General features: G+C 40.0%; 1 protein-coding gene across 3 annotated transcripts; it reads right to left on the reverse strand.

The window, feature by feature from the left end:
• Window positions 1–22,864: 22,864 nt before the first annotated feature.
• STK33 (serine/threonine kinase 33) lies at window positions 22,865–115,449 on the reverse strand. Of its 3 annotated transcripts, none has more exons than XM_030829574.1 (12): window positions 113,812–114,619; window positions 112,294–112,407; window positions 104,764–104,877; window positions 101,946–102,050; window positions 97,490–97,628; window positions 94,941–95,029; window positions 93,024–93,108; window positions 80,630–80,705; window positions 76,014–76,126; window positions 75,476–75,561; window positions 53,520–53,717; window positions 22,865–22,909 (listed from the first exon to the last, which is right to left on the reverse strand). In XM_030829574.1, the coding sequence occupies exons 1-12, from the start codon at window positions 114,034–114,036 to the stop codon at window positions 22,880–22,882; spliced, it is 1,374 nt and encodes a 457-aa protein (XP_030685434.1). In that variant the 5' UTR covers window positions 114,037–114,619; the 3' UTR covers window positions 22,865–22,879. The 3 variants fall into 3 exon arrangements, with proteins under 3 accessions (XP_030685434.1, XP_012358361.1, XP_030685433.1); XM_012502907.2 differs by lacking the exon at window positions 22,865–22,909 and adding an exon at window positions 32,586–33,252 and having other exon boundaries at window positions 113,812–115,449; XM_030829573.1 differs by lacking the exons at window positions 22,865–22,909; window positions 112,294–112,407 and adding an exon at window positions 32,586–33,252.
• Between the last annotated feature and the right edge of the window lie 28,730 nt (window positions 115,450–144,179).

Consider the following 144,179-nt stretch of genomic DNA (forward strand, 5'->3'; position numbering starts at 1 on the left):
ACAGCATGATGCTGGGTGGTCCGGGCAAGGCTTGCTGAGCGGAGACCCTCATAGGCCTGTGCACCTCCTCAGTCACTTGCCTCCAGGTGGTGGGTGAGACGAGTGAAGATTTCTCTGGAGAGACCATGTAGAGCTGCTCTTCTCACCTCCTCTCCCCCAGGGCTGGGACAGCAGTGCCCTGCAATCAGAGAGAGGGGTTCTTGAAGGGATGTGGCCTGTGTCCCCCGAGTTTGGGGGCAAGGGCCTAACACTTTCCTGTGCAGCTGGCACAGGGGTGGTCTAGCAGAACTTGCCTGGGCAAAGGCAAGCATCCCCCTTAGCAGCAAGGGAAAGGCCACAGTGCTCCAGCTTTCTTAGAAGAAAGGAGACTTCCTGGTGAGGCATGGTGACTTCCAGAGGTGACCCCAACAGAAAGGGCATGCGGACACCCAGGGTGATGGTAAGGACAGTTGGCTGATGTTCCAGTGCTGTGGGCCAGGCTGGCTCAGCACAAGCCTTGGCCTCCAGGGCTCACCCCTGCACAAGAGGGCTGCTCCAGGACCTCAAAGCAACCTCTGCCTCTTTGTCCCAGTCTGTTCCTGGCTGCTGCTAAGATGCAGGTATCTGTAAATTCAACTATTGCTGTGACATGATGGTGGCATGACACCCTACAACTCCACAGTTTAGAGCAACATTGATTTGCCTGTTCCCAGGTCTGCAGGTTGGCTGGGTGACTCCACTTCAGGATGCAGGTCAGCAAGGCATGGCTGCAGGGTCTTGTTGGGTTCAGGCCGGTTCCTCTGGCCCAGCAGAAGGCACAGCTCCCGGGCCTGCACTTCCTCATCTCTAACCATCAAAGGAGCATGAGAGGCTAAGCAGAAACGCACAAGGCCTAGCCCCAGGTCCACATTGTCACTTCCATTGTCCATTGTCCAATACAAGCCATGGCATATATTAGTCTTTTATTGCTGCTTTACAAATTACCATGAAATTGGTGGCTTAAAGCAATGCCCATTTATGAGTCCACAGTCTGTAGATCAGAAGTCCAGCATAGTGTAATGGGCTCTCTGCCCAGGCAGAAATCAAGGTGTCAGCTGTTGCATTCTCATCTGGAGCTGGGGCTCCTCTTCCAGGCTCATTCCTGCTATTGTGGCTGCAGGATTTTTCCATGCCCTCGGAGTACTGATGTCCCTGTTTCCTTGCTGGCTGGCAGCCAGCATTGCTCCCAGCTTCTAGAGGCCGCCTGCATTCCTTGTCATGTGGCCCCTCCATCATCAAACTAGCAATAGTGCAACAAATCCTTCTTGTGCTTTGATTCTTTGGCTTCCTTTTGTGTTGCTAACCAGGGAACATGCTCTGCTTTTAAGGGTCTCACCTGATTGGTTTAGATCTATGTGGATAATCTCTGTATCATAAGGTCAACTGACTTAGGACTTGAATTACAACTGCAAAATCCCTCCACAGCAGTACCTAAATTAGTGTTGCATTGAAAAATAGGGATCAGGAATCTTGGGGGGTCACCTTTACAATTCTGCCTACCACATATGGCCAGGCCCAACATTTTTGGGTGGGAAAATGTATACCTCAAGAGAGAGGGGAGCAAAAGGTTAATGAACCATTATCCAATCTAACAGTGTTCCTGGAAAGCCTGAAGTTCATTCATTTATCCACCAGCTAACCCTGCACCTGGGCAGGGCCAGAGGGAAGGGGAGGGCTCCATGCCTGTTCCCAAGAGGCTCTGTCACTGTCTTCTTCCCAAGAATGTCTGGGACAACCACCCAGGTCCCAGAGACCCACCTGAGCCTCCCTCCTGGCCCCCTGTCCTGCCTCCCTTGGGTGGTTGTCCAGCCTGCACCTCATCCCACAGCGAGCCTTTCCTGGGCAGCCACCAACCCGCACCTGACCAGACCCCTGCCTGCCCTCAGGTCTCCCAAGAGGCTGAGGCCCCGCCCTTCACCCCAGCCCCCACCCACCTGCTCACTCTCCAGCATTTGCCCTCTCCACTGCCCCCACCAATCCCTGACTCTCAATGTGCCAGGCTCGCCCCAACCTCTGGACCTTTCGTTGCACTGGTCTCTCCTCCCCTCCGAGCAATCCGGCTCTTCTTCTCTTATCTCTATATCCAGGCTTTCCCAATCCCTCAAGGCCTAGCTTGTCTCCTCTCCTTCTTCAGGAAGCCCCATCAGCTGCCCCTCTTGGGCTCTGTCTTACCTGTGTGTGTAGCTGGTGGAACGCCTCTGCAAGGGTCAGGACAGGATGGCAGGATCCCTGGCCCACAGCAGCACAGTGGCATGGAGGGGATGTTCCACAGCAGGAAGTGGGCACCCACCCCACCACTGCTGGGTCCCCTGCCCCGTATGTCAGCGGGCAGGAGCCTGTGCTCACACGGGCCCATGGCCACCCTCTCACATGCCTGCTTGGCCACTCTGCTTCTTTCTCACATGGTCAGACACCTCCCCAGGATGGTTCAGTATCTCGGCTGCCTCATTGCCCCGGATGTGACATCAGTTTGGAACAAGTCTGTGCCTCCATGGGGCCTGGGAGCTGGACTCAGTTTGACTAGAGAGGGTGAGCTGCCTTCCAAACTCTGGCTCTGACTGTTCTCTGGGCAGCAGAGGCTTGGGAAGGGAGGGCTGGGGCCCAGCGACTGAGGGGCTTTGAGAACAAGGTCACATCTCGGCAACTGAAAGCCAGTCAAGCTCCTTCCATCAAGTTTTTAACTAGAAAAATAGTGTGCCCATTTCTCTGTAATACACCTCTGGGCTTTTTTATTATGACTTCATTTCCCCTTGTAATATTGGAACGTCTCTATAATTGTAAAAGTGTAATAGAATCTAATAGAATTTCATTTGGCGCCCGGAATGCTCCGTGCCATGGCCGCTCATTCGGAGTGAAATAATGATGTCTAATGCCCACACACGGCTCCCCGTGACCTTATTCAATCTTGGGGCTGATCGGGAAATATATTGATTCAATTATACACTGATGACAAATGAACTCAAAGAAAGAGGAAAAAAAGGTCAGCATATATTTGAAAATGTAAATCTTAGCAATGTCTTTGGGGTTCGCCCAAAAAAAAAAAGCCATTTCAAAATGCCATTTGTGGCTAATAGTGTGGAGTTCCAGACTCCATTAGGGAGGCACGTCGCTGGCCGGGAAGGCATTAATGGGGTGTCGCTTCTCTAGAGCTGGGATCAGGCCCAAATCCTCCCTGAGCAGCTCCTGCCCTGCACGGCCTCTCCCTGAAGCTGCCCCTTCCCCAGCAGCAGCCAGATCGACCTTCCTTCTCCTTTTTTTTCCCATCCATTTGCCATCCCTCCTTCCTTCCTCCCTCCGTCTCTCTCTTTCTGCCTCTCTCCCTCCCTCTCTTCCTCTCTCCCTCTCTCTTCCTTCCTCCCTCTCTCCCTTCCTTCCTCCCTCCTTTCCTCCCTCCCTCCTTTCTTTCTTTCCCTCCTTCCTGAGAGAGACTGAGGAGACAAGGGTGACAGGGTCACACACTGCACACCTGAAGGGAGTGAGCCTGGGGAGGGTTCTGGGTGAGCTTGGGCTCCAGGGTGGAGCAGGTGCCCCTTGGGTGGGACCAGAGCAGCAGGTTAGGACCAAAGTGGGAGAAAGTGAAGAGCAGCGCTGAGAAGTCAGGCATGGGCTGAGGAGTAGCCAGAGAGAGGGAAGGGCAACCAGGAGGGCCGGATTACTGGGGGCAGGCAAGGGAAGAGAGTGAAGAAGGGGAAAAAGGCCAGCCACACGGAATACTGTCAAATTCTCGAAGATGGAGCTGCACAAAATTCACAGGATTTCTCCACTTAAAAATTTATTTAAGAATATTCTACATAAAGTACACACATTTTCAGTATACAGCTGGATGATTTCTAAAATAAATTTATATATGCCTGAAATCACCACCCAAATCAAGATCTGGAATATATCCCACACCCCAGTGGACTTCCTCATGACCCAGTTAGTACCCCCACCTACCCCAGGTAACCACTCTTCTGGCTTCTACCCCCATAGATTAGTCTTGCCTGCCTTTGAACTTCATGTGACTGGAATCATAAAGTATGTACTTGTTTTTTGCATCTGGCTTCTTCCCAGCGTTGTCTCTGTGAGAGTCATCTGTGCAGGTGCATGTACCAGCAGCTCTCGCTTTGCACAGCGGTGCGTGCGGGACACACAAACGACCGTGCGAGTTGAAATCGCACAGGGAGATCCTAATCAGTGGGGGACAAGTATGATTGTTCTGTGACCTTTAGAAGTTTTTTTGTCAAAACATTAAAAACGGTTACTGTTAGTTATAAATATAGTTGGGAAATAAAAACAATAGTAAAACTAATACTCATTTAGTATTACTATTGTTAACTAATACTCATTTAGTATTAGTTTTAATTTTAGTTTTAATTCTGATGCAATTTTAGACATCAGAAACATTAAGAATTAAAGTGTTTCATTTCTTTGTAAAAAGCTTATGAAGAGCAGATTGAACAGCGCTGGTCGTGTCACTTATAATACAGGCGAGCATCTTTTCTATGTGTTGGTCAATTGTCAGACGTGTTCTGAGTTTGGATCTGCTTCCAACGTTTCCTCCTTTGTGTTTTCAATGTTGCGAAATATCCCTGGAAGTTCCTTTGGTGTGAAGTGTTTTTGTGAGCGTCACTTTCTCTGGGGCATGTTCATCCATTTCATCACAACCTCATTCCTCGTTTATGTCAATACGTTCGTCTTCACTAAGTTCCTCTGCTGCACATCTGGAGCCAAATGGTGGCAGCATCATCGGTGGACATTCCCAGTCAGCTATTTCTTCTACAACTCCATTTACATTTGAGTCGAATTTTACTTCTAGCATTATCATTTTCATTTCTTTGTTGCAATTTCCTCTTTGTTAACTAATTCCTTCTTTCAGTTGGAGATTTTTCTGAAGTGTCATGTGGGTTTCTAAATTGAAGACAAAGAGACAACACAACTGCACACTTTGCTGTGTGTGAACTGCCTGGCAGATGCCCAGTGTCCAATCACCAACAGCCTTAGAAAGAGTGATGTGTTTGGTCATTGATCATGATATGTACCTGCTATTGATGGAGCAACTTGCAAACTGAAGAGCCAGCAGGGAAGTTTACCCCTTAGGCCACTACTCACAGTTTAAAATATGCCAGTAAAATGGTGGCTGAAATTTGAACCACCTTGTTGAGAGACTGCAACTGTTTAATTAAACCATGGTAACCGGAATTTGTGCATATCAGAATCACATAAAATGAAGACCGTCTATGTACATAGTTTGTTCTTTGTCGTTGCTGTGTACTACTTCATTGTATGAATATGCCACAATTTATTTATCCCTTCTTCTGTTGATGGACATTGGGGTTGTTCCAGTTTTGCTCTCTTATGCATATAGTTGCTATGAATGTTCTTGTACCTGTCAACATATGCACTCATTTCTATTGGTTAAAGATTTCTCCACTTGGGTTCACCAATTATTTCATGTGACCCCCCCAAGCAAATCCCTATGCTCACAAAGCTGGGGGCCTCTGAGCCACATCTATGAAGAGGGAGGAGTCACAGTGTCGTGATTGGGCTGAGATGGGAGTAAGGGCCAGCAGGGAACAGCTGGTTAGTCCCTTCTCCTCCTCCTGACCCATTTTACAGATAGAAGGAAAGACTCTAGACCCAGGGGGACGTGCCTGAGGTCACACAGACAGTCAAACCTCTGGGGCCGCTCAGCTGCCCTCCGCAGGCCTCACTTCCCTGCCTTCAGGTGTAGTTGCTCCCCAGCTGTGGGGCTGGAGTTGCCTTATTCTGGCGCTGCTGGAGTTCTCCCTCTTTCTCTTCAAGAGCAAATTCCTCCACCCTCACCCTCATGAGGGGGCCAGGAAGCTGATGGGGACCTTCCCTCCCCGCGGGACACCCTAGAAGCTTTCAGCAACACTCAGCTCAGCCCCGCTGCCCCATTTAATTCTCATAATTAGCTGACAGCTCATTAGCAGCTCATTATAAGCCCTGGAAATGCAGTGACAGTAACAAATTCAGTGCAGCCAGCCAGTCTGGGGGTGTCCCCAGGGGCCTGACCCAGGTTGGGCTTCCAGGGGGCTGCTGGGAATGAGTTCAGCCTCTGCCCAGGTCTGAATCCACAGAGTCTGAATCCTATTCCTTGGATCCCATTTACTGTTACCACACCTCCACCTCCACCTACCCACTGCCACTTTCCAGCCCAGCTCCCGGCTGCAGGGCCTTCAGCTACCTTCCCCACGCTTCTCTCCTGAGAGGACAGGTAGGAGGAAGTAGCCTGGCTCCAACTCAGGAAGGGAACCCGAAGCCTCTAGGGGGCCCCAGAGAACACAGACTGTCTGCCATTACTGGGCAACTGGCCAAGCCCCCAAGGCCCATGTGCCCACCTTCCACTCCGCAGAGTCTTGGAACTTGGGCTTCAGCACCCCTCTCCATTTGTCCTTCCAGCTCTGGTCTCAGCCTTTCCGCCTGTCTGTCTATCTGTCTGTCTCGGTCTATTTCCATTTATTCAACATCCATTAGGTACCTACTACTTGCCTGTTCTGGGGTAAGGCTGAAGGAGCTGCAGAGATCGTTAGACAAAGTCCATACAGGAAGACTTTCTCATGGCACAGTGGGGAAGGAAAGGGGGAAACAGACCACTATAACCTTGTGGGATAATGGCTGGATGGAGAAGAAGCTGCTGAAGCATCAGAAGGGGATCCAGCTAGGCCTGGAGTGGGCCTGTCAGGGGAGGCTTCCTGGAGAAGGCAGCCTCTTGGAGGAGCAGGAGTTTGCTGGTCTGTCAGTCTGTCCCAGGCCAGCCTCTGCACCTTCATCCTCTTTGCAGCCCAGGCCCTCTCCTTCCTACAGCCAAGCCCTTCCACTTCGTGGTCTCAGTCTCACTGAAGGCCCCAGGACACAGGACAGAGACTGTGAACAGGGCCAGCCCCACAGGAGACAGAGCCAGGGGGGAAAGGAGGGACAAAAGCGACTTCTACAGAAGGGGCGGGAGAGCACAGAGGGGGTCGGGGGAGGCTCACATGTGAGGGGCTGAGTCCTGAGTGCCCAGGAGGCCCCAGCCCCTAGCAGGCCAAGTGACCTTGGGCAAGCGGCTTATCTCCCCTGGTTCCATTTCCCCTCTGTGCTCTGCGAGGAATCCAGCAAGGTGGGGCCTGACCACACACAGTCTGTGTGCAGGAAGAGGGGCATCCGGTGTGGCCACCAAAGATCAAGGCTCTGCAAGAGAGGCCCAGAACCCAATCCTGAGCTCCCAGTTCCACCTTGGGGTGGCCATACATCTGCCACAGGGATCGATGAGAAGTCATTATCATTGCCTCATGTTAATGACACCAATTAATTCCCCATCTGTGAGTCCAATGCAGCCTTCAGCGCTGAAGGTTAAAGGGAGGAGACTGGCTCAGGGTGAGTTTTCCCCAGGGATGGCAGCTACAGGCCGGTTTGTGTGGCTTGTGAGAGTCTGAGGCCTTGCATTTGGGACTGTACAGTGTATGTGTGTGTGAGCACACACATGTGTGCATGCGTATTCGTTATTCTTGTGTATAAAGAATACATCCATGCCATGTGTGTACACAGGTGTGGATTCTATGTCCGCATTGTGCATATACAAAGAGTTTATGTAACAGTTTATGTGTACAAAGTATATGTTTTGTATATATGTGTGAACAAAGTACTAAATGTGTACAAAGTGTGTGTATATAAGTTCTGCTTCTACATCATGTTTGTAGACAATGGAGGGCTTATATCTGTGCACTATGCATGCCAAGGTTATGCGTGTGAGTCCTACGTCTGCAGATGCTGAGGACAAAGTATTTGTACCTCCTGTATCCATGCAGATTGTGAGTGTGTGGGTGTACATTGTGTATATACATGCATCATTGTACAGATGTGTACAAGCCCATGCTGACGTGCGTTCACGTCATTGTACATTTATGTTCTGACTATGAGGTATGGGGACCACAGGCTCCTCTCTGCTTTTTCAGGGACTCAGGTTTTGCCCCTGAGCCCAGGACTCTAAGGGTAGATCTTCCTGCACTGTGACATGGACCTGATGCTGCCTGAACTTCAGCTGGGTCTTGAAGAATGAGTAGGAATTCACCAAATAAATGGAGTAGTAGAGGAGGGAAAGGGGTTCCCGACTAAAGATGCTTTTCAAACACAATGATTGTTCTAAGCGTGCTACACACACTCATATAATCTTCACAGCAACCCTATGAAGTGGGCACTATCACCATTCCTATTTTACAGATGAGGAAAATGAGTTCTAGAGAGTTTGGTAGCTTGCCCAAAGGCACACGAGGCTTGAAAATGGTATAGTCGGGATTCGAGCATACACTCACACATTCTCATACACACAATGATATGCACAATGAACATGCAGACAAGACAGTGGACACACTCACACACACACACGCACACACACACGTGCACACACGTGCACATGCCCACACCCAGGCTATCTCCAGGTGTTCCCATCTGTCCAGAGTGACTTGGGCCAGAGCTCTGGCTCAGCCCTAGCTTCTATTGGGTGGTGGAGCGGGAGGGAAGGGCAGCGAGCATGTGATGAGTGGTCTCCATCCTCTAATCCTACCCCTGCAGCCAAGCAGCAGAGGGCGGGATCCTCCCTACCCATGACACCCAAAGAAGTGGACCCACTTTGAAAACCTCAGTGTAGTCTCACTTCCTCCATCAGCTACGGGGGAAGGATGCTGTCCCCCCTGTCCCTGCATGGCTACAGAAAGGACTCCCTGGGAAATGGGAGACCCTAATCCCCCACCCGGGCCTCCTGTGTCCCCAGTTTCCTCAACAGCCAGCAGTCACTGAGCTTCAAAAACAAGATACCTGAAAGCTGCTGCCTGTCCCATGCACAATGTTGCCTCTTGCCCAAGGAGGGTCCCTGAGGGCGACGCTGTCCTTGGCCTGTGCCCTCAAGGTCGAACTGTGCCCTGGCTACCCCCTCATCCTCAGCAGACCCAGGATGGGCAGCCTGCCCAGCCCAACAGCGCCAGAATGCCTGGCCTGTCGCCTCTCCCCTGGGCTCTGTCTCTTCTTAATTAATAGAAAGCCATTGTGAATACTAAAGAAGAAATTAGCACATGTCAGTCATTTTCGGGTGTTTATAGATTTCTGGATCCATCTCTAATTAACCCCTCCAGTTCTGAAGCCCTGCCCGAGTGGCAGGTTCTTGCCTCCCCTTGGATGGGAGCCTGGCCCTTGCCCTCAAGGAGCCCTAGTCTGGTTAGCCTTGTTTCCCTGCTTCAAAGTGACTTCCCATTAATCTCAGGATCCAAAATAACTTACCACATTTCCCCCCGGGGAGGGCCCCAACCACCCTAAGACATTGGGTGATCAGATCAAGACATGAAATAAACATGCCCTTTCACCTTCAAATCCACATCTGGGAATTTATAGAAAGGAGCCGATCATACAAACGAGCAGTGTGCTGAAGTAGCCCCATTACACAGCTGTTACCACCGCAGAAGCCATCAGCGTCTGTGTCCGTCTGTATGGAATGCCTGTTAGGGGACAGAGAGAGCTACTGGGCAGCCACGGAAGGGCCACGATACACATCTTGGTTCACTGCCATGGGGACATGTCCTTTATGCACTGTTTTGGCAAAACTGCAGGTTACTAAAGTGTGTTTATAATATGACATTTACATAAAATCGTATTCATTGAGAGAGAGAAAGAAGGCTCAAGAGGCAGGTGTTTTGAAGTTGGGAAAATATGAACACTTATCATCTCTGGGTAGTGAAGTCAGGTTTCTTTTTTACCTTCTATTTTTACAGTTTTCTGTGGTGTTTGAGTTTTTACTCTTCGTGTGTGTGTGTGTGTGTGTGTGTGTGTGTGTGTGTGTATAATCAGAAAATCCAGCCAAGGTGTGCTATATGATGGCACAGGTGGCTCTAGGAAGCCCCAGGGGCAGCGGGAGGGGCTGATGGGATCTTCAGACCTAAGAGTGGAGACAGAGGGAGCCTCCAGAGGGTGAAGAGGCTAAAGGAGTCTTGCCTGATGAAGCTGCTTTGTCATTTGTGTGGAAAGCTTCCTTGCAGGTGGGGGCGGTGGGGCTTGGGGAGGGACGGCGGGGCAGCGCCTAGCCTCAGTTCTCCCACCTCCTCTCCTCCTCTGCCTCTGCAGCCAGTGTGAGGGTGCAGCTGGCCCAAGTGGGGAAGGAAAGCTCTGATGCCGGGGCTTAGCAAGCCTGGTCTCTCTTCCTGCTGACCCCAGTTTCTTTATTTGTAGAATTCTGAACTCTCACTGCTTGCAAATTCCTGAAAGCCTGAGCCCCAGCAAGGCCCCAGGACCTAGGTTGCTGCGCATACTCTCTGCACAGCTAAGGGTTGGGGCTGAGGGCTAGTCTTTGAGGTTTGAGATGCTGGGGCTTTAGCCTAAGGGGCCAGCCCGAGGAACACTGTGGCCAACCTGCACACCAAAGGCTCAGTCAGTGAGTGTTTCTGAGTGAGAATTCAGGGCCCTGGACGGGGGATGCCAGAGAGAGGCAGTTGTCTGCTCTGAGTCTCTGTCTCAGGCCCTTCTGCGTTAAGAACAGCCCCGTTCTGGTGCTCCAGCTACACCAATGAAGGCAGGAGGAGACCCCGTCTGAGGGGCCACCTGCCCTCCTGAGGGCCAGGGCTGGCTTGGAGCTGCTTTGGGAGGATTGCGGTAGAGCTAAGGGGGAACAGGGAAAAAAGGCTGATTCAAACCTGGGCCTCAAAAGATGAGGCTTTCTTTTTTTTTAAAGAAATGGTGTCTCACTCTGCCACCCAGGCTGGAGTGTAGTGGCACGATCATAGCTCACTGCAGCCTCCATCTCCTGGGCTCAAGCAATCCTCCCGCCTCAGCCTCCTAAATAGCTGGGACTACAGGAGCATGCCACCACACCCAGCTTATTTCTTAATTTTTTGTAGAGATGGGGTCTCACTGTGTTGCCCAGGCTGGTCTCAAACTCCTGGCCTCAAGTGATCATCTTGCCTTGCCTCCCAAAATGCTGAGATTACAGGCATGATCCACCCTGCCAGGCCCCAAAGCTGAGATTTTCTCCAACTCCCTGGTGCTTTCTCCACTTAGGGCTGGAAGGGAGAAGCAGAGGGCAGCACTGGGCCCAAAAACACTCCATTCCTGAGGCTAGAGATACGGGGCCCAGACCTCCAACCAGGGACCTCAGTGGGGCAAATGCAACATCCTGAATTTAGGGTCAAAAAATCAACTGCTGAAGTTGCAGCTGGAGGAGACAAGGTAGCTCCTGTGAGAAACAGGGGGCTGGAGAGGCCCTGGGCAAGAGTGTCGCACCCTCAGCCACCCAAGGCAGTGTCAACCTAGGCTGTCTTGTCAGGAGGACTGCGCCCAGCACGAGAAGTGGCTGGGAGTTTGGTTCCTGGGCTCCATGTAAAGAGCCATGTTTTAAGAGGGACTTTGACAAACTGGTGGTCCAGAAGGGGATGAACAGGATAGTGATGAGTTTGGAGATCATGAAGTGAGACTAGGGCTGGAGAGAGCTATGGAAGGAGCAGGGCTGTTTGCCCTGGACCGAAGCTGGGGAGCATGGCTAATGTCTGATCCTGGAGGGCTGTTGGGGGCTGAGGAAGCACAAGTGCTCAGTGGGGGCCTGGGGCAGAGGACGAACCATGAAGGAGTGTAGTGGGCTAAAGGGTGTCCTCCCCCAAATTCATGTCCATTCGGAGCCTCAGAAAATGACCTTGTTTGGTAAAAACGCTCTTTGCAAGATGTAACTAGTTAAGGATCACAAGATGAAATCATCCTAGATTTAGGGTGCGCCCCAAATCCAATGACTGGTGTCCTTAGAGGAAGAGGAGAGGAGGGGCCACCCAGAGAGACAGCAAGGAAGGCCGTGTGAAGATGGAGGCAGAGACTGGATGCTGCCATGAGCCGAGGAATGCCAGGAGCCACCAGGAACTGGGAGAGGCAAGGACGGATCCTGCCCACGAAGCTTCAGAGAAAGCATAGCTCTGCAAATACCTTGATTTGGACTTCTGGCCTCCTGAACTATGAGGAAATGCATTTCTGTTGTTTTAAGCCACAGAATGTGGTAATTTGTTACACAGCCTTAGGAAACTGATATAGGGAGAAAGCATGGGAGGAAGGGTTCAGTTAAGCAAGAGGACTTTTCCTGTCTCTATCTCTCTCTTTCTTTCTTTCTCTTTCTTTTCCTTCCTTCCTTCTTCTTTCTTCCTTTCTTTTCTTTCTTTTCTTTTCTTTCTTTTCTTTCTCTCTCTCCCTCTTTCTTTCCCCTTTCTTCCTTTCATTATTTCCCTCCCTTCCTTCCTCCCTCCCTCCTTCTCTCCCTCCCTCCCTCTCTCCGTCCCTTCCTCCCTCCTCTCCCTCCCTCCCTCCCTCTCTCCCTCCCTTCCTCTTTCCCTCCATCCCTTCCTTCCTTTCTCCCGCTCCCTCTCTCTCTCTGTTCCTCCTTCCCTCCCACCCTTTCTTCCTCCTTCCTTCCCTCCCTCCCTCCTTCTCTTTATTTTTCCTTTATTTTTATTTTTTTGAGACTGGGTCTCACTCTCTTGCCCAGGCTGGAGTGCAGTGGCACAATCATAGCTCATTGTAGCCTTGACCTCTTGGGCTCAAGCAATCCTCCTGCCTCAGCCTCCCGAGTTGCTGGACCCACACCTAGCTAATATTTTGATTTTTTGTAGAGATGGGGCTCACTTTGTTGCTCAGGCTGATCCTAACTCCTAGGCTCAAGAGATCCTCCCACCTCAGCCTCCCAAAGTGCTGGGATTACAGGTGTGAGCCACCATGCTCGGCCAAGAGGTCTTTTCTAGTAGCTGGAATCACACTATTCCAGAGCAAACTGCCCTATAAGCCATGAGCTTGGTGTTGCTGCAAGGCTCAGGCCAAGTTCTATGAACACCAATCAGGCCTTTGTAAGGCCTTGTAAGGTCTCACTCTGCAAAGCAGGGGGCTTTCAGTGATCCACGGCGTCCTTAGACCAAGATCCCATGTTTCTACCTGGCTGGCTCAGGCCTGGAGAAGGGGTGGGTGGGAGAGGGGGTAGGGAAACTGCTCATACTTGAAAGCCTCACCCTACCTGGGGTCCAACATGAACACCAGACACCCCAGTCTTTCAGGAAAACTCTCACAACCTCGGCTTCCCAGTTAGAAACTAGTGGAAAGGCAGACACTCATGAGAGAAATGTGGGGACAGTGAACCTTTGGCACTTAGACTTTGGATTTGAGGCCTGCTCTTCATGCATCCCACCGCGTAGGCTGGTTGAAGGGTGGCTAGTCCTGAGTTCACAGCCACATCTTCTTCCCAAGGCTGACTGGGACAGGCGTACTGCCTCCCTGACCGCCTCAATCTGTGGGGTTGCCCACTGCAGCCCTTAAGACAGCATCCAAGGGTCAAGAGCATGTCTTTCTGCAGACTGAGTTCATATCTTGCTCTGGCTTGCAAGGCTGAGGGCATGGCGGCCTCTTCCAGGGGCTCTGGGACCCTGCCACTGACCAGCCTCTCTGAGAAGACCTGCTTGGAAGGTGAGGACTGTCATGGAGGTAGCCAGGCAGGGCTCGTCAAGACCCTAAAGGTCAGCTTGGGAAAAGACCCCATGCAGCAGGGAGGGCTTCTGCATTTAGCGCTTTGGGCAGTTGTAGAGTCCACTGTTCCCCTTAGGGCAGACCCAAATCTGGGGAGCTGCTGACCTCGGGTGGGCCGTCTCCCATGTCTGGACCTTGGCTGGGATGACTGGGCTCTGTGCCATATGGTCTCTCATCCTCCAGGAGGCTGGTCTCAGCTTGTTCTCACAGCAAAGGTTGGGAAGCAAGACAGAGAGCAGAATGACACAAGGCCTCTGAAGCCTTAAGCTCAGAATCCGCATGTTTCTGGGCATGACATTTCATCGGCCAAAGCGAGTCACAAGGCCAGCCCAGACTCAAGGGGTTGGGGAACAGACTCCAGCTCTCGATGATGGGGCTACAAAGTCGCACTGCTGGGGGTGTGGAACCCTCGTGGAGAGAGAACGCTGCCCAGATGATTTTGATAGGACACGTCAGCCTCTACCCCTACCAGGAGCCATGGGTTAAAGGCAGGGGCAGGACATAGTAGGTTGCCGGGAGCTGCGAGGAAGAGGGTGGGGGTGCTGGTATGAGGACCAGGCTGGGCCCAGGCATGGCTGGGAAGAATATGACAGCAGAAAAGTAGAAAATGGACAGGAGGGGCCTCCACACAGGGGGCTCAGGGTGGTTTCAGGCCCAGATGGCTCTACTGGTCCTCAGCGGCATCACCAGGTGACGCTGGCTCCACTGCCACCATGATGGACCCAGTTATAAGCAGACCCTCTTCACAGGGGGATCATCCCAGTGATTGAGGCCCAGGCTGCAGGTTGTGGGGCATGGAGTTCCTGGAAGAACATGGTTGAATGTGAGCTGGAAAAATGCAAGTGGGTGGCCTTCTGGGGGCCTCCCTGGAACCCGTGCCTTTGACTAGTGGTTCTCAAACAGGGGGCTGTGGCTGCAGCCGCAGGGGGCCCAGAGGCCCCTCCTGCCTCTCATCAGCAGTCCAAGTGTTCAGGTGCCTTCCTGGGCTCTTAGCCACGACAACATGCAATTCCTGGTCTTCCCTGTTTTCTTTCATCTCAGGCCTCCTTACTGATACCCAATTATGTAAGCACCAAAGTTATTAACGCAATGCTTATATGTGTCTTCCCAGCTCTCAGCTGAGGCCCTTGCTGCCTCCAAATCCAGTTAGACAGCCTGTGGAAGTCCAGAGCTCTGGCTGATGTCTCCAAGCTGCCAGAGCTGACTTTCTGATGCTTCTCTCTGTGCCACTGGGCTCCCACTACCTCTCACCTGCCCCAGGGTCCACAGGAGCTCACTCAAGGGCCAATTAGAGCACAGGGCTCAGGCCCCTCCCTAGCCCCTACTGCCAACACTCTTGTACTCTGTGAGCTGGCAGGTTGGGGGCGTTGGTAGAGGTAGGAGGTTATTTTCATCTGCTTGAGCTGCCATAATAAAATACCACAAACCGTGTGGCTCAAATGAGAGAAATTTATTTTCTCACAGTTCTGGATGCTGGAAAGTCCAAGATCAAGGTCCTTGCAGGTTCATTTTCTAGTGAGGGCTCTCTTCCTGCCTTGCAGATGGCCACCTTCTCACTGGCAGAGAGAGAGAGAGAGACTGGCAGAGAGAGAGAGACAGACAGACAGAGAGAGAGAAGGATAGATCATACTGGAGGTCTCCAGTGTCTCTTTTTATAAGGACACTAATACTATTGGCTCTGGGCCCCAAACTTGTGACCACATTTAACCATAATATACCTCTACAAAATCCCTACCTCCAGATACAGTCACACTGGGGGTAGGGTTGGAGCTCTACACAATAATTTGGAGGCGGGGACACAAACATTTAGCCTGTAACAGTGATGTTCACGCAGAGAAGTCACATTGCAGACAGAGGGTTTCAATTACCTCGCTGTTCTTTTCTCCCTGTTCACCCAGAGCAGTGGACACATATTCCCCAACCCACCCTTCCGCCAGCCCACCTCTCCCTCAAAGCTCTCTCCAGATTCTGGTCTGGCAGCCACCTCATCTCCTAGCCCAAGGACCCACCAAGGGGTATTTAGCAGGGAAGTATAGTTCCCTTCCTATGAGGAATTTTAACAGATAACATTTCCTCCATCTTGCAGCACAGACTAAATTTATTAATGTGTTTCCAGAGGATTCTGATGCCAAGCCCTCCTACAGAGTCTGGCAGCACTAATGCTCCCACAGAAATGCACACTTGCAAGGTTTGAAGAGATGCCATCCTGAGTGACTGTGGTTTTAATTAACGTTACTCTTGCCTTTTAACTACAGACTACTATTAATTTAGCTTCATCATTATCAATTTAGTTGCTTGTTGGTTAACCCTACAACTTGCAGTGACATTTATGTGCAATAGAGTTTCCAATATACATCTTTCTAACAACTAGCATTTAAGGCAGGCATCCATATGGGTTCAAATGGGAAACATTTCTATCCCATGGCTACCTCAGAGGCAGGAATTCCTCACCACTTCCTCCCCCCATTGCTTGACAGAAAGAAACTTATTATTGGTGATGTACTCCTGGAACTTGTGTTATTTAAGTAACTGGCCATATATGGTCAAGGTAAAAATAATAGAACTACTCAATGATTTTCAAATTCACAGATAATTGCTTTAGGATGTGTTTAAGCTTATATTCCTTAATAGAATGTAGGCAGTTCACACACGGTGCCAGCAGTGAGTTGTCTGCAACTTCCTTATTTGCAAATTCTTTTTCCCTAGAAAATGGAGGCAGATCAGTGAGCCATGGGGGCGGTTTCCCCCATGCTGCTTTCATGATAGTGAGTTCTCATGAGATCTGATGGTTTTATAGAGGGCTCTTACCCCTTCACTTGGCACTTCTCCTTCCTGCCACCGTGTAAAGAAGGTGCCTTGCTTCTCCTTTGCCTTCTGCCATGATTGTAAGTTTCCTGAGGCCTCTACAGCCATGTGGAACTGTGAGTCAATTAAGCCTCTTTCCTTCATAAAGGAAAGGGCAAATTGGAAAAGAGTCTCTGGGAGTTTTTATAGTAGTGTGAAAACGGACTAATACAAGGGGTCCTAGCCAGGAGAGTTGGGAAACTCAGCTTGGAGAATACAGGCTAATCTCCAGGCACTCAGGCTACTTAGATTTCCAGACTTACAACACAGCAAATGCATTCCTTTGCTTCCTTCCAGAGCCAGCCACCCAGGGAATATTCCAAAGAGGCTCCAGGGGAATGAGCAGGGTCAGAGCTGTGATTCCAGCCAGCCCAAGCATCACTGAGTGACAGCCACCAGGGCAAGGCTCTGGGAAACAGGGATCTTGGTTGATCCTTGGGAAACTGGGTCCTGGGCAGGAGGGGGCAGAAGTGACTATGACTTTATGTGTGTCTAAGCATGTCATGAGGGTAAGCTCAAATCTGTCCCCTGCAGCAGTGAGGGACAGAAGCTGCACACACGTGTGTTCACATGTGCATGTTGGGTGGGGCTGGGTGGAGGGTATTTAATACCATTAGCCAAAGCCAGGAGAAGGCAGATGGCTTAAGACAGAATTTGGTTCTCTGAGCTCTCCTTCCCCCCTTCTCGCCTGTGCACTTTCTTCATCAGGTCTGATCTCTGCACGTGGAGAGGCATTTGCAATAAAGTCTTGTCCTGTCAGGCTTTGACTCTTTTCTTTTTTTTTTTTAGATGGAGTCTCACTCTGTCACCAGGCTGGAGTGCAGTGGCATGATCTCAGCTCACTGCAACTTCTGCCTCCCAGGTTCAAGTGATTCCCCTGCCTCAGCCTCCTGAGTAGCTGGGACTACAGGCACCCGCCACCATGTCTGGCTAGTTTTTTGTATTTTTAGTAGAGACAGGTTTCACCACGTTGGCCAGGATGGTCTCAATCTCCTGATCTTGTGATCCACCCACATCGGCCTCTCAAAGTGCTGGGATTACAGGCATGAGCCACCGCGCCCGGCCGATTCTGCATTTCTTTTAAGTGAGATCACATCTTCCAGCTGCCACACTTTGGCTCCAACCATCCCTAGTACAGTCTGAAACCTGAAGTCCTCAACAGTCTGACTGGGCAGGAAAGGCTCCACTGTAGAAGCTTCCCTAACCGCCCAGCTTCAGAAGCATAATCTGAAGCTGTTTTCCTAGTATCACTTCTCTCTTCCCCAGTGTCCTATATCCTGTCCATGTTGGTCCACTTATCAAAACCACTAACTCGACTGTGCCCCTTTGCACCTTGTACAATCCTCCATTTTCCTTCAACCAAGACACAGCCAAAGCAAAAACTAGAAGCTAGAGATGATGTCCTCATTAATTGAGAGTGACCAGTAGATACCGCTATAGTTGTGGGGTTGATGCTGCTGGATCCATTGCCTAGGCAGGGCCATTGCAGACCCCTTAATCTTCACCTTTGTCTAAAATAAATCCCCCCTAAAACCTGGCCAATTAAAACACACTTCAAAGTGGGATATATCATATAAACATAATTAAAAGTAAAAATCATATGATCATCTCAATAGATGCAGAAAAAGTATTCAATAAAATACAGCATCCTTTATGATAAAAACTCTCAACAAACTAGCCATTGAAGGGACTTACCCCCAAATAATAAAAGCCATGTATGACAGACCCACAGCCAACATCATACTGAATGGGGAAAAGTTGAAACATTCCCCCTGAGAACGGGTACAGGACAAAGATGCCCACTTTCACCACTTCTATTCAATATAGTACTGGAAGTCCTAGCCACAGCAATCAGGCAAGAGAAAGAAAGGGCAAATTGGAAAAGAGGAGGTCAAACTATAGCTGTTCACCAATTATATGATCATATACCTAGAAAACCCTGAAGACTCCTCCAAAAGATTCCAAGATTTGATAAATAAATTCAGTAAAATCTCAAGTTATAAAATCAATGTACACAAATCAGTAGCACTGCTTTATACCAACAATGACCAAGTTGAGAATCAAATCAAGAACTTAAGCCCTTTTACAACAGCTGCAAAAAGTAAAATATCTAGAAATATACTTAACCAAGGAGGTGAAAGATCCCTACAAAGAGAACTACAAAAACTGCTGAAAGAAACCATAGATGACACAAACAACTAGAAACACATCCCAAGCTCATGAACTGGAAGAGTCAATATCATGAAAATGACCATACTGCCTGTTATTAGTCCATTCTCGGGCTGCTATGAAGAAATACTCAAGACTGGGTAATTTATAAAGGAAAGAGGTTTAATTGACTCACAGTTCTGCAGGGCTGGGGAGGCCTCAGGAAACTTACAATCATGATGGAAGGAGAAGCAAATGCATCCTTCTTCACATGGCAGCAGCAGGGAGAAGTTCAGAGCGAAGTGCGGGGAAAGCTCCTTATAAAACCATCAGATCTCTTCAAGCCTGTAATCCCAGCACTTCGGGAGGCCGAGGCGGGTGGATCACCTGAGGTTGGAAGTTTGAGACCAGCCTGACCAACATGGAGAAACCTCGTCTCTAATAAAAACACAAAATTAGCCAGGCATGATGGTGCATGCCTGTAATCCCATCTACTCGGGAGGCTGAGGCAGGAGAATTGCTTGAACCTGGGAGGTGGAGGTTGCAGTGAGCCAAAATCACACCATTGCACTCCAGCCTGGGAAACAAGAGCAAAACTCCATCTCCAAAAACAAAACAAACAAACAAAAACGACCATCAGATCTCATGAGAACTCACTCACCATCACGAGAACAGCATGAGAATAAATGCCCTCATGATTCAATTACCTCCCACTGGGTCCCTCCCGCGACATGTGGGGATTATGGGAACTACAATTCAAGATGAGATTTGGGTGGGGACACAGCCAAACTATATCACTGCTGAAAGTAAGCTACAGATTCAGTACAATTCCTATCCTAAAACCAACATCTTTTTTCACAGAATTAGAAAAAAAAATCCTAAAATTCACATGGAACCAAAAAAGGCCCAAATACCCAAAGCAATCCTAAGCAAAAAGAACAAATCTGGAGGCATCACATTACCAGACTTCGAATTACACTACAAGGCTATGGTTACCGTAAAACAGCGTGGTACCAGTATAAAAGTAGACACATAGACCAATGGAACAGAAAAGAGAACACAGACATGAAGCTAAATACTTAAAACCAGCTGGTCTTCAACAAAACACACAAAAACATAAATTGGGGAAAGGAGACCCTATCTAATAAATCGTGCTGGGAAAACTGGCTAGCCATATGTAGAACAATGAAACTGGATCCCTATCTCTCACCTTATACAAAAATCAACTCAAGACAGATCAAAAGACCTGAAACCATAAAAACTCAAGAAGATAACCTAGGAAAAACTCTCCTGCACATTGGCCTAGGCAAATAATTCATAACTAAGAACCCAAAGTAAATGCAACAAAAACAAAAATAAATAAATGGGACCTAATTAAACTAAAAGGCTTCTGCACAGCAGAAGAAATAATCATGAGTAAACAGACAACCCACAGAAGGGGAGAAAATATTAGCAAACTATGCATCAAACAAAGAACCAATATCTAGAATCTACAAATAACTCAAACAGATTAGCAAGAAAAAAACAAATAATCTTATCAAAAAGTAGGAAAAGACATGAATAGACATTTCTCAAAGGAAGATATACAAATGGCCAACAAACATATGAAAAAATGCTCAACATCATTAATCATCAGGGAAATGCAAATTAGAACCACAATGAGGTACCACATTACTCTTGAAGAATGCCCTTTTTTTTTTTTAAATTAACTTTTAAGTTCAGGGTTACATGTGCAGGTTTGTGATATAGGTAAACTTGTGTCATGGGCGCTTTGTTGTACAGATTATTTTGTCACTTCAATATTAAGCCTCGTACCCATTAGTTATTTTTTCTGATCCTCTCCCTCCACCCACCCTTCACCCTCTGATAGACCCCAGTGTCTGTTGTTCCCCTCTTTGTGCTATCCATGAGTCCTCATCATTTAGCTCCCACTTATAAGTGAGAACATGTGGTATTTGGTTTTCTGTTCCTGTGTTAGTTTGCCAAGGATAATGGCCTCCAGCTCCATCTATATTCCTGCAAAGGACGTGACCTCATTTATTTTTACGGCTCCATAGTATTCCATGGTGTATATATACCACATTTTCTTTATCCAGTCTACCAATGATGGGCATTTAGGTTGATTCCATGTCTTTTCTATTGTGAATAATCCTGCAATGAACATATACGTGCATGTGTCTTTATGATAGAACAATTTATATTCCTTTGGGTATATACCCAGTAATGGGATTGCTGGGTTGAATGGTATTTGTGTTTTTGGGTCTTTGAGGAATCACCACACTGTTTTCCACAATGGTTGAACTAATTTATACTCCCACCAACAGTATATGAGCCTTAAGAATGGCCACAATTGGCCAGGCGCAGTGGTTCACGCGCACTTTGGGAGGCTGAGATGGGTGGATCGCTTGAGGTCAGGACTTCAAGACCAGCCTGGCCAACATGGTGAAACCTCGTCTCTACTAAAAATACAAAAAATAGCTTGGCATGGTCATGGGCACCTGTAATCCCAGCTACTCAGGAGGCTGAGGCAGGAGAATCACTTGAAACCAGGAGGCAGAGGTTGCAGTGAGCCGAGATCATGCCATTGCACTCCAGCCTGGATGACATGAGTGAAACTCCGTCTCAAAAAAAAAGAATGGCCGTTATTAAAAAGTCAAAAAATAATACATGTTGGTGGGCATGTGGTGAAAAGGGAACAATTATACACTGCTGGTTGGAATGTAAATTAGTACAGCCCCTATTTAAAACAGTATGGAGATTTCACAAAGAACTAAAAGTAGATCTACTATTCAATTCAATACTGGGTATCTACCCAAAGGAAAATAAGTCATTATATCAAAAAGACACCTGTACATGTATGTTTATTGCAGGACAATTCACAATTGCAAAGATACAGAACCAACCTAAGTGCCCATCAACCAATGAGTGGATTTTAAAAATGTGGTATATATACACCATGGCATACTACTCAGCCATAAAAAAGAATGAAATAGTGTCTTTTGCAGCAATTTGGATGGAGCTGGAGGCCACTATTCCAAGTAAAGTAACTCAGGAATGGAAAATCAAATACCCTATGTCCTCACTTATAGGTGGGAGCTAAGATATGGGTATGCAAAGGCATACAGAGTGGTATAATGGACTATGGAGATTCAGAAGGAGGAGTGTTGGGTGGCGAAGGATAAAAAACCTACATATTGGGTAAAATGTACACTACTCGGGTGACGGGTGCACTAAAATCTCAGATTTCATCACTGTACAATTCATCCATGTAACCAAAAACCACTTGTACCCCACAAGCTATTAAAATAAAAAAAAATTAAGAAAATACACCTCATTTTAAATCTAACTTGCAAAGGCAGTGGTGGGGACTGCTACATAATTGGTAAGGGGTATTCCAAGTAATCTGTCAGCCGAGAGTCTCCTGGCTGCCCCTTCCCCACTCCATTGGGGCTAAGGGTTAGAGCTCCTGCTGTTGACCCAGGGAGAATGAAAGCAGGGACAGCTGCTGGGGCTGTGAGTGACTAAGCCACAGGAGCCTGTGCCTGCCCTGATCCCCGTATAAGGATCGCACAGGGGGAAGGTTTATCCCACAGCGAACATCCTGAATGCGGAAATATGAGAGTCACCTAGCACCCAGCACCCCACTTGTAGCCGACACCCCACCTGGCTTCTGGTCTAGTGAGCACCGAGCAGATGGAACACCCTGTCCCTGGGCCTTGCTGTACAGTGAGGGGCTGGACTACCTCTCACCCTTTGCACCTCCAATGATGCCTGTCATTATTTCTTTTGTGAGCTCTGTGTTTTGAAATATTTTATTACCCAAAAACTTTAGGTGAGTGTGGTCTGAGCCATTTCACCATAGGCAGATATGCTTTTTCCATTATGTTCCTTGCAATTTGGAAATAGCCTACAAATCCCTTTAGTTTGGGGCCCAGATAGGAAACAGACACGTTGCATGTCAGGATTACCTGGGGAGCTTCTGAGACCCAGTAGGGAAGGGCCAGAGCAATCTCTGCTGGGACCTCCTTCCCACCCATATCCCTCTGTAACCACAGTATGCACCGTGCCTCTCCCACACGACACCTCTTCCCAACTCCTGCCTCACCCCCACCCCTACATCCTATGGCTTATGTACCAGCACACACTTACCACCCACATCCACTCCACTCCAAGAGGTCAGTCCACATGAAGGGATACCCTGCAGTGAGGAACATGGGAGGACCGCAGGGCCCAGCTGCTGTGTCATGCTACGTTGGGGTGACACTTGGGATTTGGGCCTGGTGCTCACCACACTGGACATATGGCATCTTGTTGGGCAGCTGCCGCCACAGCCCCTGGCTGACCAGAGGCTGCACAGTCACTGATGGTAGCTGGAGAGGCAGAAGCCCTGGAAATGAAAGTGAGAGGCAAGGACATCAGAAGTGACACATCTGAGCCTCTGCCTCAGGCAAAGAGCCGCAAGTGGACAAGGACATGTGTGAACACTCCTGAGAATTCTCAGAAATGTTCGCGGGAGGGCGCTCAGAGTCTTCCCTGCAAAAGACTCAGATTCCTGATAGTAGCATGGGGAGAGAGGGCTCAGAGCCATTCCATTTAGGCACAGAAGTTAATGTGCCCCAGTGCCTGTGTGCAGGAGGTGTGGGGACGTGCAGCTTACACAGACACAGATCACACCTGTGCTCACCCTGTTTGGAGGGTCCGGGACAGGTCCTGTCTGAGGTTGCCAAACCTCTCCTGTTTCCCACCACCACCCCAGCAGGAGCTAAACCACTAATGCATCCTCTGGCAAGCAGGCCTGTAATTTGGTTTGTGCCTTCTTCCCTCCCCATATATCTCAGTGGATAATTAGCAAGACCTATACTTAAGGAAAATGAGTGTGTCTTCCTGGATAATCTCAGGGCTCTGTGACTCAGACCCAACCCCAGAGCGTTGACTCAACACACTCTCTGTTGCTCCCCGCAGGCAACACACTGCAAAAAGGCTATTTAGTGGTCACTGAGAGTCCACCACAAGGACACTGATAGGAAAATAACCGTGCTTCAGGGACACATTGTCATTAAAGCCTGTCCTGGTAAACTCAAACTAGATTGTCCACGAATCCCTGTTAACAGGAACACAATGGACTGCAGTGACAGATGCACAGTGTTCCGAGGACTGGGGGTGATGGGCCACACTTGGAGGCCTGACTTCAATTTTGGAAAAAGACCCAGATGAACTAGAATGAAGGGCCTAGAAACATGTCACTGAGGAGGAGTCCAAGAGACATGGGGATGTTTAGCCTGGAGAAGGCACACAGGGCTGTGGGAATCACCTTCAAACCCAACGGGCTGGATGTGGCAGCTGGAGAGGCCTTTAAAGAGTTCCAGAAGGGCCAGTGAACAGCAGGTGTCAGATGATAGGAAGAATTTTCTCACGCTTAGGTGTTTCCAGAGTGGAATTCATCTGCCTTGGGAGGTAGGGAGCCCCCAACCCCAGGAACGTGTCATCAGAGGTGGGAGCTCACTGGAGGAGGCTGTGGGTGCAGCTTCTGCACTAAGGAAGAGTTGGGCTGAAGGAACAGTTCAGACAGTCCAGGATCCTGCAAATATGGGTTTCAGCAAAGTACCTGGCCCACCATTTTCTGATTTATTGCTAATGGAAGGCTATGGAATTATGATTTAGCTACTGAGGGCTTGTAAATTGTCACTATTCAGATTCAATTAATCAAGCAATAAGGAGATTTGGCCACACCTCCCAGGGATATTTCTCTGAATGGCATTTCATGTCATTCCACTCCATTCTCATCCTTCTTCTTGCCAACGTACAGTTACTGCCTAGTCCTTGAGTGAGGGAGACACACTTGCTGTGTGGACCAAGATGGTGCCTTGATACCAGGTCTCCCTGGATTCTGTGAGCCCTGTCAGGCACCCAGAAGCCTCTGTACACAATTTCACTATTAACTCTGGGTCTCTCTTCACATCCTTCTCCACCTTACGGCTCTTTTCTCTCTATCCACCTTGATCTGCTCCAACCTTTAAATCCATCTCAAGTAGTCATCTCCACTCTGAGGTCTGATAGAGATCTCAAACTTCATATGACCAGCTAGATGTGGGCAGAAAGTTACCCAGGTGCCGAGGCAAGAGAGTGAAGGCACAAGCTGTTCCAATATAATAAAGAAAGTAGTTAGAATAAGAAAAGTTATACTAGAAATAGGATATAGAGATGATCATATATGGATAATAATAATAATTAGTTTTTAGTATTAATCTCTGTTTTATTATTATAACCAAGGAATAACCAGCCAGTGCAGAGTCAGGAGCTGAAGGAACATTGTGAGAAGTGACCAGAAGACAAGAGTGTGAGCCCTCTGTCACACCCGGATAAGGGCCGCTTGAGGGCACCGTGGTCTTGCGGTAATGCCAGTGCCTGGGAAGGCGCCCGTTACTTAGCAGACCGTGAAAGGGAAACTCCCTTTCTTTGGAGGAGTTAGAGAACACTCTGCTCCACCAGCCTCTTGCGGGAGGTCGGACATTAGCCAGACCTGCCCACAGACATCTGGAGGCTTAAACGACTCCCTGTGGTGCTGTGCTTCAGTGGTCATGCTCCTTGTTCACTTTCATGTTCCGCCTGTACGCCTGGTCCTCCTTTTAACTTCCTAGAAGATAACAGTAGCAGAAATAGTGAAAGTATTAAAGTCTTTGATCTCTCTGATAAGTGCATAGAAAAAACGCTGACGTATGTTGTCCTCCTTCTCTGCTTCGGCTACCACAAAGGGATGGGCCCCTTGTCCTGTAAACACGTGACTTGCTTGACCTTATCAATCACTTGAGATGACTCACTCTCCTTACCCTGCCACCTTGCCTTGTATACAATAAATAGCAGTGCGTCCAGCCATTCGGGGCCACTACCGGACTCCGCGCATTCGTGGTAGTGGTCCCCTGGGCCCAGCTGTCTTTCATACTCTCTCTTAGTCTTGTCTCTTATTTTTCTACAATCTCTAATTTCCACACATGAAGAGAACACCCACTAGGCCCTGTAGGGCAGGACCCTACACTAGAACTCTTCATTCCACTGCCAGCCCAGGCCTGGCCTTCCCCAGGAAGCGAAACCACCATCAATCTGGTTACTGAAGCCAAAGTCATCCTTGGCCTCCTCACCCATTCTTCTTCAACCATCACCTCTAATCCATCACTGAATCCTATCAATTTGATTTCCAAAACATATTTCATATCAACCCATTTCTCTCCATCTTCTCTGCCACCATCTTGTTCAATGTCCTCTAACTAATCTCCCTGCTTCCACTTTTGTTCCACTTTGCATAATTCATTTACACAGAAGACAAACGGATCCTTTAAACATATAATCAGATGTCAAGCCCTCAATGGCTTCCCAGTGCATTTAGAATAAAAGGGTTTCTTCCTGTGGCCCCCTAAATCCTGCAGGACCTGGCCCCTGCCTCTCCCCTTCCCTGATCATCCTGGCCTTTAGGACAAGTCCTGGACTCCATCAAGCTGTTCCCCTGTTCCCTCTGCCTAAAACATCCCTCCCCGGCTCTTCCCAAGGTTGGCTTCCTTAGAGAGGCTTTCCAGAGGGTTCCTATCCTATAATCCTCTATGATAGCACTCTATATAGAAATTCCTTATCTCTAATCACAATATATAATTATTTTATGCATTTGTATAGAAGGCCATCATCTGTCTCTGTGCCCCCATGGCTACAAGCTCCCTATGTTAGGCAATGGTTTTGACTGCCTTTCACATTGTTTGATATCCAGCGCCTATCAGTGCCTGGCACATGGTAGGTGGCCAATAACTATTTCTTGAATGAATGACTGAGTCTCTCAATCCAGTTCTTTTTTTTTTTGAGATGGAGTCTTGCTCTTTCGCCCAGGCTGGAGTGCAGCGGCGCTATCTCTGCTCACTGCAAGCTCCGCCTCTGGGGTTCACGCCATTCTCCTGCCTCAGCCTCCAGAGTAGCTGGGACTACAGGCGCCCGCCACCGTGCCCAGATAATTTTTTGTATTTTTAGTAGAGACGGGGTTTCACCATGTCAGCCAGGATGGTCTCGATCTCTGACCTCATGATCCGCCCACCTTGGCCTCTCAAAGTGCTGGGATTACAGGCGTGAGCCACCATGCCCGGCCAATCCAGTTCTTAATGAACATCTTTTGTACAACTCTGTCCATGCTGGTGCCACGGGGTCTGAGGCTGGTCATCTTACAGGAAAAGAAAAAGATTTTGGCGGTGGTCAGACTTGCCCTCCAAGCAATCAGAATCACTGCAGGTAAGACATTTCTGCCAAGATTTCACACAGGCTGGGCTACACAACAATGAAGCCTGGTCAGGGACTGGTATAAAAAAGTTGGTGAGCAGAAAGTTGATATGAAACTTAAGTGGCTAAATGACTACAGTCTCATGACTAATTTCTGTGCTGATGGGGGCAAAGGACTGAAGCTACAACCAGGTAACTGCTTCTGGAAGAAAAATAACTCTTGTAAAAATTTATCCATTTGCATGGTTTGGGGTAGCTAGAAGCCTTTTTTTTCCAAAGTTCCAAAACAGGAATGAGGATCCTGAATAAGAACTGCCTCTCTTCTCCTGGGACCAAGTGGCAGGCAGTGGCCTGGGAGGTGGGCAGCCAGGGGGAGGTGGCACCATCCCCAGCTGCTGGCTTAGGCCCAGAGCAGACATCTCCCCTGTCCTGCACCACAGAATCCACTGAGCCTATGGGAACACGGCTGCCCCCTGAACCACGACGGTGTCAATGTGGAAGGGACAAAATGTTACTGCACCTAACAGTCCTCTAAAGAAGTGAGCAATGGCAAAAGCTAGAGGAATGCAGGATGGGGAGGTGGACTCCACATCTGAACTCCACCTGCTCAGCAGCACAGCTGCTCACACCACCTGATGAAGGGATGTGGGAAATCGAAACATGATAGTGATTCTAACCCCCAGCTGCCCTGAGATGGGAATCACACTTTGCTCCTGGTAAGCATCGATCCGTCATGTCTGCACAGAAAGGACGGTCCCTGTGAATTCCTGAAGAAGGAACGGAGCCTCTTTTTCTCTCTTCAGTTAAAAACATATTCAAAGGCTTCTAAAGACTGCTCCAGACAAAAGGACCAGTTAAAGCCTTGAGAACTTACTTTTATCACGCAAAGTCCTTCAGAATGCAGCTTTCCCTGATATAGTGCTTGAGTCTCAACCAAATTTGTCAACATGCAAAATAATTCCACTCCCTTCTGAAACCTCAAGCCCAAACTTGTCAAAATTATCACTCTAGGCTCCTGCTGGAGACAGAGGTGTTTGTGAGTTGCTCAGCCTTTTGAAACTCTGGGATCAAACTTCATGGTAGCTTAGGCCTAAAGAGTAGGGGAGCAAAAATACGAGCACCTTGAGAGGCATACAGTACAACAGTGATACTTGAGCCCACTGTCCGGGTTCCAGTTTTCGTTCTGCTACTTCTTAGCTGTGTGACCTTGGACATGGTTCTTAATCTCTCTGTGCCTTAATTCATTTATCTGTAGAGATAATAATGGTATCAACTTCACAGGCTGTGGTAAGAATGGAAAGAACTGATACATGTAAAGGGCTTAGAATGGTGTCTGGCATGTGGTAAGTGCTCTGTAAATGTTGCTGCTGTTACATCATGACTCTGAAAGGGGGTTTTAGTTAAAATGGATCCCATCCACTACTATAGCTCAAAGTCCAGCTTCCAAAAAGACTTTGATTCTAGTAACTAAGTGGAAGCTAGTGTTTGGACCAGGAAATATCAGCTGCCACCTCCCTGCAAGGGCGTCTTCCTCAGGGTCCAGTGAGGGGGTCAGTTGCTTTCCATCTTCCACCCCACCTGCCCCACCCTTCAGTCACACGGGAATGCTGACTCCTCCAGCCTTGCAATTGCCCCTGGGGATGGAGACAACTTTTTGTGCTGACTGAGCTTTCCTAAAGAATAGCCTGGCTTCAGGATTTTGCCTACAGGGAGGTTTTGGTCCCCAAAGGGCAGGGAGACTTCTATGGCCCCTGTATCAATGCCCTGGTTATGGTGTGAAGATGCTGCAGGATCTAGTTAGGAGAGGAACCAGCAGAAGCCTGGACGGAGGCAGGGTCTGCATGGCGTCTCTAGTCCCATTCTCTGGGCCAGGACAGGACCTGATGCATGTTTGAAGGAGGAGGTCCAGGATCTGGCTAAGGTACCTGGGATGGCACTGGGCAACAGGGATGGGGAGGTCCCTGAGAGGGCCATGGTGACACTGCAAAGGTCCTATTAATCTTCCCAATGGGCCAGTGGTGGGAACCCCCACCACTCCTCTGAGGGCTGACCCAGATTATTCAGGGAAATATGGAGAACTGACCCAGCAAGCACAGAGTTGAGCTGATTATAGTAGGGACTGAAGAAGGCAGCCGCAAAAATGCAAGACAGCTGCGGATGCGGCCTTGCTTTGAAGAACAAAGGCAAAGAAAATTGGCTCACCAATGAGAATTAAGTGATAACAATGTACTGAACAGAAATCAAAATCAGTTCTCAGCCAGCTCACTCAGAAAAATGCAGGATCCTGAAGAGTACAACTGAATGATGTGAGACCTTTGAATAGTAAAAATTTTTACCTTAAAATGCTTTTGTAAAGTGATTTCAGTGCTTGTAGAGATGAAGCGAACACGAAGCCCAGGAGACGTCTTGTCTTCAGGTCTCCTGTGCTTCCTGGGCTCCACGGGGTCCCCTGGAAGCCCCTTCCCTGGTCCCTCATTGGCAGCCAGCAGCCAGTGTGGGGTGGCCTCCTCCCAGGTCCTCTTGGCTGTCACAGTGAAGTGCTGCATTCTTTAGGCTCCCAAACCTTGAGCCCAGACAATTTCAGATTTCGGGTTTGGTGTCCGGCAACGCTCCAGGTATCCTGCTCTACCTGGGTCCCAACCTCAGGAACATCTCCCCACCAGCCCCTCTCCAACCCTTAGTGACCACCCAGGTGCATCTCTTTTTGTCAGGAAGAGCTCGTTTATCTTTTTTGCCCTTTACTATACTTTGGTAGGAGACAGGCAGCCGGAGACAAAACTACCCTGGGTCAGGAACAATGCAGCACTGATAAGGAAAGGGTCTCCACCACTTCGGTTGCATCCGAAGACAGATGGTAAACTCAAATGCGGAAGCTGAGGGTTTAACAGAGACTGTTCATAAAGACACTGAGAGGGTTTAGGAAAACCCACAAAGGAAGACACTGTAGTCAGGGCAACAGGCTGGTCTTGGCCTGCAAGGGCAGGGGACACAGCTGTAAGAGGGCTGCCTGGCAGGAGCCGCGCCCACCAAAGAAGGCAGCAAATGCCCAGCAGCCTGGCCCAGAGCAGGGAGGCACTTGGGGGGTCAGCGTCTGGACCTGGCTCTCCCCTTCTCTCATCTCCCCTTGGTGCCTTCATTGACAGAATGCCAATGAATCCAGAAGCCCAGGGAGTGTGTTAATGCAGTCCCTGAAGATGAGCCTCTCTGGGCAGAGAGGGCAGAGCAGGCAGAGTGGTTCTGGAGGGGCAGATAGAAAATATCCAGCCCAGGGTCATTTCCCAGAGGCCACAGCTCCTTGGTCTCTAGCCAAGCGCAGCCATTATAGGACTCAACTTCCCTGGCCAATTTCAAAGCTCTGCTTGCTGCTGGGAATGCATGTTTAAACAAAGCCTTTATTCTCTGTTCCAACAGCGGGGCTGGAATTTAAAAAGCTTCATTTTCAAGACTGGTTGCTTTTGATCTGTCTAACCTGGAACTTACATTTTGGAGTCAAATAGAATTATTTAAACAAAGCATTTCAGTGATAAGCACAAGATGTTTTGATTTTTTTTGGCTGCCCCCCACCCAACCCCGCAGCAGCACACAACATTCCTACTCAAAATGAAAGGACAATTTTGTGGCCGACTCTTAAAATCTCAGCTTCTGTTTCCCTGGGTCTTCGTTTCCTCAGCCTATGCCTTTTTCTAGGTTTGCCTGTGTATGGGCCCTGGGAGGGGGCTAACTTTACCTCAGACTGGCCTGGAACAACCAAATATTCTATGAGCAGCGCTTCCCTCCTCTCGCTCCGGCTTCCGGCTTTGACAGAACCATGTGTTGTCATCCTGTCTTCTTTATTAATTATAATTTATTTTCATTTTGCCCCACATATCCCCATTTTCCTTCCTTCTCTGATGTAAGGCCTTCTCTGTTATCATCCTCTATTCTCCTCAAATGAATTTGTCCCCAGCTTGCCTGCATTTCTCTCTTTTTATCATATTTTGGCCGCCTTATCTGTCACTCAAGTTGGAATGCGGATCACTACTTGCATTTCTTGAAAATAACACCTGCTCTGTGCTGTCCTAGACAGATTATGTCCTGCTGGATCACAGCAAAACCCAGCTCCCCATGCTATGGAGCACAGGAGGTGTCACAGTGTTTGTTATTGCTGCCTTCGAGTTGGCCTATCAGTCATTGAAAGTCAATCTGAAATGGAACAGCGCCCTTTTTTCACAGCTGTGAAAGCAAATGGAGGAAGGCAGGTCATATATCCCCAGACCTTAAAGAGGCACATCTGTTGGAAAACAAAGCTCAGACACGGCCTGGTCCAAGTGTGTTCTACACAACGAAGTAACAAAAATACAACTAAGTAACATAAAAATGATGTGGAAATTCTCTCTAGAAAGAGTGAGCTAAATTTCTATTAAAATGACTCCGACAAATCAAAGGAACGCCTCGATGGAGGGGCGTTAATAGAATGCATCGTATGATAGGCAGGGTGGTTGGCCTTGCCTGGTGTGAGATGGGAAAAGGTGAAGACACACTAACATGTTATAAAATGACTTCATCTTTTAGTTAGTGGTTAGTTCTGGACCTTTGCTCAAGCTTACTGAGCAGAATCACTAATTTTTAGGGCCAAGAGATAGTACTCTATCCAACAATAGGATCTTCTAATCCCAAAAGAATATCACTGTGAAAGTAAGAGAATTTTGAATATGGAGAATATTTCATTTTCAGCCCAGGGAATAGGCAGAATCAAAGCCACCATCTTGGTTAGGCTTTTCTGCAAGGAGACAAGCAGCCACTGTGCACTAGGTCCCTGCTTCTCCCCACCGGAGGTGACAGAACTGCAGTGCACACATCTGCCTTTGAGGCTACTACTAGGGAAGGGAAGGCTCCACTTAGCTAATGAGGCCAGAGTTCTCATCTGGTGAACAGAACACGCCCTTTAAAGACTGGCTCACTAAACCCTGAGAGAAAGCTTAAAGCTCAGGCTATGGTTTATGGGCTTCTGATATGACTGGAACTAGACATCAAGAAGGGAGAAAGATCTTGAAGCAGCTATGTTAATGCCAGTTTAAAATAAAATACAGACAATTTCCACTAGATATGCCTTGGCCAGCAGGTTCCCCCAAGGGAAGCACACTGAAGGTACTAAGAAAATACTGGCAGAACCACGTGGGGCAACACGGGCCAGTGGTATCTTTGACTCATTCAGAATCACAATAGTGTCTTCTAAACTAATTGCAAGAAGCACACGTACTATTTTTACTTACCAAGTGGATTTAAATGCAACTAGTACATGCTCAGCTGGCCAGAAGCGGGCCATTTTGGAGACCTGACAATTCCATGGGGGGTTGGAATGGAACTAGGTTATGACCATATGAAGGTAAAAGCAATTGCAAATTCTTTCTTTAGAATTTGCCTTGGAAGCAAAGGAACGCAGCTATTCACCCAGTTTGACTTCAACTGGCAAAATTAGTTATGCAGGTGGAAAGGAGATGTCTATAATGCTAAGAGAAATGAGGTATGGTCGTGTTTCTTGCTTCATGATCTTCCCCAAAGATGTGTGCCTACCATTGCAGCAGCAGACCAAACTTATAATTTGCATAAAGGCTTAGAGGACCTTATTATATTCACCTCTTGTTAACATAAAAATTAATGTGCTAAGTAACATCTGTTTTTTATTGATTTAATCAATACATTGGGAATTTAGCAGCAAGTTAATGGCAAGCAGTTACAAAATCTCCTATTTTTCTACGTTTAAAATAAGCTGTCTTAAACAATCTATAGCAACCTAAAATCTCACGAACACATGTGAATGACTGAAGCACTTCTGCTGTAATACCTATGGCAAGTTTATTAGTAATTTTCTAACAAAGTCTTCCAGTGCAAAGTGCACATAATTATTTGGAACCTCCATTACCATATTTGGCCTCTTGTTTTCCCCTATAAATAGCTGTGCCTAAACATAAGAATTTGAAGTAAAAATGAGCAAGTGTGCCCACTGTCTTGAATTGCGGGTACCTGCCCCCGTAAAAAACCTTCGTGTACATCTTGAGTTGATTTCCGCTGCAGCCCACTGCCAAGCCTACTAGTGGCTGTCCTTTAATGCCACGTGCAGCTTATGCTGCTTTGGAGATAAGTAGCTCCAATTTTAAGCTGGTGCAAACACATGGCGGGGCTCTGCGGAGCTAAAAGGCTACAAGCTCAGCATAGGGCTGTCCTCTTCCCTCCTACCCCCTCATCAAAGTGCTAACAAGAGCAGCTTTGTTTTTGTACAGTCCAGCACTGGAGGGAACCTTAGAGTTTCTTTTTGGTTCTGGACAGGACCCTGGATTTAGCAGGGTACTTGGTTGTTTTTCCTTGGCTTGGAGTCACAGGGGTTTTCTCCATTTCTCCCTTGATTTCAGCTGGAAGGAGTTTGCTAGATGTGAAACTTGAACTGCACATGTCAAAGTTGTCCTTACTGGTTGCAGGAAATTGCTTTTCATAAGCAGTAGACTGCAAATAAAAGGTCTTGATTAATTTTCAGACACAAAGCAATGCACATCAATTCAAAGATGCAAGGAACTACAAAGTTGTCCAGGATTTGCAAGTTAGAGTACTCTCTAGATATAGGGTACAAACTAGTCATATTGAAAAATTTTTATTAAATGCCAAAAGATCCTTTTGCACCTTTAAGACAACTGAATTGTTTAGTGTTTGGTGTGGAGCAAACTCTACAGGCTCAATTTCAAAACCTCTGCCATCCAAAATGTAAGTAAATGTCTGGTAACATTTGTGCAGGGAAGTCCACTTAGACATAATTGTACTCACTTCATCTTTACAGATTTCTACACAAGCTCTGACCTTTGTATGGATACCCTGACAAGTACAATGTAATTATTCTTTCTCACCTGTGTATAAAGTGCTACATAAGGCCCACACTCACATCCCCACTATCTTCCTGCATTAATTCCAGAGACTGGCTTCTAATCCCAGTCACACTACTTGGGCAGGCCTGTAGACCTCTTTGAGCTTCTATTCTTTGCCCTTAAGCGGAGGCAAATAATATTTGCACATTTGCCACAAGAGGTAACCATGAGAATGAAGAGAAAGGGTGGCCATGAAAGTACTATGTGAGCTTTAAAGCAGAAAACAAGCAGACGGAGTTTTAACAGGCAATTGTATTTCCTCACGTCGCCTCATTCCACAGTAAAGGAAGAAGTGGTTTTGAATCCTGCTGTCATGAGGGAAGCAGAATCCGTTTTGACGTTAGGCCCATTTTTAAAGTGATCACTTTTAATTAAGTGAAGCTGGAGCATAGAGTTCTAAAAGAGTAGAGATTGTCTCAGGAGACCCACAAAGCAGCAGAGGGGCCAAGCCACTGGGGTAGAGATAGGGAAGCTCTGGTTTACATAGAATGATCGAGGAAAGAGCTCACAAGTTTAAGTCACAGCACACTTGGGTTAAAAATCAGGTTAACAATTTTCAAAGGTGTGATAAGATGGCGTGTAACACAAAATAAATGCAGTGTTTCTTTGATCATTCAGGTTCTTGTGATGTAATGACCACGTTTTATATCCAGTAGTAGCACTTAATATATGTTTGCCTAGTGAATCCATGACTTTCCGGGGCTGCAGTAAAACTCTGGGTCCTGTAAGACTTTTGGCACCTATATTTCAACAAAGAAAATCTACCTGATGTTTGCTTGCTGAAGAAAGCCCTTAAAGTGTGCCTCTTCAGAACATCACTCGTGTCTGATTTTATAACCAGTATATGCTAATTCTTGAGCAGGTAACACTTAAAAATCATTTCGTACCTTAAAATTTTAATTTCTATAAAATTTGAAATGTAAAAAGGTCATTTTCTCTAGTTCTTTTTCCCCCCTAAGAAAACTTCTGGGTTATTTCTGTGTGTTCTTTTAAGAGGTAGAAAATATTTAAAATTCTTTAGCATTCCTTCACATAGGTTGTATTTTTATCGAAAACTCCTTATGTTCAGTGATAAGGTGAGGATACAACATCCCTGATGTTAGAGCATCTGGCTGAGAACAAGTTGCTTTGTTTAGTACAGTGCTGGGCTCTAAGATATACACCCTATCTTGAAAATTTCAGTTCATAAAATTAATTACCTTTACATACAAATGCTATTAAAAGGTGAATCTAAGTCTAACCTTCTGTCTTTTGACATTTCTACTTGGATTTTGAGTTATCATCCAAGTTGTTGAGGAAGTAGTTTTCAACATGTCCACTACAACTAATATTCTATCGAGCAGGAATAAAGATTCATTTTCCTTTAATGTGCTTATATTCATATCTGGCTTAAAGGTTCCATTCTTCTTCACTGCTCCATTTGTTAATGTAGTTGAGTCATTACAGTAGCTTCAGGAAGAAATACTCAGAAACAGTCTCTGTGAACAGAATTATTGATGTAGAATTTTTTTCTTTTTCCCAAAAACTCTATAGATGCTGGTATTTTCTTCTTGGATACAATATCTTAAGATCATTATTAAAGTCTTCCGGCAAAGTGGAAGGAAAAAGAAAACTAAACAATGTTTAGTTGCTTTGGTGTAGAAATATGATATTTCTGTTTTATTTTGTAGTAAGATAAGAAAATGATTTTCCTCAGCCACATTTTTTTTGTAATTTTAGTTAATTTCTTAAATAGATAGTACGTCCCCATGATTTAATATTCACAATGTCCAAAATCTCCTCCTTGCCCCCTAGTTAACTGAGCTCTGCCCCCAAAGACAACCAATATTGTCAATTTATAGTGTACACTTTCAGAGAGATTTTATGCATCTTCAAGCAAATATTAGGTGGAACCAAATGGATGTGGTGGTCATTCCACTGTCATTTCCATTGGTTGCAGGTCAAAAACTGTCTAATAATGGCAATTTCCTATGGTCCAATCTAATTCATTGATATGGTTTGGCTGTGTCCCCACCCAAGTCTTATCTTGAATTGTAGCTCCCATAATCCCACGTTGTGGGACGGACCCAGTGGGAGGTAATGGAAGCACAAGGGCAGGTTTTTCCTGTGCTGTTCTCATGATAATGAATAAGTCTCACGAAATCTGATGGTTTTATAAAGGGCAGTTCCCCTGCACACATTCTCTTGCCTGCTGCCACCTAAGGCGTATCTTTGCTCCTCCTTTGCCTTCCACCATGATTGTGAGACCTCCCCAGCCATGTGGAACTGTGAGTCCATTAAACCTCTTTTTCTTTATAAATTACCCACTATGCCTTTATTAGCAGTGTGAAAACAGACAAATACATTCATCTATTGACATGCTTTCTTCCTGCCTTTTATACAAATAGTAGCCAACTATAAACACTCTTTTACACCTTGACTTTTTTCAACTAATGATTATCTTGAAGATCACTCCATGTCAATTCATAGAAAGAAAAAATCCTCATTCTTTTTTCTGGCTATGCAATATTCTCTTGTTTAGAAGTACCATAATTTATTTAACCAGTTCCTTCACAATGAACACTCAGGTTTGTTTCCAATCTTCTGCAAGCACATTTTGCACATGACATTTTGCACATTCGTAAGTTTTTCTACAGGATATATATTTTAGAAGAGAAATTCTTGGGATAAATGGTATATGGATTTGTAATTTTGAAAGATATCATCGTGTTGCCTTCCACTGCAATTGTACTGATGTATAATCTTACCAGTAGCATATCAGAGTGCCTGTTTTCTTATTTTTCAATTTGGTTTTAATACCTGTTAAAACTAATACAGTCATCCATATTTTAATTGAGCTCCAAAATCAGCCTAACGCTGGCTGCACCAAAACAAATCACAGTATTTGCTCCTTCACTCCCTGGTAACATCAATTCAAATATACTTATCTTTATGCAAATATATATATATTTTTTGAGATGGAGTTTAGCTCTTGTCACCCAAGCTGGAGTGCAATGACACAATCTTGGCTCACTGCAACCTCCGCCTCCCGAGTTCAAGTGATTCTCCTACCTCAGCCTCCCAAGTAGCTGGGATTGCAGGCACACACCACCACACCCAGCTAATTTTTGTATTTTTAGTAGAAGCAGGGTTTCACCATGTTGGCCAGGATGATCTCAATATGCAAATGTTTATGCTTCTGTGTATATGAATTTGTCTTGTAAAATACTGTATGTGTATGTGCACCTTACCATTTCCCTTTACTAAATTCCAGTTGCATGAAGTTTAGGATGCCATTGTTTAGGAAGCAGAATCCTAACAGTTTTTCTAAAAGAATCTGAGACTCGGTGGAGCCAAGATGGCCAAATAGGAACAGCTCCAGTCTACAGCTCCCAGCGTGAGCAACGCAGAAGACAGGTGATTTCTGCATTTCCAACTGAGGTACTGGGTTCATCTCACTGGGGAGTGTTGGGCAGTGGGTGCAGCGCACCGAGGGTGAGCCAAAGCAGGGTGAGGCATCGCCTCACCTGGGAAGCACAAGGGGTCAGGGAATTCCCCTTCCTAGTCAAAGAAAGGGGTGACAGACGGCACCTGGAAAATCAGGTCACTCCTACACTAACACTGCGCTTTTCCAATGGTCTTAGCAAACGGCACACCAGGAGATTATATCCCACGCCTGGCTCAGAGGGTCCTACACCCACGGAGCCTCGCTCATTGCTAGCACAGCAGTCTGAGATCAAACTGCAAGGCAGCAGCAAGGCTGGGGAAGGGGCGCCCGCCATTGCTGAGGATGGAGTAGGTAAACAGAGCCGCTAGGAAGCTCAAACTGGGTGGAGCCCACCACAGCTCAAGGAGGCCTGCCTGCCTCTGTAGACTCCACCTCTGGGGGCAGGACACAGCCAAACAAAAGGCAGCAGAATCCTCTGCAGACTTAAATGTCCCTGTCTGACAGCCTTGAAGAGAGTAGTGGTTCTCCCAGCATGCAGCTGGACATCTGAGAATGGACAGACTGTCTCCTCAAGTGGGTCCCTGACCCCCGAGTAGCCTAACTGGAAGGCACCCCCCAGTAGGGGCAGACTGACACCTCACACGGTGGAGTACTCCACTGAGACAAAACTTCCAGAGGAACGATCAGGCAGCAACATTTGCTGTTCACCAGTGTCTGCTGTTCTGCAGCCTCCGCTGCTGACACACATGCAAACAGGGTCTGGAGTGGACCTCTAGCAAACTCCAACAGACCTGCAGCTGAGGGTCCTGACTGTTAGAAGGAAAACTAACAAACAGAAAGGACATCCACACCAAAAACCCATCTGTACATCACCATCATCAAAGACCAAAGGTAGATAAAACCACAAAGATGGGGAAAAACCAGAGCAGAAAAACTGGAAACTCTACAAAGCAGAGCACCTCTCCTCCTCCAAAGGAACGCAGCTCCTCACCAGCAACAGAAAAAAGCTGGACGGAGAATGACTTTGACGAGTTGAGAGAAGAAGGCTTCAGATGATCAAACTACTCCGAGCTAAAGGAGGAAGTTTGAACGCATGGCAAAGAAGTCAAAACCTTTGAAAAAAAATTAGACGAATGGGTAACTAGAATAACCAATGCAGAGAAGTCCTTAAAGGACCTGATGGAGCTGAAAACCACAGCACGAGAGCTATGTGACAAATGCACAAGCCTCAGTAGCCGATTCAATCAACTGGAAGAAAGGGTATCAGTGATGGAGATCAAATGAATGAAATGAAGCAAGAAGAGAAGTTTAGAGAAAAAAGAATAAAAAGAAACGAACAAAGCCTCCAAGAAATATGGGACTATGTGAAAAGACCAAATCTATGTCTGATTGGTGCACCTGAAAGTGATGGAGAGAATGGAACCAAGTTGGAAAACACTCTGCAGGATATTATCCAGGAGAACTTCCCCAATCTAGCAAGGCAGGCCAACATTCAAATTCAGGAAATACAGAGAATGCCACAAAGATACTCCTCAAGAAGAGCAACTCCAAGACACATAATTGTCAGATTCACCAAAGTTGAAATGAAGGAAAAAATGTTAAGGGCAGCCAGAGAGAAGGGTCGGGTTACACCTGCAAGGCAAAGCCCATCAGACTAGCAGCTGATCTCTCAGCAGAAACTCTACAAGCCAGAAGAGAGTGGGGGCCAATATTCAACATTCTTAAAGAAAATAATTTTCAACCCAGAATTTCATATCCAGCCAAACTAAGCTTCATAAGTGAAGGAGAAACAAAATCCTTCACAGACAAGCAAATGCCGAGAGATTTTGTCACCACCGGGCCTGCCCTAAAAGAGCTCCTGAAGGAAGCACTAAACATGGAAAGGAACAACCGGTTCCAGCCATTGCAAAAACATGCCAAATTGTAAAGACCATTGAGGCTAGGAAGGAACTGCAACAACTAACGAGCAAAATAACCAGCTAACATCATAATGACAGGATCAGATTCACACGTAACAATATTAACCTTAAATGTAAATGGGCTAAATGCTCCAATTAAAAGACACAGACTGGCAAATTGGATAAAGAGTCAAGATCCATCAGTGTGCTGTATTCAGGAAACCCATCTCACGTGCAGACACACATAGGCTCAAAATAAAGGGATGGAGGAGATCTACCAACAAATGGAAAACAAAAAAAGGCAGGGGTTGCAATCCTAGTCTCTGATAAAACAGACTTTAAACCCACAAAGATCAAGAGACAAAGAAGGCCATTACATAATGGTAAAGGGATCAATTCAACAAGAAGAGCTAACTATCCTAAATATATATGCGCCCAATACAGGAGCACCCAGATTCATAAAGCAAGTCCTTAGAGACCTACAAAGAGACTTAGACTCCCACACAATAATAATGGGAGACTTTAACACCCCACTGTTAACATTAGACAGATCAACGAGACAGAAAGTTAACAAGGATATCCAGGAATTGAACTCAGCTCTGCACCAAGTGGACCTAATAGACATCTACAGAACTCTCCACCCCAAATCAACAGAATATACATTCTTCTCAGCACCACACCACACCTATTCCAAAATTGACCACATAGTTGGAAGCAAAGCACTCCTCAGCAAATGTAAAAGAACAGAAATTATAACAAACTGTCTCTCAGACCACAGTGCAATCAAACTAGAACTCAGGATTAAGAAACTCACTCAAAACTGCTCGACTACATGGAAACTGAACAACCTGCTCCTGAATGATTACTGGGTACATAACGAAACGAAGGCAGAAATAAAGATGTTCTTTGAAACCAACAAGAACAAAGACACAACATACCAGAATCTCTGGGACACATTCAAAGCAGTGTGTAGAGGGAAACTTAAAGCACTAAATGCCCACAAGAGAAAGCAGGAAAGATCTAAAATTGATACCCTAACATCACAATGAAAAGAATTAGAGAAGCAAGAGCAAACACATTCAAAAGCTAGCAGAAGGCAAGAAATAACTAAAATGAGAGCAGAACTGAAGGAGATAGAGACACAAAAAACCCTTCAAAAAATCAATGAACACAGGAGCTGGTTTTTTGAAAAGATCAACAAAATTGATAGACTACTAGCAAGACTAATAAAGAAGAAAAGAGAGAAGAATCAAATAGATGCAATAAAAAATGATAAAGGGGATATCACCACCGATCCCACAGAAATACAAACTACCATCAGAGAATACTATAAACACCTCTACACAAATAAACTAGAAAATCTAGAAGAAATGGATAAATTCCTCGACACATACACCCTCCCAAGACTAAACCAGGAAGAAGTTGAATCTCTGAATAGACCAATAACAGGCTCTGAAATTGAGGCAATAATAGCTTACCAACCAAAAAAAGTCCAGGACCAGATGGATTCACAGCCAAATTCTACCAGAGGTACAAGGAGGAGCTGGTACCATTCCTTCTGAAACTATTCCAATCAACAGAAAAAGAGGGAATCCTCCCTAACTCATTTTATGAGGCCAGCATCATCCCGATACCAAAGCCTGGCAGAGACACAAACAAAAAAGAGAATTTCAGACCAATATCCCTGATGAACATCGATGCAAAAATCCTCAGTAAAATACTGGCAAACCAAATCCAGCAGCACATCAAAAAGCTTATCCACTATGATCAAGTGGGCTTCATCCCTGGGATGCAAGGCTGGTTCAACATACGCAAATCAATAAATGTAATCCAGCATATAAACAGAACTGAAGACAAAAACCACATGATTATCTCAATAGATGCAGAAAAGGCCTTTGACAAAATTCAACAACCCTTCATGCTAAAAACTCTCAATAAATTAGGTATTGATAGGACTTATCTCAAAATAATAAGAGCTATCTATGACAAACCCACAGCCAATATCATACTGAATGGGCAAAAACTGGAAGCATTCCCTTTGAAAACTGGCACAAGACAGGGATGCCCTCTCTCACCACTCCTATTTAACATAGTGTTGGAAGTTCTGGCCAGGGCAATCAGGTAGGAGAAGAAAATAAAGGGTATTCAATTAGGAAAAGAGGAAGTCAAATTGTCCCTGTCTGCAGATGACATGATTGTATATCTAGAAAACCCCATTGTCTCAGCCCAAAATCTCCTTAAGCTGATAGGCAACTTCAGCAAAGTCTCAGGATACAAAATCAATGTGCAAAAGTCACAAGCATTCTTATACACCAATAACAGACAAACAGAGAGCCAAATCATGAGTGAACTTCCATTCACAATTGCTTGAAAGAGAATAAAATACCTAGGAATCCAACTTACAAGGGATGTGAAGGACCTCTTCAAGGAGAACTACAAACCACTGCTCAATGAAATAAAAGAGGATACAAACAAATGGAAGAACATTCCATGCTCATGAAGAGCAAGAATCAATATCATGAAAATGGCCATACTGCCCAAGGTAATTTATAGATTCAATGCCATCCCCATCAAGCTACCAATGACTTTCTTCACAGAATTGGAAAAAACTACTTTAAAGTTCATATGGAACCAAAAAAGAGCCCGCATCGCCAAGTCAATCCTAAGCCAAAAGAACAAAGCTGGAGGCATCATGCTACCTGACTTCAAACTATACTACAAGGCTACAGTAACCAAAACAGCATGGTACTGGTACCAAAACAGAGATCTAGACCAATGGAACAGAACAGAGCCCTCAGAAATAATGCCACGTATCTACAACTATCTGATCTTTGACAAACCTGACAAAAACAAGAAATGGGGAAAGGATTCCCTATTTAATAAATGGTGCTGGGAAAACTGGCTAGCCATATGTAGAAAGCTGAAACTAGATCCCTTCCTTACACCTTATATAAAAATTAATTCAAGATGGAGTAAAGACTTACATGTTAGACCTAAAACCATAAAAACCCTAGAAGAAAATCTAGGCAATACCATTCAGGACATAGGCATGGGCAAGGATTACATGTCTAAAACACCAAAAGCAATGGCAACAAAAGCCAAAATTGACAAATGGGATCTAATTAAACTAAAGAGCTTCTGCATGGCAAAAGAAACTACCATCAGAGTGAACAGGCAACCTACACAGAATGGGAGAAAATTTTTGCAACCTACTCATCTGACAAAGGGCTAATATCCAGAATCTACAATGAACTCAAACAAATCTAAAAAAAAAAAAAAACAAAGAACCCCATCAAAAAGTGGGCAAAGGATTATGAACAGACACTTCTCAAAGGAAGACATGTATGCAGCCACAGACACATGAAAAAATGCTCATCATCACTGGCCATCAGAGAAATGCAAATCAAAACCACAATGAGATACCATCTCACACCAGTTAGAATGGTGATCATTAAAAAGTCAGGAAACAACAGGTGCTGGAGAGGATGTGGAGAAATAGGAACACTTTTACACTGTTGGTGGGACTGTTCAACCATTGTGGAAGTCGGTGTAGTGATTCCTCAGGGATCTAGAACTAGAAATACCATTTGACCCAGCCATCCCATTACTGGGTATATACCCAAAGGATTATAAATCATGCTGCTATAAAGACACATGTACACGTACGTTTATTGCAGCACTATTCACAATAGCAAAGACTTGGAACCAACCCAAATGTCCAACAATGATAGACTGGATTAAGAAAATGTGGCACATATACACCATGGAATACTATGCAGCCATAAAATATGATGAGTTCATGTCCTTTGTAGGGACATGGATGAAACTGGAAACCATCATTCTCAGCAAACTATTGCAAGGACAAAATACTAAACACCGCATGTTCTCACTCATAGGTGGGAATTGAACAATGAGAACACATGGACACAGGAAGGGGAACATCACACACCAGGGCCTGTTGTGGGGTGGGGGGAGTGGGGAGGGATAGCATTAGGTGATACACCTAATGCTAAATGACGAGTTAATGGGTGCAGCACACCAACATGGCACATGTATACATATGTAACTAACCTGCATGTTGTGCACATGTACCCTAAAACTTAAAGTATAATAATAAAAAAAAGAATCTGAGACTCCCCTCAAATACCCTTCATTGAAACCACTCCTCTGATGCTAACAGGACATGGATGCAGAATGGCCACCATGGTGCCCTCCAGGCCAGGCCATAGTTTTCTTCACAAAGAGCCAAGCCTCTTAGTTCCTGGAGTGGGCAAGGCAAATTCCAGCTTCCAAGCTTTATCTAGAAACATGAACAAATCTTAATTTTTCAGGGATTTATTTTGTTAGGTTATAGATTATCTAAGTTTTGCGTTTCTCCTTTTCTTCTCTCATAGCTGGTGGGATTCCTCAGGGATCTGCGCTGTCACTGATGCAATTTTATAGTTTTGTAAGTAATAGAACAGAGAAATGAAAAATGAAATTGCCAAGGCTATAAGATCTTCCAGGTCAGGAAAAGCAAATAGAAGGTGATGAGCTCCCATAAGAGTGTACAAAGCGGGAGAAAGATAACAGAGGAATTTCAATACTTAGTTCTAAGGGGAAAGATTCTAAATGATCATTATGAGACTGTTGGGCATATATTTACCAATCCAAGAGAAGACCTAAAAATCACTGTAGGCTGTTCTTTGAAGATACTAGTCTAATGTACCATTGCACACTGGTCAGAAGAACCTAGCTATCATCAGAAACCATTTTAGAAATCAAAGAAAAAAATTTCTATCCTTATATAAAATCATGATGAATTCGTAACTGAAACACTGCAACCAGCTTGAACAGATATAAAGGGACCAGAGAATGTTTACAGACAGGCTACTAATATGATTAAGGGATGAAGGTTTCTTTTTAAGAGAGCTCTTCAATCTAAAAGATAAAGAATAAGAGGTTGTATATAATCAAAATCTGTAAAATGAAGAAGGAGGCATATTTCAGCACTGTGGAGGTGGACAGCATCTCTGAGTGCTGCAGTCAGTCAGGACGGTTACATCAAGGGCTGCCTCAAGCAGCATTTCAATTGTTCTTCATCTCTGGCAAATTCTTACCATTTGGGACAGTTGAAGAATAGTCAGTTCTATTGGAGGCAGAATGATGAAAAAGATGACCTTACAAGCTTTCCTCCAGTTTCACCTTTTTGTAATTCAGTACCCTTGGCCTAATTTCTCTAGCTCATATTATTAATCTTGAAAAGGGGGCTCCATGTGTGCAAGGGGAGATATGTAACAGGAAAATTGGACTAACTATACATATTTCATTATTCACTGGCATAGCTTTAACCTGATGAACTTGTCTGGTGATAATGGATGCAAAACCTGTAAGCTCTAGGCATATCCCTGCCAGTTAATACCAGTGCATGATTACTAGAAACTGTTAGCATTTCTCTGAATTTTGAGTAAAATACATGCTATTTAAGTAAAGTGGTTTATCACCATAGCAACAATTTCTAGAGTCACACATTCAAATTATAGGCCTGCACAAGGTCCAAATGGCAAAATTCTGATATAAGTTTTCTGCTATAGTTTTGTGTGTAATGGCTACCCACCTTCTCCCACATCCCTATGGTTTTCAGAAGAAGGAAGGGAAAGAAAAGCTAAGGGAAGAAGAAAAATTGACTTCCAAATATATAGACTTCTAAGGTTACTTGCATAAAGATCTGGGTCTTGTGTGGAGTCAACAGAAATGAAATCTAACTTGCAAATTAGAGAAAAATATAAATATCTTTCTTTGTAACTGAGGTATAATCTATATACAGAATACACATATCTGAAGTGTACAGTTTGATGAGTTTTGACAAACACATAGGCCTGTATAACCAACACCACAGTCAAGAAATAGAACAATTACCAAGAGAGTTCTCTCTTGCCACAACCCAGTCAACCCTCTTCTCCTGGGGGCCACAACTATTCTGATTTTTCCAACATAAATTAGTTTTGCCTTTTCTTAACTTCATATATGTGAAAAAGAATGCATTATGTACTCTTTTGTATCTGAGTTATTCTGCTTCGCATTTTTAATTGAATTTTTATTCAGATATTCGTAGATTCTCATGCTATTGAAACATAGGTTTTTGAGACTCATCTATGTAATAGTAACTCATTTCTTTTTTCTTGCCAATTAATGCTCCATTGTATGGATATACCACAATTTGTTTACTCTTTCTTCTGTTAATGAATATTTGAGCTTTTTCCAGTTTCGGGCTGCTTACACATAAAACTGCTACAAACATATACTACAAATCTTTTTGTGAATTTGGGATTGCTGGATAAATGGTAAATGAATGCTTAACCTTAAAAGTAAATGCCAGCCAGGCGTGGTGGCTCACGCCTATAATCCCAGCACTTTGGGAGGCCGAGGTGGGCGGATCGCGAGGTCAGGAGTTCGAAACCATTCTGACTAACACAGTGAAACCCCATCTCTATTAAAAATACAAAAAATTAGCTGGGTGTGGTGGCACGCCTGTAGTCCCAGCTACCTGGGAGGCTGAGTGAGGAGAATTGCTTGAACCCAGGAGGCGGAGGTTGCAGTGAGCTGAGATTGTGCCACTGCACTCCAGCCTGGGTGACAGAGCAAGACTCCATCACACACATACAAAAAAAATAAATGCCAAACTATATTCTGAAAGAATAGTACCATTTTGCATTTCCATCAGCAAGGTGGGAAAATTCCAGTTGTTTCATATCCTTACCAATATTTGGACTTGTTAGTTTTTAATTTTGGCCATTCTAGAAAGTATGTAGTGATATCCTGTGGTGGACTCAATTTCCATTTTCCAGATGACTAATGATGTTTAGCATCTTTTCATATGCTTATTGACTACTTGTATATCTTCCTATGTGAAGTGTCTGTTCAAGTCTACTGACTATTTTAAAACATGGATTGCCTTATTGCACTGTAGGAGTTGTTTATATATTCTGCATGCAAGTCTTCTGTCATATATATTTATTGCAAATATTTTCTCCCTGTCTGTGGCTTGCTTATTTTTTAACACGCTTTTGATGAGCAAATGTGTTTTATTTTTAGGAACCATTTTACCAGTTTTTAAAAGTGCTTTCTGTGTCTATGTTCTAAGAATCTTTGACTATCTGCTGGATGGAAGATAGTCTCTTATATTTTCTCCTAGGAGCTTTATAGTTTCGCTTTTAGATTTAGTTCTACCCTTCTCAAACTAATTTTTGTGTACAGTTTTACTTAGGGGGTCAAATTTCATTTTCTCTCATTTATATCTACTATTGTTCTAGCATTATTTATTAAAAAGACTATCATTTACCCTTCGAATTGGTTTGAAATCTCTGTCAAAAATCAACTGACTGTATAAACATGGGTCTATTTCTAGACTCCCAAGTTTGTTCTACTGATCTATTTGTTTATCCTTACATCAATACCACATTGTATTAATTACTGTATCTATGTAGTAAATGTTGAAATCAAGTCATATAAGTCTTGCAACTTTGTTCCTTTTAGGTTATTTTGTCTGTTCCAGGTTTTATGTATCTCCAAATAAATTTTAGAATCATCTTGTCAATTTATAATAAAAAAGCAAGTGTTCTAGATTTCAACTGGGATTGGTTTAAACATGTAAGTTAATTTGGGGAGAACTGACATCTTAATAGTACCAAATATTCTAAACCATAAACATGGTGTATCTCTCCATCTATTTCAGTCTTTTTCAATTTTGCTCAACAACATTCCATGGTTTTGATATAAATATTTTGCATATATTTTGTTAGATTTTTCACTAAGTGTTTTATGTTTTGTGGCAATTAGTATTTTAAAATTTTATTTCCTAATTATTCATTGCTAATATATAACAATACAATTTTTATATATAGATTTTGAATCCGGCAACCTCTTTAATTCACTTTTTGTAGATTCCTTGGGGTCTTCTATGTATACAAACATGTCATCTGCAAGTAAAGACAGTTTTATTCTTCCTTTACAATATATATAATTTTATTTCTTTTAATTGCCTTGTTACATCAGCTAGAACCTTTTGTACAATGTTAAAGAGAATTAGTGAGAGAGAACATCCTTGCCTTTCTCCTATCTTTAGCATGAAAACACTCAATATTTTGCCATTAAGAATGATACTAACTGTAGTTTTGGATTCTTTTTTTTTTGTGAAATCTCTTATTATGTGAAAGAAGTTCCCTTTTATTCCTAGTCTGCTGAGGATTTTCTCATGTTTGAGTGTTGAATTTTATCAAATGCTTTTCCCAAAATCATTGAGATAATTATATAGCTCTCTCCTTTATCTATATAGAGTGAATTATGTTGGTTGATTTTTGGATGTTAATCCAAACCTGCATTCCTGGAATACACTGCAAACACTTAATTATGATATGCTATTCTTTTATACATTTCTGGATTCAGTTTGCTAATATCATTTGAAATTTTTATGTCTATAATTTATGAGAGATATTGGCTAATAATTTTCTTGTAACATCCTTGTCATGTTTAGGTATTGTTGTTATTTATAAGGCAAACATCCCTTATAAACGAGTTGGGAAATATTCTCAAGAGTTTGTGGGTAAGTTTTCTCTTACTTCTTCTTTAAATATTTAGAAGAATTAGACAGTGAAATCATTTGAGAATAAAGTTTTCTTTTTAGTAAAGTTCTTTATTACAGATATGATTTTAAAAATAAATACAGAACAATTCAGATTTTCTATTTTTGTGTAACTGTTTTTGTACTTTTAAAAGAAATTTGACCATTTCATATAAATTTCTCAATGTATTGGCATTAAGGCATTAAGAGCCAGTAAGCCTGAAGATAGATCAATAGAAAGTATCCAATGTAAAGAATAGAAAAAAAAGATTAAAAAATGGATAGTGCCTCAAGAACCTATAGAACGATATCACACTAATATATGAGTAATTGGAATTTCAGAAAAAAAAGGAAAAGGCAATGACAAAACTTCCAAAACATGGCTAAAGGTACAAATTTACAGATTCATGGAGCTCAGCAAACCCCAAGCAGGATAAAAGTGAAGAAGAACACGCTTAGCAATAGCATTGTTAAACTGCTGAAAATCAAAGATAAAGAGATGACCTTGAAAGCATCCAGAGAAAAGTGACACAATACATATAAGCGAAGAACATTTCAAATTTCCACAGATACTTCATCAGAAAAAAATGATCAAAAGTTAAGAAAAAAGGAAAGAAGAGTATCAGAAATGATAACTATTTGGATAAATATAAGAAATTTTTCCTCTTAATTTCTTGAAAACATACACGGCAATTTAAAGCAAAAATTATATCATTAGTTCGTGGGGTTTATAATTATGTAGATGTAATACATGTAACAGTTATAGCATTAAGGTAGTGTAAGAGATAAATGGACCCAAATTAATACATTTGGAATTGCGGCAATACTTGTTATAACCCAACACAATGGGTTGGTTCTCTATAGAGAAAAGATATGCATAGCATGGCCAGACAGCTATAGGCCCTAAAGGGAGCTGAGCAAAAGTCAGGCTTGGGAAGAGAGGGAAGTGATTTAAAGGATTCACTAATACATCTTTGCAACAATGGGAATCTGGTTAAGCCTGTGGTAAAACCTAAGCCTTATACAAAAAGCTCTTGTGTGGGAGTAGAAGTAGGGACAAAATATCCCTTTAGAACAAAAGCCTTGTTTATGGGAGCCTATGAATCCAGGCCAGCGACTCGCATTGCAAGCAGCATTAGATCAAATAACAGGTCAAGATTCATGTTAGCACAGTCAGTTATTTGTACCTGTATTAGTCTGCTATTGCAGTAGTTATTCAACTATGTTTGAGAGGTCCCCACAATCACCCCCAGGTTCAACGAGTCACTGGGAGGACTCACAGGACTTAACATTTATATTTGTACTCATGGCTATGACTTATTACAGTGCAAGGATGCAAAGCACAATCAGCAAAAGGAAAAGGCACTTCAGGCTAAATCCAAGAGAAACCATGAGCAAGCTTCCAAGTGTCCTCTCCCAGGGGAGCTGCAGAGGATGTGCTTAATTCCTCCTGCAATTAGTTGTGACGGCATGTGTGAAATGTTGCCAACCATGGAAGCCCATTGGAGACTCAGCATCCATGGTCACATAGGCAGCCTCTGCCTAGCACCTACCAAAATCCCAGACTTCCAGAAGGAAAGTAGGTATTCAGCATAAACCATATTGTTTGCACAAACGGTTTAGACAAAATTAGCTATGTTCCCAGAAATGAGCCAAGGGTCAACCTTGCAAATAAATAGGTCTTTTGAAGGATAGCAGTTTAGGCCACCTATGTTAACTCTTTTCTGCACAACTATACAACAAATAACTGCAAAAATCTCAGTATCTTGTAACAGCAAGTATTTCTTTTTCTCAATTAATTTCAGTTTGGTTATGCTAGACGAAACTTCAAGTATTAGACTGGATTCAGATCTGTTCCACAAATCTCCACAATTCTGGAACCTGTGGCTTTCTGCAGGCATGCTCTTCTCATGGCAGGCGACAGAAATAGAAGAGAGCAAGCTAAATCATGCAAACACTTTTAAGGTCTCTGCTTACATTACACCCTTTCAACGTTCCATCAGCCAGAATAACAGCCAAGACCAACATTAGTAGGGTGAGAAAATAGCCTTCAACAGTTCTACTAGGGAGAACTGCAAAGTCACATGGCAAAGGATATGCATGTACAAATTATTTACAGGAAAGGAATAATTAATTGGAAACAAGAATCCAATCTTCCACAGTACCCTAGGAAACTCACCAAACTCAGAGGGCAAACGAGGTTAGAAGCAGCACATTATCACTTTTGAAAATGCAATTTCTTGGTTTGTTTACTAGTTTATTCCCACACTTATACCCAAAGGAGCCTTGATACAGCCAGGGAAATATATGCAATTTTAGTAATATTCTATATACATTTTTAGTAATATAATAATGAAAGCATTAATGGCTAACATTAATAAGTACCTACCACGTGCCAAGAGTGTTACATGCATGATTTCACCTAGCCCTTAGTTGGTGAGATTATTATTCCTATTTTACAGATGAGAAAATGGAGGCCTAGAGACTTGCCGAACATGATAAAGCTTGTAAGTGGTGAAGCCAGAATCTGAATCCAGGCAGCCTAGATCCGAAGTTATACTTTTAACTATTATGATATTTTAAGGGCTGTGCTTGGGTACATATGCCATATTGCAATGCTTCAATACTGGGATATGAAAGTGTGCCACAATTATGCAAGTACCGTCACATTTTCGTATGATAGTCAGTTCCCATGGACTCAGAAAGCTAAAATGTAATTTTCAGGAAAAGAAAATTTTTATCCCACTCACTACAATATCATGAAAATTTAAGTTTTTCCTCACAGAAACATTATCAACATATCAAAGTATTAAATTTCAATGTTATTTAAATGTCAACATTTCTTGACTTTGAAAAAATGTTTTATGAACACATATCATTTATCAAAATAATTTTTCAAAGTTTCTAAACCACCATGCCTTTCTACTTTCTAGCCTAGATAAAGCAACTGCTACATGTACTATCTCCTACAATACTATAACAACTAGGTTTTCAGTCAAGGAAAAATTATCACAAAAGAAAATAATGACAAAAACCTATTTTCTTTTCTTTTCTTTTTTTTGAGACAGAGTCTCTCATTCCGTTGCCCAGGCTGGAGTGCAGTGGCGTGATCTCGGCTAACTGCAACCTCCGCCTCCTGGGTTCAAGCGATTCTCCTGCCCCAGCCTCCCAAGTAGTCGGGATTATAGGTGAGTGCCACCATGCCCAGCTAATTTTTGTATTTTTAGTAGAGTCAGGGTTTCGCCATGTTGTCCAGGCTGGTCTCGAACTCCTGACCTCAGGTGATCCACTCATCTGGGCCTCCCAAAGTGCTGGGATTACAGGCGTGAGCCACCATGCCTGGCCTGAAAATCTTCTATTTTCATTAAACAAATTCATTCAAGACTGTGTTAAATAAACAATTTTATAACTAGGAGGTTTCTCCATTACAAAGCAAGAATTCCATAATGCAAATATACTTGTATTGCATCTAGAGATTCTAGTCCCTTCCTCCATGGTTATGGGGAGGTACACTTTAATTACGGACATTGATTTCTCTCCAATTGTTTTCTGAGCTTATGAATAATGAAAACATATACCATTTATCAGGAATCATTAAGGACCTAATGTTAAAACGCACACTACTGCAATAAGCAGTGGTCTGCCAAGTGTCTCATCGGAAGATGAGCAAATGCTATTGCAGAAGTGAAAGTTGAGTCTATCCAGTAAAGCTGATAAAGACTTTGTCTCAGAGAATTCAGAGGATTACCGGCAGCACAAAACATTATCTAGATGTCCTCGGCATGTGAGAAACAAGATATACATGAGAGAACATTACTGTCCTCAGAATACCATAACCAAAGGTGGAAATGAACAAAAGGACATTGCCAAGTGCCAACTATTTGAAAACAAATCTGAACCAAGTGTAGTGTGACATCTTAGTCCAAATATGAATGAGGAGATGCAGACTGCATTTTCCCATAATGTCCGAGGCATTTGGAACTAAGGGACCATTATTTAGGGAAGGAGGAAAGTGCTGAGTTCAAGTGCTTTTGCTTTTGTTTTTAACACATCCTCACTTACCCTCTCTGCTCGTTTTCCAAGAGCTCTGCCATTGTTTCGAAAGGTGTGATTACCCTGGCTTTTGAGCAATTCCCAAACCTAAGCATGAGAAAGTTCCTTAGAGGACATCGAGGGAGGACAAGCTCCTACCCACCTTGCAAGAATTACTGTTATGGCATTTATAACAAGCAGCCTTCCAGAGTCTGCTTGAATACTTCCAATGATGGGGAGGTGGAAGGTTTGTTACCCATGGCCCAGGCTTTTTCCGTTGCTGGTGAACTCTGACTATGGAAAAATTTTTCCTGTCGATGAAACCTACATTCCTAAAATATCAACCAATATTCTTACCATTTCTATATTCTTGAAATGTCAACCCACTGGTATAGTTCTAGCATCCACAAACAATTCAAATTCCAATTCTTCTGTTCCCTAGTTGATGTAGCTGAGAATCACAACTCAAGGCCACAAAACGTGTGTATAATTGTACATATGTGAGTATATGTAGATGTATGTATGTATGTGTAAGAATATGTGAGTGTATGTGTATACATGTATATATGTATGTATGTGCATAAGTATGTATATGTGTATAAAATGCCAAGTCAGCCAACAAAAATCTTCAAACTATGTTCAATAAGAAATGCAAACATGAGTTTTATGATATTATTTTTAAGGAGAATATAAAATACACTCAAGAGCTGAGCATTGTAGGAGTTGTTAACACACTAGAGGAAAAAGAATTCAATGAGCTTATGTCTACATTATGGTAAAAATATTATAATCTCAAAATATCTAAATCATTATGTTATGCTTATTATCTAAACATTTGCTATAAAGTAATGAAGAAGTTCTCAACCACTAAATCAAAATCAATGAATAGATCATGTTACCATGTCCCTTTCTGTAAGTTACTGAGAGGATTCTTGGCATGGAGGGGTATAGGCCAGCAATGCTGCACCTCCCTGAGTCTGGTCCAGGATTTACCCTGGCAGTCCCTCTCTGCACTCTGCCTAATTCTAGGCATCAAAGAATCAGAAACCAGTGACTCCTCACGAGAAGTCTGGCTACCCTGAGGTGAACACAGTCCCTGCTCTCAGGATGCTCAATTATTAAATAATAGTTCAGATATGTTAATTAGATTTCAAGACAAGAAGGAGAACAAACACATAGAGAGAAATTTTCTGCAAATTCAGAAACAAAAAAGGAAGCAGGGAAGGGGAGCTTTGGGTAAACTTTGTCAGGATATCCAGTTAACAGATCACAATCTAGAACTAATCAAAATGTTATTCTATTCCTTAAAAAGAATAAAACTGAATTCAGAACTAATAAGGTAAAATAATAAACCTATATAAAAAGCTTTTGTTACCATAAATTCAGACAAAAATAACTGAATAACTATCATTTTCTAAGTAATACCTAGACCCATTCCAAATTCTATAGTCTGGTAGAGTACAAAAATTATTAATTTTGATGCTTGGGCCAAATTTGGTATGCCATCTGTTTTGGGGGAAAAAAATAGTTGAGTTGGAACATGGCCACACTCATTCATTTGTTGTCTATGGCTGTTTTCATGCTACAACGTCAGAGATGAGTAGTTGTGACAAAGACTACACACATTTAGGCCCACAAAGCCTAAAATATTTACTGTTTGTTCCCTTACAGAAAAAGTTTGCAGACACCTGCCCTGCATAATCACCAACCTTAAAATAAACATGTAGGCCACATCGCTAAATCATGCTAGCCTTATAAGGCAGAAAGAACTTTACTTGCTATATAATGCTCGGCCTTTGTTACAAACTAACAACAAAAAGACAGATTTGCAAAAAAATGTTCCAGGTGTGGTGAGGGTATTTTACACTTGGGAGAAATGCAGCAATGATTCTTCCTACCTGTTTTTCCCCCTCTTCATCTGAAGTGTAACTGGCATCACGGACATTTCCCCAGGGTTGGTAACTTTTCAACTTTTCTTCAGTGGACGGATTATTCTTCTCTTCTGTTGTGTTTTCCTCATCACTTTCTGGGTTATTTTTCCATTCCTTCATCATCTCTAATACATTGGTTGGTCTCACCGAAGAAAGTTTATTGCCCTAATATTAACAATCAATTTTTGGTGTTACAAACAACTTAGATAATTGAGATGATACCTACATCATTTAGCGAGACAGTCTCCCAAATTCAGTAATAGTCACATGGAAAAGATTATAATGCTGAATAAATATGAAAACTTCTGATGACCACTGGAGTACACTCCCTATACTGACATGGCTCACATCCCTTGCATGATATCACGTGTAATATGTCCAAGTTAACAGGGGAAATATTCAGGCTTGAAAGAACAATGCAGCACGCTTGTGCAAAGAACACTACACAGGACAATTTCCTGGAACCCAAATACCCCTATAGCGCTGTTCTTAGAAAATTGAGAGGGAGGTTGAAAGAACTGAAGAAGTTGCCCAAACACCAGTGGGTCCAGTGCTAAGGATAAGTCTATACAACATCCAAATATCTAGGCAAAAAAAAAAAAAATCTAAATTCAGTCAATTAGTCAAGCACTATGTCTAAGAATATAGATATTTAATTTGAAATCCCTTACCTGTCTGGAAGATTTAAATATAATGTGGTCATTTGATTATAACTGACTTGGTACAGTGTTTTTATCCAGCATATGACTATACCATACCAAAATTGACCATTTTATATTAACTGTATTTTCTCAAATATAATACCCCATGTAACGTGCCAAGAAATATATGAATGCAAGCTCAAATAGCTCCTGCTTGATTAGGTGTGTCTTAAATATTTTTGTTCTTACCTCATACTGTTAGAAAAAATTTAGACAAAAAAATGGATCATATTTAGATTAAAATGAGAAGTTCAGGTGTGGGCATGGCTATGAAGTGATTCTAAATTACCCTGGATGTATTGAAATGTTTAGCATCAGTGACACAGAAAACTATGAGACAGGGTACTTTAAGGGTACCCATCTGAATACATTGTTGAGGACTTGTTGAGTTTAATGTATTTGTGGCTAAAGACATAGACAAACACTAAATATGGAATGCTAATAACCAAATGAGGATCACTATGCAATTAATTCTCTGTGATTCTTCTCTGTCCCCTTGTTTTAAGAAGCTCAGTACTCCTACCATGTTCATAACATCCCATTACACCTTACACTGGTTTTGCACTTGTTTGTCCCTTACCTACTTACTCCTAGAATGCCCTCGTCATTTCTTCCTGCCAGTCCATAGCAAGAGCCTACATTTCCTTGAAGGTTCAATTTAAGATTCATTTCTGTCAGATATCCCAGAACTCCCAACTATGTAGTCACCTCAAGTGAAAACAGACAGTGGCTCAGCGACAGTAACCATTGAAGAGCTGAAATCAAGTAGAATGGTAGATAGTCTCAGAGCACTCATCTGAATGGGTTCTGCTCTCCAGGGCTCTGCTTGGTCCCTGTGATCCATCTCTCCTCTCTTACAACTTCTTGGCTTCATCCTGACCTCTAACTTAATTTTCATAAAATCAGTGACCAGGGTCCTGGAATGCAAGTACATACAACTTTGCCTCAACTTGATTCTTTCACTAGCAGAAAGTGACAATCTGACACATCTAAGTCTGCAATACCAGTTCTCAGGGGCTCGTCCCTGACAAGCCCTCCCCAGGTTAAGTCTTTGGAAATTGTGGTGGTCACTAATGCTACTCGCCCAGCATTTCTTCCTTCTAGGCTCATGGTAGAGTATCACTTCTCTATCCACTTTGGGACACGACCATGTGCCTTACTTTGGCCAGTGATTCATGATTGGAAATGGTATGTATCACTTCTGGGTGAAAACTTTAAGAGATAGTATGTAATTCATCATGTTTCCACTTCCTGAACTGGTAATTACAGAAGCATAGAGATAGAGTCTCCCTCAGCCTGGGTTCCTGAGTAAGGACAAAGCGAAACAGAACCTCCTTCTCTCCTCCCAGCCAATTGGCCATGGAAGGTACTAAGAGCACTGAGATTTGGGTGCCATTTTTTATCACAGCATAATCTAGCTTACCTTGATATAGATACCAAAGCAAACATTTACATTCTGTAAATCACTTCTAAGAAGCCTTAAAAAGAGTGACTTTATTGTAAAACCATCATGTCCAACAAAATTATAATTACTACAGAATTCATATGCAACCAATATGATGTGACAGCTCATTTATTTAGGCAGTTCTTGCGCTGCAGTCCTGATATGCCTGAATTTCAGTTATAATTTACTTAAACAGCATTAGTCCCCCAAGAGCAGAGTTTAAATTTCAGTTAACACGGTATATGAACTATAACTGCATAAAGTTCAAACTGCACTGCTAGCTCTTCAGTCCACAAAGCAAACAAACGCATATCATGATCAGTGACCAATTTTGTCACTTCTCTCAAAGGCTGTTGGTGATCAGACATTGGGCATCTGCTATTCAGTTCACACATAGACAGCAAAGTGTGTATTTGTGTTGCCTCCTTTTCTCCCAGGGAATTAGCCAACAAAGATGAAAGTGCAGCAAAGAAAATAAAAGCGATAATGCTGAAAGTGAAAACTGAATAAAATACGAATGGAGTAACAGAAGAAACTGCTGACTGGGAATGCTGACACTACCACCGTTCAACAGAGTATTCACCAAGGCATAAAAAAGATGCTCCCTCTGTCTTATAAGTTATATGGTAAGAAGAAGGTAAGCACTATTTAAATGAATCTTAAGTATTTTATTTAAAAAGACACTTTAATTCTCAGTATTTCTAACATTCTAAATTACAGTGTACTAAAAACATCAGCTTTACTTTTGTCTCATTTCCCTACATATTTATAACCAACAGAGAGTTATTAATATTTTGACAAAAATGTAAAGGGCATAAAACAATCATAACTTTTCACATTGATTATTGAGATCATTTTTTCACAGTTTCAACCTGCTCTGCCATTTTACTGTCCTGCACTACTGTACAAAGCAAGGATTGCCTACATTATTTTGAATCTGCATCTCTAGCAATCTTTCAAATGCCTGGTTCACATACACATACGCCCAAGAGCTTGGTAGCTGATATTCTACATGTCTAATGGAGAGTGCCTTAGTACTTGAAGAAATGACCCTACTTCTCATTCTGTAGAGACTGTGGAGAAAAGCAAAGGATCCAGAATAAGAGTATTATCCTATTTCCTATGTGGAAATTTTTAGCTCTTTGCCTCCTATACTCACTTGTGATATCAGGCCTGGACTAGATGGTATAGAGTCCAGGCTTTGCCTGTTGTCTAAAGTCCATCTGGTAACTTACTATACCACCTACTTCTTGCTTGCTAGCAGTTGAAGGATAAATTGTATTAGATACTTGGACTAACCAATAAAAAGTGGTCCACAACAATGTATCATGAGCCTTCTAGTTCAACAGAAATTACAAATGAAGCAACCAAACAAAACTGGGGCAGAACTGTTAGGGCAGACACTGTAGATGTACATGCCACCTCACCATCAGAACACTAACCTCTGAACTCCTTTTACTGGCTGCATCTAGGTGATCAAATACTGAACTCATCAATTACAAAATAACAAATGACAAGAAAGCAGTAGCAATAGTTTGATCATCTAAAGCTATCACAGGTAGAGACCAGCCTTTTGGATAAATAAATTTCCACTTGCTTAACCAACAGATAGTTGAGACTATTAATTTAATATTGAACAACTAGAAAAATGAAACTCATGGAAGAGAAGAACTGCTTAAATACTAAGATTTGAATTTAATCCCTTAGTAGACAGGCCCCATAATGGAGACCCAATCACATTTCCTCATCTAAAAAATCCTGCCTTTTAAGAGACAGTGCCTATCAGTGCTTTGTAAACAGTAAGTACTTAATACGTACTTTAAAATAATTGAATGAATGACATGTATGAACTGGGGTGAGATGGTATGAGTCCAAATCAGCAAAGCTAAACGAAACATTCTGGATCTTTAGCATGCAGTCACCATTCTCTGTTTTTGCAAAGAGCTAGAAGACTTTATTTTGTAAAGTTCCTAGGAGTAAATTTTTTCAATAGAAAAAATGGAACACTTTATTAAAAAACATATAAAAGAATGGCCAACTTCACAAAATAAAATCCAAGTCAAAACAATGTGGTGCCAATTTTCACCTAATAGATAGACAAAAATTTAAGTTTGATATTCCCTGTGTTGGTGAGGGTGTGGAGGAACAAGCACTCTCACTTACTTGCTTTTTATGAGAAGGTAAATTAGCAATACTTGATCAAAATGTAAAATGCACATTCTCTCTGACCAGTAATTCCACTGTTAAAATTTATCTTATATAAACTGGCACAGTATGCAAACACGTATTTACAAGAACATCTGTTGTACTACTGATGTAATAGAAAAGATCTGAAACAATTTAAATATTCACAGGGACTATTTACAAAATAGTTTATAGTTTGGGACACAATGTTGGTTTTAAAATTTTTTTTAATTTTTACCTTTTTTAGGTTCAGGGGTACATGAGCAGGTTTCTTATATAGGTAAACTCGTGTCACAGGGGTTTGTTGGACAGATTATTTTGTCACCTAGTTGCTAAGCCTACTATCCAATAGTTATTTTTTTCTGGTCCTCTCCCTCCTCCCACCCTCAACTAGTCCCAGTGTCTGTTGTTACCCTCTTTGTGTCCATGAGTTTTCATCATTTAGCTCCCCTTGTAAGTGAGAACATGTGCTATTTGGTTTTCTGTTCCCACGTTAGTTTGCTAAAGATAACAGCCTCTAGTTCCAGCCATGTTCCCGCAAAAGACATGATCTTATTCTTTTTTATGGCTGCATAGAATTCCATGGTGTATATGTACCACATTTTCTTTATCCAACCTGTCATTTATAGGCATTTAGACTGATTCCATCACTTTGCTCTTGTGAATAGTGCTGCAGTGAACATTCACGTGCATATGTGTTTATGGCAGACTGATTTATATTCCTCTGGGTATATACCCAGTAATGGGATTGCTGAGATAAATGGTAGTTCTGTTTTTAGCTCTTTGAGGAATCGCCACACTGCTTCCCACAATGGTTGAACTATTAATAATTTATACTCCATGCAACAGTGTATAAGTGTTCGCTTTTCTCCACAACCTCACCAGCATATGTTATTTTTTTACTTTTTAGTAATAGCCATTCTGACTGGTGTGAGATGGTATCTCACTGTGGTCTTGATTTGAATTTCTCTAATGATCAGTGATATTGGGCTTTTTTCATATGCTTGTTGGCTGCACATATGTCCCATCTTGAAAAGTGTCATCTGTTCATGTCCTTTGCCCACTTTTTAATGAGGTTGTTTTTTTTCTTGTGAATTTAATTTCCTTTTAGACACTAGATATTAGACCTTTGTCAGATGCATAGTTTGCAAATATTTTCTCCCATTCTGGGGGCTGTTTCCTCTGTTGATAGTTTCTTGAACTGTACAGAAGCTCTTTAGTTTAATTACATCCCACTTGTCATTTTTTGCTTTTGTTGTGATTGCTTTTGGCGTCTTCCTCATAAAATCTTTGCCAGTACCTATGTCCAGAATGGTATTGCCTAGATTCTCTTCCAGAGTTTTTATAGTTTTGTGTTTTACATTTAAGTATTTAATCCATCTTGACCTCATTTTTGTATATGGTGTAAGAAAAGGGTCCAGTTTCAATCTTCTGCATATGGCTAGCCAGTTATTCCAGCACCATTTATTGAATAGAAAGTCCTTTCCCCATTGCTTGGTTTTGTCAGCTTTGTTGAAATTCAGATGGTCACAGATGTGAGGCCTTATTTCTGGGCTCTCTATTCTGTTCCATTGGTCTATGCGTCTGTTCTTGTACCCATACCATGATGTTTCGGTTACTGTAGCCCTGTAGTACAGTTTGAAGTTGGGTAGCATGATGCCTCCCGCTTTGTTCTTTTTGCTTTGGATTGCTTTGGCTATTTGGACTCTCTTTTGGTTCCATATGAATTTTAAAATAGATTTTTCTAGTTCTGCAAAGAATGTCATTGGTAATTTGATAGGAATAGCCATGAATCTGTAAATGGCTTTGGACAGTATGGTCATTTTAATGATATTGATTCTTCCAATCCATGGGCATGTAATGTTTTTCCATTTTTTATAATAAAATCTTCCCTATATATTAAGTGAAAATAGTTGCGTAATATTAACCCATTTGTGTAAAGTATCTACATAAAAATGTATGGAATGTTTTTGAAAGCATACATAAAAGACTTAATGATGGTTATCTTTAGTGAGACGGAATGAGAGAATGGGAGGAGAAAGCAAGTTATTTTTCCCGTTTTGTTTACTCACTTAACCATGGATAATCTCAATTATTACCTTGATTTATTTTATTATTATTTTTATTGTTGTAGAGGAGTCTCACTATGTTGCCTAAGCTGGTGTTGAACTCCTAGATTCAAGTGATCCTCCTGCCTCAGCCTCCCAAAGTGCTGAGATTACAGGTGTGAGCCACCGTGCCCAGCCTCAACTACTAACTTTTACCTTTACATGACTAATAATCAATGTAAATTATAGTAAGAAAAGATATGATGTAAGTTTTAGATACCCAAAGAGGACTGAAAGCACCCAAAAAAAATCACCAAACATGTCCTGAAGTGTTTCAGAGTCCAAGGCAGCAGAATATCAAGATAATAAGTAAAGTAGTCAACTGTGTGCCACTTTCATGTTTTTCCTAACAAAATCACCTCAGTGATTTTTTTCCAGAAGTATAGTAACTATGTGAGTAGATAAGGCTTTGGTATTAATATTCCTATTCTTCAGGAGAAAATGGTTTGAGAAATTAATGAATTTACCCTTATTGCAGAAGTGCATTTCCAATTGCCTGCCAAGAATTTCTAGTGAGAGGTATAGCTGAGCCTTCTACTTAGTGTATTCTAAACCATGCAACTACAAAACAAGAAAACTAGAAAACAAACAATAACTTGCATCCATACACCTAGTTTTCCTCCATCTTGTCTTCCTGCCTTCTATCACCTGAGGTGACTGCTATCCAGAATCTTGTGATTAACATTCCCTTGCTTTCGTTTTATGTATATTTTTTATCACAACCATGTATATTCAAAAAGGAATATTGACCAGGTGAGGTGGTTCAAGCTTGTAATCCCAGCACTTTGGAAGGATGAGGCCAGAGGATCACTTGAGCTCAGGAGTTCGAGACCAGCCTGGGCAACATAGGGATACCCCTACTTTACAAAAATAGTTTTTTTAATTAGCTGGACATGGTGGTGCATGCCGGTAGTCTCAGCTACCCAGGAGGCTTAGAAGGATCACTTGAGCCCAGGAGTTAGAGGCTGAAGTGGGCATGCCAGCCTGGGTAACAGAGCAAGGCCCTGTCTAAAAAAAAAGGGGGAGGGGGAATATTTTTTGTTTTAGTTGTTTTAACTTTCATAATATTATTCCTTTTTTGCTTATTTGCAGTACAAAAGCCTTTTCCCAGTTTATAACTTATCAACTTTCCTCTGGTGTTGTTTCATTAACAAGGGTTCTTAACATAGACAAGCTAATCCATCATTTCTTTTATGTTAGTGCCTTTGGTTATGTTGCTTATGAAATCCTTTCCTACACACCCCAAGATGCAGAATATATTCACCTATATTTCCACTTAGAGTTTCAACATTTTGGTTTTTACTATAAGTCCCTGATTCCTTTGAGTTGATTTTTGTCTGTGGTGTGAAATAGAAATTCAACTTTACTTTTTCCATATGGAGAACTCTTGATTCCAGCTCCATTTATTGAATAGTCCCTCCTTTCTCCCCTCTCATCTTCCATACGACCACTGTCAGAAAAAGTTCCAGATACACCTGGATATGTTTCTGTACTCTGTTTTATTCTGTTTGTCAATAATCATACTGCCCTAATTAACATAGCTTTATAAGTCTTAATGTCTGGTAGAGCAAGACATTCAGAAATTTCTTGGCTATTTTTGATCCTTTAGTCTGCCATATAAATTTTATAGCCAGGAAAGTTTGTGAAATTTTGATTGTATTTGCACTGAATATGTATATCAATATGAGAAAAATTAATTTTTGATATTAAGTCTCCTGATACGATTGTGATATATCTTTATATTTATGTATTCTTCAATGTTTTTCAATAAAATATTCTAACTTTCCCCAAGGAGGTCTTATAAATCTTATGTCATATTTATTACTAGATATTTTATATTCTTTGCTACTATTTTACATGATGTCTTCATTTTTATTACATTTTCTATTGTTAGTTGCTAATGAATAGAAGTGCAATGGACTTTTGTATATTAATCTTAAATCCAGCTACCTTTCTCAGCTCTCCTACTATTTCTAATAACTTATTTGTAGATTACTATAAATAATAAATATTATTTGTTTTTCAAGTCTCACCTTAGTCTCTTCAGTTGACTAAGATCAGCAATGTTGGAGGAAAAAAAAGCTGACTTTCTCGACTATTCTCTATTTTAAAGAAAATCCTTCTCGCATTTCCTATTCAGAATGATATTTCCTGCAACATTTTATCAGGCTAAGGAAGTTTTCTTTTCTTTTTAATCATGAATATATGTTGAGTCTTATTACAAATGATTTCTCTGAAATTATCATATGATTTTTTCCTTTAATATATTAATGTGGGGATTTATACTTACAGATTCTGAAATTAATTCATCATTGTATTGTTGGGGATACCCAGGTTGGCCAAGATATATTATCTGTTAATATAAACAGCTGCATCCAACTTGCTAATAGTATGTCTAAGGTTTTATATATATATTAGTAAGTGAAATGGATAGTTTTCCTTTGTCATAATGTCTTGGTCTAGTTTTGTATCCTGCAGTTTAGAAGGTATAGTCTTCGGATAAATTAGGAAAATTTTTCTCTTTTGAGGGGTAGAAGAAGAGTTATAAGTTTAAGATGAAAGTATGGTAGAACTCTAAAATCATTTGGGCCTGGTGTTTTGCTTGTAGAAGATTTTGAACTATTGCTTCAATTTATTTAATTATTACAAGACAATTCAAGTTTTCTATTTATTAAGACTGTCTTGTATAACTATATTTTTCTAGGAAAAGAATGGTTTTCATTTTGACTGAGTTGCAGAAGTATTTGCATACACCTAGTAGTATTACCTAGTAGTATTCTCTTCTCTTTCTAATCTCTCCTTTATCTATGGCTATATTCCCTTTTCCATATGTAAGATTTTTTTTCTCTCTTTCTTTTTTTTTTTTTGAGACAGGGTCTTACATTGTCACCCAGGCTGGAGTACAATAATGCAATCATGAGTCACTGCAGCCTCCACTCTCCTAGACTCAGGTAATCCTCCCACCTCAGCCTTTCAAGTAGCTGAGACTACTAATAAAAATCAGCCGGGCACGGACCACCATGCCCAGCTGATTTTTTAAATTTTTTGTAGGGACAGGGTCTCACTATGTTGTCCAGGCTTGTCTCAAACTCCTGGACTCACGCAATCCACCCGCCTTGGCCTCCCAAAGTGCTGGGATTATAGGCATGAGCCACCATGCCCAGCCTGTTTTCTGTTTCTTTCTTAATTTTACCAAAGATTTATTTATTCTGTTTTTTTTTTCAAAGAACCAAATATTGACCTTGTTGATCTTTTCTATTCTACCTTTGTGTTCTATTTAGTTGATTTTCACTCTTAGTCTGATCTTTCCTACTACTTTATTTGGTTTTACTGTTAAAATTCTGAAATTTTTAGATATCATTAATTTTCTGTATTTCTCCTTTTCTAATATAAATAGTAAACTTCTACTGAAGTACATGTTTGCTGTATCCTCCAAGTTTTGGTATGTTGTATTTTCATTATCATTCAGTTCTAGGAATTTAAATTCTTTCTTATTAGGGTTTATTCTTTAACTTATGAGTTGTTTAGAAGCATGTGATTTCTTTTCCAGGTATATGCAGATATTTAATCTTGTTGTTTACCGGCTTTTAACTGCGTATTATTAGAGAACATGATCTGTGTTAACTTTATTAAGGCTTCCTTGCTTCACAGCCTAGGACAAGACCAATTTTGGTAAATATTCCACATGTGCTTGAGAACATGTACATTCTCTAATTAGAGAACTGTGTATGTGTCTACTAGAATAAGCTTGTTGTATTATTAAAATCATCCATATATTTTTGTTTCTTTGTTTCATATATCGGTAGTTGAGAGAAGTGCATTACAATCTCCTACTATAATGGATTTGCCAATTTCTCCATGCAATGTTGTCAATTTTTGATACATAGTTAAGGTTATTTTATTAGTTGCATACATCATTAAAATTACTATATAATCTTTTTGAGTTGAATCTTTGATCCTTATAAAGTGACCTTCTTTATCACTTAATGATGATTTGTTTGTGTTAAGGTATATATTTTTTTTATTATACTTTAAGTTTTAGGGTACATGTGCACAACGTGCAGGTTTGTTACATATGTATACATGTGCCATGTTGGTGTGCTGCACCCATTAACTCGTCATTTAACATTAGGCGTATCTTCTAATGCTATCCCTCCCCCATCCCCCCACCCCACAACAGGCCCCAGTGTGTGATGTTCCCCTTCCTGTGTCCATGTGTTCTCATTGTTCAATTCCCACCTATGAGTGAGAACATTTGGTATTTGGTTTTTTGATCTTGCAATAGTTTGCTGAGAATGATGGCTTCCAACTTTATCCATGTCCCTACAAAGGACACGAACTCATCATTTTTTATGACTGCATAGTATTCCATGGTGTATATGTGCCACATTTTCTTAATCCAGTCTATCATTGTTGGACATTTGGGTTGGTTCCAAGTCTTTGCTATTGTGAATAGTGCCACAATAAACATACGTGTGCATGTGTCTTTATAGCAGCATGATTTATAATCCTTTGGGTATATACCCAATAATGGGATGGCTGGGTCAAATGGTAATTCTAATTCTAGATCCCTGAGGAATCACCACACTGACTTCCACAATGGTTGAACTAGTTTACAGTCCCACCAATAGTGTAAAAGTGTTCCTATTTCTCCACATCCTCTCCAGCACCTGTTGTTTCCTGACTTTTTAATGATCGCCATTCTAACTGGTGTGAGATGGTATCTCATTGTGGTTTTGATTTGCATTTCTCTGATGGCCAGTGATGATGAACATTTTCTCATGTGTCTTTTGGCTGAATAAATGTCTTCTTTTGAGAAGTGTCTGTTCATATCCTTTGCCCACTTTTTGATGAGGTTGTTTTTTTCTTGTAAATTTGTTTGAATTCATTGTAGATTCTGGATATTAGCCCTTTGTCAGATGAGTAGATTGCAAAAATTTTCTCCCATTCTGTAGGTTGCCTGTTCACTCTGATGGTAGTTTCTTTTGCTGTGCAGAAGCTCTTTAGTTTAATTAGATCCCATTTGTCAATTTTGGCTTTTGTTGACATTGCTTTTGGTGTTTTAGACATGAAGTCCTTGCCCATGCCTATGTCCTGAATGGTATTGCCTAGGTTTTCTTCTAGGGTTTTTATGGTTTTAGGTCTAACATTTAAGTCTTTAATCCATCTTGAATTAATTTTTATATAAGGTGTAAGGAAGGGATCCAGTTTCAGCTTTCTACATATGGCTAGCCAGTTTTCCCAGCACCATTTATTAAATAGGGAATCCTTTCCCCATTTCTTGTTGTTGTCAGGTTTGTCAAAGATCAGATAGTTGTAGGTAAGCAGCATTATTTCTGAGGGCTCTGTTCTGTTCCATTGGTCTATATCTCTGTTTTGGTACCAGTACCATGCTGTTTTGGTTACTGTAGCCTTATAGTACAGTTTGAAGTCAGGTAGCGTGATGCCTCCAACTTTGTTCTTTTGGCTTAGGATTGTCTTGGCAATGCGGGCTCTTTTTTGGTTCCATATGAACTTTAAAGTAGTTTTTTCCAATTCTGTGAAGAAAGTCATTGGTAGGTGTTAAGATATATTTAATTGGTATTAATTCCATTATACAGGTTTTCTTTGTTAGTGTTTGCCTGATATGTCCTTTTCCATTCTTTGTGTTTCAATATTTCCATGGCTTTATGCTTCAAATATGCTTCTTATAAATAGCAGAGAGCTAGATTTTTTAAAAATTCAATTAGGCAATATACCTTTAAACAGGTATTTTAAACCAATGTACTTGTAATTATTTCTGTATTTGGACTTGTTTCTCCTATCAAAGCCTGGTATTGAAAAGGGAAAAGTTCCCTCATCCCCTTCGCAGGGCATGCAGTGGGGGGTGTGGCTTGCTTCTTCTGTGTCCCGCCGCTCAAACCTCTAGAGGGAGCATGCAGATGGGCAGATGTGGGGTTCCAACCCCAAGGCAGCATCTAGAGGTGAATGTTACAGCTCCTGAAGCCCCAGTGGGTGTGTGTTACAGGGTGTTCTTTTAGTTTAGCTGTCTATAGGTGGCTTGTGTTAGTCAGCTCAATTAGACCCCCTGCCTTATCACAAGGACACAGGGCTTTCTGTATCCCAGGGTTTCTCGCCTTGGTGTACTGGAAGAATCTGATCACACGTGGGCTTGGAGAATGAGTGCAAGGTTTTATTGAGTGGAGGTTCTCAGCAGATGGATGGGGAGCCAGAAGGGAGATGGAGTGGGAAGGTGGTTTTCCCCTTAAGTCAGGCAGCTCAGCAGCCTGGGCTCTCCTCCAACTGCCCTGGCCAAACTCCGTGTTGTTCTGCTGGTGGATGGCTTGCAGGCCTGCTGGCTTTATGCCGCGGAGTGACTCTCGATGTCCAGCTGCTTGTGCATCTGCCTGCTAGCGTCTCGGGGTTTTTATAGGCCCAGGATGGGGGCATGGCAGGCTGGGGTGGTCTTGGAAAATGCAACATTTAGGCAGGAAAACAGAAATGCCTGTCCTCACCTGGGTCTGTGGGCACATGCCCAGGGGTGGAGCCCTAGCCAGGGACTATGCCATCCTCTACCTACCTTGGCCTCCCAAGGTGCTGGGATTATAGGCGTGAGCCACCATGCCCAGCCTGTTTTCTCTATTTCTGTCTTAATGTTTCCAAAGATGTATTTATTTTGTTGGTTTTTTCAAAGAACCAAATACTGACCTTGTTGATCTTTTCTATTTTACCTTTGTGTTCTATTTAGTTGATTTCACTCTTAGTTTCATCTTTCTTACTACTTTATTTGGGTTTACTCTGTTAAAATTCTGGAATGTTAAGTTAGATACTATTAATTTTCAGTCCCTGCCCCCTTCCATATCATTGTTATTTCAGTTTCTCCCACTCTTTATATGTTTTTCATTCCTTCCTACTTTAAAAATCTGATGCCTCCATATTTTCCTTCAGCACACTTTCATGTGCTGCTCCCATGCCCTTGCCCTCTTCCCAGTACTCGTCATGTGGATATTATCATGAATTTTAATTCTGGGTTATTATGATTATGTTTTCTCTTCTTCTTTGGTTTTGTGTTTTGTTTTTGTATTTTTTGATATCAGCAAACTCTACCAAGATATTTAAAGACAATTGCTGCACATGGCTCCTGTGGCATCTCCTGGATTTGTTTTTCCTCCTCTGTAAGTACTTCTACTATGTGTTTTAACTCTTGTGGCAAATCCTCTGAGCTCTTGTATATTTGAAAATATCTTAATCATTCCCTTTAATATGAATAACAATTTGAATGGACATAAAATTTTAACTTTAAAGTTCTTTTTCCCTTAATACATTTAACATATTACTCCGGCTATTCTTGCATCCAACGTTGCTGCTGAAAAGTAGCATGTCAATGTGATTCTTGTTCTTTTTTATACGATCTGCTCATTCTCTCTGGGAGCTTTTAGAATTTTTCTTTTTGATGTTTTAAAATTTCATGTCTATTTGTCAGTATTTTTCTTCTCTCTTATTGGGTAGTCTATCATCTCTTTAAAGCTAAGGCCTTTCTTTAATTCTGATGAATTTATCCCCATTATTTCTTAAAAGATTTCCTCCTCCCCCGTTTTATTTTCTTAACCTGAGACTCTTATTAGATGGATTTGGGCACTTTTACTTTTAACTCCATATATCTTTTCTTTTATATTTTCAACTTATTTATCCTCTCCTGCTTCCTTCTGTATAAAGTTCTACAATCTGATCATCTAGTTTTAAAATTCATTCTTTAGTTGTATCTACTATGTATCCTACATCACTGCATTCTATATTTCAACTATTATATTTTTCATACCTACTTGGTTCTGTTTTTATTTCTTATTCTTGCTTCATATTATCAGCATCTTCCCTTATCTCTCTTAGTATGTTCACTTTGTTAATTTTTATATTCTAGGGCTGTGTATTCTAAATTCTCTTCTAATGGTGTTTGAAACTTGGCCTCTAAGCTCCTGTTTCCCAGGAAGCATTGGCACCCCAGAAGACAAGGCATGGATCTAGAGCCAGTCCCGGCCCTTAGCCTTGGGAGATCAAGGAGGAGTATGGGGAAGAACCTTAGACACCAAAAACCTGCCCCACTAAGCAACTCCTCAGTTCAGGGTTTCACACTTACCCACCTCCTCCCGCCAGGAGAAATAATCTGATGAGGAGGCACTCCTGAAGTACACCAAAAGTATCACCCAGCAGTCCTAGAGTTTGGAGGCCAAGAGGTAAGAAGTCAATGCCTACAACGAGTTAATTCCCACACATTTTCCTTGGCTTCTCATTCAGGCAGGGCTTCAGTGCTGTTCCGATTTTATTACTTCAGACCCTTGTGAGGGGATAAGTAAGCATTGGTGTCCCAAAGCAAACGACAAGAGGAAAAAGGGGAAACTGGGATATTTTGTGTTTCTATTTTAATTTCCTGCCTTGGCTGCAGCCTCACCCACTATCCACACCAGCTCAAGCTATCCCTTTATTTTGCCAGGGATTTCTCACTCTTCTCTGAATCCTGGTATCATGAGGTTTCTCTCTAAAGTTACTTCAGGTTTAATCTTCAGAGAAGACACAGTATCTTGGCAGGAACCAGAGTATCCTCCAGCAGGCCCTTAACTGAGTGGTCTTGAAATGTAACTCAAACAGCTGTGATGAACTGCATGACACTACTATGTCAGAACTCCTTCCGTTCCTATCCACTTATTTATATAAGGTTCCAGTGTCTATAAAAACTAAAAACAACACAATATTGCTGAACATCGTCTCATTCTAACAATAGAAATATTCAATCATGTATGAATGAACTAACTGGGAGGGAAAGCAGCCCTAGCCATCCACTAAAGCATTTCCAATATAATATTGTTATGTTTAGGAATTCTAAAAAATTATAATCATGTTCTCTTGATCGATTATATATTACTGATAATAATCATAATGAAAAGTCATTCTTAAATAATTTTTAGAAATTATAGAGCCTTAGAGTCCCAGGAAATAAAAAAAAATTTAAATATAAATTTGAATTTTTTTTGTAAAATGAGACAAATTACAGGTGATTAATAAAATCCATTCAAGCAAAAATATTATTATATTAGGATAAAATTCTGTGGAAGAAGTAGAATAGAAAAATAGAAACACAAATTCAAAGAGAAGAATGAATAACCTAGTTTCTGTTAAAGAAGAACTTGTTCATAAATATCTAAAAATGAATGAAATGGATATCCCATATGGGTAAAAAACTGATATTAGCTTTATTTTTAATTACAAATGTTTATGTGAGAAATTATATCCCTTGCAATTAATTACATTTATGGTGAAAATTTTTAAAGTTCAACCTAAAAATATCTGAGAAGACTCGTCATTTTTGAAAATTCTTTTTTGTTATAATTCAAGCATAAAAGTTTGAACAGATTGTTCCAAAAACACTGCATTCTTGTTCCAATCTACAAAACCAGCACTTCTAGACTTTAATTTTGTCTCATACCATTTTCCTAGTCACCTAAGAAGCAGTTTTGATTGCTCTTACTCTCTTACCTAACACTTCTACTTAGTTACAAAATTATGTTTTCTTTCTCAGGTCTTCTTTCTCCCCTCTTCTCTGTTCCCACTCACTGCCCTAGTTCCAGTCTTCATTATCTCACCCCAGTCCTACTTCAGTTCTCCGGTTTCTGCTTGCCACCATGACAACCATATCACACACTGTTGCCAGATAACTCTTACTGAAGTTCTGTCTGTCCTGGCCAACAATGCATCCACCAACCCACTAACTGATAGAGTCTCAAACACTTGGCTACTTGTTCCCAACCTGTTCCAATACTCATCTTGTTTCTATTTAACTCCTGACTCTTGGTTCACCTCCTTGTTAAGACCCTGCTTCCACCCTTTAGCCACCACCTGTGTATATGGGCTCCCTCAAGACCTTCGACTCCAATTTATTCCTAGGGCTCTTCCTAGATTCAACTATCTGAGATTCAGACTATCTCAGGCAAGATACTCTATTCGAGTTCTTCCCTCAGAATCTAGTCACCATCTCTGGCCCACAGACCTCATCCAAGTCCGCTCACATAATGCTCCAAGGGTGAGAGGGACAAAAGAGAAAACTCACACAAGCACAGCAGCAATCATGGCACTTGAGTGCCTTTCAGTAGTAAGTCATTGCCAAATGAATCAAATGTAAACTCTTACGGTCTAGAGCAAAATAGCTCTAACCTTCCTTTTCAACGTAATTTCCCACTACTCTCCTATATGCCTTCTATGGTTATAGAAAAAAAGGAACTACAAATTATTCTCTGAATATACTTCATATTTTTTCTATCTTTATGCCTTTGAAAAGTTATTTCTATCTAGAATTCTCTTACCTTCCTTACCCTGACTCCCACATGAATTTCTATTTTTACCCACTTTTTTAAAAGCCAGATCACATATTACCTCCACCCTTAAGTAATTTTCATAATCCCCTAAAGCAGGGGTGTCCAATCTTTTGGCTTCCCTGGGCCACACCGGAAGAAGAATTGTCTTAGGCCACACATAAAATACACTAACACTAACGACAGCTGAAGAGCAAAAAAAAGAAAAATAATAATAATAAATCTCATAAAGTTTTAAGAAAGTTTACGAGTTTGTGCTGGGCTGTAAGTTGGACAAGCTTGCTTAAAACTAAGAGCTCTCTTCTTGGAAATTTAGTAGTAGTTGTTGTAGTACATTTACATCCTTGTTGATCTATCATTCTCTACCCGTGTTTTTGTTTTAAACCCTCTACTAGGCTGTGGGCAACCTGTGGGCAGGGACCATGCCAGACTGATCCTTGTGTCCTCCAAAGCACATAGTAGTTATCCAATAAATATTTGTTGAATTATTGAGTATATACCAATAATTGAATACTGAGTAAATCCCCAAGTGTCCTGGCTCATGAGCTTTTCCTTAACATAATTTTTTTTTTTTTTGAGATGGAGTCTTGCTCTATTGCCCAGGCTGGAGTGCAGTGGTGCAATCTTGGCTCACTGCAACCTCCGCCTCCTGGGTTCAAGCGATTTTCCTGCCTCAGCCTCCCAAGTAGCTGGGACTACCGGCACCCACCACCATGCCTGGCTAATTTTTGTATTTTTAGTAGAGATGGGGTTTTACCATATTGGCCAGGCTGATCGCAAACTCCTGACCTTGTGATCCGCCTGCCTCAGCCTGCCAAAGTGTTGGGATTACAAGCGTGACCCACCATGCCCGGCCTCCTTAACATAATTTTTACAGAAAGCTTCATTAGAGACTCAAAAATATATTCATATACATAAGATAATTCAGAATGTATGAATAACTACATATAGTAAAATAAAGGTAAGAGTTAACATATTTAGGATGAAAATATACAGAAGGAAAAAATAACAGCCAACAGTTAGGTATCAGAAAATTTCCATCCTCTTATATAGAGTATGTATGTTAAAGCTAAAGGTCAAAAGCCAGTGATCAAAACCCGAATAACAATACATAAATTAATGAACAAAGGCCCTGTTCATACATTAGGAAAGACTGTTCTGAAATTAGTCCCTACACCTTGATTACAAAGTGCTTTTGCAAGGTTGTGACTGTAAAGCAAAGTACAGACTTACTTGTGGTAAATTAATTACTCAAGGAGAGGAACTGTTTTATTCATCTTTGTACCCCTCTAGTACCTGATGGATTAAATAAAATGATACTTGCTACAATCAGTATAGACATTTGAGTGATTGATGTCCTATTTAAAATAAGCCATCTGGCAAGACTGATGTACTTTAGCAATATTAATAATTTCTTTAAGAGCATACAACTATTCTTTACTACCTATGGGATGAAGTTAAAATTGTAACCCTGGTTCAAGTCCACTCACGATTTTCTTTTTTTTCTTAGCCTCACAATTTTCTTTCCTTTTCTGGTCTCATTTCTCATTTCTTTCCTTCAAGCTTCTTATCTGCCAGTCAAATTAAACTTTCTGACCTCATACTTGCTTGCCTCCATACCTCTGGTCATTTTGTAATTTCTTAAGTCATTTATCATTTTCTTCCTTGCATTGAATCTTATACATAGGTTGTTTTCCTTACTAAATTGTAAGTTCCTTATGTCAGAGACCATGTCTTATGTGGCTTTAACTATATTTTGTACCTAGCACCTAGTACCTGGTAGGGGCACACGTGCGTGCACACACAATGTGTTGAAGGAATTAATGTTTGAATACCATTAAAGCTCAAACTACATTACGGCAAGACATAAAAGAAAAACTGACTTCCTTAATTTATAGCAGTGGCTTTTAAATATAAGTGGGCAGAAGAAATACCTGGGAAACTTGTTAAAAATGTAAATTCTTTGTGTTATTTGTCACCAGGAGACTTGAAGGAATATCAAGGCAACTACCTAATAAGAAGCAATTAACTCCTGAACCACAGTTGGCAGTAAAAGGAAACAAGGAAGAAATGAATGAAAGAAAAGAACCGGCATACTACCGGCCACTAGAGTCAAACTCTTCCTTTGTAAAAAAGTCATTTATTGGGTATTTTTCCTTACATCTAACCTCTGATTTTTTAAATCAGGATGACAATATGTATGTGTTTATTTGAAATTCCATTCCCTTAAATGTAGAAGAGAAATACTTATTTTTCTTAGAATACTTTTCAGATATTTACCACATTTCAAAATGCACAGTACAAAGGCTAAACCATAGAAACTTCTTATAGAAAAATGTTACCATGTGTTAGGTATTACAAAAGGTAAGCTCTGGTTGTAAAGCAGCAGGGCACTGAGAGAACTACATATTTTCTTTGGATTACTTCAAACGGGATATGAATCATAGAAAGTAAGACTTCAAGTGGTTAAGAAGAGTTTTGCCTTTCAGAAGTTTGTAAAATGCCAGTATTCTAAATTTCATCCACTGAATTCCTTAGGACAATCCGATATAGTACACAATATCTGTCGCTTCTCTATCCATTTGGCAAAGACTTCATAGAGACAAAATGTTACAGAGGCTCAAAAATGGAGACTACTAGAAAAATGACCAAAGCCAGAAATAAAGTTGTGCTAATTAGAAAACGAATAATTAAATGGCCCAACCCGAATGTTGTGTGATGCTGAAAAGAGATAAATTTCTAAGGCACACCATCTGTTTTACAGTTTATTTTGCTGTACTACAAACCTACTCAATATAGTTCTGCAGTGATCTAGCTGCTAACTCATTTGCACAATTACTTTAGGCCAGAAATAATTATTGCACAGAATCCTTTGAGAGAGCAACACATTCATGGAAGAGGGCAAATATAATTCATTCTTGGGTGAAGACTATTTTTAGCCCTTAAAGAAAAAAAATGTTATTCAAAGAAATGATTAGAAATTTCCAAAGGAAAATTAGATAATTTAAAAGGAGAGTGATATCACTATATATTTATGTATCTAAATTTATCTGAGGTTCTTAATGTTTTAGTGCCTAAAGACATGTTGCTGGGGCCTCCTCTATCTGTATTTTCTTCCTTATTTATCTCTTCAGCCCAAGGGCTTTATGTGGTGTTTGTATACTCATGATTCTCAAATTTATATCTTCATCTTAAATCTTTCCAGTTTCAAACTTATATATTCAATTATCTGTTTGATATCGCCACTTGGATGCTACATAAGCATTGCAAACTGATCCTATCTAATATAGAACTCTTGATTCACCATCCGTGTCCCAGAAATAAATCTATTTCTCCTACAGTCTTCCATATCTCAGTAAATGGCACCAACATCCAACCAGTTGTTAGAATAAAATCTAGATGTCATCCTTATTTCCTCTCTTATCCTCATTCTTCATCTAATCCATCATCAAATCCTATCAATTATACCTCTAAAATATATCTCACATTTTTCTCTTCATCTCTATTGCTACCACCCTATCCAAGTCACTATTATCTCTCAATAGTAGTACTTCAACATCTATCTAATTCCCTATTTCCAAGCCACTCCCTACCCCAATAATCAGAGTGATCTTTTAAGAATATCATCGGCCGGGTATTGTGGTTCACACCTGTAATCCCAGCACTTTGGGAGGCCGAGCTGGGCAGATCAAGAGGCCAAGAGATCAAGACCATCCTGGCCAACATGGTGAAATCCTGTGTCTACTAAAAATACAAAAATTTGCTGGGCATGGTGGTGCATGCCTTTAGTCCCAGCTACTCAGGAGTCTGAGGCAGGAGAATCGCTTGAACCCAGGAGGCAGAGGTTGCAGTGAGATGAGATTGTGCCACTGCACTCCAGCCTGGCGACAGAGCGAGACTCCGTCTCAAAAAAAAAAAAGATTATCATATGCTAATTTACATTTTAAATGTAATTATATCATGTATCCCCAATACCTAACAAAGTGTCTAGCAAATAATAGATCTACAATTTTTAATAGATGAATACTCTCTAGTAATATTCCCATATATCTCTAATAATTTCTAATCTCAGTTCTCAGAAAAATTTCTGAGATACCTAAAGACCTATCCACTTACTGAATCATTCACTCATTCAGCAATTGTTCGGGTATTGTATTAATTGAAATTAGGTCCAGCTGCACACTATATCTTAAAGATGACAGAAGTCTGTTTCCCGTCCATATAAAAAATTCTGGAGGTAGGCAGTGAAGGATTGACATGGCAGCTCTGTGAGCTACTATTATGGTTTCTTGCATCTTGTTGCTCTGCCATTTCCAGATTCCACTTTATAATCTAACATGGCTACTCAAACTCACATCTGCATCTACCAGGAAAGAGGAAGGAAATGAGAAATGCCATATCAGCTCCATTTAAGGACACTTCCCAGAAATTGTACCCACTTCGACTTGCATCTCACTGACCATCACGATAACTAGCAAAGAACACTGGGGAAGAGCCTTTTAACTGGACAGCAATGTTTCCAACTAAAAGTCAGGATCGTCATTATTATAGAAGAAGAAGAATAAATATTGAAGGATAAGCAGTAGCTTTTTCCCAAGTTCCTGTTGTGACCAGGTAATGTTCGGGTGCAGGGATACAAAGATCAGTAAGACACAAGGTCTGTGCTTGAAGCATTAGTCTAATGGCAGAAAACAATATGTAAATAAATAAAATTCCGAACCAGAAGACTGCCACTGATGGGAGATCATGGCTTTTCTGAGTCCCCAAAGATTTTCTACACCCCAAGAGCTGAAAGAGAGGAGAGGGGTTCCAGTGTTTTACATCACTGAACTATATAGACTGTTTCAATTTTCCACAGCTATAATATTGGACATTTTTCAGCTCTGTTCTATTGGACATGATACTTTCATGACACTGAGCAAAGATCATTTAAACCTCTATAAATATATATAAACAACTGTGACAACAGTTCTAATAGTTTGAAAATGCCCATTTTCAGAAATTTGTCAAGACTCAACGTTTTTTAATTTGACAGAAAATCAAACTAATTGACTGTTTTAAGACTATACAGAAAACTCCAAGACAAAATAAAAAGAAATGAGCAATGGTAGCATGTCAGAAAGAAAAAAGTAATATTGTAACTTACTGTTAACCACTGGTTATCTAGTAGTTCCTTAGCTGTGATTCTGTGAGCAGGGTCTACTTTCATGAGTTGTTTCAAAACACTTTTAGCTAAAAATAAGAAAAAAATCCTGAAAAATCTTATTTACTTTAACTACAATTAATAGCATACATTTTACAATTTTTTAGGATTAGGTCAGTATAACAGGAAAGAAAGATGCCAAGTATACCATAAAAATCATCAGTATAAATGCCTAATAAATATAGTTTAAAGCCTAAAGTGAAGGTTTATTGCCTGGATTACCTAGTTTAATGGTCTATAGTAAACATTAGCTAGATGATCAGCAAATTTCCTCTTTAACTTTTACTATGTATTTTCCGCTTTTGAAAGTTTTGATGATTAACAATCACAGTGAAGATATCGCTATTTCCACAAGTAAATAGTGGTCATTTCCACAAGTAAATTTAATGACTAAACAGAGATTTAAAACATTTTAACCACTAGCCAACTTTCTTATGTTACTTATATTAGCTTTAGTAAATAATAATGCATCTATACTTACCACAGTCACTTGTGGAATTCCAGACTGGATTTTCAAAATGTAGTTCTCCTTTTCTTATTAACTCAAAAAGCTTCTCTTCTGAGCTTGCCAAAAAGGGTGGTTCTCCACATAATCTGCAACAAAGGCAGTCACTTTGTTTACATTTTTTTAAATAATAAAAATAAGGCTATTAAAATTAAGTTTCCATAGGACTTGGAAGTAGTGTTGCTTCATATTTAAGGAAAGGATGGGAAGAGATGGGTACTTCCCTGGAAGTAAAAATGGAAACAACAGGGTTTTCCAAGATCAGTGCTAGGCTCTTATTTCAACATTGAGAGGAAGGATCTGGTAGAGGAAGTAAGCAAGTATACACTGAAACCTCCAGATCAGCAAATGACCCAAAGCTCTTGCAGGTGGGGAAACACTAAGCTTAAATGTGGTTAAAATACGGGAAGGTGAGTGCAAGTGTACAATAATAGTGGTAGTTAATAAAGGAGATACACTTTGGAGTGAGCAACAGGAAGGTAATACCTTAAGGAACATAATACGAATTGACTCAACTGAAAAATACAATGAATTATCAGGGTCTAACTAGTTACCAAAGTCTGATAACCACGTAAGGCTTTTATCCATAGTAAAATACTATACAAATGTTAGTAATAACAAAAATAAACCAAGACTAACCCTGGGAATTTCTTCTTTTTATTTTTTGAGATGGGGTCTCACTCCGTCTCCCAGGCTGGAATGCAGTGGTGCAATCTCGGCTCACTGCAACTTCCACCTCCTGGATTCAAGCCATTTTCCTGCCTCAGCCTCCCGAGTAGCAGGGATTACAGGCATGCGCCATCTCGCCCGGCTCATTTTTGTATTTTTAGTAGAGACAGGGTTTCACCATGTTGGCCAGGCTGGCCTCAAACTTCTGACCTCAAGTCATCCACCTGCCTTGGCCTCCCAAAGTGCTGGGATTACAGGCACGCGTCAACGCGCCCAGCCCTAACCCTCGGAGTTTCTATAGGATCTAAGTCAATGCCAAAAAGCCATTAAAATGGACACAACTCTTCAAAAATTGTATATGTAACGAAAAGGGTCTGAATGTGGAAAAATCAGACAATAATTTGACCCTTCGGCCTGAAAGGGTGAAAGCTAAGTATACATAATGACCAACATCAGTAAAACCATGAGCAGTGTGTATAAAGTAAACATGGGCTTGTTTTCACATTCTGTAATACAGAAACAATGTACCTTTAGACTCTTAACAGAACATGGCAAGCCTATAAAGCTATTACTTCAATAAGTGATCTAGGTCAAAACTACAAGAACAAGCTTAAAAGCTGAGTTCAATTCTTCATAACACAGTATCAACAAATGTCAGCCATCCTCATTACTGTCAACTCCAACATCTGAGGGCAGTCCTATAGATAACAACCAGATTTGTCCAGTGACAACCAGACAGATGAAATTAGATTCATCACAGGGGCAACTCTGTGTCTATTCTTCAACTCTCAGGAATATATTTTTATACTTCATTGATGAAAGAATAAAATGGCATAATTTCATTATACTTCCCAAACTGCTGGTCTACACTGTACATAAGTATAATAATCTCTATGTCTTTTAACAGTTACATTTTTACTAATTTTCTATATATTTTTCTTTAATTATTTAAAAATCTAACTCATGAACATTTTCTGAGTAAGTCAAAACTTGATTTTTTCATAGTAATGATGATGATTATGATGACTTTTGTGGGGGGAAAAGTTGCTTTCATCCTAGTGGTTTATCAAACTAGAACAGACAATAGAGCTTTTTCATTTACCAATAGGTTCTTACTAAGTATTTATCAGTATCATATTGTTCTGCAAACTCTTATTTTAATACTTTTTATCTCTCTAGCTCATTCTGATTTCCTCTGTCTCATCCTATTCGCCTTGCTATTGTTCAGTTTTAAAATGCAATTTAAAAAGCTATCGAAAACAAAACAGCCAGAAAAATGGCCTTCTGGACAATTACTATCTATTAAAACAGTGCAGGCCAGCAAAGGCCTAGTTCACTGAGCCTGTTATCAACCAGTGATACGCACATCCACCAATTTCTTAGCTGCCTCTGCATTGCCTGACTAGCATGCAACTATAGCTTAAGGGCTACATCTTAAAAAATTCACTTTTTTTCTGTTCTTTGCAATTTTACTTACATAAAAATGTATCTAATGGTTGGTCAATCAGCAGCATACAAAATTTTATGACAGCAATTTCCTGCACATCAGAAAAGGGAATCCAAGACATGAAAAATGTCTCTTCAAGTCTTCCTACTATTTTGTGGCATTCATAGAAATCAAAACAGCAGAGGACAATAACTACAAAGAATATTTACTTATGCTAATTTCACCTTGAGAAAGTATGTTATCACCATCTGATTAAATAGAAATGAATCAGAGGTAACTGATAAACAAGAAAATAAACCCCCTGGAGAAGGTAATATGTAATATGTTTGTGCTCTTGATTAAGGAAATTATAATACCACTGGGCTCAGACAGATAAATGAATAGGCACTGATTAGCTAAGTAAGAGCCTACTGTAAAGATAAGACAACGTCATTATGATGATATGCAGTCACACTCTGAAGCAGAAAAATTAAAATTATATTTCTAAGAAAGAGAAAGATATTTAAGATATAATACATTCACTTTCCTTAACACCAAGTTCAAACTAAGAAGGCAGCAAACACTACATGAATTGCATAATATTAGATTATATATAGGATGTTTGACTTATGCTTTCTAGAAAGTCTTGAGAGTATAAAAGACTAATTTAAAAGTTATATTTTAATTAAAGACTAAGGCTCAGAATTTTTGCACTATGATTTTAATCAGCACAAAACGATGATCAAAAACTTTTTGAATACTTTTACACTTTATGTAATCTAAGCAACGATGTATGTTGACCAGCTGAGTTACAGCTGCAATCACATCATCCAATTTCTACTGCCTGTGTATTCCATTTCACAGAACTGTGAAAAGTTAACTACTGTGATGTCAATATTTAGAAATGATCTGGAAGAGGCAGTGCATAGTGAAATCTTCAATATGACCATAAAACTAATGTTGCATCAACATAAAAATGTTCAGCAAGAGGCAGAACAATGGTCACTAACTTTTTAGAACACCTCTTAGAAAATTCACTTTAATTCAATTTAACAAACATATTGAGCACTGAATGTATGTCTATTATACCAGATACCAGGAATGCAAAGATGAATAATCTAAGGTCTCTGTCCTCCATGGAATTTAGAACAAGGAAAACAGATACAATATATATAATATTATAATATAGTTTTTAAAAGCTTTATAAGAATACATAAAAGGGAACAATGAATTCTACCGGATTTACACATGTGCAAACCTTCCTGGTTAAATGTTCCTATTTTATTATTTTTTCTTTCAACATTACTGTTTTGCATGATACCTTAAAATCTTTTGTGGAGCATGAGAGAGTATATACTTAATAAATGTAGGAACTCTGCTATGGTGGGGTAAAGTAGGAGTAGAGAAATAGAAGGCCTTAATGTTTGAGCTGGGTCCACCCAGGAGAGAATCTTATAGAGAAAAAGAATACACACATACTCATACGCACCCTAGAGGCATATGACACAGGGTGTGTCTGAGTATTGAAATGTGACCTGGAATCATCACAGCACAGTGTAGGTGCACAGGAATATATATCCAGCCCCAAACTGGAAAGGCATGCTGGAATCAGGTCATGAAAGACCTGCTCTGCTATGCCATGCCATGCCATGCCATGCCATGCCAAGATGCTCTGATACTTCTCTGTATACAAATACATATATATATATATATATCTCAGAGGCTTTTATATATATATATCAGAGGCTTTTAATCAGGAAAGCAGTATGATCAGATTTGTGATTTGAAAAGACACCCCTGGCAGCAACGTGAAGGACAAACTGGGGAGGGTGACCAGAAGTAGGGAGAACAGTCAGAAAGACCCTGCAATAGCCTAGAAAAGGAATCATGAGGAGAAAAGATACAGGTGAAGAAAAATCAAAGAATAGGTAAGGATATTTCAAAGGAAAAATGAGCAGGACATGGAGTTTGACTGAATCTTGAGAATGAGAGAGCAGGAAGAACAAGAATGACTGAAAGCTCCAGCAGCATTAAGGGAACTGGGAACTGTAGAATGCTCCCTAGATCCTGAATGGCCCTCTGCCTAGTTAGTGCCCACTCCCACCTATGCTCTGCCTGTATGGGTGGAACAAGTGCCAGGCCACAGTACCTCCCTACACCTGATAAGCTATAAGTGAACCTCATGAGAAAACACAAAGAAGCTTTTGGTTTGTAGCAAAGGATACAGAAGGTGTTAAGATTTTTCATTTTGCTCAGATCATATTGTTGCATTTATAGATCAATGAAAACCAAAGCTGAAAGTTATAAATTTACAGTATTAAAAAATACCTCAGGGATGTATACCTGACAACTAATAAGAAAGCTTTTAGAATGATCTCCCAATTGGTTTTTAAATCACTTTTTAAAAATATATATTAGTTTTAATTTAAAGTCTATATCATTCTACTGTTAGAAACTATCCACTCATCTTAAAGTGTACATTTAGCAGGCTACTTACAACATGTACATTATGACGCCTATGCTCCAAATGTCACACTGCTGGCTATAGTCGTGGGCATTGATAACTTCAGGGGCTGCCAAACAAGCAGATATAAAATAATATTAATAATACAATAAATGTCTTTTAAATGCTTAAACACAAAGCATGAAAAATGTGCTGATGTGCTGTAATTTATTCCCCCATAGGGAAAAGAGAACCAACAGCAGATGTTAAATGAATAATGCACAGGCCTTAACAATTGATGTCACTGTATCCTCATTCCTATCATTTAGCTTCTAATGGAACAATGGTGTAAACTGTATAACTAAATGCACTACCCTTTATTTCTTTAAATTCTTTAGAAATGATTTTGCAAAGATTCTGTAGTTATAGTAGAAGACAACAATATCCCAGCCCTTTCCACAAAATAGAATTAAATATATGCCTTAAGTAGATGTAACATAATGCAAGCCCAATATGTGGAAATCTGGATTCACAGAAAAACTAAGGTACGTGGTTATAAATCACTTCAGTAAAATAATAATAGCATCACTCCTATAACAGAATATGAACTATTTTCTGCATTTTTAAATAAGAAAGCCAAGACAAAGAGAGTGCTCCTATAAAACTGGATCAAAAAGCCAACTAGCCACAGGACATAGACTATACTAAATATGTGTGTGTGTGTGTATGTGTGTGTATTTTTTTGAGACAGGGTCTCACTCTATTGTCCAGGCTGGAGTGCAGTGGCATGATCATAGTTCACTGCAGCCTCAAACTACTAGGTTCAAGGTATCATCCTGCCGCAGCCTCCTGAGTAGCTAGGACTACAGGTGCATACCATCATGCCTGGCTAATTGTTTTTTAAAAATTATTTTAGAGATGGGGTCTTGCTGTGTTGCTCAGGTTGGCCTCAAACTCCTGGCCTCAAGTGATCCTCCCACCTCAGCCTCCTGAATAGCTGGAATTAGTGGCGTGAGACACCACACTCAGCTGGCTGCCTTTTAAAAAAGTCACAAATGACATTACAGGAACATGTCTATTGTACCTCGACAGCTATGAATCAGATATATTTAAGAAAAAATAAAAAGAAAATAGTTATAAGCAGAAAAATAAAATATATGTATATATATCAATAGAACTTTAAAATTTATAAAGTACTTTTGCATAAATTCTTACTTGTATAAAGAATGTTAAGAATTCTGTGAGATAGGTATGTAAGCATTTGACTCCCTTTGCTAATGAGGAAACTAAGTTTCAGATATATTAAGTGACTTGCCTAATGTTACACAGCTGCAGAGTGCCTCCTATGCAAAAGGTGCATGTTTACTTTAGAAAAGTTTCAATCTCTCCCACCTACACATACCTACACCTACACACCTACACACACACACACACACACACACACACACACACTTTTATAACTACTAAAAGCAAATGGAATTTCATTTCTTCCTTTTTCCTCTGCCTAGTGTTAAAGAAATGAAAGGCAACAAAAAGGGGTCAAAAGATTAAACAGAAGAAAGAATGTACAGATTACTAACACTGAGCAATCTGTCTCCAAATGATTGAAAATTAACTAATATTTTCCTTTAAGCCATTATTTGTATTCGTTAACTCTACTTAAAATCTTTAAATATGGAATTTTTAAAGTTCCAGGTGCTCTATGGCCACATGTCTATGACAAGGGCAAATTCTGTGACTGGATTCAGTGAACGATTTCCACACTGGTGCAGCACACAGCAGGGGACAGGAATTCCTGGTCCTTGCTCTTTCAGAGTCATCTTAATTATCAGGGGCATTTCGATTTGCACTGTCATCCCAGCCCTCATAGGGATGCAGAGGCCAGAGTAACTGCCAAGAAGCCATTTAGGAAGTCAGCAAAGCTCCACAAACCATCTGTCTTCTCTCTTGTTCTCTCACTTGTTATCAGTGTAGACAACTAATAAGGAGGCATAAAACTCAGGGTGCTTGAATATATTTTCCCCATGTAACTACAGACCAGATGTCTTTTGCCAACAGGGGGATATGAACAGAATCTAAAGTAGCATTTTCCCAAATAAGATAAAACAATTTCAAAACTTTATGCATCTAGCAAACAAAAAAGCAGTGAATTAGGTATACTCTTCAGCAATAAAAATGAATAAACTACTGATACAACAACATGGATAAGTCTCAAAATCATGATGTAAGACAAAAGAAGAAGACAGACACAAAAGAGTATGTACTCTGTGATTCAATTTATATAAACTTCTAGATACGCAAAACTGAGCTGTGGTGATAGAAACCACCAGTGGTTATGGGTGGGGGATTGACTGAAAGGGACACAAATGAACTTTCTGGGGTGACAGAAATGTTCTATGACTTGAACATAATGGGGTAGTGATTATACAAGTGTATGCATTTGTCAAAACTTAAAATTTGTGCATCCTATTACAAGTAAACTATATTCCTAAAAAGCTGATTTTTAAAAATCTACTAAAAGTACAAAAACAATGTGTCAAAGACCTATCTTGGTGAATGACTCTCTTAGAGATCAACAGAAGTGGCAAGCAAAAATACACTAACAATATGGAAGATCTGAATCACAAAAATATCACATTTCATTTAATAAGCACACACAGAAATTTTTATGCTCAACAAACCAGGTATACATACATATTTTTAAAATATCCAATGCATCATTTGCAAAAGCTGATCATGTGTTCAGTCACAAAGAAAATTCCTAAAAGTTGAAAACCTTTAAGACGCAAGCACCTACCACAATAAAGAAAACCAGACAGATAAACCAAAAGGCTAGGACAACTAACATGCATTGCATGCGTTTCAAACACATTTCAACTACCTGGAAAAATTCTAAAAACACTTATAAAAAATTTTTCAATTAAAGAAAACTAAAATTAAAATTATAATATATCAAGAGATTAATCACAATGAGAACACCGTATGGCAAAAAAAAAAAAAAAAAAAAAAAAGTCAAGGTACTCAGAGGAAAATATACAGCCTCCAATGCATTTCATAGAAAATAAGCCTGATAATAAATACGTATTCAACTTAGGAAGTTATAATAAAAAACAAACCACTAGCCACAGTGGCTCATGCCTATAATCCCAGCACTTTGGGAGGCCAACACAGGAGGATCGCTTGAACCCAGGAGTTTGAGATCAGCTGGGGCATGAGACCTCATTTCTACTAAAAATTAAAAAGAAAAAAGTTATCCGGGAATGGTGGCACATGCCTGTGCTCCTGGCTCCTGGGGAGGCTGAGGTGGGAGGAACGCTTGAGCCTAGGAGGCTGAGGCTGCAGTAAGCCGTGACTGCACTACTGCACCCCAGCCTAAGCAACAGAGGGAGGCCCTGTCACAAAAAAATTAAATGAAATAAACAAGCCAACCAAAATAAAGCACAAAGAAGGAATTCAGAAAAATAAAAGCAGAAATTAATGAAAAAGCAAACCAAATAACAATTAGATATGAGCTGGTTCTTGAAAAGCCCATTGGGAGCTTTATTTATTATTTATTAACTGTCCTAACAACTAACAAATTTGATCTAGATAAAATTATTAGTATTACAAAGAGCTAAAATTCAGGCCTAAGTGCTAGACACTGCTAAGCACTTTATACATTTTTTCTCATTTAATTCTCATGTCAATCTGATAAAAAAAAACTATTGTCTTCTAAACACTTCCTATCACCCCTCCTTTTTTTTTGTACTCAGCACTTTGCTCTAAAACATCAGATTTATAAAAATCTTGTTTAATGTTTGTGCCACAAGAATGTTAAGTTCCATGAAGGCAAAACATTTTTATGTTTTGTTCACTGTTGTATTTTTAATACCTAGAACAATGTCTGACACTAAGTAGGTCCTCAAAATATTTTTTAGAGATGAGTGACATAATTCCTATTATATATCCAGAAACTGTGATAAGAGCAGATAGTAAGTGCATATTGAATTTATAGGGGGATATAACTGCAGGTACACAGGAGAATATGAAAACAATAAGTAAACATAATATGCATATTTATGTCAATGAAACTTAAATCTCAATAAAAGAAACAATTTTCTAGAAAAACATAAACCATCAAAATGATTCAAGAAAATGCAGAAAACTTGGATAATTTAGTATAAATTGAAAAAATAATAGAAACTTTATCCCCGAAAAAGTAACAGAACCAAAAAATTTAAGAGGAAATTTCAAACTATTATTAGATAATTTTTATTATCTAAAAGGTTCATTTTTTGGTTCCATATGAACTTTAAAGTATTTTTTTCCAATTCTGTGAAGAAAGCCAGTGGTAGCTTGATGGGGATAGCACGAAATCTATAAATTACTTTGGACACTATGGCGATTTTCACGATATTGATTCTTCCTATCCATGAGCATGGAATGTTTTTCCATTTGTGTCCTCTCTTATTTCCTTGAGCAGTGGTTTGTAGTTCTCCTTGAAGAGGTCCTTCACATCCCTTGTAAGTTGGATTCCTAGGTATTTTATTCTCTTTGTAGCAATTGTGAATGGGAGTTCCCTCGATTTGGCTCTCTGTCTGTTATTGGTGTATAGGAATGCTTGTGAATTTTGAACATTGATTTTGTATCCTGAGACTTTGCTGAAGTTGCTTATCAGCTTAAGGAGATTTGGGACTGAGACAATGGGGTTTTCTAGATATACAATCATGTCATCTGCAAACAGAGACAATTTGACTTCCTCTCTTCCTATTTGAATACCCTTTATTTCTTTCTCTTCCCTGCCTGCCCTGACCGGAACTTCCAATACTATGTTGAATAGAAGTGGTGAGAGAGGGCATCCTTGTCTTGTGCCAGTTTTCAAAGGGAATGCTTCCAGCTTTTGCCCATTCTGTATGATATTGGCTGTGGGTTTGTCATAGATAGCTCTTATTATTTTGAGATACGTTCCATCAATATCTAGTTTATTCAGAGTTTTTAGCATGAAGAGTTGTTGAATTTTATCAAAGGCCTTTTCTGCATCTATTGAGATAATCATGTGGTTTTTGTCTTTGGTTCTGTTTATGTGGTGGATTACGTTTACTGATTTGCATATGTTGAACCAGCCTTGCATCCCAGAGACAAAGCTGACTTGATTGTGGTGGATAAGCTTTTTGATGTGCTGCTGGATTCAGTTTGCCAGTATTTTATTGAGGATTTTTGCATCACTGTTCATCAGGGATATTGGTCTGAAATTTTCTTTTTTTGTTGTGTCTCTGCCAGGTTTTGGTATCAGGATGCTGCTGGCCTCATAAAATGAGTTGGGGAGGAGTCCCTCTTTCTATTGTTTGGAATAGTTTCAGAAGGAATGGTACCAGCTCCTCCTTGTACCTCTGGTAGAATTCGGCTGTGAATCCGTCTGGTCCTGGACTTTTTTTGGTTGGTAGGCTATTAATTACTGCCTCAATTTCAGAATTTGTTATTGGTGTATTCAGGGATTCGACTCCTTCCTGGTTTAGTCTTGGGAGGGTGTATGTGTCCAGAAATTTATCCATTTCTTCTAGATTTTCTACTTTATTTGTGTAGAGGTGTTTATAGTATTCTCTGATGGTAGTTTGTATTTCTGTGGGATCAGTGCTGATATCCCCTTTATCATTTTTTATTGTGTCTATTTGATTCTTCTCTTTTTTCTTTATTAGTCTGGCTAGCAGTCTATCTATTTTGTTAATGTTTTCAGAAAAACCAGCTCCTGGATTCATTGATTGTTTGAAGGGTTTTTCGTGTCCCTATCTCCTTGGGTTCTGCTCTGAACTTAGTTATTTCTTGTCTTCTGCTAGCTTTTGAATGTTTGCTCTTGCTTCTCTAGTTCTTTTAATTGTGATGTTAGGGTGTCGATTTTAGATCTTCCCCACTTTCTCCTATAGCCAAGACAATCTTAAGCAAAAAGAACAAAGCTGGAGGCATCACACTACCTGACTTCAAACTATACTACAAGGCCACAGTAACCAAAACAGCCTGGTACTGGTACCAAAACAGATGTATAGACCAATGGAACAGAACAGAGGCCTCAGAAATAACACCACATATCTACAACAATCTGATCTTTCACAAATCTGATAGAAACAAGCAAAGGGGAAAGGATTCCCTATTTAATAAATGATGTTGGGAAAACTGGCTAGCCATATGCAGAAAACTGAAATTGGACTCCTTCCTTACACCTCATACAAAAATTAACTCAAGATGGATTAAAGACTTAAATGTAAGACCTAAAACCATAGAAAACCTAGAAGAAAACCTAGGCAATACCATTCAGGATATAGGCCTGGGCAAAGACTTCATGACTAAAACACCAAAAGCAATGTCAACAAAATCAAAAATTGACAAATGGGATCTAATTAAACTTAAGAGCTTCTGCACAGCAAAAGAAACTATCATCAGAGTAAACAGGCAACCTAGAGAATGGGAGAGAATTTTTGCAATCTATCCATCTAACAAAGGGCTAATATCCAGAATCTACAAGGAACTTAAACTTAGAAGAAAAAAGAACAACCCCATCAAAAGTGTGCAAAGGATATGAACAGACACTTTTCAAAAGATTACATTTATGCAGCCAACATACCAGAGGTACAAGGAGAAGCTGGTACCATTCCTTCTGAAACTATTCCAATCAATAGAAAAAGAGGGAATCCTCCCTAACTCATTTTATGAGGTCAGCATCATCCTGATATCAAAGCCTGGCAGAGATGCAACCAAAAAAGAGAATTTTAGACCAATATCCCTCAGGAACATCGATGCAGAAATCCTCAATAAAATACTGGCAAACCGAATCCAGCAGCACATCAAAACGTTTATCCACCATGATAAAGTGGGCTTCATCCCTGGGATGCAAGGCTGGTTCAACTTACACAAATCAATAAACGTAATCCATCATATAAACAGAACCAACGACAAAAACCATATGATTATCTCAATAGACGCAGAAAAGGCCTTTGACAAAATTCAACAATGCTTCATGCTAAAAACTCTCAATAAATTAGGTATTGATGGGACATATCTCAAAATAATAAGAGCTATCTATGACAAGCCCACAGCCAATATCATACTGAATGGGCAAAAACTGGAAGCATTCCCTTTGAAAACTGGCACAAGACAGGGATGTCCTCTCTCACCACTCCTATTCAACATAGTGTTGGAAGTTATGGCCAGGGCAATCAGGCAGGAGAAGGAAATAAAGGGTATTCAATTAGGAAAAGAGGAAGTCAGATTGTCCCTGTTTGCAGATGACATGATTGTATATCTAGAAAACCCCATTGTCTCAGCCCAAAATCTCCTTAAGCTGATAGGCAACTTCAGCAAAGTCTCAGGATACAAAATCAATGTGCAAAAATCACAAGCATTCTTATACACCAATAACAGACAAACAGAGAGCCAAATCATGAGTAAACTACCATTCAGAATTGCTTCAAAGAGAATAAAATATCTAGGAATTCAACTTACAAGGGATGTGAAGGACCTCTTCAAGGAGAACTACAAACCACTGCTCAATGAAATAAAAGAGGATACAAACAAATGGAAGAACATTCCATGCTCATGGATAGCAACAATCAATATTGTGAAAACGGCCATACTGCCCAAAGTAATTTATAGATTCAATGCCATCCCCATCAAGCTACCAATGACTTTCTTCACAGAATTGGAAAAAACTACTTCAAAGTTCATACGGAGCCAAAAAAGAGCCAGCATTGCCAAGTCAATCCTAAGCCAAAAGAACAAAGTTGGAGGCATCACGCTACCTGACTTCAAACTATACTACAAGGCTACAGTAACCAAAACAGCATGGTACTGGTACCAAAACAGAGATCTAGACCAATGGAACAGAACAGAGCCCTCAGAAATAATGCCACATAGCTACAACTATCTGATCATTGACAAACCTTACATAAACAAGAAATGGGGAAAGGATTCCCTGTTTAATAAATAGTGCTGGGAAAACTGGCTAGCCATATGTAGAAAGCTGAAACTAGATTCCTTCCTTACACCTTATATAAAAATTAATTCAAGATGGAGTAAAGACTTAAATGTTAGACCTAAAACCATAAAAACCCTAGAAGAAAATCTAGGCAATACCATTCAGGACATAGGCATGGGCAAGGATTACATGTCTAAAACACCAAAAGCAATGGCAACAAAAGCCAAAATTGACAAATGGGATCTCATTAAACTAAAGAGCTTCTGCACAGCAAAAGAAACTACCATCAGAGTGAACAGGCAACCTACAGAATGGGAGAAAATTTTTGCAATCTACTCATCTGACAAAGGGCTAATATGCAGAATCTACAATGAACTCAAACAAATTTACAAGAAAAAAGCAAACAACCCCATCAAAAAGTGGGCAAAGGATATGAACAGACACTTCTCAAAAGAAGACATTTATGCAGCCAAAAGACACATGAGAAAATGTTCATCATCACTGGCCATCAGAGAAATGCAAATCAAAACCACAATGAGATACCATCTCACACCAGTTAGAATGGCCATCATTAAAAAGTCAGGAAACAAGTGCTGGAGAGGATGTGGAGAAATAGGAACACTTTTACACTGTTGGTGGGACTGTAAACTAGTTCAACCACTGTGGAAGTCAATGTGGCAATTCCTCAGGGATATAGAACTAGAAATACCATTTGACCCAGCCATCCCATTATTGGGTATATACCCAAAGGATTATAAATCATGCTGCTATAAAGACACATGCACACGTATGTTTATTGTGGCACTATTCACAACAGCAAAGACTTGGAACCAACCCAAATGTCCAACAATGATAGACTGGATTAAGAAAATGTGGCACATATACACCATGGAATACTACGCAGTCATAAAAAATGATGAGTTCATGTCCTTTGTAGGGACATGGATAAAGCTGGAAACCATTCTCAGCAAACTATCGCAAGGACAAACACCACATGTTCTCACTCATAGGTGGGAATTGAACAATGAGAACACATGTTCTCACACACCAGGGCCTGTTGAGGGGTGGGGGGAGTGGGGAGGGACAGCATTAGGAGATATACCTAATGTTAAATGACGAGTTAATGGGTGCAGCACACCAACATGGCACATGTATACATATGTAACTAACCTGCACGTTGCGTACATGTACCCTAAAACTTAAAGTATGATTAAAAAAAAAGAAAAAGAAGCTCATCATCACTGGTCTTTAGAGAAATGCAAATCAGGCTGGGCATGGCTCATGCTTATAATCCCAGCACTTTGGGAGGCCGAGGTGGGTGGATCACGAGATCAGGAGATTGAGACCACGGTGAAACCCCATCTCTACTAAAAATACAAAAAATTAGCCAGGCGTGGTGGCGGGCGCCTGCAGTCCCAGCTACTCGGAGAGGCTGAGGCAGGAGAATGGCGTGAACCCGGGAGGCGGAGCTTGCAGTGAGCCGAGATTGCGCCACTGCACTCCAGCCTGGGTGACAGAGCGAGACTCTGTCTCAAAAAAAAAAAAAAAAAGAGAAATGCAAATCATAACCATAATGAGATACCATTTCACGTCAGTAAGAATGGTGATCATTAAAAAAGTCAGGAAACAACAGATGCTGGAGAGGATGTGGAGAAATAGGAATGCTTTTACACTGTTGGTGGGAATGCAAATTAGTTCAACCATTGTGGAATACAGTATGGTGACTCCTCAAGGATCTAGAACTAGAAATACCATTTGACCCAGCAATCCCATTACTGGGTATATATATACCCAAAGGATTATAAATTATTCTACTATAAAGACACATGCACACTTACGTTTATTGCGGCACTGTTCACAATAGCAAAGACTTGGAACCAAGCCAAATGCCCATCAATGATAGACTGGATAAAGAAAATGTGGCACATATATACACCATGGAATACTATGCTGCCATAAAAAAAGGATGAGTTCATGTCCTTTGCAGGGACATGGATGAAGCTGAAAACCATCATTCTCACCAAAGTAACATAGGAACATAAAACCAAATGCTCCATGTTCTCACTCATAAGTGGGAGTTGAACAATGAGAACACATGGACACAGGGAGGAGAACATCACACACCGGGGCCTGTTGGGGGGTTGGGGGCGAGGGCAGGGATAGCATTAGGAGAAATACCTAATGTAGATGATGGGTTGATGGGTGCAGCAAACCACCATGGCACATGTATACCCATGTAACAAACCTACACGTTCTGTACATGTATCCCAGAACTTAAAATATAGTAATAAAAAAGTTCACGATCATATAAGAAGTTAAAAAAATTATTTTTTAAATGAGGCCAGCATAACCCTAACATCAGAAAAGACAAAGGAAGCACAAAAGAAGAAAAGCTACAGTCAAAGCTCCTAAATAAAAGTGCTGACAAATTGAATACTACAGTACATTAAACCATGTGAGGATGAATTTAAATGTGCAAGGATGGTTCAACATTCTAAAATTGATTATGTAATTACTTCATTAGTAAATTTAAAGAGAAAAATATGATTATCTCAATAGGTACAGATTTAAATAGACACTTCACCAGAAATGATATATGAATGCCTAGTAAGCACATGAAAGATACTCAACATCATTAATCATTAGGAAAATGCAAACTAAAAATCACAATAAGATACCACTTCCTACAATAAGATACCATTTCCTAAGATACTAGTCCTATGGACTAGAATTGTATAATTTAAAAGATAGGTAATATCAAGAGTTGTTGAAGATATGGAGAAACTGGAACCCTCACAAATTGCTGGGGGGAAGGTAATGGTCATTTTGTAAAAGAGTTTGGCAATTTCATAAAAAATTAAACATAAACTTAACATATGATCCAACAATTTCACTCTTAGTAACTAATTCTAAAAATACTTCTAAATGAAACCACATACCCTCACAAAGACCTGTACATGAATATTCATAGCAGCATTATTCATAATAGCCACAAACTGGTAAAAATTCACATGTGCATCAGGGTAAGTAGATAAACAAAATGTGGTATATCCACGCAATGGACAACTATTCAACAATATATAAGAGCAGACTACAGATACATGCTACAACATAAATGTACCTCAAAAACATTATTCTAAGTGAAAGCAAGCCAAATGTAAAAGACTACATGTTTTATGATTCCATTTATATGAAATGTCCAGAAAAGAAAAAAAAAAAAAAAGAGGCGCATTTAGAGAGACAAAAAGGCAAATCTAGAGAGATTAGTGGCTATCTGGGGCTAGGATAGGAATAAGATTGAGTATAAACGGGCTGAGGGAACTTTTTGGAGTAGATTTGTTTTGAAACTGGATTGTGGTGATGGTTGCACAACTCTGTGGATGTATGAAAAATCATTGTATTTTTATTGTAAAACAAAAATATATCTTACATTGTAAAGGATGCACAAATATCTTTTATGGTATTTAAATTAAACTTCAATAAAGCTGTTAAGACTCACATTTAGAAAAATAGGAAACTGCTGCTTTCTTTACAAAATATATCTAATCAGTACTCCATGGAAAAACTGTTTGATGGCGATGAAACTGCATAAAAAAATGCAAAGAGGGCTGGGCATGGTGGCTCATGCCTGTAATCTCAACACTGGGAGGCCGAGGCAGGCAGATCACTTGAGGTCAGGAGTTTGAGATCAGCCTGGCCAATATGGCAAAAACCTGCCTCTACTAAAAATACAAAAATTAGCCAGGTGTGGTGGCAGGTGCCTGTAATCCCAGCTACTCTGGAGGCTGAGGCACGAGAATTGCTTCAACCCAGGAGGTGGAGGTTGCAGTGAGCCCAGACTGCACCACTGCACTCCAGCCTGGGCAACAGAGCAAGACTCCTTTTCGGAAAAAAAAGCAAAGAAGCAAAACATGCACATGATTTTAACATGAGTTAACAAAAGCAATAATTAAGTTTGGGGTATGATTACCTAAGAGATATAAACAACTTTAAGAAGAGCCCAGAGAAATAACAAATTTTTTTTAAATCTTTAAAGGTAGAACTGTAAGTAAAATACTGAAACAAGTGAAATTGCTTGACCTAAGAAAAGCCCAAATCATGGGTCATTATGTCATGATGGCAAAATCAAATTGTTCAAGCTGTAAGCCATACTGGTTGTTCTACTTTTTTACACGTAAAAGAATCAAGTCTGGTGCAGTGTCTCAAGCCTGTAATCCCAACACTCCAGCAGAGGCTGGAGGGGTCGTGTGAGCCCAGGAGTTTGAGACCATCCTGGGCAACACAGTGAGACTGCTATCTCTTAAAAACAAAAAAAATTAATTAGCCAGGTGTGGTGGCATACACCTGTGGTCCTAGCTACTTGAGAGGCTGAGGTGGAGGGATGGCTTGAGCCCAGAAGGTCAAGGCTGTAGTGAGCCAAGATCATGCCACTGCACTCCAGCCTGAGCAACAGTGCATGTTCCTGTTTCAAAACAAAAATTAATGTTAAGTCTACTAACTTACCCATATAGATAGGAGTCCCACATGTGGCCTGCAGCATGGCTTCACTCCTACTTTGCTTCTTCACCGCTAAGCCAAAATCAGTCACCTAGGAGAAGAAATTCAAGCACAGTCACCTGTTTTCCTGTCCTAGAGCTCACTCATTCTGAAGATAAGACTTCACATTGAACTTGCATTGAATTCTGGGGTTCTTGAGGGTGGGAGGACTTTAATTGAATCATTAATAAAAATTTTGCATTTCCTTCCCCACCCACCTCTCTGTATAGGGGAGAAACTGGGTAAAGAGAAGCTTGCGTTCTCAAATCTTGAGAGAATACCATGATTTAACCGTTCTTGCCGTCTGATTAAATTCACCAGTCTAACATGGGAAGTTGTATTTTGAGGCATTTAATTTTTTCATACAAAAAAGGTGTTTTTTTTTTTTTAAAAAGTTCTTTCATTGTAAAACATATTCTGGCTTTAACATATTATCTATGCTTCTGATAATCAAGTTATATTCCAGTTTAAAGCACTGTTATAAATGCAAATAATTATCCCTGTCAGCACTCACTGAAACTCTCCTTTTTTATAATTATTTATAATTGGTAAACAGTATCTTTTCTTTACTATTATTTCCTTTGTGTTTCTAGAGTATACTAATTAAAACAATTACTACACTATGAAAAACTACAACAAGCATATTAACAGGAAAAAAACCACAACAACAAGTATTAACTATAAATACACTGGTGGCCTAGTGCTGCAACTGTAGGCCTTCTGCTCAGTTCTAAACCTTGGTCATTAAACATTTAGTTATTAAATATTCAGTATGTGCCTTTGGAATTATCTCCCAAATTGGAACACCCTTAGACTGAAAGCAGAAAAACAGACACCTTTATTGATTAAGTAACCAAATATACACTCTTTGTCCAGAGACAATGAATGCAAAGTTTCCAGTGCCTTATGGAGTAAGAAAATCCTCCTATTTACATGTGATATCACCATTTTTCTAAATAGATGAATCGATTTCTCCATTAGTTTTCATAAATATCTCACTTGGAGCATATGATACCTATCTTTCTCTACGGAAAATCCATCCAGACACATGAAATATACAAAAAGTTTCACAATCCAACTTAGTTCTTTGGAGAGCATCTATTCCTTCATTTATCAAATGTTAAGTGAACACATACTATGCTCCAGGCACTACTTCAGGTACTAAGTGAATAAGACATGCACAATTCGTGCCTTCATAGAGTTTACAATGGAACTGTTCCAGAACATTTACTTGGGTAAACCAACAATGCTGTTAAACCAATTTCTATTACATAGGACTTAGCTTCTGCAACAGAGTGAGTTACAGACAACATTTTATTTCTAAATTAACATATTTATATATTTTGAAAGCAGCCACTATAATGGTGCTAAATAATGTATCGTAGCATTTATTTGACATTAGGGAACACTTAATTTGAATAAAATCTTCAAGAATAAACACTTGGCACATTAATTGTACTTAGGACATAAATATTAATACACAGGAAAATTTTCAATAAGAAATACAGACTTTAGAATTAATTTAGTATCAAAAGCACAGGCAAGGTGTGCTTTTCTCTAAATCTGTAACACATTTACATCAAATTACCAGACATAATTTTGAAATTAATTAGAATTCAGAGCATCTGTTTGCTTGCTATTAACTAATGATTTAGAATTATTCAAATGAATATGTACTTTAAAAACACATTCAATAGCTCCACTTGACTTGCAAAATTATTCTTGTCAGTTACAACCTCTTGTGAAATTTTTATTTTTTAGCACAAGCCGCTTATTTTCTGGCTGCTCAAAAGCTAGCAACATGCGTCTAAAAAGAGGATGTACTTTGCCACTTTGCTATCAAACTGTTTATAGGCAAATATTTACCACTATTGCTAATCTTACCTTTATGTTTAAGTTTATTTCATTGTTATCATCAATAAGGCTGCTTTTAACCATTATATTTTCCAGTTTCAGATCTCTATGTACAATATCTACCAAGAAAATAAACAACAAATCAAATGAAATGAATAATGGAAAAATAGGAGAGACACATATAGAATAAATATATTTGACAAATTAATACCCGCTGTTGAAAAATTTGAGGGCCAAGCATAGTCTGTCTTGTTCTATTCTCTTATTTATAAACCCTTCTTCCACATTTCTAACCTTAATGAGCCATTTTCCTTGACTCCCTCATCTCTACCCATTTCCCTGTGGCCCCAACTGGCTGCTCCTCATGATGAGTGGCCTGAGGAGTGTGAAGGAGGATCGTACCCATGCTTAGGTATTCCCAGGAGGAGAGAGATCATCTTAGTCACAAACCCAGCCAGGTTTCCCATATCCTTAGGTCTTCAAATACAGGATTACTTCTTTACTTCTATGCATATGTTACTGTCAGCATAAACATTTTAACATCCTGTAACTTGGCTACATATATACAAACTATACTTATTTCAGTATATTTTTCTACAACATGAACACACATTTTCCTTACTCTTTATGTAGTAAAATAAAAAACAAACAAAAACCCTTGAGACACAAAATCTCCAGTTGAACATGTCAGAGCTCAGGTACAATTTTTATGTACATACAAATAACCATGTACTAAACACTTCCTTTACAAATAATTAATTCAGTTCATATCCATTGCAAACATTTCCCTAGACTTAAAAAGTTATACACAGCTGGGCGCGGTGGCTCACGCCTATAATCCCAGCATTTTGGGAGACTGAGGCAGGCGGATCATGAGGTCAGGAGATCAAGACCATCCTGGCTAACACGGTGAAACCCCATCTCTACTAAAAATACAAAAAAAAATTAGCCGGGCATGGTGGCAGGTGCCTGTAGTCCCAGCTACTCTGGAGGCTGAGGCAGGAGAATGGTGTGAGACTGGGAGGCGGAGCTTGCAGTGAGCCGAGATCATGTCCCTGCACTCCAGCCTGGGCAACAAAAAAAAAAAAAAAAAAAAAAAAAAAAAAGTTATACACATAATTGCTAGAGGAATGTATTGAATGAGTCCTGAACTGGCAATTATACCTAATCATTTATAGCTCCCTTACACAATCCCCAGGCTTTGTTTTTGGAATTTTTGTTTCCATTGCTCTTCTTGTCTCTTTTTACATAAATACCACACAGCTTTAACAAACATATCATTATGCTTTTATCCTTGCCAGGGCAGATCTCCCTGCTGCCTCCATTGTTCTTCTTTTTCATTGTTGGCTATTTTTACCCATTTGAGAATAATCTTATCAAGTTCCATGAAAAATGTTGCTAAGATTTTGTTTGGAATTATACTGAATTTATAGCTTAATAGGGAAGGACTGACAATAGCATAATATTAAGCCCTTGAAAAAATCGTTTCCCTCTGCCTAGAAAGCCTGCCTTTTTAATTTTTTCTGAGTTTGTATTCCTCAGATCAAATATTGCTCCTTCAGTGAATTCTTTCCTGACTTTCCAAGCCAAATGAGGTACTTAAACTGCTGTAATCCTTGTGCTTTATATGGCTTTCCATTGGGGAGATTATCATGTTGAATTACAATTTGTTTTCAATAATCAATCTCCCACCAGCCCAAGTTCCTTGGAGGGCAGGGGACTTGTCTTTTAATCTTTGTAATCTAGGACCAATCTCAATGCAGTAGGTGCTCGGGAACTATCTGCTGGATGAACCACTGGGTTCCAGTACCACTGCACCTCTCTGGAACAAAGTTTTTGTTCATCTGTAAAATGAGAAGGTTCTAAAGTCACATGTAAGCCAAACTAAACTTGAAGAAAAAAAAGGGGGGAGGAGCAGCAGCAGTAACACCTAAGAATAGTAAGGCAATTCGAATAATTTTTAAATGTAGTTTTTAAAGTACTGTGAAACCACTCTGTATGATACTATAATGGTGGATAAATGACATTATGCATCTGTCAAAACCCCAAGAGTGAATCCTAATATAAGCTATGGATTTTGGGTGACAATGATATGTCAATGCAATATATCAATCTAGTGGGGAATTTTGATAGTGGGGCAGGTTGTGCATATGTGGGAGCAGGGCAGTATATAGAAAATCTCTCTACCTTCTGCTCAGTTTTGCTGTGAATCTAAAACTGCTTTAAAATAAAGTCTAAAAAGACAAAAAATGCCTAGAACATACAGATTCTAATGTTATGATTAATAGATGTTTTGGGGAACTTCACCTTTACCATTGATTTGTCTACTTTTGATTTTATAACATTAGCTTCTCTTGAAACCGTTGAATAAAAAATGTTCATAATTTCATCTTCGTTCATATTTCTAATTAAAACATATCTACAAAGAAAGTTAAAAAGGAAACATTTTTAACTAAAAATTAAATCTTCTACATTAGCAGGTGTTATTTATATGACTATGAATCTGGAATACAATTACCCTTAAACAAAAGTGACATCAGTATTCATGGGGTCAATGAGCTGGATAACCCTCTTCTTACCATTATTGTGAAGATATGCTATAGCTGATGCGAGACTTTGAATGATCCACCTTGTCTCATTCTCTGAGAAATGCCCTTTCCTATCCAGAATTTCTTTGAGTTCTCCATCCTCACAAAGCTCCATCACAAGGTACATTTTCTGACATTATATATATAAAAGAGAGAGAACAAATTATATATCTGGGGGTCTTTAAAATGTTATATATCACATATACAATCACAGTCATAATCATTAATTTATTCATTCAAAAGTATTATCTATTATGTACAAGATACCATACTGGATACTAGAGAAACAAAAAGGTAAAGACATAGTCTTTATCCCCAAGAAGCTCACAAATAGTTATCATTACAGTATCATGTGATAAGTGCTAATGGCCCCAAATGCCATGGAGTTACAGAAGAGGGGCAGCCTCTGTCTAAAGAATGCCTCTTGAGAAGAAATATTAAGGCCAGTTCTGGATGTCTGAATAGGGATTTATAGATAGAGAATGTGGGAAAGAATAGGCAGAGCACATCGTATTTACAAAGACTCCAAAGCTTGAAACAGCACTGTCTATTAAAAGAATAATCTCAGTGTTAACAACATGGAGAACTTGGTAGGGTAGAGAAGAATGAAGTAGTGAGGAGTGAGGCTAGAAAGAACAGGTTGGGGCCGGGTTGTAAAGAGTTCTGGATATCATGATAAGGAGTATGGATTATTTTTCCCATATGCAATAAGGAGCCACTGAAGATTTTTAAGCTAGTGCCAGGGTTGCGGGGTGCACGTGTATGATATTACCAACTGTGCATTTCTAAATGAACACTCTAGCAGTGTAGAACAGGGCTCAACAAACCTTTGCTATAGAGACCAGACCCAATAGCAAATATTATTGGCTTTGCAGGCCATGGAGTCTCTTTCACAACTACTCAGTGTTGTTGCTGTAGCAGGAGAAAGCAGCCATAAACAACACAACAAAGCTTTACTTCTAGACTTGAAAATTTCAGGTTTATAGAATTTTTACATGACATGAAATATTACTCTTTTACATTTTTGCAACCATTTGGAAATGTAGAAACTTAGCTTATGGGCCATTAAAAAAAAACAAAACAGGCAGCAGGCCCAATGTGGCTCTCAAATTGTAGTATGCTGACTTTTGTTTACAGAGGGTAGATGTGAGGCATAGAATCGAGACAAGAAGGAAGAAATGAAAAGATTTAAAAATACCAACAAGAAAGAAACAGTGGGACTTAGTGACTAATTGGGTGTGAGTGGTAAGAAGTCATAGGTGAAATGCCTCTTCCATATTTGCTGTTCATGTAGGGGCATATTAAGATCACTTTAGGTATTCCAACAGCCAAGTCATCTATCGAGTCAAAAAAGATTCACAGTCAACTAAAAAGCAAGTCTTTTTCATACATATTTCTATTCAAACACAGGGTACCCATTATGTCTCCATTATAACCTATGCTGCTAGATTTTTGTTGTTTTTGAGATCTTGAGGTCTGATTTTGTTCTTATAAGCACTGTTAGTGCAACTTCTGTGTTCAATCAGTAAGTATGAAAACAGGAAGCGCAGGTTAACATCCTTTCTTCCTATAGCACAATTCAGATTCACTGAATCTCAGGCAGTTTTAGAACTTCAAAAGTAACTGCAAAATCTAACACATAAATGAGCTTTTGAACTGGATCATATTTTTTCCATTGACAGGACTGTACAGTTCACTGGTACATAAAATGATAAGTGAACTATTTGGAAGGAAAGGTTAGATTAGCAGTACTTGAAATATAAATTGGTCAATTTTAAATATATAAGTTGGTCAAAGTTATATAAGTTATAACTGTTTTATAATTATTAGAAACAATTGTGTAGACCTGAAGAACATTTAGACTCACAAGAAACCATAGCATAGTCAGACTGGATGATCAGTACCACGGCACAACCAATCAGGTGGCAATTTCTATTAATACTTAAGATAGCTTCAATAGAAAGTCTACATGCTTGTGGGTATTTATGAGGCAGAGGGGGTCAGACCTGACCTACATGAATTAAGGGAAAGCAATATATTGGAAAAATCACAGATGATGGTTTCCTCTGCCTTCAAACTTACTCTAGATTTAGACTCCTGCTTGTGCCCATAATGGAGTAACAAAGACCAGACTTATCTTCCCACCTGAAAACAACTTAAGAACTGGACAAAATATATAAAACAATAATTTTTAGACATTAAACATCAGCCAGCATAGGGTAGTTATTCCTGAGAGAGAGGAAATACATGAGGCAGTCCCCACGATTATTCTAGCTTGCTGTCTAGGGAGTTTCCAGACCACAGAAGAGGGAGAGGGAATCCAAGCAGAGCCTAGCAGTCGCCATGAGTAGAGGGTATGGAGCTGGAAGCCCAGGAAGGCCAAGACAACGAAAGTACACAGGACGGAGCATCAAAGAGGAGAATGCTGTAGAGAGAGAAATCTCCAGAGATTTGCAGAGGACCCCTCAATTCTTCAGGAGAGTATGAATCAACACATGTGTATGAGGAAACTACCCAAAGCTGGGGGGAAAATATGCAAAAGGGGCACAGGGAACAATCACTGGAGCTTACACACAGCCAGGAACAGTTGTGTTCCCATGAGCCGGAGGTAAACCTCGTAATTCATGGAGCACTGGGGAGAGCCCCTCAGTAACAGGAAAAAATTAGTCCTGAAAATTGCTTTGGTGCCACCTAAAGAAGCTTAAAGCAAGCTTCAAAAAGTATCATACTGTTTCCAAGTGACTTACCTATATCCTAGAATAAAGCTTAAGAATAATCATTAGAATATTAAAATATCTAGCATCCAACAAGGTAACATTCACAACATCTGGCATCCGGCCAAAAATTAATAGGCATATAAAGCAGCAGGAAAATAGAGCCCATAATGAAGGCGGGAAAAAACAATAAACTGAAACTGACTTAGAAATGACACCCATGATAAAATTAGTAGAAAAGGACATTAAAACAGTTATAACTCTATTCAAGAAGACTGAGCATGTTAAGTTGACACACGGAAAAAAAAATATATATATATATATTTTTAAAACCAAATCAAATTTCCACTGGAAGAGATTAACAACACATACAATACTACACAGACAGATTACTGAATTTGAAGACAACAACAGAAACTATACAAAATGAAACAAGGAGATAAAAAAATGATTTAAAAAATGAACAGAGCATCAGTGAACTGTGGACAATATCAAGCAATCTAACTTGGAGACCACAAAGTGGGGTGAGGGGAAGGCAAATACAAATGTGAGGAAATAATAGCCCCCAATTTCCTAAATTTGATGAAAACCATAAACTCACAGGTCCATGAACCCCGAACACAGAAAAAACCATGAAGAAAATGCTATCAAGGCACATTATAATCAAAGGGCTTAAAGCTGATGATAATGAACAAAACTATTCTAAGAAGATTTGGGGATAAAAGAAATCACAAGTCTAAGACTGAAAAGGGCAGAGACTTTGGGCATCATAGCCATATACTGCTCTCATAAAGGATAACTGTGGTCTTTAATTGTTATCAAGCACCCCCAATGAATCAAGCATAAGGCACAACCCAAATTGACTATTACTACCTTAGAGACTGGCCTAGGAGACAAAGAACAATAGCTACCATTTAATGAGACAGATGCTTTATACCAATTGTCTCATTTAATCCTTCAACAGCAACCAAGTGAGGTCAACACTGTTATCAAGCCCATTTTACAGATAAGGAAACTGCGATATGGGTAAGCTGAATAACTTGTCCATGGTCTCATGGATAACTAAGAAGTGGTGGAGCCAGGATTCAAATGCACAGGCAATATGATTCCACAGTCCATATGCCTAATCTGTACATTATTACTCTTCTAAGAGAAAACACCCAAGCCCACAAGCATTAAACAATCTGGAGGCAGAATGGCAAATAATCCAGGCTTCTGAACAACTCTAAATAAAAATTACAGGTAAAGAGAAGAATGATAGCATCTAGGGAAATATAAAGATAAAACACATCAGTAAGACACAGATGAAAAAATATCTTCTACAAACTCCAGTGAAAAATATACCTATACCAATTTGATTATGTAGTTAACTTTGCAAAATTATGAAAATATTCCAATAAACTTTAATAGAGAAACAGGACCAAAGCAAAAGGAAAGGCACCTCTAAGAAAGTTCTAATCACCACTTGGTTGTGTATGAAGTTGCTATAATTTTAAACATTTGTTTTCAACATGCCACCCAGAACATATTACTGAAGACATCAATCTAATCATCAGACATCTAATTATACAATCAATAATAAAAGTCCTCCAGAATGTTCTCATCAATCTCCAGTGACGGACTCATGCCAAGGACATGAGCAACTGTGCCCCAAAGGGATTACTTCAGAATGGAATGATATTCATTTTGTAATAATAACAACTTTCAAAATGCAGCACCTAATAGAGGTTTACCTTTGGTGTTTCAAATACTTGTTCCAGATGTATGATGTGTTCATGTTTTACACTTTTCAGAATGTTCACCTCTCGTTCAAGTAACTTCACAGCAGAGCTTCCAGCCTTAATCAATGAAGAAACACAGATTTCACATAATGAAAATCACTCCTACATTCCTCGATAGAAAAGTTATTTTATGTTTTCCTACTTTTTTTCCTATAACTTAATATTTGAAGTGAATTCATAGATTTTTTGAGATGTTTCTTTTTCAAATGATATCATGCCATTTATTCCCGTGATCAGATTAAATTATGCCCCTTCTTTCCTTTGTCCAATTTTAAGTTACATATAATTTGGCCTCAAGCCACATCTGTTTCTTGAATTGTTTCTATAACTTAGCTACAACATGGTATCTGTCCCCTCACAAAACTACTAAAATTACTCCAACTTTTAATATGCTTTTTGGTATTTCCTTTAAAAATATGTTGATCCCTTGATGTTAGCATAATAAAAACAAAATCTACTTCCAAGGACATAAATTGGGGAAGAAAAAAACAAAAAGTTTTTCTTTGTTTTGCTGTTGCCTTGTTTTGATTTGATTTTATATATATGAAAAAATAATAGGCAATGAGATTCTACACTCGGCTCTGCACTGTGTTATTTCCTGGCCTGCCTGGTTAACTGAGGGAGAAACAGAGAGAGAGATGGAAAGAGAGAAAGAGAAAGACAGACAAAGAGAGACAGAGACAGAGAGAGAGAGAGATCTTGCCTTCAGATGTCAGATGTCTCCTAACATCTAACACTCAGCATGCAGATAGCAAAAGGTAAAGTCAGTAACACTCCAAGGAGCACAAGGACTTCATTCGAGTGTAGGTAATTGATAATCTACAATGTCCTCTATCTCAGAAATTCTAGAAGGGCTTTCTCCACCCTCACCATCACTGCCCTGCCAAATCATCACCCCTATTGATCTTGAAATTGTCATTATTTGAGGATACGCATTGTCCTCATTTATGGGTTTTATTTCTAATAAAAAATCTCCCTGCAAGGGATAAAAAAGGTCCTATTCCTCCATCTCCCATCCACCTGATTTGGGAGAGTACATAATGGTTCTTAAGGGAGTGGAAATGAATTAGTTATAAGGCAAGTTTTGCCTAATTAAAATTTTACCTAGTGTCATTCCAGCTTCCAATTACCTTTGCTCCTCAACCTTTAGCATCTCAGGAGTGGGTGGGACACTGCCCATCATACTATGCTCCACCCAAGGATTAAGTCACATTTAAAGGTTAACCTAGAGCAGCAGTCCCCGACCTTTTTGTACCATGGACCGACGTAATGGAAAACAATTTTTCGACGAACCAGGGTTGCGGGAGAGGACATGGTTTCAGAGTGAAACTGTTCTACCTCAGATCATCAGGCATTAGTTGGATTCTCATAAGGAGCATGCAGCACAGATCCCTCGCATATACAGTTCACAGTAGAGTTTGCGCTCCTATGAGAATCTAATGCCGCTGCTGATCTGACAGGAGGCAGAGATCAGGTGGTGATGCTCACTCGCCTGCTGCTCATCTCCTGGTGTGCAGCCTGGTTCCTAACAGGCCATGGACAGGTACCAGTCCAAGACCTGGGGGTTGGGGACCCTTGACCTAAAGGATCAAGAGAAATAGTGACTGTGAGGAGTGAATTTTTGTCTAGACTAAATATGGAAAGTTACCCCAATTTCTCCTAATATCCATCTCAATGCTGTTTCTCACCCCTTCCCAAATGGCTTGGCCTGAATATAACACAATATTACACTATTCACTTCATATACTGACTATATAGTTTTATCTTACTATTTTATGGTCTTAAACACTCTCAACATCAATATAAATATGAAAGATTATTAATTCCTAAAGTTGCAAGTAGGTATGGTAGTTATATAACCCAAAAACTGAACCCCTAACCCTACCTAACACGAAAGGAGCAAAGGAAATAACATCTTAGGTAGCACTTAGGATGCTACCTATAGTTCTAAAGAATTCTAAAGATTTCTAGAAAGGCTCTTAATCCCTTTATTAAGATTGATATGTTACCTTACTAAACATTAGGGACAAATGGTATGTAATTTGCTACAGTTTGTTTTAAATAATACATAAAACCTACCATTTTGTTTTTTAAATGTGATATTTATCATCACAAATCCTAGGGGAAAACACCATAATGTTGTTTGGTTTTTCCCAGGCACAGAAATGAAAAAGGTTGATGAAATGATCAGATGTAAAGTCTGAGGTTTTAGATTTTATCATCAAGAGAAGCTCAGTCGTTCCCCAGTTCAAGAGGAAAACTAGTGAGGAGTGCAGCAGATAAAAGAGTATAGCAGTAGATAGTTGAAGCAAAAAGTGGTTCAACGTGAAAGAGCAGGCAGGATGAATAAACAGAATTAGCGAACAGTGAGGAAATGAAAGGAGAGGATAGGAGAAAAGTATATCAAAACAACATCAGGAGAGAGTATCTGCACTTCTAGCTAAGATATCGCTAGCCCACAGCCCTATGCCTACAGAACACTGAGAACCAGCCCTTATCTTCAGCATACTCTGGTAAAATTTACCTATTTTTGTTATGTTGGTTATGTTATTCCTTCCATTTGTTTTTTCCAGGCAGCACTTGCCCACCTGAGTTCAGAAACTAGTCCCTTTCCAGGAGGCTAGAGAAATGCCATGCTTCTCCAGCAGATCAGCCCAGGCCTGGGACCTCGGGGTGAGAGGCAGCTTGTGTTAGTGTGAAAAGCTGTACTGTCCACACCCACCCTGCACTAACACTGTGCCCTCAGTAGGATGCTGCTAATGAGCCTTACCTTTTCTTTGTTCACTTTTTTAATTGCCCACTTCATTTCTGTCTCCTTGTCTGTCGCTTCAATGACCATTCCAAAGCTCCCTTTTCCCAATATTCTTCCAAAGGTATAGATTTCCTGGAGAAAAAAAAAAGAGTTCTTTGTCTCTCTATGCCATTCATCAGCTATTAAAAATGAACATATAATACTGACAGATACTCACCCAAGGGAAAAGAGATTCTGCTCCAAGTTAAAATCAAATAGAAGACACTACATATTTGCTTCAATATTAATAAACACATCTTAATTAACCAAAAATAAGCATTGATGAGTTTTATTAAGTGTCCTTTGGAGGAAAACCATAAAAATCTTAATGTTGAAATGTGGAAAAACTAAAAAGTATAAAAATGAATATCTTTCAAACTATAACATAGTAATGAAATATCTTCATAAGAAAAAGGAGAAATGGAGTATTTATTTATATATATATATACACACACTTAGATATAAAATATACTCACTCCAAAACATCCCAAATTTCTGAGAGCTATACTACAAAATCAACACATAATAACTACTGAACAAATGTTTCCTTATTTAACAACTAATGCTTTTCCTTTATCTTATTAAAAATCACTTTTGTTTTATTCCTTTTGCTTTAAAAAAAAAAGCAATATGTGACAAAAATTTCAACACAGATCAGCACTGAGAAAAAAATAACCACTATCCATAAAACCATCATCCAAACCAAGAATCCATCCTCTTATCATCTAACTTCTGCTTACAAAGAAAGAATACATTGGTTTTGCCAACATCATCATTGTGGTTTGCATTGTAAATAATAAACAGCTAACTCATTTACACTTTCATTTCTTGTAAATTTGGTTTTGCAGGAGTCAGTCTCCCTGATCCAAATCAACTCCAGGGAATTAACAAGAGTTTCTGGACCCATCGTGCATAGGAACCAGAACATGGGAGGGCAGCTGAACTAATGCCACTAGGTAATGCCCTGGTTGGGTCAGCTAGTCAAAGCCTTCCATAGAAATGCCACTCTCAAAATGCCACTCTCTCTCTCTCTCTGTGTGATCACTTTCACATTCACCATGTGTATTAGTCCATTTTCATGCTGCTGATAAACACATACCTGAGACTGGGCAATTTACAAACGAAAGAGGTTTATTGGACTTACAGTTCCACATGACTGGGGAAGCTTCACAATCATGGCAGAAGGCAAGGGGGAGCACGTCACATCTTACATGGATGGAAGCAGGCAAAGAGAGGGCTTGTACACAGAAACTCCCATTTTTAAAACCATCAGATCTCGTGAGACCCATTCACTATCATGAGAACAACATGGAAAAGACCCACTGCCGTGATTCAATCATCTCCCACTGGTTCCTTCCCATGACACGTGGGAATTATGGGAGCTACAAGATGAAATTTGGGTGGGGACATAGAGCCAAACCATATCATTCCAACTCTGGCCCTTCCCAAATCTCCTATGTTCACATTTCAAAACCAATCATGCCTTCCCAACAGTCCCCCAAAGTCTCAACTCATTTCAGCATTAACTCAAAAGTCCACATCTGAGACAAGGTAAGTCCCTTCTGCCTATGAGCCTGTAAAATCAAAAGGAAGTTAGTTACTTCCTAGATACAATGGGGATATAGGCATTGGGTAAATATAGCCATTACAAATGGGAGAAATTGGCCAAAACAAAAAGGCTACAGGCCAAATGCAAGTCCAAAATCCAGTGGGGCAGTCAAATCTTAAAGCTCCAAAATGATCTACTTTGACTCCATGTCTCACATCCAGGTCACGCTGATTCAAGAGGTAGGTTCCCATAGTCTTGGGCAGCTCTGCCCCTGTAGCTTTGCAAGGTACAGCCTCCCTCCTGGCTGCTTTCACAGACTGACATTGAGTGTCTGTGGCCTTTCCAGGTGCATGGTGCAAGCTGTCGGTGGATCTACTATTCTAGGGTCTGGAGAATGGTGGCCCTCTTCTCACAGTTCCACTAGGCAGTGCCCCAGTAGGGACTCTGTGTGGGGGCTCCCACCCCATATTTCCCTTCTGCACTGCCCTAGAAGAGGTTCTCCCTGACGATCCTGCCCCTGCAGCAAACTACTGCCTGCGCATCCAGGCGTTTCCATATATCTTCTGAAATCTAGGCAGAGGTTCCCAAACCCTAATTCTTCACTTCTGTGCACTCACAGACTCAACACCACATGAAAGCAGCCAAGGCTTGAGGCTTGCACCCTCTGAGGCCACGGCCCGAGCTCTATGTTGGGCCCTTTCAGCCATGGCTGGCGTGGCTAGGATGCAGGGCACCGTCTCTAGACTGCACACAGCATGAGAATCCTGGGCCCGGCCCACGAAACCACTTTTTCCTCCTAGTACTCTGGATACTGGGAGGGGCTCCTACAACGTCCTCACTTCTCTCCCCTTCACAACACTGAAAACAGGGCCTTGCTCTGGATTAGGCTTTGGCTTAAGGAATGTTGTGCTTGGTTTGATCTTTTCTAAAATCAAACTTTCTCCATATCAGCAGTAAGGCTGTTTTGCTTATCATTCATGTGTTCACTGGAATAGCACTTTTAATTTCATTCAACAACTTTTCTTTTGCATTAAAAACTTGGTTAAATGGTGCAAGAGGCCTAGCTTTCAGCCTATCTTGGCTTTCAACATGCCCTCCTCATTGGGCTTAATCGTTTCTGGCTTTTGATTTAAAGTGAAAGACATGTGACTCTTCCTTTCACTTAAAACACTGCAGAGTTATTAATTGTCCTAATTTTAATATTGTCTCCCAGGGACTAGGAAGGGCCAAGGAGAGGGAGAGAGATGGAAGAATGGTCAGTCACTGGAGCAATCAGAACGCACACAACACTTATTGCCATCTTATATGGGTGCAATTTGTGACACCCCCAAACAAGTACAATAGTAACATCAAAAATCACTGATCACAGATCACAACAGATATAATAATGAAGAAAAAGTTTGAAATACTGTGAGAATTACCAAAATGTGACACAAAGGCACAAAATGAGCACATGCTGTTGGAAAAATGGCACCAACAGACTTGCTTGACACAGTTGCCAAAACTTCAAATTTGGAAAAAATGCAAGATCTTCAGAGTGCAATAAATTAAAGCATGATATGATGAAGTATGCCTATATTTTGTAAAGTGAGTTAAATCTCAACTAAAATGGTAATTTACCCTTTTCTCATTTACAAAATAATCTCTTCATAACCATTTCCCCAATTTTTCTTGTTCTTTAAAAGTTAAACTTTCATTTTCTCTCTAAATAGAACCACAATTTGAAGACAGTATTCAATACTGTTTAAATAGGAATTCTAAAATGAGAAACGGCCAACTAGTTTTTTATAAACTAATCACTTTCTTCAACTAACTGCTTTGATATTAACACATGGTGATGAAGGAAAACAGTTTCTTATTTCTAATAATTGTGTAAGGATGTTATTAAAATGATAATGTAGATCTATTTTCACTGACACAGAAGAAGTCCATAACATAGTGTACAGTGTGAAAAGCATACAAGATAAGATCTACAACTATCTGATCTTTGACAAACCTGACAAAAACAAGAAATGGGGAAAGGATTCCCTATTTAATAAATGGTGCTGGGAAAACTGGCTAGCCATATGTAGAAAGCTGAAACTGGATCCCTTCCTTACACCTTATACAAAAATTAATTCAAGATGGATTAAAGACTTAAATTTTAGACCTAAAACCATTAAAATCCTACAAGAAAATCTAGGCAATACCATTCAGGACATAGGCGTGGGCAAGGACTTCATGTCTAAAACACCAAAAGCAATGGCAACAAAAGCCAAAATTGACAAATGGGATCTAATTAAACTAAAGAGCTTCTGCACAGCAAAAGAAACTACCATCAGAGTGAACAGACAACCTACAGAATGGGAGAAAATTTTTGCAACCTACTCATCTGACAAAGGGCTAATATCCAGAATCTACAATGAACTCAAACAAATTTACAAGAAAAAAACAAACAACCCCATCAAAAGGTGGGCAAAGGACATGAACAGACACTTCTCAAAAGAAGACATTTATGCAGCCAAAAAACACATGAAGAAATGCTCATCATCACTGGCCATCAGAGAAATGCAAATCAAAACCACAGTGAGATACCATCTCACACCAGTTAGAATGGCCATCATTAAAAAAGCAGGAAACAACAGGTGCTGGAGAGGATGTGGAGAAATAGGAACACTTTTACACTGTTGGTGGGACTGTAAACTAGTTCAACCATTGTGGAAGTCAGCGTGGTGATTCCTCAGGGATCTAGAACTAGAAATACCATTTGACCCAGCCATCCCATTACTGGGTATATACCCAAAGGACTATAAATCATGCTGCTATAAAGACACATGCACATGTATGTTTATTGCGGCACTATTCACAATAGCAAAGACTTGGAACCAACCCAAATGTCCAACAACGATAGACTGGATTAAGAAAATGTGGCACATATACACCATGGAATACTATGCAGCCATAAAAAATGATGAGTTCGTGTCCTTTGTAGGGACATGGATGAAACTGGAAAACATCATTCTCAGTAAACTATCGCAAGGACAAAAAACCAAACACCGCATGTTCTCACTCATAGGTGGGAATTGAACAATGAGAACACATGGACACAGGAAGGGGAACATCACATTCCGGGGACTGTTGTGGGGTGGGGGAGGGGGGAGGGACAGCATTAGGAGATATACCTAATGCTAAATGACGAGTTAATGGGTGCAGGAAATCAACATAGCACATGGATACATATGTAACAAACCTGCACATTGTGCACATGTACCCTAAAACCTAAAGTATAATAAAAAAAAAAAGAAAAAATTATCAACATATGTGACACTTGTTGTTATCAAACAATATAATAAACACTTGTGAAAGACCAGTCAATTTATGACTACAACATCCCTAAAGAGAGCTAAAAGATTCCTCAAGGAAATGGCACGGGGATGTTGGAGTATGTACATCAATAACAGCAATAAAAGACACAAAAAAGTAGCACAGAAAAGCTTAAACAGGAGTTCCATAAGAATTCTGTGCAAAAAAAGTCATTCCTTGCTGATGGGATCAGAGAAAGCTTCAAGGAAGAAGTGGGATTTGAGCAGGGTACTAATGTGCCAGTTCTTGCCATTCTTCCATCTTATTAAACTCTGATGACAACTCACCCATAGTCACTTGCTATACTGTGCTGTCCAATATGATAACCACTTGCCACATGAGACTACTGTTTCGTGGGTCTATTCTGAATTGAGATGTATTTGAATATAAAACAGACAAGATTTTGAAGAGTTAACATGAAAAATTAACGTAGAATATCTATTAACTTTTTTATTGGTTACATGTTAATATTTTAATATGTTGGGGTAAACTACTTTAAAAAAGAACTATGACATCATCAATACTGTTGCATCTATCTGTATGTTCCTTCTCTACTTCATCTCCTTGCTTCCTGTCCAGAAGTAACCATTACCTTGAACTTTAAGATCATTCCCTTATTTTTTCCCCGACATTTGTCTGTATCCCTACTTTTGCCTATTTTTGAGCTTTAAAAATCATATTTTAATGTATGTGTGGATTAAATAATAGTATTTGTAATGTTAGAATAGTGTCTAGTACGGGAGGCTGAGGCAGGAGAATGGTGAGAACCCGGGAGGCAGAGCTTATAGTGAGCCAAGATCATACCACTGCACTCCAGCTTGGGTGACAGAGCAAGACTCTGTCTCAAAAAAAAAAAAGAAAAGTGTCTAGTACATACTAAGTGATTTATAAGCATTTATTAAATAAAATTTAAAAATATGAAAAAAAAGATAAGATTTCATTATGATAATGTGTGTATGAGGAGGTGCTTACATGGATATCTGTGAAAATGTTCATCTAAATATTAAAAGTAGTTATATAAGGGTAACAGAATTGTGGATGCTTGTAATTTCCTTCTTTATACTCTTCTGAAATGTTTAAAATATTTAAAATGAGCGTATTTTATGGGGGAATAGAAGCTTCAACTTCAACTATACCAAGTTAAAGTTACTTCTTTAAAATATGTATATATATTTGAAATATCCCCTAATTTAAAACAGGAAAAATGTTAAAGAAAAATAAAATAAAACTAGTACATGCATAGAAAAAGTGAAGGTAATAATTTTTAAATTGGTTATATCTGGTTGATAATTTTTATTTTCTCCACACTTATATTTGCCTAATTTTTCACAATGAACACATTTTGCTTTTATAAAAGCTCTTAAGACTAAATTTATTATTTATTTATTTTATTGTTTTTGGAGACAAGGTCTCACTCTGTCACCCAGGCTAGAATGCAGTGGTATGATCATAGCTCACTGCAGCCTCAAACTTCTGGCTCAAGTGATACTCACATCTCAGCATCCCCACAGTAGCCAGGACTACAGCCGCATGCCTCTATACCCTGCTAATTTTTAAAAAAAAATTTGTAGAGAAGGAGTTTTGCTATGTTGCCCAGTCTGGTCTCAAACTCTTGGCCTTAAGTGATCCTCCTTCCTCAGCCTTTCAAAATGCTGGGATTACAGGCATGAGCCATCATGCCTGGCCCAAGACTAAATTTAAAACTTAGTAAATTTGTGTGTGTGTGTCAGAGTTTTTCAGGCCAGGCAGCTTTTCTAATCACTTCAAGTAAGTTGTCAAATATCTTTTAAAACAAGTTTTGACATCAGGCTTGATCATTTCTAGCTTTTGATTTAAAGTGAAAGACATGCAACTCTCCCTTTCACTTGAACCATTGTAGGATTATTAATTGGCCTAATTTCAATATTTTTGTGTATCAGGGACTAGGGAGGCCCAAGGAGAGGGAGAGAGATGAAGAGTGGTCAGTCAGCTGAGCAATCAGAATATCTACATTTATTAAGTATACCATCTTATATGGGTGTAATTTGTGATGCCCCAAAGCAATTTAAATGGTAACATTAACACAATTTTCTTCTTGTTGTGGTTGTTCTTATTGCAGTTTCTTTAATGTTAAAAACACATATTTTAATTTTTTTATTGTTCTAATATTTAATTCATATTTTATATAATAATTTGAATCCTGGAAAGATAATATTGGTATTTATCCAATCGCAGGATGGAAAAGATGGAGGAGCTCATGAGGGAGATTCTGGCCTCACTATCAAGGAAGTGAACAGCCAAACTAAAATCATCTGGTCCATCTCTGCATCATGAAAAGGTCTAAACAAAGACTCCACTATTGCTTTCAGCAACGGCCAAGACCTGAAGATGAAACTATCCTCATTTTATCTAATGAAAATGTTCTCCACTTTAATTAAAATCCACTTGGTCCTCCATAAACAGAAAATAATTAATCTGTATTTTCTTTAGTAAAAATGTTAACATACTTGAAAATGATACGTTTCCTCTTTTCTTTACTTCCTTTCCTTAGAGATTTATTTTTAAATCATTTTTTCCATTAACCATTGACTTAGAAGAAACCTGAAAGTTGACAGTAGCTTAATTTGCTTTCTATATACCTCAATAGCAGCTCCACTCTCAATCCTTATGTGAGGAACTTTTCCTTCTGTAAAGTTGCCCCGACCCCATTGTTGTTGAGATGCTTTTCTCTCTACATTTGAGGTTCTTGAGGGCTGGGACCAAAAAAAAAAATTAAAAAAAAAAACACAAACTTTAAGATGCAATATTCTTGGTTGACAAATAATCCTAATTTAGATAATCTGATAACACTTTAACGTGTGCCATGTTTACTATGCACAAGATTGTTTACTGTCTTTTTCAAATTCTAAGCCCTATGCAATTCACTGGCTCATTAGGCTAAGGGAGACCTTAAGAAGATATTCAATCCAATCCCCTGAATCCAGGAAAGTCTACATGATAACCAGCATAGCAGATTCATCAAAGCTTATCTAGTGATTCTCTGAAATCACAGAAAGCAACTTTATAGCTTTCTCAATCACTCTCCTTTCACAATTTAACAACCATATCAAACAGCTTATACATAAATTATTGGCCACTCAAAAATATGCTCTGAGTGAAAATGACATAGTAACAACTCACTCAGAGACATCCATGTGGCAGTAACGATACGATAATACAAATCAGAAATAACAGTCAAGGGAGAACATATGAAGAAGGTAAAATTTTGAGGAATGGGAACCTGACTTTTCTTGGGCTTATTGCTCTGTCTCCAAAGTTGTGCTGTATCAACCACAATCTCACACTCTGCCTATTCTATATAAAGATGAATATGGCTGGGCACGGTAGCTCACGCCTGTAATCCCAGCACTTTGGGAGGCCAAGGTGGGTGGATCACCTCAGGTCAGGAGTTCAAGACCAGCCTGACCAACATGGAGAAACCCCCTCTCTACTAAAAATACAAAAAATTAGCTGGGCATGGTGGCACATGCCTGTAATCTCAGCTACTCAGGAGGCTGAGCTAGGAAAATCACTTGAACCTAGGAGGCAGAGGTTGCGGTGAGCTGAGATCGTGCCATTGTACTCCAGCCTGGGCAACAAGAGCAAAACTCCATCTCAAAAAAAAAAAATGATGAATACATCGAAATCAGTACAATTGGGTAGCCATAGATTATTTGTAACTAATGCAATAATTTGTAAAGCATAGTTGATAGTCCACCTAGACAACCGAAACTTAAATAACAAAGCCATAACCACCCTTTACTTAACCACAACCATAAATCTAATTCTCCAACAGTTGAAGAAAATACTCAAAAATTCAGATTTAATTCAACTTGAAAACCAATTCATTTCTGTATAAACCATTAAAAAAAGAAGTTGGGATAATGTGTTTAATTACTTCATGTCCTGAGAAATAATTAATTTGGGCAGTGGTTTGAAACATCATATAACAAGTTACCAACCAAATTTACTCACCTCTTCAGTGAGAAAGAAATGTTTAATAGTTATGAAGGCAATGAATTAGCTAACAAGAACTCACGGGATATGGATGAAGCTAGGAGTGCCATTAGGGAACGGGATGTCAACTTGTGCTTAGATGTGGAATCTTTGATATTTACCAAATCTTTCCCAGAGGTTATATCTCTGTTGATATTTTTTTCTTTTTTTCTCTCCAGTGAAATTAAAGATTCTGCACTACCGATGCTTGACGTCTGTGACATTTCCACCACCAAAACTGGAGGAACCCTTGTTTTGCTGGAACATATACAAAGTACATCTTTCTGAGAAGCAGATGAACAGTCGGGGCATTTTGTGGATTTTTTATCTAAGCCACTATCAGCCATTTGTTTAACTCTGCAACAAAAGCAACTTTAAAAATGTTTCCACAGTTTGAGGAAGAAAACCAGACCAAAAAGGATAAGGTAGTTGATGGTGAAAACTAATTTCGAACTGGTGAAGTCCTTAGGTTAAGGATGCACTAGATACATATTCACACGTGAGAGCTGCAGAAAGAAAAGAAATAACCATTTAGAGAAATTCTTATCCTATTACCATCCCAGAAATCAAAGAAAGGCTAGCAACTAGCACTAGAAGCATCCTGTATAGACATGAAAAGGACAAAACAGGACCATAAAACTGGTGAAAAGCATGGTCTAAAACAGCATCTTATCAAACTGCAGTAGTGGGTTATGAAATCCATTTTGTGGGTTGATATCACTTTTTAAAAATAAAGTAGAATCAAATAGATAATATTTAGCATACCTCCTTGGAAATTTCTGTGAAACTTTTAATTGGACAGACATATATGTATAGTGTGTGTGTGCGTGTGTACTTGATCACAGTATGAAATGTATTTCTTAATGTGAGTTGTGGTTTTTAAGAAGGCTTAAAATATTGGTGTTAAACATACATTACTATGGTTTCAAATTTTAAACCTTAATCTATTTATTATTAGAGCAAATTCCTATTACATACTTTACAAAGGAGTGAATAATTCGATTTTTAGAAAACTAGTTAATCCTAAAAGTTTAAGTATCCTCATAAGTATCCTCATTTTTATATTGAGCAAAAATAAAAATGAGTGGGTGCTATTTTTCCCTGAGTCTAAAATAGGTATGGCAGCATTTTACTTAACTAGGACCATTGGCAGCTGCATGGTGGCAAGTTGGAAAGATCTCAGTTGAGGAGGAAGAAAAATACACTCTGCAGTACATATAAAGGAGTACCTTGAGAAACTTCCAGAAGTAATTGGGAGTACATTATTATGGTTTTATGCTATACCATTTCAGATAGTCTTTAAAAGTAGATTTTGTAGTCATAGATTGATAAAGCTGGGGATATATGCAATATACTGTTATCCTTTGAACTGGAATAAACTTGACTAGAATAGGAAATTAAATATATTTATTTCATTAAAGAAATACCTGGTTTTCTAGTCAGAAAGCTGTGCTGACTTTTATCAAATCCTTATCTATTGTGATTGGCAGGAAAATCTGCCAGGCTCATAGGATTTTATAAAAGATATTGCTAGTAGTTCACCTAAAAGTTGTCCTCTCTTCTTTCTTACTAACAGAATCCTGATCTTCTTTGGGGCAGCAAGTGCTCACTAACATCCTACATTTCCAGGCTTCTCTTTCAGATTAGGGGTAGCCATGTGACTTATGGCCATTAAGCTTAATAGAATGCAGGCAAAGCTGCACTTAAAAGAAAATTTATACTCTTAAACCTTTATTAAAATCAGAGGAGAAAGGATAAAAATATACTAAGTGTGCAGTCAAATCTAAAAGATAGTAAAACATAATTAAAGAGCAAGATTAAGAAACAGAAATGACAAGGAAATTTTGTTGAATTTTGCCTATAAGGTTCCAAATGTACTCTTCACTACCTCTCAGCTTTCGTATCTCCTGTCTCTCAGATACAGTAGCCTCTTGCTGCTCCTCTAATATGCCAAGTATACTCCCTTCTCAAGGCTTTGCCCTCTGCTTCCTCTGCCTGGGATGCTCTTCCCTCAAACATTCACACGGTCTGCTGCTGCGCTTCACTATGGCTTCTGCTCATTTGAAAGGCTTTCCTAACCACCTCATCTAAAACAACAAGCCCATGCCCTCTCCCCCCTTACCTTGCTTTATTTTTCTTCATGCCACTTATCATTTCACTCAGGAAGTTTCATAGCAGAGTCCTCTCCTACTTTTATTGAACAGATGATTCTCATATAAATGGTTTCGGAGCACGCAAAGCCATCCAGTTCATTTTATTCACTTAAAATAACCAAAATCTGACCATAGTAGTATTCCCCAAAAGGGGGACTTACAGGTCAATCTCATTTGTAAATAGATTTTAAAATCCCAAATGCTGTACTCACATTTACCCCAGGTAATGTATATAGTATAAGATTATTAAATAGAATAGATAAGTCTGTCCAATAAATATGACCTTTCATCAAAGTGGTGGGAAAAAAATTTCTGGGGGGAGGGGAGAGGCATAGCATTAGGAGATACACCTAATGCTAAATGACGAGTTAATGGGTGCAGCACACCAACATGGCACATGGATACATATGTAACAAACCTGCACATTGTGCACATGTACCCTAAAACTTAAAGTACAATAATAAAAAAAAATTCTACTGTGATTAAAACTCATAATGGAGAGTATGGGGACAGGCACATTAAAAGTGCCCTCCAGACGGGCAGAGGAAGAAAAGAATGCAACTGATGCCACTCAAAATACACACACACACACACACATACACACATTTCTTATAAACACTTAACCTGGTTTTTCAAGAATATGTAGCAAGACAAAGAAAATTCAGAATGTACCTGTATCACTTTCCAAAATGATTTAACTTCAGGCCTAGAAGAAAATGTTTTGCATTTCAGGTTAAATATAAAACCTATAACCATCAATGACTCAGAGCAGTGGAGTAGATCTGCAAATAATAGGCTTTCTGTTTGGCAAAAATAGCGCTTTCTCTCTGAGGGTGTAGAGAAGTCCCATGTCAGATGTGTAAAACATCATTTTTTGCATACATTAAGAATACTGATTTTATGGTACTTTTTATAAGAAATTGTAAGAAGTGTTTGTAACGTACAGGTTTATTTAACTGCAGCTGAGTTCCTTCATGATAAACAGTACTCCTAAAAGCATACTTACCATATCCTTCAAGGTTTACAAATATATATATTCACAAATTTTCAACGGAATCTTTAAATATTAAAATTTTCATTTTAAGATAGCTTTTGGGGGATCTAAAAACAGCTATTCTTTTCTTAGCTTTGTTCAGATAGCATTTCCTTTAATTTTCATCAATGTTTCAATAAGTCATTATCATATCACTGACATTGTCATAGACTTCTGAGTACTTTCTCGCTCCAGTCTTCTAATTTATCAGTTGCCTTAGAAGTACTTGGTAGCTATACGCATAAAGCATAGGAATTCTTTCTATTACTCACTGAGAAGTTTCATTTTTGCTCTCCAGTCTACCAAGCCCTATATTTGCCAAAATAATGTTCTACTTTCTTACCACAGCAATTCTAAAACAACAGGTTGAATAGCTGCATGCAAAATTTCTTGACAAGAATTAGATTTCAAATTTAACTTCTTTTTGGCTGGCTGAATTCTAATTATTTTAGCTTAAACAAAAACCAAGATAGAACAAATGTTTACTCATATTTATTTCTTTCTCATTTATGAATTGATCTGAAAGATATGTTACTAAAACAAGTCTACTATTTCACAGGACAAATGATGTCACTCATATTTTAGAGGCTTAAAATTAATCAAGTATTGCAAACTTATGTAAACACAAAGATTAATAGCTCTTTTTCTATAGAATCATGGAATTATGTTTAAACAGGACTTTAGATATAAAAATATGTATTACAAAACCAAAGAGTCATCTAATACAATAATGTTTCTTTGTGTCTCCAAAGATTGGACATACATAGGTACTGGACATAATATAAGCAAATAAAATAAGTTCAAATTATGTCAGTATCTAACTAACAAATGAGCCTTCCTTTGGCTAAAGGTTTTCATTTTATTTTTAGAACTAAGGCAAGTCAATAAAACAATTCTGATAATGAAAATCTCTGGGCTTTTATTTAATCATAAAAAGGTCTCTTACATATTGACCCTAGAAGATACACTTACAGCAATTTCCTCAAGAAAATGAACACAAGAATGGTTTTATAACATATAACTAGCTATAATTTTCTTCTCCAAAAGCAATTTTTTTAGTTTTCTTTGCTAAGACTGTGTCTACAAGAAACCTAAATAGTCGGCCCGGAGCGGTGGCTCACGCTTGTAATCCCAGCACTTTGGGAGGCTGAGGCGGGCGGATCACGAGGTCAGGAGATCGAGACCACAGTGAAACCACGTATCTACTAAAAATACAAAAAAAAAAATTAGCCGGGGGTGGTGGCGGGCGCCTGTAGTCCCAGCTACACGGAGAGGCTGAAGCAGGAGAATAGCGTGAACCCGGGAGGCGGAGCTTGCAGTGAGCCCAGATCATGCCACTGCACTCCAGCCTGGGTGACAGAGCAAGACTCCGTCTCAAAAAACAAAAACAAAACAACAACAAAAAACAAAACAAGAAACCTAAATAGTCAGTTCAGTCAAAAATGTGTTTCATTCAAGTAAAGGGAAAAAAAAAACTTATGAATTGTCTGACATTCTGTAGACCAAGCCAAATGACTGACTGCTTTAGTAACATGTTTACAAAGCCTAAAGAAGGGCCCAATGAGTTTTCTAGATGATATTGCTATATTTTAACGAAGACTAGCACTTGTTTATTATTTTCATTAAGGGCATGATTAAGAAAATGAGTCTGTATTGCCTTATAAAAGGATTTACAGTATATTTAAAATTCACATTATTTCATAATTTTTAAAAATGTTTGATTGATGTGTGCTATTAACTTTTCCTTTCTATTTTAATTTGCATGATGTTCCTCACTGATTAAGCTGTAATACGGAAGGACAGTCTTAAATGTGGCCCCTATACTGACAGTTAAAAGCGAGAACAGAGGCCGGGTGAGGTGGCTCACGCCTGTAATCCCAGCACTCTGGGAGGCCGAGGCGGGTGGATCACGAGGTCATATCGAGACCATCCTGGCCAACATCCTGACCAACCTGGGGTTTTAGCAGAGAAACCCCATCTCTACTAAAAATACAAAAATTAGCTGGGTGTGGTGGCATGCGCCTGTAATCCCAGCTACTAGGGAGGTTGAAGCAGGAGAATCGCTTAAACCCAGAAGGCGGAGATTGCAGTGAGCCAAGATCATGCCACTGCACTCCAGCCTGGCAACAGAGCTAGACTCCGTCTCAAAAAAAAAAAAAAAAAAAAAAAAAAAAGCGAGAACAGAAATTGCAGTTCAGAGACAGTGGATAAACCAGGAAACCCTCTCTCTGATTCTTCCCTGTTGATATCAGTCTTTTCTCCCTCTCCATTATAAGCAACCAGAAGCTAGCCAGGCACAGTGGTTCACGCCTATAACCCCAACACTTTGGGAGGTGGAGGCAGGCCAATCACTTGCGGTCAGGAGTTCGAGATCAGCCTGGCCAACATGGTGAAACCCCGTCTCTACAAAAAATACAAAAATTAGCCAGTCATGGTGGTGTGCTCCTGTAGTCCCAGCTACTCAGGAGGCTGAGGTTGGAAAATCGTTTGAACCCAGGAGGCAGAGGTTGCAGTGAGCTGAGATTGCACCACTGCACTCTAGCCTGGGTGACAGAGTGAGACTCTGTTTCAAAAAAAATAACGAATAAAAAAATAAGCAACCAGAAGCCAAGGACCTTTCTTCAGCACAGGCCCTTCCTTGTACATAATAGGCACTCAATGAAAATTTCTGAGTGTTGATTTTGTGGAAAAGAGCCAGAATCACAAATCATTTAGTTAGAAAAACAGGCAGGAATATTGGAAAAGTCGTCAAAGAAATGAGGGGATCATATGGAGAAGAGATATCTCAAACGGAATGTGAGAGCTCTCTTCACATTTCTGAAGAGGATTAGGCATATGGGATTAGACTTCTGTGTGATTTGAAGAGACAGTGGGTGCCAATTTCCATCTAATATAAAGGGCTTCCTGACATTTACAGCTGTCAAAGATAAAAGGAAAGACTATCTCAGTGACTACAAGTGTTTGAGTAGAGGCTGGAGCATCAGTTGGAAGAAGGTAAGCAATGGGGGAATTTAAGAACAGACTAGGACATATTGAGGTTCCTTCTAGCCCTAAAATTATATGAAGATGAATCACTCCCAACGATCATCTGATATGTAGCAGACATTTAAAGGAACAGAAGTGGCAGTGTTCCTCACCTCCACTGTGGAGATTTCAATATCATAATGGGGATCCAGATCAGACCAAACCAGTTACAGCCCTAAAATTCACCTCAGTCAACATGAACTCCACCTGGAACAGAGCAGCATTATTGGAATTTACCCTGGGGTGGGGAGGGGCGTAGTGAGATGCAGGGAGGAGATGAGCCAGAAGGCTGGATGTGCTGAGAAGTAGTGGCCCTGCCTAGAAAAGAAGAAGATAAAAAATAGAAGAAAAAATATTGTAAGAAAAAGGAAATAATCCCTCCTTCCCCTTCATGAAATCAGAGAATAGGTCTAAGAGTGAGCAAGGGGGCCCGCATGTAGCTAAGGCAGTCAAAAAACTCAGTGTTGCCAATAGATTCTTGAAGAAGTAAAACCCCTCTAAGGATCCAAACAGGAAGGCTCTGCTGTGCTCCATCCAGGAAGCTGAAAAGAAAATAGTCTCCTCATACTCAGGAATCTTAATCCAATAAGCAAAAGATCAGTAAGATCAGGAATTCGATAGTAAAATCTGGGAAGTCTGCTAGCTTTGACTATCAAGCACCAATTAAAACTTTTTCACTAATAAATATATTAATGTAAAATTCCATAGTCAGAGTGCCTGTCCTCTATATCAAACATTCTCAAGAGTACCGAGAGAGAGGAGCTGTCCAAAAGCCAGCAACTTTCCAGGAAACTACGTAGTTAGCTGAGGAAATGTGTGATGTAATGCTCTGACTTGGATGTTTCATTCCACATGAGGAAAGGAACTCTGATCCTCAAGATCACGTTCAAGGGTTGAAAGCACAATTGAAGGGTCCAGGCAACTTTCCCCTTATAGCCAGACCTCTGCAAACTTGACAACTCCAAACAGTCTACAACAAAACACCAACAACAGATTTCAAAATCCCCGTCTTCAAGTTTTAGCAGAAATAATATTAATTTAATAAAACAGAAACAACAACAAAAATTACTCTGAACTGTGAGCCCCTCCAGGGCAGGAACCATGTCCTATTTACACTGCCATTTATGTCCAGCAAAAGGCATCCATTAAGCAAGGATTATTGATTGAAAGTCATTAACTGATTGATGGAAACAGTGTTTTGGAGCTTACAAATATAATATACAAGGCAAGTACCCAGTGTAAGGCAGACAATGACTCGACATGTAAAAGAAGACTGAATGTATCTGTGAAGTCTCCAAGGCCAAAAACTGCACCTCCACCACAATGCAGCCCTCACTCCATCTAGTAGCTTTCCTTTTGGAGCAAAACGTTAAAACCCCTACACCTAGCCTGACTCCAATCAGGCTAAATTTCCACCAGATTCTGAAAGGCTTCCTATCAGACAAGATGCTATAAGTGCACCCCCATCTTATGTTCTAGACAACATTTTTGGTTTTCAGGAGTCTAGAAAGATATAAACACGTAAGTATTTATTTTGGCGATGGACCATATTGTCAAACCCAAAGGGCTTCTGCTGGCCCTACCTACTCCCCAACATCTATAGGCATTGGTCATAATAAACCTTATTATTAATATCTTCATATTCAACAAAAGATCAATATTTTTGCAGACAGAGTAACTAACAATAACTGGTTTGTTTTTCTTTCATAATAAAACGTGTAAATCATAGCTAAGACCAAAAAGATTCATGAGAGACATAAGATAACTTTCCAGGCTCCCCAGCCACATAATTTCAAGTTAAGAATGCTTGTTTTCTGGGAGAGCCTGTTTCCTTCGATCCCAGTGATGAGCCACTTATCCACAGCACACAAATCCTAGACTCATAGCCAGAACAAAAGCATGTAGAATGTCATAGCTGAGGAATAAATGTGCCATGGCTGTTAAATTCAGCAAAACAGGAAAGAAGAGAAGAGTGAATCTGGCAGCAGAACTACCCAATAAGAAAAGGCACTTAATGGCAAGTTTTCTATAAGTCTGACCAGTAAGAGCATCTAGAGGGCAGTTAGGAGTCCAGCAAAGAGCATCAGAGGTCCAAGAGAACAGGCCAAATGAGAATCTAGCCATCTAATAGTTTATGTATATATCCAGCACACACTTTAATACCTGTGATATACTAAGGACTGAATTACAGATAAAGAGATTATGAAGGCATAGGCTTCACTCATAATGATTATGATAATGATAATAAATATGAACAAAGTATAAAAGTGATACAAAAGATGGAGTGGCCCAGGCAGTAACATGATCCAGTTGGACACATAGAATTTTTAGAATGAGAGATACCAGGGTTTGAATTCCACTCCTATCGCTTATTAGCTCAGTTCCCCTATATGTAAAGCAAAGGTAACAGCAGTAACTATCTTTTCTATTTTTCTTTTTAATTTTATTTTTTTTTTGAGACAGAGTCTTGATCTGTCACCCAGGCTGGAGTGCAGTGGCGTGATCTCGGCTCACTGCAAGCTCTGCCTCCCGGGTTCATGCCATTCTCCTGCCTCAGGCTCCTGAGTAGCTGGGACTATAGGTGCCCACCACCACGCCCAACTAATTTTTTTGTATTTTTAGTAGAGACGGGGATTTCACCATGTTAGCCAGGATGGTCTCGATCTCCTGACCTCGTGATACGCCTGCCTTGGCCACCCAAAGTGCTGGGATTATAGGCGTGAGCCAATGCACCCGGCCAGCAGCAACTATCTTATGTAATTGTTGTGAGGACTAACTAGATAACACTTGTAAAGTTTCTAGTACTTTGTCTGACACATATTATTGCTTTAAAAATCATTATTACTCACCTGCTGAGGGAAAGTTTCATGGGGCAGGTAATACCCAAACTAAGCCATAAGGAATGAGTCAGAGTTCAGCTGTGAACAAGTCAAGGAAAGGTTCTCCAAGTAGAGACACCAGCACATGCAAGGGCCCAGAACCTGTGGTTCCAGATGAATGGAAGGAGGTGGTTTCCATCTGAAGGCAAGAACAATAGGAGAGAGAAAGTCAAGTCTCTCTCCTGGGATGAGAAGTGGGAAGAAGCACTTTCAGAAAAGATTCGGGTTAAATAAGAGTATTTTCACTGAAGAATAGGCACAAAAGATGGATGGGGTGGAGTGGGACGTGAGGCTCTTGTACTGAAGAGCTGCAAAAAAAAAAAAGGCTACTGTAATGGAATAGTCTTAGGTGGGCACTTCCAAAACTGACCCTAATCAGCCACAGGTTTTAGTGAACAGAGAGTGACCACCAAATTCAACACTAACTCTTCAGCAAGCAATTGAAACTCTGCAATGGAGGGGGCACAGGGCATCAATGTCTGCTGAAAATATAAACTGTAAAGCTAAAAAGTTATCAAGAATAGGCTCCAGCCAGTACAATCAATCAAAATCTACTGCCGTACGAACATATTAGAATTTAGTGACAAACTCACTATAGTCAGTGTTTCAATGTGACAGAATAAATGGCTTATTTCTAATGAGTGCCAAAATTACAAAAAATACCAAAGGATGCTTCTCACTATAACTTCCACAATGAAATATTAAGTTCTTTATTTTATACATATATACACACAAATGCCCCTACTCCAAATTCAGTACTATTGTCAAAAAGCTACATCAATTTTAAGAAATAGAACATGAATGTTCTACCATTTGAGAGTCTAAAGACCCCAAGTTTCTAAACAGTTACTGAACATTAAAATCTCAAAAGTCTTCTGACACAGTTTTACATCTATTTTTCATGTACACAAACTTAAAATGAAATGTTTGTACCCATGCTAAAGCAGAAAGAACCTAAGCTTTATTGTCAGACCAACACTCAAATTCCTCCCTAGTAACCTATCTTGTCTCAGCCCCCACATATGCAACGTATATAGATGGTGTGTATATATCTGAATGGCAGATTTGTTTTAGGGATAAGGTATCATGTATGTAAAGTCCTGATATGTTTTAAGCTCCTAATAAATGGAGGCTTTATTACTGCTGTGCAATTGTCAAAACCCGATGCATGACAGCATCAGAAAATTATTTTAGCAGTCATAATCTCTCAACCTAATGCTCCAAATATTGTTCTACATGGATTCTAAGATACAAATTGCCATATAATTAGCTCATAGTTAGCTTAAAATACAACCCTATGGGAGCTTTCTCTAGATGTTTGCAGCTGAGTTGTAGAGGGAATGGCTTGATGGAATAGCCTACGAGAAACTTGTCATGCTAAATTCTGAATGCTACAAGGCACCCAGATACCGCATTTATAAGAATTGTATAATTTAAATATATAAATGCTGAATAGCAAAGAGAACATTTTAATTTAGCCAAGACCAAAGTCTATCAAATAAAAATTACTTGTCTATATTATACCTTAACAACTGATTGAGAAGGAAGAGTATATATATGATTAGGTTTTCAGAGAAAGGAGGCATCTGTATCCACAGATTTATTTATTTGGTGAGTTTTTGAAACCTTGCAATGGAACTATAAAAACAGTGTGATTAAAATCGATAGAGCACATCAATTGGTGATTCTGTTGCCCAAGAAAAGGCAATAAGCCTTAGGCATGTTATTAGTAGATTATACAATTTCACTGACAGGTTCAAGATTTTTAAAGGCAACTGAGAAGAGAGAGGATTTCTCTTTTGGAGCCAAGGGATTTTTCTCTTCTAAAAGGAAATCACCATGTCCCTTTAAAAATGAAGATTAAAAATGTCTTCTGCAACATTTGAAAAAATAATATTGTTTTCCTTTATTTCCTAAAATAAAAATACATTGATGATTCTGATTAAAATTAAACTGAAAGCTACTTTTGTTGAACAATACTGTATCCAACCACATATCCATTTAACAAATACCAGAATAATTTGGGAAGTAGAGGTTATAAGTTTATGATTTCCAAAAAGTCCATGCAGAAGAATATAAAGTCTAAAAATATGAGTTTCCAGACCTCTTCTGCAAAAATTATAAGTGACGGCCAGGCATGGTGGCTCACGCCTATAATCCCAGCACTTTGGGAGGCCGAGGCGGGCGGATCACGAGGTCAGGAGATCGAGACCATCCTGGCTAACATAGTGAAACCCCGTCTCTACTAAAAATACAAAAAATTAGCCAGGCGAGGTGGCGGGAGCCTGTAGTCCCAGCTACTCGGGAGGCTGAGGCAGGAGAATGGCGTGAACCCCGGGGGGCGGAGCCTGCAGTGAGCCGAGATCGCGCCATTGCACTCCAGCCTGGGCGACAGTGAGACTCTGTCTCAAAAAAAAAAAAAAAAAATTATAAGTGACTCTCTTTTCATGTATTAGTGATAAAATTATATACTTTTACACAGGCCTTCAAATTCAAAGAATGTTGTTTCAAAGCACACTTTTTAACGAGATAACAAAAGTCATGTAGACATAAACTTGTCTTATTAAAAAGTGACCAAGTCAAACCGAACCTAAAATCAGCAGGACTTTAGTCAGATATTCCACTATACTACAAATAGAAAATTGCAAAAATGTTCTATTGGTTGCTTTATTGTGAAAAGTCCAGAGTAGAAACATCTTTGTGTAGCCTGGGAAAACTAACAGCAACAATTTCATGTAGCTTTATGCTTATAACAGAAAAGAAAAAGTTGACTATAAAGTTGACCAGTTTAATCACTGAATCTCAATAGGAAATACAAGGCTAGGCTCACAGAAATAAATAAGTTGACTCAGTCATTGGCTGTATAGCTTTTGCCAAATGAACAGTAAACTCTACTTAGTGGAGCTTAAGTTATTAGACTTACATCAGGCATAATTTTTCAAAGAAAACTACAAAACACTACTTTCTTGTCAGTAATATATGTACACACTTGAAAACATATAATAGCTTTATGTTCTAAATAGCTATTGAAATAGATAGCTTTATTAACTAAATAATGCAAACAATTTTGTTTAGCTTCTCCCTCTCCCTCTCCCTCAGTCTCCACATTCAACATTGACAAGTCCATTCTATTTCTAAAACACTTCTCAAATCCATCAGTTTTCTCTATTCCAAATATCACAATCCTAGTCCACACCACTATCATCTCTTGCCTGGATTACTGCAGGAGTTTCCTAACTGGTCAACCTGACTCCAACTAAGCCATCTTATCTCCATACTCTCAAAGCTTTCTCCATACTCTAGCCAGAATATTCTTTCTAATATGCAAATCTGATCATATTTCTTCCCAACAAAAACCACTTCAGTGGCTCCCAAAAGCACTGAAATTAAAGTGATCCCTTAACATGACATACAGGAGCCTGTGTGACACAGTCTCAGCTTACTTCTTCAGGCTTAACTCATACTACTTCCTTAAGAAAATTTGCCAACACACAGAACTTCTTTCATTTCCTGGAATCCAGTGCTTTCTCTAGGCCTTCTTATGTGTACTCTCAGCCTGGAACACTCTTTCCCATTCCTCTCTTCATCTGCATAATTCCTACTCTTCCCGCAAATCTCAGCTTAGACATCATTTCCCCTGAAATGCTCTTAAAATCTTGAGTCTTGGTTAAGTCTCTGCCTCTCCTATGTACACTTGCTATATCACACTCTGAATTGTACTTGGTCACCTCCTTGTCTGTATCCTTCACTATACCCAAAGCTCCCTGAAGGCAGAGATGGTGTTTATGTTGTCAGTCACTGTTTATCAGGTGAGAGAGTGACATAATAAGATGTGCTTTTTGGAAAGCACATTCTACCTTCAGTATAGAGAATGTATAGATGACAGGACAAGGTGGGAGATGTAAAGCAGGAAATCATTACAATTGTTTTAAGCAAGATGAAATTGTGGCCTTAACTAGGAAAGCAGAATCAGAGATGGGAAAAGTAGACAAATTCTAGAGATATTTAAGATGTATAGTGATAGAACTTGGTAACTAATCAGTTATGACCTGATGAGGGAAAGAGAAAAGTCAATACATTGAAAACTGAGATAGATAGCAGCCATTTACTGAGACAGTAAAGACAGGAGGAAGAACAGATCTGGAGTAAAATAACCAGTTCAGTTTGGGATGTGCTAAGTTTGCTTTGTCTTAATTATGCCAAAATGGAGTTGTAAGAGATAATGGACATTTAGGACCAGAGATAAGGAGAAATTTAGGTAGGAAACATGAATTTAAGAGTTATTTCATAGAGGCCAGGCACAGTGGCTCATGACTGTAATCCTAGCACTTTGGGAGGCAGAGGCTGGTGGACTGCTTGAGCCCAAGAGGTTGAGACCAGTCAGGGCACTATGGCAAGACCCCGTCTCTACAAAAAGTACAAAAATTAGCTAGGCATGGTGACACACCTGTAGTCCCAGCTACTCAGGAGGCTGACATAGGAGGATCACCTGAGCCCAGGAGGGCAAGGCTGCAGTGAGTTGTGATCATGCCACTGGACTCCAGCCTAAGTGACACAGTGAGACCCAGTCTCAAAAAAAAAAAAAAAAAAAGAGAGAGAGAGAGAAAGAGAGTTACTTCATAGAAAAGGTAACTGAAGTCATGCATATAGGTGAGATCATCCAGGAAGGATATGTAGAATGGAAACAAGAGAGCCAAGAAAAGAATTCTGAATAACATTAACTTCTAAAGGATAATCAGAGGAAGTCTTCAGTGGACTGAAGACTGAAGAATGGAAAGGGTGTCCATAAAGGCAGCAAGGAGGTCATTTCTTGAAGGGAAGATTGGTCAAAAGCCAAATGGCTCAAAATTTTCAAATAAGATGAAGACTGACAAGTTATATTTAAAAGTTGAGCTGTGGAATACCATCAGCAAACATGGCAGATTAAGGATCTCCAAAATTTTTCTCATCCACAAAAGCAACAAAAAAATGGCAAAAAAATTCAGAATAAACTTTTTCATAACTCTAGATATTAACTAAAGGCTTGCAGTAACCCAAAAAGCATGCATGTGTGAATGAATGAATATCAGTAAGAACAACAAGCTTTGTGGCATTTTAACTTGCCTTAGTCCCATCTCTGACTCCCTATCTCCACAATAAAAATAATCGTGAAAAGTAATAACCCACAATCCTGGTGCAGCTTAACAGCTACTGGAGAAAGGAAAATGGAGCTAGGGCTCTTTCAAATGTTCATTCCCAAGAACTGTCATTATTTTACCATCTAGTGGTTCCCTGGAATAACCCACTTATAAGTCAGTCTATTTGGCCTAACTCAGGGCTTGCCAGTACAAAATGCCTTCTTCCCAGGGATTTGTAATTGTTGAAAATAATTACAAGCAGGTGTTTTAACTTCACAGTTGCCCAAGGCAGTTGATAACACTTGGAGCAACAACAGACTAACCAAAAAGTTTAAAAGAAAAAGCTGGAAAATTAGATCTCTGTAGGGGCTTTGAAAAACTCCAACATATTCCTGGGAATCTAGGAGGCTACACACACACATAGGGCTATATGCATGCACAGGAAAGACTTGAGAAGCTCCTAAACTCTCATCTCTGGCTGACCTTGAAGCTCTGCATGAGCAGGAAGTGAAGGCCAAGGTAAGTTGTCAACGACCTTGCTTAGTGTTGCAAGTGTAGCCCAACATGCATGTAGAGTTCTTTGGCAAAGAACAGGTGATTTATTGCTTCTAGGCATTGGAGGAAATCTTTTCCAATCATTAGCTGACCACCAAGATAAACAAGTAGACACTTCAATGGTCACAAACAATATAGATTATAGTCTTCAGACAAGTAGTTCAGAAAGGTCATCAAACTACTACTACTACAACCAGCAGCAACAAAACACCCTGGGGAGGGGCGAGTATCTGATTTCCAGAGTTGCCACAAATAAAATGTCCAATTTTCAACAAAAAATTATGAGATATGGGAAAGAAAACAAGCAAGCATGGCCCACACAGAAGAAAAACGAAGCAATCAATGGAAACTGCCCTAAGGAGGCCCAAATGTTGAACTTACTAGACAAAGACTTTAAATGAACTGTTTTAAATATGTTCAAAGTGCTGAAGGAAACCATGTCTAAAGAACTAAAAGAGGCTGGGCATGGTGGCTCACATCTATAAACCCAGCACTCTGGGAAGCTGAGGGGGAAGTACTGCTTGATCCCAGGAGTTCAAGACCAGCCTTGGCAACAGAGCTAGACTCTATCTCTAGTAATGTAAAGAACCAGCCAGGCATGGTGGCACGCACATGTGGTCTGAGCTACTTGGGAGACTAAGGAGGGAGGATTATTTGAGCTCAGGAGTTTGAGGCTTCAGTGAGCTATGTTCACACTACTACACTCCAGCCTGGGTGACAAAGCAAGAATCTATCTACAAAAAAAAAAAAAGAAAGAAAGAAAAGAACTAAAAGGAAGTATAAAGGTATAAATATATTATATTACACCAAATAAAGATGATCAATAAATATATATGTTTTAGTCCATTTCCTGCTGCTATAACAGAATACCACAGGCTGAATACTTTCTAAAGAACAGAAGTTTATTCGGCTCATGGTTCTAGAGACTAGGAAGTCAAAGAGCATGCCACTAGCACCTGGTGAAGATCATCTCATGGTGGAAGGCATCACATGGTGAGCAAGCATGCAAGAGAGAGTGAGGAAATCAGGCCAAACTCACCATTTTATCAGGAGCCCCAATGCTGTAATAACTAAACCATGATAATAGCATTAATATATTCACGAAGGCAGAGCTCTTATGACCTAATCACCTCTTAAAGGTCCTAACTCTTAATACTGTTACAATGACATTAACTTTCCAGCACATAAACTTTTGGGAGACACATTCAAACCTTAGTGATATATAAATTATTTTTTAAAATTAAATAGCAATTCTGGAGTTGAAAAGCATAATAACTAAAATGAAAACTTCACTAGAGCGGCTCAACTGCAGTTTTGAGCAGGCAGAGGAAATAGTAAACCTGAAGATTGATTAACTGAGACTAGCTAGTTTGAGGGACAAAAAGTAAACAATTAAAAAAAAAACCACACAAGATCCCGTTCCAAGATGGCCAAATAGGAACAGCTCTGGTCTACAGCTCCCAGTGTGATCAACGCTGAAGATGGGTGATTTCTGCATTTCCAACTAAGGTACCTGGTTCATCTCATTGGGACTGGTTGGACAGTGGGAGCAGCCCACGGAGGGCGAGCCGAAGCAGGGCGAGGCATCACCTCACCTGGGAAGTGCAGGGGTTGGGGGATTTCCCTTTCCTAGCCAAGAGAAACCGTGACAGACCGTACCTGGAAAAACAGGACACTCCCACCTAAATACTGTATTTTTCCAATGGTCTTAGCAAATGGCACACCAGGAGATTATATCCCCTGCCTAGCTCAGTGGGTCCTATGCCTACGCAGCCTTGCTCACTGCTAGCACAGCAGTCTGAGAAGGATCCGCGAGGCAGCAACCCAGCAGGGGGAGGGGCATCCGCCATTGCTGAGGCTTGAGTAGGTAAACAAAGCAGCCAGGGAAGCTTGAACTGGGCAGAGCCCACTGCAGCTCACCAACACCTGCTGCCTCTGTAGACTCCACGTCTGGGGGCAGGGCATAGCTGAACAAAAGGCAGCAGAAACTTCTGCAGACTTAAACGTCCCTGTCTCACAGCTGTGAAGAGAGCAGTGGTTCTCCCAGCATGGTGTTTGAGCTCCGAGAACGGACAGACTGCTTCCTCAAGTGACTCCCTGACCCCCATGTAGCCTAACTGGAGACACCTCCCAGTAGGGGGCTGATTGACACCTCATACTGGCGGGTGCCCCTCTGGAACAAAGCTTCCAGAAGAAGAATCAGGCAGCAATATTTGCTGTTCTGCAATCTTTGTTGTTCTGCAGCCTCCGCTGGTGATCCCCAGGCAAACAGGGTCTGGATAGACCTCCAGCAAACTCCAACACACCTGCAGCTAAGGGATCTGACTGTTAGAAGGAAAACCAACAAACAGAAAGGAATAGCATCAACATCAACAAAAAGGATATCCACACCAAAACCCCATCTGTACGTCACCAACATCAAAGACCAAAGGTAGATAAAAACCACAAAGATGGGGAGAAACCAGAATAGAAAAGCTGAAAATTCTAAAAACCAGAGCACCTCTTCTCTTCCAAAGGAACACAGCTCCTGCCAGTAACGGAACAAAGCTGGACGGAGAATGACTTTGACAAGCTGACAGAAGTAGGCTTCAGAAGGTCAGTAATAACAAACTTCTCCAAGCTAAAGGAGGACGTTTGAACCCATCGCAAGGAAGCTAAAAACATTGAAAAAAGATTAGACGAATGGCTAACTAGAATAAACAGTGTAGAGAAGATCTTAAATGACCTGATGGAGCCAAAAACCATGGCACAAGAAGTACATGATGCATGTATAAGCTTCAGTAGCCGATTTGATCAAGTGGAAGAAAGGGTATCAGTGATTGAAGATCAAATGAATGAAATAAAGCAAGAAGACAAGTTTAGAGAAAAAAGAGTAAAAAGAAATGAACAAAGCCTCCAAAAAATATGGGACTATGTGAAAAGACCAAATCTACGTTTGATAGGTGTACCTGAAAGTGACAGGGAGAATGGAATCAAGTTGGAAAGCACTCTGCAGGATATTATCCAGGAGAATTTCCCCAACCTAGCAAGGCAGGCCAACATTCAAATTCAGGAAATACAGAGAACACCATAAAGATACTCCTTGAGAAGAGCAACCCCAAGACACATAATTGTCAGATTCACCAAGACTGAAATGAAGGAAAACAATGTTAAGGGCAGCCAGAGAGAAAGGTCAGGTTACCCACAAAGGGAAGCCCATCAGACTAACAGCGGATCTCTCGGCAGAAACTCTACAAGCCAAAAGAGAGTGGGGGCCAATATTCAACATTCTTAAAGAAAAGAATTTTCAATCCAGAATTTCATATCCAGCCAACTAAGCTTCACAAGTGAAGAAGAAATAAAATCCTTTATAGACAAGCAAATGCTGAGAGATTTTGTCACTACCAGGCCTGCCCTGCAAGAGCTCCTGAAGGAAGCACTAAACACGGAAAGGAACAACCGGTACCAGCCACTACAAAAACATGCCAAATTGTAAAGACCATCAATGCTAGGAAGAAACTGCATCAACTAACAGGCAAAATAACCAGCTAACATCATAATGACAGGATCAAATTCATACATAACAATATTAACCTTAAATGTAAATGTGCTAAATGCCCCAATTAAAAGACACAGACTGGCCAACGAGATAAAGAGTCAAGACCCATCAGTGTGCTATATTCAGGAGACCCATCTCACGTGCAGAGACACACATAGACTCAAAATAAAGGGATGGAGGAAGATCTACCAAGCAAATGGAAAACAAACAAACAAAAAAAGCAGGAGTTGCAATCCTAGTCTCTGATAAAACAGACCTTAAACCAACAAAGATCAAAAGAGACAAAGAAGGCCATTACATAATGGTAAAGGGATCAATTCAACAAGAAGAGCTAACTATCCTAAATATATATGTACCCAATACAGGAGCACCCAGATTCATAAAGCAAGTCCTTAGAGAACTACAAAGAGACTTAGACTCCCACACAGTAATAACGGGAGATTATAACACACCACTGTCAATATTAGACAGATCAATGAGACAGAAAGTTAACAAGGATATCCAGGACTTGAACTCAGCTCTGCACCAAGCCAACCTAATAGACATCTACAGAACTCTCCACCCCAAATCAACAGAATATACATTCTTCTCAGCACCACATCGCACTTATTCCAAAATTGACCACATAGTTGGAAGCAAAGCATTCCTCAGCAAATGTAAAAGAACAGAAATCACAGCAAACTGTTTCTCAGAACACAGTGCAATCAAATTAGAACTCAGGATTAAGAAACTCACTCAAATCCGGAAAAGTACATGGAAACTGAACAACTTACTTCTGAATGACTAATGGGTAAATAACAAAATGAAGGCAGAAATAAAGATGTTCTTTGAAACCAATGAGAACAAAGACACAACATACCAGAATCTCTGGGACACATTTAAAGCAGTGTGTAGCAGGAAACTTATAGCACTAAACGCCCACAAGAGAAAGCAGGAAAGATCTAAAACTGACACCATAATATCACAATTAAAAGAACTAGAGAAGCAAGAGCAAACAAATTCAAAAACTAGCAGAAGGCAAGAAATAACTAAGATCAGAGCAGAACTGAAGGAGATAGAGACACAAAAAAACCCTTCAAAAAAATCAATGAATCTAGGAGCTGGTTTTTTGAGAAGATCAACAAAATTGATAGACCGCTAGCAAGACTAATAAAGAAGAAAAGAGAGAAGAATCAAATAGACACAATAAAAATGATAAAGGGGATATCACCACCGATCACACAGAAATACAAACTACCATCAGAGAATACTATGAACACTACTATGTAAATAAACTAGAAAATCTAGAAGAAAGTGATAAATTCCTGGGCACATACACCCTCCCAAGACTAAACTAGGAAGAAGTTGAATCTCTGAATAGACCAATAACAGGCTCTGAAATCGAGGCAATAATAAACAGCCTACCAACCAAAAAATGTCCAGGACCAGACGGATTCACAGGGGAATTCTACCAGAGGTATAAACAGGAGCTGGTACCATTCCTTCTGAAACTATTTCAATCAATAGAAAAAGAGAAAATCCTCCCTAACTCATTTTATGAGGCCAGCATCATCCTGATACCAAAGCCTGGCAGAGACACAACCAAAAAAGGGAATTTTAGACCAATATCCCTCATGAACGTCGACGTAAAAATCCTCAATAAAATACTGGCAAACCGAATCCAGCAGGACATCAAAAAGTTTATCCACCATGATCAAGTTGGCTTCATCCCTGGGATGCAAGCCTGGTTCAGCATACCCAAATCAATAAATGTAATCCATCACATAAACACGACCAATGACAAAAACCACATGACTATCTTAATAGATGCAGAAAAGGACTTTGACAAAATTCAACACCCCTTCATGCTAAAGACTCTCAATAAACTACATATTGATGGAACGTATCTCAAAATAATAAGAGCTATTTATGATAAACCGACAGCCAATATCATACTGAATGGGCAAAAACTGGAAGCATTCCCTTTGAAAACCTGCACAAGACAGGGATGCCCTCTCTCACCACTCCTATTCAACATAGTATTGGAAGTTCTGGCCAGAACAACCAGGCAAGACAAAGAAATGAAGGGTATTCAATTAGGAAAAAAGGAAGTCAAACTGTCCCTGTTTGCAGATGACATGATTGTATATTTAGAAAACCCCATCGTCTCAGCTCAAAATCTCCTTAAGCTGATAAGCAACTTCAGCGAAGTCTCAGGATACAAATCAATGTGCAAAAATCACAAGCATTCCTATACACCAATAACAGACAGAGAGCCAAATTATGAGTGAACTCCCATTCACAATTGCTACAAAGAGAATAAAAAACCTAGGAATCCAACTTACAAGGGATGTGAAGGACCTCTTCAAGGAGAACTACAAACCACTGCTCAACGAAATAAAGGAGGACACAAACAAATGGAAGAACATTTCATGCTCATGGATAGGAGGAATCAATATCGTGAAAATGGCCATACTGCCCAAGGTAATTTTATAGATTCAATGCCATCCCCATGAAGCTACCAATGACTTCTTCACAGAATTGGAAAAAACTACTTTAAAGTTCATATGAAACCAAAAAAGAGCCCACATTGCCAAGACAATCCTAAGCAAAAAGAACAAAGCTGGAGGCATCACACTACCTGACTTCAAACTATATACAAGGCTACAGTAACCAAAACAGCATGGTACTGGTACCAAAACAGAGATATAGACGAATGGAACAGAACAGAGGCCTCAGAAATAACACCACACATCTACAACCATCTGATCTTTGACAAACCTTACACAAAAAATAAATGGGGAAATGATTCCCTATTTAATAAATGGTGCTGGGAAAACTGGTTAGCCATATGTAGAAGCTGAAACTGGATCTCTTCCTTACACCTTATACAAAAATTAACTCAAGATGGATTAAAGGCTTAAATGTTAGACCTAAAACCATAAAAACCCTAGAAGAAAACCTAGCCAATACCATTCAGGATATAGGCATGGGCAAGGACTTCATGACTAAAACACCAAAAGCAATGGCAACAAAAGCCAAAATTGACAAACGGGATCTAATTAAACTAAAGAGCTTCTGGGCAGCAAAAGAAACTACCCTCAGAGTGAACAGGCAACCTACAGAATGGGAGAAAATTTTTACAGTCTACCCATCTGACAAAGGGCTAATATCCAGAATCTACAAAGAACTCAAACAAATTTACAAGAAAAAAAAAAAACCATCAAAACGTGGGCAAAGGGTATGAACACACACTTCTCAAAAGAAGACATTTTTGCAGCCAACAAATATATGAAAAAAATATCATCATCACTGGTCATTAGAGAAATGCAAATCAAAACCACAATGAGATACCATCTCATGCCAATTAGAATGGTGATCATTAAAAAGTCAGGAAACCACATATGCTGGAGAGGATGTGGAGAAATAGGAACGCTGTTACACTGTTGGTGGGAGTGCAAACTAGTTCAACCATTGTGGAAGACAGTGTGGCAATTCCTCAAGGATCTAGAACTAGAAATACCATTTGACCCAGCGATCCCATTACTGGATATATACCCAAAGGATTATACATCATGCTACTATAAAGACACATGCACACGTATGTTTATTGCGGCACTATTCACAATAGCAAAGACTTGGAACCAAGCCAAATGTCCGTCAGTGATAGATTGGATTAAGAAAATGTGGCACATAAACACCATAGAATACTATGCAACAATAAAAAAGGATGAGTTCATGTCCTTTGCAGGGACATGGATGAAGCTGAAAACCATCATTCTCAGCAAACGATCACAAGGATAGAAAACCAAACACCACATGTTCTCACTCATAGATGGGAACTGAACAATGAGAACACTTGGACACAGGGCGGGGAACATCATACACTGGGGCCTGTCATGGGGTGGGGGACTGGGGGAGGGATAGCATTAGAAATACCTAATGTAAATGACAAGTTAATGGGTGCAGCAAACCAACATGGCTCACGCATACCTATGTAACAAACCTACATGTTGTGCACATGTACCCTAGAACTTAGAGTATAATAAAAAAAATTTTTTGAAAAAAAAAGAAAAGAAAAAGGAAGGACAAAAAAAAGAAGTAAACTTGATTTTTTAGGAGATTGCTGAAATAAGTCCCATGTATATGATCATATGCAAATTATAGAGGGAAGGAACACTCACGAACAACGGCAATTATTCTCTAATTTAACTTTGCCATACACTTTGTCTTTCTTATAATTCTAATGCTGTGTATTGTGTGCAAAAAATGAATTTATGCAGTATATGTATTTGTAAATTATTTGAAAACAATTTTAATTGCTGGTGCTTCTATGATTAGACTTGAATTTAGTTTATTCTCCGTGTTTTGTATAATAGCAGATAATGTCACCCAGAAGGTGATTTACAAAATGTAATGTGTTTAAGGAATTTCTACTGATGTTAATTAAGTTTGATCTTGCCTCTAGGATTGGACAATCATGTAAAAATTATTTTTTTTAAATAAGCCTGTGTGATATTTCATTTTTTTTTTTTTTTTGAGATGGAGTCTCGCTCTGTCACCCAGGCTGGAGTGTAGTGGCACGGTCTTGGCTCACTGCAAGCTCCCCCTCTCCCGGGTTCACGTCATTCTCCTGCCTCAGCCTCCCGAGTAGCTGGGACTACAGGCACCCGCCACCATGCCCGGCTAATTTTTTATATTTTTAGTAGAGATGGGATTTCACCGTGTTAGCCACGATGGTCTCGATCTCCTGACCTCGTGATCCACCTGCCTCGGCCTCCCAAAGTGCTGGGATTACAGGCGTGAGCCACTGTGCCCGGCCGATATTTCTTTTTTTTTATGTTAGGTAGCATCCCCCAAATTAAGGAAACAAGTAATTACTTTTACCATATCAGTTTTTAGAGGAAGCATTGACTTATCATCATGTATGAATAGTTTTGCATAGCATACAAAATTATCAGTATATTTCTTATTTTTGTATATTATTGATACTCATTATGATAAATTAATTCCACGTATTACAAACAAAAAATTTAAAAAAGAACATAGATTCAGAGACACCTGTGGGATACCATCAATGTGTCAACATACGCATAACCCAAGGGAGAGAAGAAACATAAAGGGGAAGAAATAATATCTGAAGAAATAATGGCCAAAAATTTCTACATTTAGTGAAAAACATTAGTCTGCACATCCAAGAAGCTCAAAAAAACTCTGAGTGGGATAAACTCAAAAAGATCATACCTAGACACATATTATTCAAACTGTCAAAAACCAAAATCAAAGAGAACCTTGAAAGCAGTGAGAGAGATGCAACTCATCACATACAAGGGATCCTCAATATCCTCCAAAAGATTAACAACTAAATTGTCAACAGAAACCATGGAGGCCAGAAGGAAATTCGATGACATGTTCAAAGTTCTTTCTTTTTCTTTTTCTTGAGACAGGGTCCCACTATGTCACCCAGGCTGGAGTGTAGTAGCATGATCACAGCTCACTGCAGCCTTGACCTCTCTGGGCTCAAGTGATCCTCCCACCTCAGCCTCCTGAGTAGGTGGGACTACAGGCACATGCCACCATGCCCAGCTAATTTTTGTAGAGATGGGGTCTCACCATATTGCCCAGGCTGGTCTCGAACTCCTGGGCTCAAGTGATCTGCCTGACTTTGCCTCCCAAAGTACTGGGATTACAGGCATGAGCCACTACACGTGGCCAATATATTCAAAGCTCTCAAAGGAAAAAACAAATAACCTATCAACCAAGAATTCCAAATCCAGCAAAACTAACTTTCAAAAATAAAGTAATTAGACTGAGGCCAGTACTACAGTGATACCAAAACCAGTCAAAGACATCACACACACACACACACACAACTTTTACAGACCAATTTCGCTTATGAGCATAAATGCAAAAGTCTCAACAAAATACTAGCCAACTGAATTCAGCAGCATATAAAAAGGATACACACTAAGACCAAGTGGAACTGATCTCAGAAATACAAGGTAGGTTCGACAAATAAAAATCAATATAGTATACTATATTAATGCAATAATCTAACACATTATTAATACAATAAATGGTAAAATAAACATATGATCATTTTGATACATGCAGAAAAAACATTTGACAAAAACCAATAACCTTTAAAAGAAAAAAGCACTCTGCAAACAAGTAATAGTGGGGAACTTCCTCAAACTGATAAAAGTCATCTATTAAAAACCCAAGCATTCCTATACACCAATAACAGACAAACAGAGAGCCAAATCATGAGTGAACTTCCATTCACAATTGCTACAAAGAGAATAAAATACCTAAGAATACAACTTGCAAGGGATGTGAAGGACCTCTTCAAGGAGAACTACAAACCCTGCTCAAGGAAATAAGAGAGGACACAAATAAATGAAAAAACATTCCATGCTCATGGATAGGAAGAATCAGTATCATGAAAAAGCCATACTGTCCAAAGTAATTTACAGACGCAGTGCTATCCCCATCAAGCTACCATTGATTTTCCTCACAGAATTGGAAAAAAACTAAATTTCATACGGAACCAAAAAAGAGCCCACATTGCCAAGACAATCCTAAGCAAAAAGAACAAAGCTGGAGGCATCACACTACCTGACTTCAAACTATATACAAGGCTACAGTAAGCAAAACAGCCTGGTACTGGTACCAAAACAGATATATAGACCAATGGAACAGAACAGAGGCCTCAGAAATAATACCACACATCTACAATCATCTGATTTTTGACAAACCTGACACAAACAGCAATGGGGAAAGGACTCCCTATTTAATAAATGGTCTTGGGCAAACTGGCTAGCCATATGCAGAAAACTGAAACTGGATCCCTTCCTTACACCTTATACAAAAATTAACTCAAGATGAATTAAAGACTTAAATGTAAGACCTAAAACCATAAACCCCTAGAAGAAAACCTAGCCAATACCATTCAGGATATAGGCATGGGCAAAGAATTCATGACTAAAACACCAAAAGCAACGGCAAAAAAAGCCAAAATTGACAAATGGGATCTAATTAAACTAAAGAGCTTCTGCACAGCAAAAGAAACTATCATCAGAGTGAACAGGCAATCTACAGAATGGGAGAAAATTTTTGCAATCTACCCATCTGACAAAGGGCTAATATCCAGAATCTACAAAGAACTTAAATTTACAAGAAAAAACAACCCCATTAAAAAGTGGGTGAAGGATATGAACAGACACTTCTCAAAAGAAGACATTCATGCAGCCAACAAACATATGAAAAAATCTCATCATCACTGGTCATTAGAGAAATGCAAATCAAAACCAAAAATCATGCGAGTTAGAATCACAATCATTAAAAAGTCAGCGTTAGGAGATATACCTAATGCTAAATGACGAGTTAATGGGTGCAGGAAATCAACATGGCACATGGATACATATGTAACAAACCTGCACATTGTGCACATGTACCCTAAAACCTAAAGTATAAAAAGAAAAAAAGTCAGGAAACGACAGATACTGGAGAAGATATGGAGAAATAGGAACGCTTTTACAGTGTTGGTGGGACTGTAAATTAGTTCAACTGTTGTGGAAGACAGTGTGGCAATTCCTCAAGGATCTAGAACTAGAAATACCATTTGACCCAGCAATCCCATTACTGGGTATATACCCAAAGGATTATAAATCATGCTGCTATAAAGACACATGCACACGTATGTTTATTGTGGCACTATTCACAATAGCAAAGACTTGGAACCAAGTCAAATATCCATCAATGACAAACTGGATAAAGAAAATGTGGCACATATACACCATGGAATACTATGCAGCCATAAAAAAGGATGAGTTCATGTCCTTTGCAGGGACATGGATGAAGCTGGAAACCATCATTCTCACCAAACTAATACAGGAACAGAAAACCAAACACCACATGTTCTCACTCATAAGTGGGAGTTGAACAATGAGAACACATAGCCGGGCGCGGTGGCTCACGCTTGTAATCCCAGCACTTTGGGAGGCCGAGGCGGGCGGATCGCGAGGTCAGGAGATCGAGACCACAGTGAAACCCCGTCTCTACTAAAAATACAAAAAAATTAGCCGGGCGTGGTGGCGGGCGCCTGTAGTCCCAGCTACTCGGAGAGGCTGAGGCAGGAGAATGGCATGAACCTGGGAGGCGGAGATTGCAGTGAGCCGAGATTGCGCCACTGCACTCCAGCCTGGGCGACAGATTGAGACTCTGTCTCAAAAAAAAAAAAAAAACACAACAATGAGAACACATGGACACAGGGAGGGGAACATCACACACTGGGGCCTGTCATGGGGTGGCGGGCAGGGACAGCATTAGGAGAAACACCTAATGTAGATGATGGGTTGATGGGTGCAGCAAACCACCATGGCACGTGTATACCTATGTAACAAACCTACACGTTCTGCACATGTACCCCAGAACTTAAAATATAATTTTAAAAAAACATAAGTAACATCATACTTAATGGTGAAAGATTGAAATCTTTCCTCTAAAATCAGGAATAAGACAAGAATATCTACTTTCACCATTTCTATTTAAGATTGTACTGGAGGTCCTACACTACAGCACAATTAAACAAGAAAGTAAAATAAACTGCATCCAGATTATAATGGAAGAAGAAAAAAAATAACTCTATTTGCAAAGTGACAAGATCCTGTATGTAAAAAATCCTAAGGAATACATACATACACACAAACACCCTCCCCAACACACACACACACACACACACACACACCAGCTAATAAGTGAGTTTAGCAAGGTTATAGAAGATCAATATATAAAAAATCAGTTATACTTCTACACATTCACAATGAACAATCTGAAAATGAAATGAAGTAAACAATTCAATCCAATAGTATAAAAAGAATAAATTAACAGAATAAGTGCAAGACTTCACATGAAACTATAAAACTTCATTGAAAGGAATTAAAGAAACAAATGGAAATACATTTTGTCTTCATGTATTAGACTCAATATTCCCCAAACTGATCTACCAATTCAGTGCAATCCCTATTGAAATTCCATCTACCTATTTGTAGAAATTGAGAAGATAATTGTAAAGTTCATATGAAAATGCAAGGATTTACGATAGCAAAAACAATCTTGAAAAAGAACAAAGTTACAGGACTCATACTTAATGATTTTAAAGCTTACTTCAAAAGTATAGTAATCCAAACACTGTGGTACTGGCCTACAATAGACATATAGATCAATAGGACAGAATTGAGAGTCCAGAAATAAAACTATGTACATGTAAAAAACAAGTGACTAATTGATTTTTGACAAGGGTAGGTACCAAGACAATTCAGTGAGGAAAGAACAGTCTTTTCAGCAAATGGTGCTGGGACAACTGGATATCTACACACAAAAGAATAAATGTAGACCCATATCTCACACCCTATACAAAACTTAACTCAAAATAGATCAAAGACCTAATTGTAAGGGCTAAAACTATAAAACTTCTAGAAGAAAACATAGAGGTAAATCTTTGCGATGTTAGATTAGGCAACAGTTTCTTAGATATGACACCTAAAGCATGAGCAACCAAACGAAAAATAGATACATGGACTTTAAAATCAGAAACATTTGTGCTTTAAAGGACACTATCCAGAAAGTGAAAAAAAATAACCCACAGACTTGGAGAAAATATTTGCAAATCATATAGCTAATGAGGGTCTACTATCAAGAATATGTAAAGAATTCTTACAACTCAAGAATAAAGAGACAACCCAATTTTAAAATGGGCAAAGAATTTGAATAATTTTCCCAAGGAAAATATACAAATGCCCAATAAGCACATGAAAAGATGTTCAGCATCATTAGTCATCAAGAAAATGCAAATCAAAAGCATGAGATATCACTTCACATTCACTAGGATAGCTATAGTAAAAAACGAATAAAATAAAATAACAAGTGCTGGAGAGGGTATAAAGAGATGTGGAGAAACTAGAACCTCCATATACTGCTGGTGGGAATGTAAAATGGTATAGCCAGAAAACAGTTCGGGATTTCCTCAAAAAGTAAAACACAGATCTACCATATGATCCAGCAATTCTACTCTAAGATCTAAGATAACTGAAAACATGTTCACACAAAAATGTACACAAATGTTCACAGCAGCATTATTCATAATAGCCAAAAAGTTGCAAACAACCCATCAGCTGATGAATATGTTGCAAAAATGCCCATCAGCTGATGAATAAAGAAAACATGGTATATACATACAATAGAGTATTATTTGGCCACTGATATATATTCAACACGGATGAACCTTGAAAATATTCTGCTAAATAGAAGAAGCTAGATACAAAGCCCATATATTATATGAGTCTATTTATATGAAATGTCCAGAATAGGCAAATCATAAGAGACAGAAAGCAGATTTGTGTATTTCAGGGCTTGGGAAGTGACTAATAGGTATGAGGTTTCTTCGTGGGGAGATGAAAATGTTCTCAAATTACATAGTGTGATGGTTGTACAACCATGAAAATATGTGTTTTAAAATGGTAGATTTTATGGTCTATAAATTATATCTAAATTTTTAAAAATTAAGTCATCCCTAAAAATTTGCCAAGATTAATTTAAGTGAAGTCTGTTACCCAACTTCAAACTATACTATGGGGCTACGGTAACCAAAAAAGCATGGTACTGGAACAAATACAGACACGGACCAATGGAACAGAATAGAGGGCCCAGAAATAATGCCGTGCACCTACCAGCATCAAATCTTTGACAAAGTTGACAAAAGCAATGGGAAAAGGACTCCCTATTTAATCAGTGGTGCTGGGATAACTGGCTAGCCATATGCAGAAGATTAAAACTGGATCCCTTCCTTATACCATATACAAAAACCAACTCAAGATGGATTAAAGACTTAAATGTAAAACTCAAAACTATAAAAGCTTTGGAAGATAACCTAGGCAATACCATTCTATACACAGGAACTGGAAAGATTTCATGATAAAGATGCCAAAAGCAACTGCAACAAAAACAAAAATTGACAAATGGGACCTAATTAGACTAAAGAGCTTCTGCACAGAGAAAAAAAAAAGAACCTATCAACAGAGTAAACAGACAACCCACAGAATGGGAGAGAATACTTGCAAACTATGCATCTGACAAAGGTCAAATATCCAGAATCTATAAGGAACTTAAATTAACAAGCAAAAAATAAACAACTCCATTAAAAAGTGGGCAAAGGACATGAACACTTTTCAAAATATGACATACATGCAGCCAATAAGCATATGAAAAAATGCTCAACATCACTAATCATTAGAGAAATGCAAATCAAAACCACAATGAGATACCATTTCACACCAGTCAGAATAGCTATTTTTGAAAAGTCAAAAAACAACATAGTGGTGAGGTTGCAGAGAAAAGGGAATGCTTATACACTGCTGGTGGAAATGTAAATTAGTTCAACCACTGCGGAAAGCAGTTTGACTTCTCAAAGAACTACCATTCGACCCAGCAATCCCATTATTAGGTATACACCCAAAGGAATATAAATCATTCTACCATAAAGACACATGCATGCATATGTTCATTGCAGCAACACTGTTTACAATAGCAAAGACATGGAATCAACCTAAATGCCCATCAATGGTAGACTGGATAAAGAAAATGTGGTACATATACACCATGTAATACTACACAGCCATAAAAAAGAATAAGATCATGTCTTTTGTAGCAACATAGGTGGATTAGAGGCCATTATCCTAAGCAAACTAATGCAGGAACAGAAAACCAAACACCACATGTTCTCACTTATAAGTGGGAGCTAAACATTGAGTACACACGGACACAAAGAAGGGAACAATAGACACTGGGGCCTACTTGAGGATGGAGGGTGACAGGAGTGTGAGGATTCAAAAAACTACTGATTGGGTACTATGCTCAAACCTGAGTGACAAAACAACATATACACCAAACCCTTGCAACACGCAACTTATTTATGTAACAAATCTGCACATGGACCCCTGAAACTAAAAGTTAAAAAGTCTCCATCTTGAAACTATTAACCCTAAATGCTTTCCCAGCTCAAAGGATCTATGTCTTTGACTAGCATTTTAGTCAGTTCCACTTAAAATTCACTACTCTCTCTTCCTTGGGTGGGAAGCCCTTCTTCATTTCTCCCAGTCTACACCTTCCAGCCTCTTATGATGATGATTTAGCCCACTAGGTCTCATTCTTTT

This window comes from Nomascus leucogenys, chromosome 15 (genome assembly GCF_006542625.1).
Source record: "Nomascus leucogenys isolate Asia chromosome 15, Asia_NLE_v1, whole genome shotgun sequence".
In the NCBI taxonomy this organism is placed as follows: domain Eukaryota; kingdom Metazoa; phylum Chordata; class Mammalia; order Primates; family Hylobatidae; genus Nomascus; species Nomascus leucogenys.

Coding starts and splice junctions, on each gene's coding strand:
- STK33 (XM_012502907.2), bottom strand. CDS start 114,036: ATGGCTGATAGTGGCTTAGATAAAAAATCCACAAAATGCCCCGACTGT. Junction 80,706..93,023: donor TGGGACTCCTATCTATATGG/GTAAGTTAGTAG, acceptor CTTGTTTGGCAG/CCCCTGAAGTTATCAATGCC. Junction 76,127..80,629: donor GGCGTCATAATGTACATGTT/GTAAGTAGCCTG, acceptor CCTTTGTTGCAG/ATTATGTGGAGAACCACCCT.